The 144,179-nt window shown below is 38.4% G+C and overlaps 1 protein-coding gene across 1 annotated transcript; it reads left to right on the top strand.

Annotated features, from left to right (window-relative positions):
* Window positions 1-43,215: 43,215 nt before the first annotated feature.
* On the top strand, window positions 43,216-86,380 carry TRHR (thyrotropin releasing hormone receptor). The gene is made up of 3 exons (XM_036830427.1): window positions 43,216-43,471; window positions 44,027-44,900; window positions 85,716-86,380. The coding sequence occupies exons 2-3, from the start codon at window positions 44,112-44,114 to the stop codon at window positions 86,121-86,123; spliced, it is 1,197 nt and encodes a 398-aa protein (XP_036686322.1). The 5' UTR covers window positions 43,216-43,471; window positions 44,027-44,111; the 3' UTR covers window positions 86,124-86,380.
* Window positions 86,381-144,179: the final 57,799 nt, after the last annotated feature.

Below are 144,179 nucleotides of genomic sequence, written 5' to 3'. Positions count from 1 at the left end.
AAATACTCACAGAAGCACCAATCAAGAAAGAATGATTAGGTAGCTGACATCCTGGAAGGCATAAGTGATGGATGAAAGTATACTATCCAAAGCTTCCTCTCCTTTTCTCCTCCGTGCTGCAGCCCTTCCCTTCCCTTCCAGCCTTTGATACAGAATTATGAATGAGAGCAAAAGGCAGCCAGGCAGTCTTGGGAAAAGGTGGAGAAGCAGCTAACCATGCCCTCTCCTCCACTGCAGGTCACTAGCCAGAGTTGAGCCCAACAGGTGGGTTGGCATGGAGTGCAGAAGTTTTAAATGGAAGGAAGGTTTGAAATTCTAACATTAGGTTAGATTGGACAGTTTATTATCTTAAAAATTAAGACTCTTCATGTTACACTTTAGAACTAGCATGGAAACCGTGGAACCTATCTAAATTTCATTCAAGAGCAGGAGAAAAACAAGCCAATAGAGTAGGTTTGCAGATGCAGTGGTATGGAAGAAGGAAACTGATAAAATGCACCCCCTAAAAATGATAGCTTATTTTAGAAACTGGCTAGAATTAGAGCAAATCCTTAGTCAATCCTTTTTATACCAAGACCCCAGTTCTGCTCTTGGTCACCTGACCAGTTCCACCACCGCTAGATTTGGTTCTTGACTTTGCCTTGCTCCTTCCCTTGTATTCTATATTCCTTTATATATCCCTGAGTTCCAGATTTGGTTTCTTGGCTCACTGTCTGTCCTTGCACACACCCGCTACCCCCACCCCGATGCCTCTGCTGCTTGCTTCCACTCATTTCAGGGTTTAAGGTGAAATCCAAAATCAAATCTATTATTCCCATTATTGACCCATATTTGGGGATGAGTTGAGTTCCTGGTCTCAACTCCTTCAATTTTCCTCTGTCCCAGAGAATGCATTAATTGGACTGTTCCCAGCCATGATCAGACAAATGGCATTCAAGTAATAAATACAAACTGGCCAAATCAGCACAATAACCTGCTCAACCTCCCATCAATGAGGGATATGTATAATTCCTTAAGAATCATTTTCTAATACATTTTCCCACTTGGTTTTCTTATTAGTGTATTATTTCATTATTCTATGAGAAGAGTTCCCTGTGCACCTTTAGATAAACAAATATTTACCACTCACTTAGCCCCTGCAGTAGGCTAATACTTTTTATATAATCAATTCTAATCCTCACCATACCATCTTGTTCAAGTAGGTATTATTTTATCTTCCATGCAGATAAGGACATTAGCTCACAGAGTTTTAATGACTGGCCCAAGAATGATGCAATTAGAACTCAACTCCATATTTTCCTGCTCCAGAAAGAACTAGAATTTGGCAAAATCATGATTTAGAAATAATGTGTAACAGATGTTGGGAGGATCATAGTCAAGTTCCAAAAGGCATATTTAGGGATTCATGAAGAATACTTCAAAATATTAACTGAGGAATGAGATGGATAAAGACAGACAGAGGGAGAGAGCTTGGCTTTGGCTAAGATCCCAGCAGTAGAAACTGCCAGACACTATAAATTAAAGCCAACACTTGGACTTGTCCCTGACTGTAGACAAATAACTATGTGGAGCAGCACCAGAGAGATGGAGTCCACTTAACTTGATGCCTGTGTTGTTCTCCTGGCACCAGTTGGAACTTCAAGATTCATTCTCTAACAGAGCATAGCAGGGTACACAGTCAAAGGCGCCCACTCCAGGTTCAAACTGAGTGCTTCTAAGTGATAGATGAAGGGAGCTTTGAAGGCAGATGAGAAGCAAGGCTTTGCTTTCTTCTCACAGGCTTCTTGCTATTTCAACCATGTGATTGCACTCCACTTCAGAGCCTAGCTGGGGAGAACCATACTGGTCATTGTACGTTAACAGAGAATTTCATAGAATACATGAACCTTCTCAGTGTTACATGTGATGTTTCTCTATGGTACCCACAGTGGGTGTTCACTAAGAGTAACATTTTCTGCTCCAGCTGCAATTATGAGAGAGTGTGGTGTGGGCAGGAAAGGACATTCAGGAGTCCAGCGATAAATTTGCAAGTTGTTTCAATGGCTACCAAACATTTGTGATCCTGGATATAAATCCTGCAACAACAAATCTGTTTACCCATGATCTTTATAATCAATGACAGTTGTAACTCAGTACTGTATTTCAGATATTAATTCAAAAAGTATTAATAAGACACATGAGCCATGCACTAGGTACAGAAATGAACAAAATAGACACAAATCTTGAACTTCACCATCGGCTTTCTGGCTACCAAATAAAATTCAGCAGAATACTAGTCCACTATAGATTTTGCTTGGTAATAATATTAATAGTAAAATTTACAATTACATTTGAGCAACACAATAAAATAGTACTGGATCATAGCCCAAAGTATAAAATAAATATCCATAGTCTATGTTGATATAAATAAATGATTGAATAAATAAATAAGTGGGGGTGAGTGGACAAATCTCCCATGAAGAAGAATTCCAAATAAATTATGTCAATACTCCACCCTCAAGGACATGGAACATAACACCCAACTGCTTAAGTATGGGCTGCTCATAGTGACTTCCTTCCAAAGAACACAGTATGGAAAGGGTATAAAAAGGAGTAACTTTACAGTGGCAAAACCTGACAAACACTACATCAGCCAGGTGGTCGAGGTTAACTCCAACAGGGGTGAGTCGTGTTGATAGTATGTACCCTTGATATGAGGTGACGAAGATGACACTTTACCTCTTCAGTCTTCCTCCCCAAAATACATAACCGCAATCTAATTATAACAAATCCCAATTGAGGGACATTCTGCAAAATACTCACCCAGTCCTTCCTAAAGCTGTCAAGGTCATCAAAAATAAGCAAAGTCTGAGGACTGTCACAGTCAAAAGGAGCCTAAAGAGTCATAATGGCTAAATGTTATGCAGTACCATGGGGTGAGATCCTAGAACAAGGAGCAAGAAAAAGGACATTACATAACAACTAAGAAAATATTAATAAAATGCGGACTTTAGTTAATAATAATGTATTGGCTCATTAATTGTAATACGTGTACCATACCTGTGTAAGATTTAAGAATAGGAGAAACTGGGTGGAGGTATATGAGAACTCTATGTAGTATCTTCACAGTTTTTTTTAGTAAATCTAAAACTATTCTAAAATAAGTAGTTTATTTAAAAAATAATAATTACTTTTAACTCTCTTTATAGTTTCCAAGTTACTTTCATACTCATTAACTTACTTTAACTTCATCAATCAATGAAGAATGGATCCCTCCATTGTGCCAAGTACTCTTCTAGACACACAGAAACACAGTCCCTAATCCAAAGAGTGTATAATCTAGCATTGAATGTGGATAGGAGGATTGGCCTGGCTAGTGTTATAAATGCCCATTTTACAGGGAACTCTAAACAGTGGCTTAGAGATGCTGAGATCTGCCAAAACTACATAGCTTTTAAGGGTCAGAGCAAGAGCTCAATAGTAGGTGTTACAACTACAAATGTATTTCTTTCCCCATTAAAATAAATTTATAACTGGGGGGAATACTGTTTTACCTGAGAGGCTCCATCATAACATGGATTTCCAAGACCATGTTAGCAAGGGTACCAGTTGGTAAAAGTAAGTTTTTTATTTTGTGTCATTGTCCCCTGGGGAGTTGAGTATGCTCTCTCAGGTTCAGACTTTGTACAGTTCTTTTCACTGAAACTTCTTAATTGACGTGAAACAAAAAGACTTGAATTTAGTACCATACTGTATGGTCTGTGTATCTCAATCCTTTCATCAAATGACATTTCTATCGAGTTGAATTCAGATATGCTCTGGAATTCATTTACTTCAAAAGTCCAAGCGCTTAACTTCCAAGTGTTTGCTTTCAATGATGGAAGAGCAGCATAACATAATGGAAATACCACTGGATTGGAATTAGAAGACATAGATTCAAATTCCAGCTCTAACATTGGCTAGTTTCATTATTTTGATCAAGTTAATATCCTTTCTCAGTAATAATTTCTTCCATCTATAAAATGGGAATAATATCATTTACTTAGAGGTGTTTAAAGTATTAAATAAATGTATGTGTGTGACTTTCCAAGTACAAAACCTGATACAAAGTAGGGGTTCAATAAGCCTTAGTACTGGAAACTTGCTAGGGAATGAGTTGCATGATCCAGGGTGAGGGAGGGAAGAAACACAAGAGGAATGGGATAAAGATAAGAAGTCTACATTATAGAATTGTCCAGAAGAAATGCTCATCAGACGTGTAGAACACAAATATGTTTTCCCTCCTCCTGCCCAACCTGAGACCTCCTACTATGTCACAAAAACGGGCTAACAGTATAATTTGAATTGGCACGGATCTCTTGACAAGTGTTGGGATTCTCTGAACACTTGAGGCCCAGAAGATAATCCAAAGTGCTTGAATATATTTCTGTCAAAACAAGAGCGAGTAATTTCTTACTTATGCCTGACATCTTGGCAAATTGCATAATCCAATGTGCTAATCTAGAGGATGAGCCTTTTGAATAATAACTCTTGTTCTCATGACAGTTCAATGCAACTACATCCAAAAGTAGTATCAGAAGGTTGTATAAGTGCTTCCATTAAGTTAAATGTAATTAAATCCCAGACTTTCTACATTATAAATGGTGTTTCTTGATGCTCCTTAAAACTAAAATATACAAAGAAAATAAAATCCCATGTACCTGGTCTTGTGGTGAAGGCCCCTAAACATTGTCTCTGCAGCCTCCAGCTTCTCCTCCCATCTTCTTCACTGTGAGGGAGATGGTCAGCAATGGGAGATGACTTGAAGGGCATCCCTCTCCTTGAAGAGGATGGGAAAGAGGGCCTCCAAAGGCCTTTTTCTTGCCTGTGATTCCCTGATCCCTGGCACTTTTCCCTTTAATACATTCTTCTGACCTTTAGCATCTGCTGCATAATGTTTGGACTCTGAAATTTTACTACCCATTTTTCTGTTTGGAAGTTGCTGCATTTAGTTTAAAGGTTGAATTTATTTTCTGTATGCAAGTTCTAGAGCTCTAGGCCATGAACATTTTCAAAGTAAATCATCTCGATAATAAAGTTGCATAATTTCCATTGTAGGTAATGATCTGTGTGGCTCAGGGCTGCCAAGTTGAGGCCCAGATCAACCTCCGGAACTGTTTTGAAGGCCTAATATGTACAGTGGCATTACTGGTACTGATCCCAGCCATATGAGGTCAGTGTTTCAATTTTCCTTGTCAGCAGCTTCATTGGCAGGACAAAGTATACAAGGTTTGCCAAAGCTAACATATCAGGTAGCTGGGCCTCCAAACAGATGTGTTCCCATTTCCTGTTATTCTCCCTTTGTCTTGCATTGGCAATTTCTATATGTGTACCAAGCCAAATTGTGATACTTACTTGGATGTGCTCAAAACCCATTGTAGTCCTTGGCCATATGTGACTGAACTTGAGAGTGGAATCTGGCCCATAGTTTGAAGTGGCTGGAAAAATTTAAGGCTCCTTATCCTATGGCTGAATTATCAGTTTAATCTTTTCTAGTGTTATCAGGGAAGCTGAGAGCTGCAGGGGGAAAGGTAGTGGAAATGAGCATTACCTGAACTACCTAAAGTTTTGCAAAGTCCTAGATTCATGATAGCTAAAGTTTTAGTCTGTGCACCAGCTAAATGGCTGCATCAAAATTACCTGATATGGTTGCTAACAACAGTGATTTCCTGACCCTGCAGCAAACCTACAGAATCAGATTCTCCAGGGGTGGGACCCTGGAATCTGTACATTATTTAACCTTTAGATTATCAGCCAGGTTTAGGATTCGCTGAGAAGGTTCTCTTTAACCCAAAGCATTCCTAAGATGTCTAAACCTGGCTTAGGTTATCACTGATCTGGATCTTTCCCAGGGCTCAGTTTTGATCTATACCAGGGTTATAGCACCACAGTAGATCTTTACATCTTCCCAGTTTGTCCCAGGACTAGTGTCAACTACTGGAGAAGACAAAGGGCTAAATGGGAAATGGAACAACTCATTACTGAGCACCTGTTACCTACCAGGTTCTATTTGAGGGTTTTCCACGTGTAACACGGGAAAATATCATTTGTGATTTATAATTCTCTTCTACTTTCTGAAGAAGATACACCCCAGCGACTGGAGAGTCCCTTGTATACAGAAAAAAAGAAAAAAAAAAAAAACAATGCATGGGGGACAGATGTTTGAAGGGAATAGAAAAAAGTTAAATTGAACTGCATGAGAAGGAGTGAAAGGGAGTGAGATGGGAGCATCAGATCCAGGATGGGAGAGACTGTAGCCTGGAGAGTTAGGCCCTGGAGGATAAGAGGAGAGAGAGAGATCTGAGACTGAGAACTGGTCTATGTATAATTAGAATATAGACCAAGCTCCTCTAACAAGAAGACCTCAAAATATAATGGCTTAAATGAGGTGGTTTATTTTGCTAGCACTTAATAGTTCAGGGATGAATAGTTGTAGTTTATAAGGTGGTTTGGGTTGTCAGTATTCTTTAGGTCACAGGAAATAGGAAAGAGAGTCCAAGACAAGCAGCTTTAACTCTGAGAAGATGACCCAGGTATTGTACATATCATTGCTGTTCATACCCCACGGTCCTGGCTTGGTTACCTAGTCACACCTGGATGCAAGTGAGGCCAAAATTATGCAATCTCTAGCTGGGCAGCTATGTTCTCAGCTAAAAGTTGGAGGCTTCTGTTGCTAAAAGGAAGAAGGGATGTATGGATATAATGTTACAGTTAGCAGTCTCTACCCACTCAGCGAAAGATAACTAGTAACTGCGAGTTTTGGAGCGACATGCTACATCCTGTACCACATGAATGCCCACCTCAACTGTACCCCCAAATCTTTAGTAAAATACACATTGTTCACTAACATTTGGAGTGGTTTCTCTCTAGTGAATGTAAAGAGTGAAGTTTTGCTTCACAGTTGGCACACTGGTGAAAACAAGATTCCACCCAGGGAGAGAGACAAATGAGTTGCACACATATCATCTTGAATGGTCTACACAACAGCTCCATCAAGAAGCTATCACCACCTCTTTATTAGAAGAGAAAATAGAGGCTCAAAATGTAAAAAAAAGCAACTGGCAGCCCCACACCTAGGAAGCGGCAAAGTCAGGATTCCACAGCTGCATGCCTGATTCCAAAGCCCCCGCACCACAGCATTGTGTGCTCATTCTGTTTGCTCCAGACTCTACCTCCTGAGGAAAGGCAGGAAGCCTCACTGGGCCCAAGGGTGCGGATTATTTCACTCTGCTCCTTTGTACATCTAATCTCCCTTTTCGTTTTCCACGAAAACAAAAGAATTAAGAATTAAGAATCCATTAATTAAGAATTAAGAATCCATTAATTCTTACCTTTGTTGAATGTAGTGCTTCCAAAACTTTTTTGACCACAGAAGTCTTAAGAGAAAAAAAATACTGTTAATATCCTACCCCTCACTCCCAACCTACCATATGTTTTTTATTTAATGATCAAGGGATCTTTTTAAAGCATAAATCAAATTATGTCACACACACACACACACACACACACACACACACACTCACTCAAATAATCTCCAGTGGCTTCACATCAGCTCAGCATGGAAATCAGAGCTCTGACCAAGGTCCACAAAGTCCTACACAATCTGGTCTCTCGCCTCCATTAACATCTGCTTCACATATGCCTCCCTGGGCCACACTGACCACCTTGTCTCTGGAATATGTCAGCCACTCTTGTGCCTTAGGACCCTTCCCATTGCTATTCTTCTGCCTGCGCTGTTCTTCCCCAGATATTTCTATGCCTTTCACATTCACCCTGTTCTGATTGCTACTCAGGTATCACTTTCTCAGAAAGTTTTTACCTTTCTATTAATATATAAAACATCGCATCTAAAACAATAAGCTCCTTCTCTGTCCTTCAGACTCTTACCTCATCTTATTTTTTTCATAGTACTATTCACTACATGAAAATGTAGAATTATTTGTTTATTTGCTTATTTCACCTCTGCCCTACTAGATGTGAGCATAGATCTTTTCTGTTTTGTTTGCATCTTTATCCCCCATAACTATCCCTGACACATAGCAGGTGCTCAATAAATAAAGACTGAATGAATGAGTATCCCATCAGATCAGCATCTAATGGAATACATTCAGGAATTGTTGGTTCTCATAATGCAAAACAACCGATAGATTTGATTAAGTCAAACGACCAACTAAATTCAAACAAGCAAGAAAAGAAGAATTCATAAAACTAGTTATTTAGTTAATAAAAACCAATCCAGAAAAAAATCTTTTGGCTGATCTTTTTTGCTATGTGAAGAACTGTTTCACAAAAAGAGCTTTAATCTCTTTTTGCTGAGATAGATGAGGTTCTAATTCCTTAGAGGATTTGTTTTCCTGCTTTTTTTATAGCTGGGAATTTTTCTGCTCACAAAACCTACCTAAAGTCTGTGAATTACAAGCTGCCTTGATCTCCACTGGAGAATATTCAAAGATTCCAAGACCTTCAGTAAGGAAAGATGCTAAGTACTCTTCTGGCAACCAAAATCTACTAAGTAGGTAAAATGTTGAATTTTGTTACGTTGTTATTTAAGAGGTCTTGCATCAAGAAATCAGTGGTACAATTTCACATGATTTGAATTATGATTCCAACGATCTTATTGTGAACTCAGAGTTCAACTATTATAACCCTTGAAAAATCAGAGAAAAGCAATTTTAAAAAGATGTGTTTCCTTGAATATGCCACAAATTGAGAATGGAGTATTATTCACAGCCATCATCAACATAGTAGGAAATAATTACCTTAACTTCAAAAGTGTCACTCACCATCACTGAAAAATTACCTGCTTAAAAGACAAAATAAAGAAACCAGCATTGACAGTTACTACTAAATTCCTCCCCCAGAAAGCTCTAATTTCTAGCTGCCACTAAAAAAGATAAATGATTACCATACTCTCTTGCTTGCTTGGTAATAGTTTAGAAGTTGATTTTTCAGACAGCTTAGGAAAAATTTGATGAAAAGCCTCATTTTTCATAATTATGTGAACTGTACATAGTGAGCAGAAAAGAGGAAACATCTTTTATGTGTGAGAATGTCATCAGCAGCAGAAGCCTAGGTATGGATGAATGACTTGGATGGATTTGAATCCCAATCAGTCTAAGGACAGGAGAATAAAAAGGTTAAAAGGGAACAGAATAAAGCAACAAGATGCTAATTTGGAAGTTTCAAATGAGACACAGAAAAAGGCTATAAAATAACAATGGCTTACAATGGGCCAGGCTCTGTTCTAAGAACTTTTTATATTTTAAAACTCATGATAAAGACATGAGGCAGGAACTTCTATAAACCCCATTCTTTAGGTGAGGAAACTGAGGCACAAAATGGCCATGTAACTTGTTCAATGTCTCACAGCTATTGTCATGGGTCTCAAATTCCAATTTAAACTCAGGCATTCTGGTTTAGAGTGCAGGCCAAAATGTTGCATAAAATACTGAGATAGCTCTAGAGACTGACCATATGCAGAGATTTGCAGGAAACAGCCAGCCAAAAGCTGGCTTTACAACACTAAAAACAAATTCTTATTTACAAAAGGGTGATGAAAGAGAGTGCAGGTGAGAAAGAGGATTTTGTGAGGAAGTTTCTTTGGCAAAATCCATGTTTTGAGCCCCAGCCCCTCTTCCTTCAATAAGATTGATGGGTGGCTCCAGCCCCCTCAAAACAAGTCTAGGGATTGAGAGACGGGTGGGGAGAGGGGTTCAACAAGAACACTCAGAGAGCCATTGTTATTAGGGACACAGTGGACTGAGATCTGACGTTTGTCTCTAGAAATCTGGAAGGCAGCAGAAATAGGCCCAGGACCTGCTTTGATAGTAGGACAAAGGCAAGTTTCTGCAGCTTATTGAAAGTTACTATACTCCTCTCTTAAGGTGGGTGAAAGAATGTGTGATTTTTTTTTTCTGTGAAACAGAATGGAGACAGAATTGACCTGGAAAATATATAAATCTGTGTCTGTTTTGTTCATGCTGTTTTCCTAGTACTTAGAATAGTGCTTGTCCTAGTGGCTAGGGCAGATTGTTCAATGAGTATTTACTAATTTTATAAATTATTATTATTTTATTATAAAATATTATTATTTTATAAATTGTCATGATGAAAGAGAGAGAGAGAATGAGAAGGAAGGGAATGGTCCATTTTGACATCCTAACCTTCCTTGCCCTTTCCTGTGGTTGGAGACCCAGATTTTCTTTTAGAAATCTGTCCCTCTTCCATGACTTGCAGTGTTCCTTGATGTTTCACTTAGGGAGGTAAGGATAGATGTGTGACCCAAATTAAGCAAGTCAGACTCTGGTTACTGGTATTAGGATTGTTAAAATAAAATATTGCATGGGACAAGCTAAAAATTATTGGTTGTTCATCTGAAATTCAAATTTAACTTTGTGTGCAGTGTTTTTATTTGCTAAGTCTGGCAACCCTACCAGTAATTTAAGTCATGGTTACTTGGCACAGATAGAAGCCTGATGGAGTCCAGCTACTCCAGTATCCATTAGTTTTTGCCTCCAAGATTCCCTAGCACTACCCAGGCTCTGTCCTGCCTCAAATCTGGTTATTTAGTTATTCCTCCAATTCTTTGTCTATCCCTACGCTTATAGCCTTCCAATATATTTAATTTTTTCCTTACCTTTTTTTGTATCAGATATCTAAAGTTGTTTTTTATAGTTTGCAGCAAAAAATCCTGGTTGAAATATCACCAGATATCACCAGCAGAGACACATTGGTGGTCCCATGCTGGAAACAGCCAGGTTTTTTGGCCCCCAAAGAATCTTTAAACTGAATTTATTGCCACTAGGATCTAAAATAGGAATGTTTATATTAAAAAATGGAGACTTCTGGCTTCTCCAAAACCTCCAGTCTGGCAATATGGGGCTGCAGTCCTACATGGTGACAACTGTCTGGATTGGACTAGTTGTTCCCCTTAAACAGAGCATGTGCTTATTTATTTATATTATCTGTCAGGCCCTGAGGGTATTTGAGTATGTGATCCATGATATTTATAGTGCCCTCATGTTTCCTGGTTTTTTATTGCTTGCCTGATTCAGTTCAGTTTAACTCAGTAAATCTTTTTTTTTTTAACTTTTGGGTTTATTCATTCATTTATTTATGGCTGTGTTGGGTCTTCGTTTCTGTGCGAGGGCTTTCTCTAGTTGCGGCAAGCGGGGGCCACTCTTCATCACGGTGCGCCGGCCTCTCACTATCGCGGCCTCTCTTGTTGCGGAGAACAGGCTCCAGACGCGCAGGCTCAGTAATTGTGGCTCATGGGCCTAGTTGCTCCGCGGCATGTGGGATCTTCCCAGACCAGGGCTCGAACCCGTGTCCCCTGCATTGGCAGGCAGACTCTCAACCACTGTGCCCCAGGGAAGCCCATGACACATAGTGCTCAACACATACCTATTTAATTAATAAATAAGATTTGTCATGTATTTAGAAATATATATATTTGTAGTTCCACTTGCATAGCTTTTTAAAATGCAACCAATTCCAATAATCTTTATCAAGCAAATAAAATTAGTATGACTGAATGGTTTAAATACAGACCATAAGCATTCCTTCTTGTTGATATTTAAAAGAAAATTTGGTATTGAAATCACAGGCTTACTTTAGAGAAGACAGAGGATCAGTTGCAGAATTATTTTAATCTTTTTGTATGATGTAGGGATCCAAGCAACTAATATAACTCAATCTTTCTCTTCAAATTGTAAAATATATCAAGTGGTAAGCTGAGAGTTATTTTGTTGTGTTATTTATAGGGTATTTCAAGGAGGGAACCAAATAGACATATTAGCACTTTAGGGAAATAACCTACCCACTTACTTCCCAATTACCTATCTATTTATACCCAATCTTGTTCCAGAAAAGATTGAATGTGGCTTGCAAAGTTACATAAAATACTTAGCACAGATAAAAGCAGAGCAAAAGGAAGAAACAAAGGACATAAAATGCAACCAGGAAGAATACTAAAATGCAAAATGTACATCATGAAGACTCATGATTGCCACAACTGAGTCATAAATGTGGCCCTGAGCATTCTGTCAAGTTCATGGGAAAATGGAAACCTGATCAGTTCCTCAATGCACAGGGTTCATAACTTAGAAACAGCAGTTTATCAGGATGAGTACAATGATTATCGTCCTAAGATCAGACAGGATGTGTTCAATAATGTTCTTATATATTCCTTCAGTGTAGGATGTACTGATGATCGCAGTAGAGAACAATTTAATAAAAGCAGTTCTACAAGGAGGGAATACTTCCTGGTGACTTGCCTCTCCTTATGTACCTACTTGCCATAATAGGCATGAGTAGCTAAGAATTACAGTGTACACAGCATGCAGTTGCTGGAACAGTCTCTTGTGTAGAATATTCCTATTTATTTTTGTTTCCAAATTATCATTTCATTTTTCACACGATATGTTTCTAATCATCAAGAACAGAAATAAAATATACTCCTGTATCTTTAACAGTGTTGTTCAAGAAAGAACCACCAATAATTTTAATTTATAGGCTTTTATGTTTGCTGCTGTTTAAAGAAAATTATGGTCTTTACCATTTAAAAACTCAGAAATATTCTATTTCCTTTCTATTTGTATCAAGTCTGTGGAGTTCAGCACTGCATCAGCCACAGAATTTAAAATATCCTATTGTTACTTTAATTATTTATGACAAAAAAGCATAAAGGTTACATTGTTTGACAAAGTCATGATGACTAAGCAAATAACAGAGTTTTTTAAAAGGGAAAATGTTAAATTTTGCTTTTTGACAGATAATTGTTTCACCTTATAAAAGTAAGGTTAAAAAGAAAATAGTTTTTAAATCAACCATTGGGAGGGGGATGGAAATTTTAAATTCCAATTTAACAAGCATTTGTTGTGCAATGGCTATGTGCTAAGCGCTGTACTAAAGGTTTTCACACATGTATAGCACAGTAAGTATCCTAGCAGCAACCCTGTGATGTGGGTGCTATCACTTGTATTTTATAGATAAAAAGCTGAGGCTCTAATGCTAAGGTCAGTAAACTTTTTCTAAAATGGGACAGAGATTAGTTACTTTAGAGATTGTGGGCCATTAAGTCTGTGTCACAACTACTCAGCTCTGCTGCCATAATGTGAAAGCAGCCGTAGACAGTACTTAAACTAATGGGCGTGGCTGTGTTCCCATAAAACTGTGTCCCCAAAACAGATGGCAGGTCCTTGAACCATAGTTTGCACACTGAAAACATTAGTAACTTGCTCTTAAAGTCACTAGCAACTTGCCCAAGATCACTTAGCTAATATGTAAGGAAATTTGGAATAAAATTCAGATTTTCTGCTTTGAAGCTCAATATTCTTTTTACTCTCCTATAACTTCTTCAGTACCTAGACACCCATTGTAAAATAATTAGTTATTTGTGGACAACGTTAATTCAGTTATTTTTAATCTAGCCAAAATAATACCCCAGCAAACTTATTAGAAAAGTATTTTTAAATATTAAATCAATAAATATATATATTTTTTGTGTAGGATTAAGAGCAGATTAAACAGTGCAGAAGAAAAAAATCAGTGAACTTGAAAATATAATAATACAACCTTCCAAAATGAGGCAGAGAAAGAAAAACAGGAATGAAAAACAAACAGATGCATAGGACAACATCAAGTAGTCTAACACATTGTAATTGAAGTCGCAGAAAAAGAAGAGAAAGAAGGTGAGACAAAAACATTTGTCTAAGAAATAATAACCAAAAATTTTTATAGATGTGTTACAAATTATAAACCTATATTTCCAAGAAACTCAATAAATCCCAAGGAGTGTATGCATAAAGAAAACATGGTAATAAGTAGAAAATCTTACAAACAGCCAGAGGAAAAAATGATATATACAGAGGAAGGAAGATAAGAATTACAACAAACTTCTCATCAGGAACTATCCAAGACAGAAGAAAATTTAGTGACATCCTTAAAATACAAAATTCTTTCAACCTAGAATTCTCTCTAGTTTATTCTAGGTAGAATGAACTTGCAACCTAGAATTCTTTACCCAGCAGAAATTTATTTCAGAAATTAACTGGAAATAAAGACCCTTTTTTAGACAAGCCAAAATGAAGAGAATTCCTTGCTTGCAAACCCATAGTAAAAAAAAAAAAATTTAAGGAAAAAAATTTGTGGGGTGCTGTTAAAGCTGTGCTTAGAGGGAAATTTAGAGCATCGAATGTTAAATTTTATCACGTAGGAATGGTCTAAAGTCAATGATCTGTGATCTATTCCACATTGAGAAATAGAAAAAAAGAGCAAATTAAACTCAAATCAAGAACAAGAAGGAAAATTATAAAGATAAGAATAGAAATCAATGAAATAGAAAACAGAAAAGTTAATACAGAATATCAGTAAAACCAAAAGCTGATTGTTGGTTGAGAACAATAAGGTGGATAGACCTCTAGACCCCAAATATGGGAGCTAGATATTTTTGTCCTCTTGTCACAAATGAAGAAACCGAGTCTCAGACTGAAGAATTAATGTTCTTGTGGTCATTTACCCATTAAGTGATGGGGTCTTAACTCAAACCCAAGTCTGAGTCTGAATTCCATTTTATTTTCAATAAGTCAGCAATAAATAAGTAGATTATGTACTACGGGGTGGTATGGACAGACAAGTTTTCCCTCCTATTTTCCCTCACACTTAAATGAATGACCAAGCACTAAAAATGAAAGTGAAATACTTTTAGTATCTGAAGTTAGACACACTAGCATGGATTACTATTTATCAGAGAGTAACAGTATTAGTCCATTTCCAGAGTCAGGGCATATGGTGGTACAATGGAGGACTCTGGTCAGCACTGTTCACACTATGGGCTATGTGAATGGTTGCCCTGCAGTTGTGCAGCAGGTCACCTTCACAGCCATACCTGGTGGCTGCTCTGGTTCATTCATTAATTAAACAAATATTTATTGAGTGTCTGGTATGTGCTAAGCTCTGGGCTAGGTTCTGAGGACACAGAGATTAGTAGGGGTCTTAAAGTTTAGTGGGGAAAATGGGCAAAGGGACAGAAAATGGCAATACATTATAGTGAGAGCAGAATAAAATGGTAACTCTTAGGAGAGACTTCTAACTCAGAGAGTAGATGAATATCTGGGATTTGGCTCTATTCTCTCTCCGACTTTGGCTTTTTACTCCTCAACATCAACCCAGGGTTTCTGCTCCACAAAAGTTTTAGTGCACTGATGGTCAAGGCAGGAATGGCTCCTTTTCAGGAAGGTGATGGTGGACTCTTAGAATTATTGGCTCATTATAGAGCTCTTAGGTAAATTAATCTATGAGGTAAATTAATCTATAAGGCTAACAGATGCAGGTTTCTTTTTAATGTGAAAATTATTAGGCTAACAGACTCTCCCCATTAGGGGCAAAGCTGAGAAGAAACACGGGAAGGGAATGGGATGGAGAAATCTCCTGCCAGAGCTGTAAATCCCCTGAAGGGAGGAGCCATGAGAGTCTTGTTCAGGGCTATAACTGCCTCCCTCCCACACCCAGCATACACACTGGTGCTGGATTGTACGTGAACATCAGATAAGTGAATGAATGACTGAATGATAGAGGCATAAAAGTATTAGCCTGGGAATGTGGACATTTCAGGGATGGGAAAGACTATTCTAAGCAGAGAGAATAGCATATGCAAAAGTATATGCAAAAGAAAAAAAAGGACAAGAGAGTAAGATGAGTTCCAGGAACTGATAATAGCCCAGTCTCGCAAGACTTGAGAATAAGGGGATTAATAAGGAATGAAAGCTAGAGATGACACTGAGTCAAAACACTGGTCAATTCGATCCTTTGACATCATGAACTTGTTGAATAAATTGTTTCCCTTTCCATAGACTGGGTTAGCATTCTCTAGCGTGTCATAATATCTAGTTAATAAAACATTAAACCACCTTCTATATGTCATTTTAGCTTTTGGGGGTATCACAATAAACAGATGTACCATTTTGGATATAAGCAAATATAATTATTTGAAACATATTACATATTCTAAGTTTTTCCCAACTTAGTAACTTTATCTGAGTTGTCATGGTTGGGAAGCTCATAAAATCATTCTGTAATTAAAAATATTGTTAATCAGTCTGAAAATTAACATTTTTTTTCTTGTGCTTGCAGCAAAAGCTTCTGAGAGCTTCATTTCAATTAGATATGTCCAATTATAATAAATGCCTTTAATGAAGATGTAAAAGGACAGGAATAAAAGTAAAAAAACAGGAACACTGAAGAGATAGTTCTAAAGGGCAACCATTATTCACTTTCTTGTAATTGACCTCAGAATTTACCATCTCCCTTAAAAAAAGGAAATCGGAATTATATATAATGTATTAGTAACAATTGTACTTTGGGAGTTTTTCCAGGTAGTTCATATAAATGGGAAAACAAGTGTATATGAGGTCATGCATTTCCATCTGAATACTTAAGGGTAATAATGCTAATTTTAAAGTACACTAGAAAAAAAGGGTTAATCCTTCCCCATTGCCCTTATGTCCCTGTTGCCTTATTCAGGTGTACTTGTGAAAAACTTGCAAGAAGATAAATTGTCAAGGCCAACATTTATTCATTTTAATCTATGAGCACATATTTTAACTGTAAGAAATTTTTAAATTTCTCAGCCTAAATCCTTAATTACCAGGACATTAACTCTGCCAGATCTGGGTTTGTGTGACACACATGTGAGAATATTTCCTGACTAGCTCTTAAGAAGCAATTAAAAATCAGGGTGTCTGGCTGAACTTGTAATCACACAAGTAGCATTAGATAGAATCAAAGTCTATTTGAAACCTATAAGCACATTTTCTTTTAGCAAATTAGCATATGTCCAAGGATGGAACAGCACATTCTAAGTGCAGAGTCAGGGGAAACTTTGACAAACTTGTCCGTACTAATAATACTAATCAGTTTTGCTCTATTTTTGGCCATAAGAAAGTCTAGAATTTTTAGGGAACTTCACAAGAGGTCTATGGAATGAATATATGCCTAGTATCTATTAGATTTTTTAGTTCCATGATTTAGTTCAACTCTCAAACCTCTTTGAGTTAGATAGGTTGGTTTTATCATCTTCATTTTGCTGGTAAAGGAAATGAGGGTGAAAAACTTGACTAATGACAACCAGGAGCAACCAGAATTTGAATTCAAGTCTATCTAACTCCAAAGCCTCTGCCTTGTCTTACATATCCACAAAGTGCCAGTCCTATATAAGTTTTTTAAAACATGAAGTTAGTGGCTTGGAATATGTAGTCACTTTACTCCGAGTGCTCATACATCAGTACTTTTCTTTCCTTCAGTATAAAGGGGATACTTCATTGTCACAGGGAAATAGTCTGAAATAACCCATTTCTGTAGAAAAGTCTATGTAAAGTATTCTGAACAGAAGAGACCCAGAATTAATATATTTTTTCTGTTTATGAATGTTTGCATTTAAATATCACTCTATAGAAAAAAATTTACACCTATGGCTCTTAATATAATCACAAAGGCAGAGAACATTTTCTCCCCTTCATCTCGAATATCAAACATCATCTTGAATATCATACCTTTCTACAGGAATGTAGCTATTGCTATAATAAATTAACCATTAATCCCCTCCCTTATTCCAATTATTGAAAATCTACCTCAACAAAATTCCATTTAAAAAAGAATAAAGTACAGAATGAACTGCAGATTTCCTCAGGAAAACTGGGGTGGGGGGTAGAACTGCCACGTGGATTTGACGTTTCCTTTTCTTCTAATCTCATTTAGGTATTCTAAAAACACAAGAGTTAGGGAAGCTCAGAGAATGCCACCCAAGGGAAGATTCTGCTTAATGAGAACAAAAGAAGGGAAGAATAATGCCTCTAAGATTCCTGTTAATAAGGCACCAGTCTATTGGCACCAATATATTACTTCCCAAACTCCATCTCTAGCCCTCCAATAACACCTCCTCCGTGTGGCTCTTCCCAACTACTTTACTTCCTACATATTTGGAAATGATTTCAAAGGGAGAGCTATAAATAAACAGAAGTACCCCACTTTCTGCCACACCCTTAACTAGATGCAGCATAGAGTTTAAACACATGGACTCTGGAACCTTTTGGCTCGGTTTTTGTCTTCCTGTTTTGCCACGGTCTTGGGTATGTTGCATATGCCTCAGTCCCCCATATATAAAATGGGAATAAGAACAGTATCTCAGTCCCCCATATATAAAATGGGGATAAGAACAGTATCTCCTTCACAGAGTTGTGCTGAGGATTAAACGTAAAACATTTATAGCAATGCCTGGAACAAGAGTAGGTTTTCAATCAGTGTTAGCTATTGTTAATATTTTGAAGAAGTTGTAAGTTTAATTCTCCAACTTCACACCAATATAATTATAAAAATTCCATTTATACTTTCAATTTAATTGTGAAAAACAGTGTTTTTGTTCCAGACTTCATCAGACTCTCACTAAATAGTCAGGGGAAAATATCCCATCTGTCTCTGAACAATATTTCAAACCTCACTGGTCACTAACCTCCCTCTACTCAAAGTTTTTCCGTGCTTCTACAATTTATGATTATGTGTTTCTAATGAGTTGAAAGATGAGCATTCACACTTTGCCACATTTATTTCCTCCAGCTTTTAATGTGAATAATATTCTCATTTATTTATTAATTCACTTTTAGTCACAACCCACTGAATGGCATGCTAATCTTTCCATGGCTTTTTTTCCCCTATAAATACACATGGCCATTAAAATCAACAACTGTTGTTTTGGTTTCTTTTGAATTATATAAACAATTAGATTTACAGAAGGTAACCCAGTAGTCCCAGTTTTTTGGAGACTTTCTAGATTTAAGCACTGAAAGTCCCATGTCCAGAGAACTCCTTGATCCCAGACAAACTGGGACAGTTGGTATTTCTACATCATTCATATTGAACAAATGTATTGCAGTTGTCTTTAAAATATTCCAAACCATTAGAAAATGAAGTGCAGTGAAAATGGCATTGGATTTTAGACTCAGAGTTGCAGGTTTCAGATAACATCCTGTTTTGCCTTCCACTGTCTGTGATTTCAGCAAGTCAGTCAAACATTCAAGGTTGTCATTTATAAAATGAAATTGGAACATTGGTCTTCATTACACTAGGGCTGTTGTGAAGGTCAAATGTAGTAATGGTCATGAAGACAGAATCTTGATGAAGAAAGTTTTACATATGTTATCTTTTCTGATATTAAAATTTAGTACTAAATGGTGCTCCTATGAATTCATGATGGTTACTAAAATTTAGAAGTTAAAAGGAAGTGTTACACATGAAGTTTTTGTTCTTTTGTACAGATATTTCATATCCAACGATATCTGTAAGCAGCTCTATTTTATGTTTAGTCAATAGTAAGAATTCACATCTCTTCTGGTATTCTAATACTCTGTCATGAGAGTCCCAAAACCCTCCTTTTAACGTTTGTAGTACAAATATCTTCTCAGTTCAAAAAGGATAAGTTAGGAGAGATCATTTTAAGTACTACTCTTGCCAGTGAGAATTTCACAGATACTTATAAAGATGTTTTTCTAGGATGACCATTTTTCCATAAACTGGATGATATGCTGGTATGCAACAAGCTTCTGAAAACAGATTTCTGACCATCGCTTTATGAGTTGTATGACTTTGAGCCAGTTGTGTAGCCTCACTCTGCCTATACCCTGCATCTGTAAAATGGGAGTAATAATAACACCTCCTACCTAGGATTGTTATGAGGACCACATGGTTGGATACAGGAGAAGAGTGTAGAACAATACCTGGCACAATGCAAGTATTCTCAAAAGTATTTTACCATTCTTATGACTTTCAGCCAATCACAGCACTAGGCACTAAGAACAAGCTATTGAATAAAGGTGGTTACTGCCCTCAAGGAGTGGTATGTGAGTATTATAAATGCTTTAGGGGAGGCAATCCAGGATCATGGTGTCAAGCAAGGCTATCCTAGAGAATACTATGCTTAGTCTCTCCCTTTAACTCAGGAAAGGGGCCCAATCTAAGCTTAGTAGACTCTCCTGTTGAAAACCTTAATCCCAAATCATTTCCAGGTTTTAAATGTGTTTAGTCTTCAATAATTTCTCTCCCCAATTTGAACATCAGGACTTTTGACATTTCAAGTACATACCAGGGTCAATGAAAGTAGCTTCTGTCTCTATCTCAGGGCCTTCTGTTTTGAATATTTGAGTTACTAATTTGATTCCTCAGCGCTCCAAACCAAAAGATTCTTTGTTTTCATCCTAACCTTTTCATAGCTTGTCTTCTTCAAGGAAATATTGCCAGAACATCAATATTTTCTCCATTAGAAAGCTGAAGAATTGGTTTCCACATAATTCAGTAAAAATGTGACTGTAACTGAGGATGTCTCACTCAGACAGTTAAGCGGACAATATCCTTTGTCATCATCTGTGGTCATGGTGACAGTTTGGGTCAGAACCCCCCACCTCTACCCAGTCTCTTCTGTCACTGCTTTCCCACCCTCTCCTCAGTCCCTCACTAATCCTTCAGTGAGAGTCAACTTTCAGCACACAAGGGGGATGATCAGTGACTTTCTGCTCTGTACAATTATTGAAAGTGTAATTATTATTATAATATCTCCTGCTGAAATGAAGTCCACCATATCTCATTTGGTTTTATTAATTGCTAAACATTTTCTTTAATTCTCTTAACAACATGGCACCTACTAGTCAGTTTTCTTCATTGGAAAAATAAGAGTCTTAAAGATGGTAATCAGATCTTTTCACTTTCTTCTACCTTGTATATTTATTTATTAAGGGCAAATGGGGATGACTTCTAAGGAGTGTGCAGTGGCTGCAGGGAAGCTTGCAAGGCAGGTGCAACGCTTGGTGCCCATGTCCAATCTCACACAGTTGTTCCATTAGCCCCAGCAGTCCATCATTCAGCTGAGCCCCACCACCAGCCAGGCTGCCTTCCTGATTCCCTGCATGGTCCAGTCCAGGTACCAGCAGAAGCATCATCCAAGAATCAGAAGATCATGAAGTTACACAGGCTTGGAATTGGGTCCCTCCAAACAAAAGTGACTCAATCAGTCAGTTTTCATCTTGTTTAAATTTCTCGTTAGGGCGCTTCAGAGATCCGGGTTCGGCAATGTACCCTGGGTTTATGTTATGGAGGGTCTCACGTTCCTCCCTATGCCCATATACACTCTTCCTTGCCACATTCCAGACTGCTTTATCATGTTTAGTTCTCCTAATTCATGAAGTTTTTTCTTTTACTATCTTACCAATAGGAGGACTGCTTCTTTATTTTGTTTAAACTCCTCATATTCTGGAGGCCAGGATTCAAATCCCATTACTCTGTCTGCCCTTAGGTATCAAGAGTAATCAGTTACTGAGTTCTAATGATTCCTATTCCATGGATTTTTATCACACCTTCCCCCTTCTTTTTTTATTTTTTTAATTGAAATATAGTTACTGTACAATATTATGTAAGTTATAGGTATATAATATAGTGATTAGCAATTTTTAAAGGTTATACTCCATTTATAGTTATTATAAAATATTGGCTATATTCCCATGTTGTACAATACATCCTTGTAGCTTATTTTCTACCTAATAGTTTGTACCTCTTACTCCCGTAGCCCTATCTTGCCCCGCCCTCCTTCCCTCTCCCCGCCAGTCACCACTAGTTTGTTCTTTATATCTGCGGGTCTGCTTCCTTTTTGTAATATTCACTAGTTTGTTGTATTTTTTAGATTCCATATATATATTTTATCTTCATGCCACAATTCTAATAAGGCCAACAACAATAACTATAGTTTATGAAAGGTCTACTGTGGGTCAGATACTTTACCCACATTATCTCTAAATCCTTGCCACTTCCCACCATACAATGAAGGGCTTATTACCTCTACTTGGTTTTTCTGTCTCACTTATTATGATACGACATATGCATATTTAATTAATTTATTTACATGTTTATTGGTTACCTCAACCAACTCGAATGTAAGCTCCATGAGGACAAGGATATTTGTTAGGTTCATTGCTGTATCACTAGTTCCTAGAACAGGTACCAGGTTGGCAAGGACCAAATCTGTTGCCTATTATTTTCATTTAGAACATAGCAAAGTGTCTGGCATTTATGTGTCACCCAATAAATATTTGTTGAATTAATTAATGAGATCAAGAATGACATACAAGACTCCTTTTCTGCTTCTGCCTAGTTATATTTTATTTTTGGCATTTCATCCCTAATTGGTCCACCTTTCATTTATTTATTCCTCTTAAATTTCAAACTGTTTTGGAAATGTGCTGATACTAATGAGTTTGATATCATTGCATCAGTCAAGCTTCAATCAGTTAAACAGAACCACTAGAGGAACCCATAATATGAAGGGATTTGTCACAGGGATTTGACCTTCTACAATTGTGGGAGCTGGTTCAGTGATCTTTGTAAGGTTATTGTCTTTGCATCTGATGTTAGAGCTTGAAGTTCACTCATTAGCCAGTCAGGAAGAGAAGACGGAGATAAAGTGGGAGACAGCCAGAAAGAGCTGGAATCCATAAACACATCCTGGAATCCACGAAGAAGAACTGAAACCTGTGTCATTTCCTGTTGCTTCTGACCTTGATGGTGTGGGTATCTGCAGAAATCTAGGCCTTTCATCATGGAATTAAACACACATACCTGGTCGAGGATTCAGAGGCACTGAAAGAGGATCCAAAGGAAGGGGGAGTAGTTGCAGGCCTGGCCGCTGCTTCACGGTGATGAGGTGAACTAGCAGGTATGTGACACGTTGTATAAGTTACAAAATGGCTATGGCTTCACTTCTGCCCTCACATATCCTACAAGGTTCTTTCTTGTGGCCGACCCTGTCTGGAAATATACAGAAAAGGGAATCTGAGAAATGTAGCTCATCCTGGCCAAGTTGACACATTACGAAACTGCCTCTCATATCTTCCAATAAGTTGGTCATGACAACTTGTTGCATTCCTATTTTGTCAGTTATTAACAATCCCACCCTAATTTAGACTAGAAACTTGAGGAACAATGTTTCCTTCTTTTATAAAGGTACTGATAGTATTACTGAATTCCCATTAACTTCTTGCTGTTCCATGCCACTTAAAATGTAAATGGATATTCATTTAACTTCTCTGTTGGTTAGAAATGCATTTGTCTGCAAATTTGAACCCAAACAAACAAATAAATAAAGTCATGCCTTAAATAAAGTAAAAATTTATTTCTTTCTCACAAAAAAAAGTAGGAAGTCTAGAGCTGGTCTGTCCATGATCATCAGAAACCCAGGCTTTTTCTTTCAGTAAGTCTTAGCATCTTCAAAGTTAGTTTATGATCCATGAAGCCTGCTAGATCTCCAACCATCACACTTACTTTCCAGGAAAAAATAAAATTCAAAGAGCTTACTTCCCAGATCCCTCATAGCTTTCTTGAAGCTTTCCTAGAACTTCTGAAAAGGAATTTCCACTTGTATCTCAGAGCTTCAAGAGAAGCTGAGAATTATAGCCCAGAGCTGAGTACGTTGCTCAAGGGAAAATGAATATTGGGAAGCAAACAGCAATATCTGCCACAATTTCTAAGAAGAAATACTCCTTACACAAATCATACTAGCCAAGACATTGCTTTCTTCCCTAGGGATGAGAATATTATCAAATATAATGGTGGGCTTTAAAGCAGTTATTTTGTGGGAGGTGACTTCATTTAACATTGTCCACAAATACGTTTGAAGTACTACACGTACAATATGGGTGTTACAAAGAAAGTCCTCAAACTCTTAAGCTGAAGCAGTGGAGATAATACCGAGTCATATGCATGAAATGTTAACTACTTGAAAACTGTGCAGAGTGCTAGAGCTCAGGGGGACCGTGGGCACCCAGCGGCCTTAGGAACTGGACACTGATTCAAACAGGGCTGTGGATGGGCTGGCACACTGAGATCCACATGAAACCATCATGATATGAACCAGGTTGTGGAGAGTACAGGGGTTCATTAAATGCCAGTGGGCATTTTTCCAGTTGAGAGAAAGAAGGGGCCCTGAGAAGAAAAATTTAGTAAGAATTCTGAGGACCAGCAGAAGAGGAGGAAGCTAAGCAGACTTGACTTTGGCCACAGCATTAGTGTCTATGTAATATCACTGCATGTAAACCTGAATTGCCCACCTACTAAGGATAGTTATTCATCCACCCGATCAAAAACACTTCGTCCAAACACTTTTTGTCTTCATAATTAAGAATGGTACGCCAGACAAAGCATAACCTTAACGAAAGCAATATAATCTCCTGTCTTTGCTTTTACTGCCTTCCCCCTCAAGCATTTTAAAAAGAGAGAGAGAGAAAGTTGATTTGTCAAAATTTGCTCGTCATTTAGCCCTTCTGATTCCTATATATGACATGTGACTACAGTGTAGTGAGACTAACGTCTCACAAATGTGGTGACATTTATGCAACCCAGGGAATGTCACACCTCCTTCAAAGTGTCGTGGGGAAGAAGGCAGTTATGGTGGCTGCTATAGTTCCAAACATGGGAGCTCATGTTTTAGAATTCAACAGAGTCTGTGGCATTTTTTTGTTCCTCGTTTTTGTGGGGTTTTTTGCCACTCTCGTGTGTGCTTCTTCTTTTCCATCCTGCTTGGGTAAAGGAGGACCCAAAGAATGAGTCAATTCTCCATGGTAGGCATTGGGGAGACCCAGAGCATGTGGTTAAGAGCACAGGCTCCAGGAACAGAGCACCCAAGTTCAAATCCCAGCGCTGCTCCACGTGAGCTGGACAATCCTGGGTGAGTTTCTTACCATCTCCTTGCCTCAGTTTTCTCACCAGCAAACTGGGGGAACTAAAAATAGCTCTGCATCATAGGGCCTAAGGCAGGGCTGAGGCTTCAGTTAGAGTTTAAGTAACTTTAGCTGTGAGAATAAGATCCCTGGGAGCAACCAGAAGAGGAATATGGTATTGGTAAACAAATAAGTATGAACTTTAAACTTCTATTTTTACCTCATAAAATATTCTTAAGTAATTAAGTTAAATCTGAACAACCAAGTACTTACAGATTTTTTTAAATAAAAATGTAACACCTTTATAATTAATGTCTTTTTTTTTTTACTTTGCAAACTTTAATGCAAAAACATTTGCATTTTAGGCACAACTGACTGTTTCCAAGGGAAATACGATTTACCAAACTGAGCCAATTAATCATAGAAAACCTAAGCAGATGAATTTCCATAGAAGAAACAGAGAATATTACCAAGGAATTTCCCCACAAAAAAGCACCAGTCCCAGGCAGTTCCACAGGAGAATTTTGCCAAATCTGTAAAGACTAAATAGCCCCAATGCTCCATAAATTGTTTCAAATCTTTTAAAATGAAGAAAAACTTCCAATTTCTTTCTTAGGTAGCAAGTGTTACATTGATATTTAAACTCAATTTTTCAGAAAGCAGCACAAAAAAGAGAACTATAGACTGATTATTACTTATGAATATTAAAGCAAAACATTTAAATAAAATATTAGAAATATTATAGTAGAAAATTTCAGGAAACAATCCAACATCACATCATATACCATGAACAGGTAGTATTAGGGAAACCATAATTAATGTCTTAAATCTTTTAAAAATAACGGATTCTCAATAATGTAAAGGGGCTTCCCTGGTGGTGCAGTGGTTAAGAATCCGCCTGCCAATGCAGGGGACACGGGTTTGAGCCCTGGTCTGGGAAGATCCCACATGCTGTGGAGCAACTAAGCCCATGTGCCACAACTACTGAGCCTGAGCTCTGGAGCCCACGAGCCACAACTACTGAGCCCATGCACCACAACTACTGAAGCCTGTGCACCTAGAGCCTGTGTTCCTCAACAAGAGAAGGCACCGCAATGAGAAACCCGTGCACCGCAACGAAGAATAGCCCCCGCTCACTGCAACTAGAGAAAGCCTGCATGCAGCAACAAAGACCCAACGCAGCCAAAAATAAATAAATTTAAATAAATAAATTTAAAAAATAATAATGTAAAGAAAGAGCAGAACGAGGTATTTCTAAATTAGCATTACTGTTTTGAAGACAAAAGTTATTGAGAAATTAAAGGCAGTCTCTAGTTCCTCATTAGCTTGCCTTCAGGACTGTGAGGTCTAAGCTCTATGCTTTGGAATGATTTTACTTCCTCTCTTCAATAATCCAGTATACATAAAGTTGTGTCAGTCTGACAGGTCAAATTTAGTTTGAGGGAACAAATTGGAAAAGTAGGATCAGTTATTGGATAGTTTTAAGATCTTCAAATTGTTTAATTGCAGCCTTTACTGAACTTATTAAATCTATTTTTATTCCCCATTAAGAAGGGAGTGGTTATCCCCAAACCGCCATGTAGAAACAGGACTGCCATCTGCTCTACCTACAAAGCCCCGGTGCAGATGGATCCCTTGGGCTCCATGACTCACTCAGAGCCCAGGACAGCAGACTAATCAAGCATGCTGGCCATGAAACTGTCGACGTGCTCTAGAAATGTTCATTTGCATTTGGAGTTTTGCGGGAGTATGTGAATTCAGACTTGTGGATGGCTATGGAAAAAATTAGTTTTGATGAAAAGTATGTTTCTTTATTACCAGGATTTGAAAAGTTCAGGTAGGTTCTTGCTTGTCTGTTTAGGCACTCTGTGACTCATGATCACAGGTAGAATGTTCTGGTGGCTGGCCTTGGCCATGGCTGTTTCCTTCATTCTTCTTCAAAAGGATACATTTGCTTTCAGGCAGGATATCCCTGCCTAGGCATCATGTATAACCCCTCTTTCTGATTGTGAGCATTGTAGAAGCAGTTCCTGAAAGTAATTTATATCATGAGCTTGAATCAGACAGAAGGGAAACCTTTATTAATGCACAAGCAGAATTCTTTCAAATCTGAGATGAAAGACTGTTTTTGGAGTACATTTTTGCAATGGATTTCAACTATTGCTTTTCCTTTTTTCCTATTATTTGCTTTCTTTCTCCTATTTCAAATTGTTAATCTGATGTGTTGAGAAAGTTTCCTGAAAAAAATTTAAGATGCTCATTATGAGTTAAAGCAAATTGCCCAAGGTCACACAGCTAGTAAGTGAAAGGGGCTGTAAAAAATTAATAAACAGAAACCTTTGTAAAATAGAGTTGGGAGACCAGAAGGGAGAGCTCCCACACCCTGTGAGGATAGCAGAGCCCAACAAAGAGAGGAAAGACTCTTCTTTTCTGGCAACAACTCGGCCAATGAAAAGCCATGGGCTCTATGCTTACTGTAGCCCTCCCAACTTCTTTTCCCCCTCTATAAAAATGTTCTCCTTCCCTTGCTGTGTGGGGACTTGCATGTGTCTTGCCGTGAATTGTAATTCTCTGCTGATCCTGAATAAGCCCATCTTTTCTGGAAAAATATCTGACAGTCTATTTGTTTCAGGTCAACAGGGTCAAGGTCTGAGCATAATAGAGACACATGAACTCCCTAATGAATAATTAAAGAATAAAAAGAGTTAACATTTCTTGAATTCTTATTCAGTGCTAGGCACCATTCTAAGAAATTTTTATGAATTATGACTTTTATTCTTTACAACAATTGTATGAGATGCATGTGATTATTACCCCCCTGTTTTTTACAGAGAAGAAAATTGAGCAAAGGGAGCTTAAATAACTTACTTAAAGTTACAAAGTTAGTAAATGATGGGGCCAAGATTCGAACTGACTCCAGAGCCCAGGTTTTTATGATTTGAATGAATGAATAATGTAATTAAGTTTTTTAAAAACAGAACTAATTACAACACAACCCAGTAGAGAATCATCCACCTAAAAAATATTTCACAGGAATCACAAACCTATGACAATCACCAATCTCAGAAAATGTCTGACATCATTTTTAAGAAACAGTAAAAAGTGTCGTCAGTGGTCTCCATTACGAAATTCTCCAAATTGCCACCTGGATTTTCCTAAATTAGAATATTTTGGTACATCATTCCTTCTTATGGCTTGTGCCTTTAAAATAATATTAATTAAGATTATGATTTGGCCTCTGGGGAAAACTGATTTGCAAGATTTGAAAACAATCATCAAAAAAGAATATCATCAGAAGGATAACTTCTAGATATTTTAAAAATTCCTCCCCCTCAAAACAAATATTCCTTAGCTCTAAGCTCCCCTAAAGGACCAGGAACCAAAAATAAATGGGAACAGTAAAACGAGGAGAGAAAACAGTAAACATCATAAAGATAACTTTGTATTTTCATGGACAACTCTGGAAGGGCAGTTCTCTGCTGCCCAACAGCTGTGTTATGTTCTGCAAAAATTTGCCTCTCTGGATTTATGAGGTTTAAAAAATGGCCATCATAAGATCTGAAAATGATGAGACCAGTCCTGAAATGACCGTGCCAACACTTAGAAAGTGCTGTGGAAGGCAAATAAAAATGATTAAATTTTGTGTGACAGAAGGTGCCGGCATGCAAAGCACCAGCAACCGTTTCCACAGGGAAGCATTCATCATAAATAGGCCATAGATGGTGGCCGGGTAGGTGGGCAAAAGGCAGGCTGTATTGCTTTGGTGACTGCGGAAGAAAGGAGGGGTGGTCGTATTCTCACTGTAAGTCACACTGGCTTTTTCCACAGATGTCAAATCTTAACGACTGACTTTGTTCCAGTCCCACCATGACAGAACATCCCCCCTAGTGCCCTGAGGTCCTCTGTGGTTGATAATTACTCCTATTAGTGAGCTCCTACTATGTTAAGAACAATTCTAATCACTCTTATCTATCCCCTTATTTAAAACTTAAAAACTCCACGAGTAGGTATTACTACCAACTTCCCTGTATACATGAAGAAACCAAGACAAGGAGAAATTAACTGCTCAAGGTAAAACAGGTAGAATGGAAGAGTGCCGGATTCAAAGGCAGACAATCTGAGCCCAGATTCCATCCTGTTAGCGTTCTACACTAGAGGAGAGCAAACAGCAGCCTGCTGGCCAAATCAGCCCACTGCCTGTTATTTTAGTGGCCATAAGCTAAGAATTGTTTTTACATTTTTAAATGGTTGGGGAAAAAAATAAAAAGAAGTATAATATTTTGTGACGCATGAAATTCACCCATGAGTCACATGAAATTCAGATTTGATTGTTCATAAACAAAAGTTTGATTGGAACACAGCCACTCATTCATTTATATACTGCCTATGACTGCTCTCATGCTACAATGGCAGAAGTGAGCAGTTACAACAGAGGTTGGTATGGCCTGCAAAGCCAAAAATATCTATTCTCTGGCCTATTACAGAAGAAGTTTTCCGGTGCCTGGTCTATGCGATACTAAGCAAGGGCTGGGGAGGATTCTCCAAGTTTGCCATACCCAAGTGACAACCTGCTGTCCAAGCAAACCTTCCTTTCCACCTACCGCCATCTATTGATATTTCATTCTCCAATCTTTGCTCTTGTGTGTGAACCTGACACAGCACCACATTTCTGACCTACCACCAATAGGTTAGCTTATTCTGTCTTGAAATGCATGGACAGAAATGTAAGCATGGCACACTGGATGAGGGCATTCTACAAAATGCAAAACTGGATGAGGGCATTCTACAAAATGGAACTATTGTAGAAACAAAAACTGGATGAGGGCATTCTACAAAACGGAACTATTGTAGAAACAAAACCAAGTTTCCAAAATATAGTTATCGAGACTTTAAAAACATTTGAGCCAGTGTTCAAGTGGGAAGGGAAAGAAGTATTTTTAAATCTCTTATTTGAAATTAATTATATGGCTCCCATCAAATAATGGATGGTTAAACTGTTGAAAAAAAAAATGCTGGTCCCTTCAGCTGATCCAGCCACTCAACTGCCTTCACTGTGGTCCAGCGATTCTCACCTGAGAATAAGAAAATACAAGTGAGTCACTCACTGAAAACACCTGTTTGCATGAATCAGCAATCAAGGAGGAAAAGGCAGAGGTAATTGGAAAGTAAAGCTTCCGTGATCACCGAATTTCAAATATTTTAATAAATAAATTAAAATCCATTTTTAATTTAAACATTAGTTTGATAAAACTTGCAGCTGAATATTTCATGCCTGGCTTTTATCGCTCAGGAATCACTATAGCAACAGGACAGGAGCAGGATTTGGCATTTCCTTAACCACAGTCAAGTAGATAACCAATAAAAGAGGTGAACTTTCAACAAAAGAACCATAAAATATATATCATTAGACCGGTAGAGCTCTGGCTTTCTCTTGTGTTAATGTGCATTCCACAAGAACAGAAAGCAAGAAAGTAAATATTTTTATATTTACCCTGTATTCTCAAGGGGATTTATCTGCATATGTACAGTGTGTTTAAAGGTCCCCAACAGCTTGATTCTTTGACATCACGTGGGTTGTTCTGCCCTGTTCCCTTATGCAGCTTTTAGCCTCTGCAGTCTCTGCAAGCTAGTGGCATTACGTGTATGATGCACAACAACTTGGGCATTTTCCACGCTGAGGTAAACCAACACAGGAGACCCAAATAGAGCAGCCTTGTAGGCTGCCAGCAAATGCAGTTTTACAGACGTGATAAAATATCAGGGGCAAAATCAGAGGGTCCCACTTCCCAGCCTAGGTCCAGAGGACAGCTTTGTCCAGCTTAGAGAGGAAACCCACTTTTTCCATTTTGGTTCCCTCAAGATGTTGGTATAGGAGGGACAATATAGTATGACTCTGGGCTACCTGAACCTTAAACATCATTTCTTTTGATTCTCAACAAGAGTCTAAAATAACCTCAAAATCAAACATTTAAAACTAGAACATGTCAGTTATTCCAACATCTTCATTTTATAAATGAGGAAACTGAGGCTCAGAGAATTGAAGTAAATTGTCCAGGCTCATTATGGGACACTCAAGTCTTTTATGGGACACTCAAGGCTTTCCTTTCCATTACACATACACCTTGCCTCCCTGCTCTTCCAAGCATGAAGCCAATTATTTTTTCATATGACATTGGATCACTTCGCATTAAACTGAACCTGGTTTGCAAAAAGCTAATGTTGCTTGTTGAAACGTTGTTAAAAGCATGTGTCTAGAATGAGGAGAAGGTATTCCCATGACTTGTTCTGCCCTGGAGAGGTGGCGAACACTTGCCCTAATCTAACTGAGACAAGCAAGGAAAGTTGTTGCCTGCAGCAGCTCCCACGGAAGGCAATCAATCAATCAATCGAGTTTCGATCTTTGAAGTACACTGAGCCCTTAGGTAAGCAAATTCAGCTAGAATTTATTAGGGACAGGCATAATGTTGTAGAAATTTTCTTTTTCCAGCTGCATTAGTATTCAGTTACACACTCGCAATAGAGCCTAGGAGAATGCAGCTATTTTGGCAAGGTTCAGTGCATCTTCAAATATTAGGATGTTGTAGAAAAAAATAGAATGTTTATTCCCAAAGACATTCTCATTACTAGGGAACATGGTAGTGAGTAAGTTGGGACAACGCAGAGTTCTAGAAACATGCTCCACCTTCCCACCCTTTCAGTTTATTACACACATTCTTCCCTCGGCCTGAAATCCTCCCTCCTCCTTCTACTCTCAAGATTCAGGTCCAGGATTGGCTTCTCCATGAGCTTTTTTCATCCTTCAGGCCAAGTTGGTGGCCACTCTCATGTACAACCGAGCAGCTCACTGCATTTCTTCTCATTTCAATTGTTGAACTTACAAGGTCATAGTGTAACTCAGATTTTATGTTTGCTTGTCTCGCCCATTGGACTATAAACTATTTGAGAACATTGGACCCTGTTCTACTTATCTTTGCTCCCCACAATCCTTAGAATAAGAAGGTGCACAGTTAACATTTATTTTCTGAAATAACATTTTGTGCGTGATATTAACTGAATTTTTTGTAATCTGCACATCTTAGCAGTTCACCATTTTCTCTCCCTAAAAGCATGACCTTGACGACTTTGACATCTTACTCTTGCATACACTTACCTTCCTCTTTCATTCTTAAATTGATTAAATCATTTGGCTAAGATTCGGAAGTAACCTGAATATTAACACTGGCTGTGATTGCCAAGAGGTTGGAAATTCTACAGAGCTAGTGCATTTGCCCAGGGATGCTGGTATGGTGGGGGCTGCCTATCTTCTCTGCATCGGAGCGGCTTTCAAACCCATTTGACCCATACCCACGGTAAGATGTGTATTATATATTATCACCATGTACCTCATACCATCTAGAGCCAGACTTCCAGGTCTGCACCCTGGCTCTGGAATATATCAACTCTCTGTCCTTGTGAAGTTGTTTAACCCCTTGGTTTTCTCACCTGCAAAATAGAGTTGGAAATGAGCTTTATCTCCTAGGATTGTTATGAGAATTAACTGAGTTACTATACATTAAAGTTCTTAGAACTGTGTCAGGCACTATAACAGCGTCAGCCATCATATTATCGCTTATATAAATTAAGTGAAACTAAAAGTTTATGAAATAATACCCATATTATCTGCAATCTAAAAAAAAAATTTGTCCTGAAATTTTCAATTGATTTAACGACCCAATATTGCGTCTCAACTTGCAGTTTGAGGATAACAATGCTTAGCAATTTCATTCTCTTTTTAAATACTCGTTTGATAGAGCTTGGTAAACATCAGTCATTTGGGAGAATCCCTTTAGAACAAGCAGAGAGACTATAAAGCCTCAGTCAGATGGAGTCATAAAAATGGGCATCCTAGTCTCCCTGACTTACTTCAAGAATTTGTTCAGCAGGATAGAAAGCCCAGAGATAAACCCACACACATACGGTCACCTTATTTTTAATAAAGGAGGCAAGAATATACAATGGAGAAAAAACAGCCTCTTCAATAAATGGTGCTGGGAAAACTGGACAGCTACGTGTAAAAAAATGAAATTAGAACACTCTCTAACACCTTACACAAAAATAAACTCAAAGTGGATTAAAGACCTAAATGTAAGGCCAGACACTATAAAACTCTTAGAGGAAAACATAGGCAGAACACTCTATGACATAAATCACAGCAAGATCCTTTTTGACCCACCTCCTAGAGAAATGGAAATAAAAACACAAATAAACAAATGGGACCTAATGAAACTTAAAAGCTTTTGCACAGCAAAGGAAAACATAAACAAGATGAAAAGACACCCTCAGAATGGGAGAAAATATTTGCAAATGAAGCAACTGACAAAGGATTAATCTCCAAAATTTACAAGCAGCTCATGCAGCTCAATATCAAAAAAACAAACAACCCAATCCCAAAATGGGCAGAAGACCTAAATAGACATTTCTCCAAAGAAAATATACAGATTGCCAACAAACACATGAAAGGATGCTCAACATCACTAATCATTAGAGGAATGCAAGTCAAAACCACAATGAGGTATCACCTCACACCAGTCAGAATGGCCATCATCAAAATATCTACAAACAATAAATGCTGAAGATAGCATGGAGGAAAGGGAACCCTCTTGCACTGTTGGTGGGAATGTAAATTGATACAGCCACTATGGAGAACAGTATGGAGGTTCCTTATAAAGCTAAAAATAGAACTACCATACGACCCAGCAATCCCACTACTGGGCATATACCCTGAGAAAACCATAATTCAGAAAGAGTCATGTACCACAATGTTCATTGCAGCTCTATTTACAATAACCAGGACATGGAAGCAACCTAAGTGTCCATCGACAGATGAATGGATAAAGAAGATGTGGCACATATATACAATGGAATATTACTCAGCCATAAAAAGAAATAAATTGAGTTATTTGTAGTGAGGTGGATGGACCTAGAGTCTGTCATATATATGGAATCTAAAAAAAAAAATGGTTCTGAAGAAACTAGGGGCAGAACAAGAATAAAGATGCAGACGTAGAGAATGGACTTGAGGACACGGGAAGGGGGAAGGGTAAGCTGGGACGAAGTGAGAGGGTGGCATGGACTTATATATACTACCAAATGGAAAATATATAGCTAGTGGGAAGCAGCCACATAGCACAGGGAGATCAGCTCGTGCTTTGTGACCACCTAGAGGGGTGGGATAGGGAGGGTGGGAGGCAGACGCAAGAGGGAGGAGATATGGGGATATATGTATATGTATAGCTGATTCACTTTGTTATAAAGCAGAAACTAACACACCACTGTAAAGCAATTACACTCCAATAAAGATGTTAAAAATAAATAGAGTGAGATGCAAAAAATAAATAAAATAAAATATCACTGCCTCTTGAAAAAAAAAAAAAGAATTTGTTCAGCAAAAAAGGAGCTACGCTATCCACTCCTTTCATCATTAAATAGATTCGAATCCTGTCTTTGCTTTGTCATTTCTTTGTAATGCAGATGAGCATCCAGCTTCTGTAGACAGCCCTGCCACTTCTTGAAACCAACAAGAATTTAGCTTGGTACAACTTCAGAGGACCATGCCTCAAAAATCAGCAGATTTGGGCTTCCCTGGTGGTGCAGTGGTTAAGAATCCCCCTGCCAATGCTGGGGTCCCGGCTTTGAGCCCTGGCCTGGGAAGATCCCACATGCTGCGGAGCAACTAAGCCCATGAGCCACAACTACTGAGCCTGCTCTCTAGAGCACGCAAGCCACAACTACTGAGCCCATGTGCCACAACTACTGAAGTCCACGTGCCTAGAGCCTGTGCTCTGCAACAAGAGAAGCCTCCGCAGTGAGAAGCCCGCGCACCGCAACAAAGAGTAGCCCCCACTCACCTCGACTGGAGAAAGCCTGCACACAGCAACAAAGACCCAACGCAGCCAAAATAAAATAATAAGTTTATTTTTTTTTAAAAATCAGCAGATTTAGAAAACAGTCTTTTTCTTCTCCTCTAAATATAGTAGCCATTAACATTTACTCAGTACACTCTTGTGTGGGCATAGTTCTAATAATTTTAACTCGTATTACTTCATTTAATCCTAAAAAAACCCCACACACAACCCTATGAGGTAGCTACTATTATTATCCTTACTTTACAAATGAAGATATTAACGTACAGAAAAGTTAAATGACTCACCAAAGTCACGCAGACAGTAAGTGAACCGGGATGAAAGACCAGTCAGCCTGTCAAGAACCATAGGCTTTGTGTACGCCTTTGCGTTGGGCTCTATGTTTGTCCAAGGATGGAGGAGTCAGGCACTGCGCGTGTGATAGAGTAGCGTTCACCATGGGACATCCTCAGAGAGAACGTGGCACCTACTGCTGTCCACTGAGAATTTTCTATGCATGGTAGCTTCCCTACACCCCAGCTGGTTGGTCAGGGGCTATTTGTCCCACTCTTTATTGCTTTTTTTCTCTCCTGGACCAAGGAGTCCTTCTCCTTGGTCTTGGGAATTTACTTCATACCATTTCACATAGAATTAGTCACTCCTAACACCTTACAGCTTTAAAAATACGTACATACCTCAATTATAACAGCTAACACACTGCATTATAATTGGCAGTTTGTATAAGTCACCCCTGCCAGGCTGGGAGCTCCTCTGTGCCTTTCATATTCACATTCACATCTATAGAGTCTGGCAGAGAGCCTGTCAGATAACTGGCACTCAATAAGGCAGCATTTAACAAGTGTGAATGTATGAGCAGGTGGACGGACAAATGAACCTCCACACTGAAGGTGAGAAATCACTCTGTAATGTTGTCTCTTAATTCATTCACCACACTTCTTTCTTGCCATTCTTCTTCAAAAAGTATTTCCCAGAAGACTGAAAGTTTAAGAAACATTGTAACAAAATACTTCAGAAGTGTCTCACCTTAGAGGAAATTACTATGACGATGTCACAAATGGAAAATTTGTTCCACATTAATGCCTCTTTTTATTTTTTAAAAAAATCATTTTCAGTATTGAGGTGGCCTTTGATTCTCGAAGATGCTATACTTTTGATTTTGGCAGATCTTACTTATCTCCTTCAAACAAACCCCTGTTTCCTATCACCATTACTCCCAACAAGCCCCACCCACCTTCTCCAAGGGTTTGGGCCACCTGTGCTGTGCGGGGGTCAGAAAACATTTCCTCAGGGAGATGCATCCCTTCTGCACATCAGTGCTTGGATGATTTCATCAGTAACACCGAATAGTCAGCTGCCACTACAATCTAATAATTAAGTGACCAGATTTCATTCTTAACTACTTACTGTCTTCCTTTCCCTTTTTCTTTTTTTAAAATATGTACAGTTTCAGTATTCTGTGCTCTCCTTTCTGTCTTAGCGTACTAGGTAAGCCAACAATTCCTGACAACTAAAACAAGCCATTTTTTTCAACGTTTCCTATCACAATCGTAATTTCAAAGGCATCAGTTAAGAATTTCAATTATACAAATTCCCTCATTCATTATGAACATAATTATGGTGAATGAACAAATGCTTGCATTTTGTTAATTAATTAATAAACAATTATGGAGGCATGAAAACATTTAATGTTATAATTCACATTTACTGGGTTTTAGAAGAATAAGAGAGATACGGCACTAGGATCTCCACAGAGATATATCTTAGCCAAACCACTAAAAAACCCCATTGGATTCAGCAAGACATATTTTATAACTTAGAAATTTTAAAGGTGGTATGTGGTGTTTTAGCAAATTTAATAATACCAGTTTTATTTTCCATGAACACATTGTGTTTATAGAATAATAAATATACTAAACTTTTATTATGTGCCAAGTACTGGACTGAGTGCTTGATATATATTATGTCATTTACTCAGCATATCTTTTCTATGAATTAAGTTTAAGGCAATCATTTGGGAAAATTAATTCACTCATTTATACAACAAATTCGTGTTGTACACGAACTGCCTTTTCTGTATACTCTGTGTATTCTCTCTGCTGCATGCTGGGGGACACACAAATGCATAAAGCGGAGTTCACCCTAAATGTGTACAGTTACTTTCTGCTTTGAATTTTTTATATGTAGCCATTATGTAGGTTTCTATGAAAACAAAACATTATGTAAATTTGTATGAAAATGTTGCAATCATTTTGGAAAACATTTTGGTGATTTCTTAAAAATGTAAGCATATACTAAATTTATGTCCCAACAGTTTTCGCGCTTGGAATTTGGTAATTCTTATCCAAGAAAAATGGCAGAATGTTTTTACAGACATTGTATTTGCATGCATATTTATAGAAGTTTCACTCATATTAACCAAAACCTGAAAACAATTGAAATATCCACCAACAGGTGATTGGATAAAATATGATATATCCATATAACCATACAATGGAATGTTGTGCAGCAATAAAAGGGAACTACAGATTCATGCAACAAAATGGATAAATATAAAAAACATTATGCTGATTTATGTGTGCATAAGAGTGTGTACTGTATAATTCCACTTATATGAAGCTCTTCAAAAGATAAATATAGTCTAGAGATAGAAAGCTGAGCAACATTTACCTGAACATAGAATTGTTCGGGGGATACAGAATTGAATGGGAAGGAACACAGGAAACATTTTAGGATGATGGAAGTTTTCTGTATCTTAATTGTGGTCGTGGCTACAAAGTTATATGTATTTGCTATAACTCACAAAACTCTACATTTAAAGTGAATTTATTTTATGTAAATTGTACCTCGATAAAATTGATTTTTTAAATGATATATACGTATCTGGGAAGCAGTGTTATGTGTCTGCATCTGTGTGTCTGACATAATAAATAAGAGCAGAGGAGGAACTGAAGGTCAAATACAAAGTTGATAGACTTAGTAAGCAAAAAAAACATTTTATTGATAAAGTCTTACACAACCATTTATGTAAGGATATAAATTCGGACTTGAAATTCCTAGCAGCCAGAGTCAGCCATGTTCAGCTTACAAAATGGGATTTTATAATAACTTAATTACAGTAACTTTTTAATATTATATGAATTTTTAAAAATAACTTTAGTGTTCCATAAAACATACAATAAATCAAAATAATCAGAAGCTCAGAAGTTTTTTTCTTTTTATTTATTTATTATTATTATTTTTTTATTGAAGTAAAGTTGATTTACAAGCTCAGAAGTTTTTATTAAAATTCTTACTCTTCGATCTTTTGTGTAGGTCATGACACTTTGGGGAAACTTTTGTAACTGGTGTTAACACTTCCTGAACATGCTTCATCTAACCAGATAACAAATGCTACAGACTGCAGAGGGTAAGAAGCTATGTATATGTGTTTCTACTTTTTCACTTTAAAATATTTTTAGGTTGACTTCTACTGTACTTCATTTTTAAATCTAAGATCTTATTTTCTCCAGAAATGTGGACACTAGGGAATGGAAAAATAAGAGTATATATGGTTGAGAAATAGAAAGGAAGGGCACTTTGTGCCCAAAATATACAATATTACTGAACTACTTATTTTACCTTTCAGGTTCTGTACCTTTTCCAATAAGCACAAACACAACTTCATAATCCCATTTCATAAAGTATTTTTCTTTGTTGATCAACAGCCAACAGTTTTCTCTAGCTAATATTTAAATTTCAGCAAAAATGAATTTTGACTTCTTTTCTATAATGTTTGCCAAATGCTTTCTTTTACTCAAAGCTCTGTGATCAAGCTTACACCGGAACAGGGAGATTTTGAAGGATACTTAGTTCAGTATCTAGGTGACTTAGCATCAAATCCTGAGTTGACTTTGTTTACTACTTCCAGAACACAAACCTTCTATCCCAGTTCCAGTGACCCAGTCTTCTGTGGTTTCTGTGTCTGAATCTCAACTCGATAGGCTGTACCTCACTCTGCTCTTCTAAATCTAGAAACCTGTATAGTTACATAATTTTTCTCAGGAACCAGACTCTGTGCTAGTGTTCTGTTGCCAACATTTTCTGTTGTCACCTTTCCAAATCTGGGTGGGTTACCCGCACCTAGTTTACTTCACCTCCCTGGCCCTCCCGCAGCCTGGACGCCCACATACCACCACTCCCTCACCTCCAGAGACCAACATTTGTTGGTGTAGCTCAGTGGTTCTTAATCATCACTGTACATATCAAAGGTTAGGCTTCACTTCCTGACTAATTAAATAAGAATATCTGTGAAAGGGACCTAACTATCTATATTTTTTAAAACTCCCCAGACAATTCTGAAATTCAACAAGGGATGGAAAGGGAAAATTCATAATATTGATGCTGTCTTTATTTAAAATGTTGATATTGTATTCATCATAGACTTTTTTGCATAAACTTTAATTTTAAAAATATTGCATTAAAATATTGATGGTATTAATTACTGAGGTTTTTGGAACCCCCTTAAATTTTGCCCTCTCCTCACCATGGTCTGGGTCCTGCAAACCACTGACCTAGCTGGATGCTCTACAGTATCTCTGACCCCAGTGCCACTTGACCACAGTGAGCATAGATATTCTCTTTTGCAGCAATCCCCTACCTGCCAAGCCAAGCTCCAGGTATGATAGTAGAGATGAAAAAGAGTGATAGATACAGAGGAGAACAAGTCAATTGCTTTTGTCCAGAGCCCCACTCTCTTTCTCAGGCCCTAGTCCAATCTGAGGACATACACCAAAACCCGAAATACTTAGGAGGGCTAAGCTGATATGTAAATTTTTAAAACTTTCTCCAGGTGATTCTGATTCCTCATTGCTCCCACCTCCCACACCAGAACCGCTGAGCTAGATCACACAGTACAAGGTTATTCGAAGTGTGGTCCATAGACAAGCAGCGTCAGCATCACCTGGAGCTTATGAGAAAGGCACATACTCAGGTCCCACCCTAGGGCTATTGAAACAGCAATTTGGGGGCGGTTTTATCAAGGTTTTAACAAGCTCTCCTGGAGATCCAGATGCACACCAACGTTTGAGAAATGCTGATAGCATAAATAATCATCTTTCTACTAAAGGGTTCATGACAACCAGCTGATAGCCAGCTACTACCTAGTTAGCTAAGATCACCTTCAGAGACCAGGGTAGGGCTTTCCTGAATTCCTCTTATGTAGAATTCTTGTAGAATTCCTCTTGTGTAAAATCATGTCAGCCACTGTGTCCCAGGGACAGAGACTTGGCCAAGCAGATGATTTCCTGGGTTAGCCAAGAAAGGGAAAGCCAGATACCAAGAGCAAGCTGGCTGTCTGGTTGGGAATGCCAAGAGTGGGAAGCAGAAGTGCTAAATCTTTTCCTCAAGCTTGAGGGTCAAGTCTGAGGCCAGGCCAAAAAAAAAAAAAAAGTCCCACCTTGGAGTCCAAGGGCGTTCTTACAAAGGAGCCTGTAAGTGTGATGCTCATTCTTATCGATGCTAGCCAAGTGGCACACGACTGAGAAGGCCAGGCTAAAGGTCAGAGGAAACGGAGCAAAACTGAAAGTGGGCAATGAGAAGTTTGTGCACCATCTACATGCTGTAACCATGACTTACCAACCTTTTTTCAAAACAGACACCACTGAACTATTTTCAAAGGATGCATTTCTCTCTGGTCAGAATTACTCAAAAGATATAAAAGTCACAGTGGGTTAGAATTTAAGATATTATTGTGAGAAAAAAATCTCACCCCAAAATGTAAAGTGTAATCTAGTTGTACACTATTTCTGTGCAGTTCTTTACACTTAGGGAGCATTTATTAGATATTATCTGATTGAGATTTACAAATAAAACACTTACCTTATGAAATCACAGTTACTTTGAAAATATAATTTTGCAAAGAGCATGAATTAGCTTGAAAACAGACAGGACCATAAGGGACAGGCAAGTCTGGGATGGTGAAAGCAGAAGTTAGTACTCTCCACAGATGAAAGAACTAGTTAAAGGGGAGGGATGGAACAGCCAAGGATGGTCTGAGTCAGAGCAGAAAGGAGCGCTCCTTACTCTGAAAGCTGCCTGGTGGTCCTCAGTGGTTGTCCCATCACCAGCTCACACTCCTCATGGCCAAAGCAGAATCATAAAATCACCCCCCCACCCCCCAAAATCCTTGCCATTTTACACAGCTGGGCCTTATATATCCTATCTCCTCCAGTCAGAATATCTTCACTCATCCCACCCTTCAAAAAGAAGCTATACTTTTCTTCAAGACTGTTCTCAGATGTTACCTTGCCTCGGAAGCCCTCGCTGGTCCCTCAGTCTGTTGCCCCTACCACCCACAAATGCTTTCCCCTTCACAACCTAAGCCCTCTCAACATATCTATGCATATTTGTAACTGTTCCTAAGTCTGCTTCTCCCAATAGACCATGACCTATTTGAAGGTAAAAACAAAATGTTATATACTAGATGCCTGGTACCTAGTAAGAGCTTAACAATTAAGTGCTAAAAGAATGAATAGGGATACAAACTGAAGACTCAGAATGACGTCCTTACATAGAAATGCTGAAGAATGTGCTAAGATTTAGAGGGAGGTGGAATTGCCAGGGCAGGTAGCATTGTAGATGTTCTCTCCCCTCATCTTTACTACCCAAGACTTAAAATAAGGTCTCTTCAGAAGGCCTGAAAGCTGACTAAAATCCTGGGGACAATGAGAGGGGAAAATGTGCTTTATGAAGTGTGACTTTTGAAGAGGCCTTTCAGATTGGAGGTGGTGGGGTTGGGATGGGGTAGGGAGGCAATGTTTTCACCTTAGAAAGCACTTTTCATTCCAAAATGCAGAGGACTCAACCAGAAACAAGGTGTTCAGAGTAATCTCTGTCCTCTAGGGCAGGGAGAGAAGTAAAGCTGGCACCCTTTGTCCAATCTGCTAAACCAGTTGCGGGAACAAACTAGAAGGTGGGCAGAAATCCTATTCGGGGTAAAAGAATTTGCATTTGGCTGGTACCCTCCACTGTCTCTCTCAGACACTGCATGTGATACAAGAGTCAAGACTTGAGAGGCTACAGAGGCCAGGTGTGCAGGATTACTGAGTGAAGCTGGCCTGTGTGACAGAAAAGAGGGAGGAAAAGAGGAGAGGACACATCCTGTCCCCCCACAGACTGCTACTCACAACCGCTACTCAGCTTCTGATGATTATTTCTAGCAGGAATATGGACTCTTGGTTGCCAGATCTTTCCATATTTGTGAGAGGCAGAAATCCAGATTTACTCTACAGTCTCTCAATATTGAAAGGTAGACAGATGATAGTCTACCTTTGAGCCTACATTGTGCAGGCCAAACAGTACATTTCTGAAACCTGAATCTGAGTCATTGGTCATTAATTTGTAACTCTGGTTGATTTAGAAGGAGAAGTAGATACTCAAGGAGCCCTCGATGGTTCAAAGGGTGGAATCCACTCAATATGATCCAAGCTTCGCCTTCATCCCATTGTTACCTAGCCTTGAACATGACTCTGATTCCTTCATGTTCCTGTCTACACCGAATCTATTCTTCCATTGACATCTTCTAGAAAAAAGAACATCTAAACTTCTTAGAGTAGAGAATCAACCTGTTCACTATATAGGGCATTAAGTTAAGGACTGTTATTCGTTGTCAGTCTGAAATAAAAGTGGACAAACATTAACATTTGGTGTATTCAGTTGGTGCCTGGAGAAGAAAGACATACTTTCTGAGATTCCATTAAAAACTATAAAGATTTGCCCATGGGCTACTTCAGAGAAATAAAAATCAAGCCGAAGTACACTTTCCTAAAAAAGGTTGTTTATAAAGTTTTGTTTCAGAGGTGTGTTACCAGAGTGGCCCTGGTTTAGATTTCCACCTAGAAATAAATTGACACAAAACATTGCTGGGTGGTACATGTTGGTTGGCAGTCCAGAGGGTGGGTGAAGAGGGGAGAGGCGTCCAGAGCAGTTAGAGAGATCCTAGTAAGTGACGCAGAGCCAGAGTTGAAAAACAAAGTTCACAGATCATATGTAGGTTTAAATTGATGTTCTTAGCTCAAACAGGTTTTTAAAAAATAATCTTTATAAGCCTCAGAAGATTGCAGCTGAAATGATTTAAAATCCATTCATATGAGAGGAGGGAGTCAATTTCACTGGTTCACCAGAGAAATAGTCTAAGGGTTTCCATAGTAGGGAAAGAAGTTGATTTCAGCTCAGACACATATCTCAAGCTTCAAGGGCTGTGTCTGGACTGAGAAGGATTTGCCATCCCCAAGTCCTATCAAACAGGGAGCGTAAATATATTTCAGGGCTGCCTCAGGTACTGGAGTTTCTGTAGAACTTAGACTATAAACAACTATAAGACCAGCTGCTTCTGGACCCCTTGCTGGTGATTTCAGCCTTCCAGATTAGAACTGTATCATTAGCACATTTAAAAGTAAATCCTTCGAGGGGAGAAGATTATGAATCAGTGAGGACTGACTGGCATTTGCGAGTGAGCGTGTGTGTTTGCGCGTGTGTGGGAGGGGGGCGGGGGGAGACAGAGCGAGCGAGCATGTTCTCATTAGGGGACGATCTACGATTTGACAGGCTCGCTGCTGCGGCTCCTGCTGCTGCTTCTGCTGCGGCTGTATGGGCTGTCATCAGCTGCAAAGGCTGCAAGGGTTTAGAAGAACCGCAGTTCTGAAGACAGAGCACTGCTAAGTAGTCTCCCTGTCAAACAAAGTAGACGAGGTTTTCTGCAGCGTTGGAAACTCGCGCTTAATACTGCTTCATCTACCTGGAAAAGCAGGCAGCGCTACAGAGGAAAAGGTAAGAGAAGAAATTGTTCTCTGTTGGGTCTGCAGGGCAGAGGGCATGGGGAGAGGTAGGTTCAAAGGCTTGCTATTTTGTAGCAAAGGGATCTCACCCTTTGAGAGCAAAGGAGGCAGATGCTCATTTTCTGTCAAGCTTGATCATTGAGCCTCTTGGCTTTTTCCCCCTGCTATCTTTTTCTTCTCCATTGTACTTTTCCCAAGCATCTGAGAGATGTCTTTGTATTTATTTTTCAGGTAGCAGATATTGTTTCTTTTTTTTTTTTTTTTCCCCCATTGAGCACTCTTTCAAAACAAGGAGCATTTTCTGTGTCTCTTTTCTTGAGCATTTTTCTCCATTAAGAAAAAAACCGGTCCCTCTTATTGTAAGGTAGTCAAAACAGTTATTCCATCCTACAGTAGAGTTGCAACAAAAGGAGTTTTGGGGAGTACATAGGAGCCCTATTACTGCAGAAAAATGGGAGGTGAAAGGAGAGGAGAATTACCTGTAAGTGACGGTGACTTGATCAGAATTGGTGATGCTGTGAATGAACATGAACTTAACTCTTCACAGGGGGAGAGAACCACTGTGATAAAGGCAGGGCACTGGGAAGAAGATGTGCTGAGAAGTGTTTCAGAGAAAGCTCCAGCCACTAAAGATGGAAAACCAGACAGTAAGTGAACTGAACCAAACACAGCTTCAGCCTCGAGCCGTGGTAGCCCTAGAATACCAAGTGGTCACCATCTTCCTTGTGCTCATTATTTGTGGTCTGGGCATCGTGGGCAACATCATGGTAGTCCTGGTGGTCATGAGAACCAAGCACATGAGGACGCCCACAAACTGCTACCTGGTGAGTCTAGCAGTAGCTGATCTCATGGTCCTGGTGGCCGCAGGCCTCCCCAACATAACGGACAGTATCTATGGTTCCTGGGTTTATGGCTACGTTGGATGCCTCTGCATTACTTACCTCCAGTACTTGGGCATTAATGCATCCTCTTGTTCAATCACAGCATTTACCATTGAGAGGTACATAGCAATCTGTCACCCCATCAAAGCCCAGTTTCTCTGCACATTTTCCAGAGCCAAAAAGATCATCATCTTTGTCTGGGCTTTCACATCCATTTACTGTATGCTGTGGTTCTTCTTGCTGGATCTCAATATTAGCACCTATAAAGATGCTATTGTGGTGTCCTGTGGCTACAAGATCTCCAGGAATTACTACTCACCTATTTACCTAATGGACTTCGGTGTCTTTTATGTTGTTCCAATGATCCTGGCCACTGTCCTCTATGGATTCATAGCTAGGATCCTCTTCTTAAATCCCATTCCTTCAGATCCTAAAGAAAACTCTAAGACATGGAAAAATGACTCAACCCATCAGAACAAGAATTTGAATTCAAAGACCTCTAGTAGATATTTCAACAGCACAGTATCTTCAAGGAAGCAGGTAAGCAAATCTGAACCTCCAAGTCCACAGAGGAAATGTGGGAGAGAGTTCCCTGTGAGATGGGATCAACTTTGCCCTACTTAGCTAATGGTAAAACTAAAATACAATCATGCAAATGTTTCACAGTGTAAGCTTCTGCTTTACATATTAAATCCATCTCTAAAACAACTGAAGATCTAGAAATAGATGGGAAAATTTGGATAGCACATCAGCAGATACAAGTTCACGTGCTATTGGGATATAAGGAAATATAACAAAAACCCTAGAATTCCACCTTTAAAATGTTTGCGCCTCTCTGAGAAATGTTATCAAAATATTTAGACCATTTCTGGCTTCTATAGGGAGCAACTGGATATTTTTAAGAATTCTGTTGTCTGACAAATACTTGACAAGATAGTTTGAGAAAAGATGAATCAAAAGAATAATGAAACTGAGAGGGGTTACTGGACTTATATTTTTTTTTAGTCTTAGTGGAGAAAGATTCTATTACTTTCTCCTCCACCTCCCTACAAAGTGTCCCAGCATGTAGAAGTTCAAAATGCACTTTGCTCAGGAAGTGTTCTAATAAAAGGCTAACACCAAGCTCAATTTGTTACAAACAATTATTGAATTTTTTTTAAATGTCTGTTTTTCCTGCTAAGCATAACTAAAAATCCTTTTATGTTTCAGATCACCTGAATGCTCAGGTGGTTACAGTTGAATAATGGTTTTATATGAGTTAAACAAATGGTTAACTTTGTTTCAGTAGATATGGTTAATAAGACAATACAGGAATAAAATACTTTTATATCCTATGCACATTTACCTATAGTTACACAATTGTTCTAAGTTATCTATGAACTTGGCATTCAGGTCCTTTTCCTTCTTTGTTAAACAGAAAAAAAATAGATGGTAAACATCCTCAGAGCTGAAAAGAAAAACTTGAAATCAACAATATTGGCTCTATGAAATGGGTTGAATTTTCTTTCTTTTTTTTTAAATCCTGCAGGAATATAGTTCTTCCTATGTGCATAGATAGAAACTGAGTGTACTTTTTAAAGTAAGCACGTGAATCATCCACACTATCACTTCCTAAACTCTGGATCAGCTGAAATATGAAGAATTGTAACTGGACATTGGGCACATAGTGAAATAAGTTACTAATAAATGTAGGTGTTTTAGACATGCATGAAATGAATAATGAACTGTCACTAGAAAGAAATATATACAACATTTTAAATGATACCATGATACTTGATTTATATAACATTTATTATTAAAGATGCCCAGGTGATAAAAAGACTTGAGCAACTGGGGAAGAGTTGAGCAACTATTGCCAGCTCTTAGATTTCTATTGCTTTGGGTCTAGCAGTACTACCTAATACAAGGCATATTTACTGGGCCTTGCATTGGGCATCTATTACCCAAAACTTGATTATGGGTAACTTAGAGAGATCTGTTGGCCATCTGCCAAGACAAACATTAAGAGAGTAAAGAATACAATAAGACAGTAAAGAATATGTACATCTCAGTTAGAGACTAAACATAGGGTAATGTCTGTAGCAAAGAAGGTCAGGGAGTAGATTCATTCATTAGGCTCTAATTTAGATCCTTGTTTCAAATTCTAAAAAATTGTTTGTCTGGTCTAATATCTTCCCTTTCAATTATAGTCATTAGCACCTATCAGCATTAATAATGTGCTTTAAATTGCTAATTGTGTTACATGTTCACACTCTTATTTCAAAGCTGTTACAAATAGGCTGCCCTTACAGAGGCTGAGTGGTAAGAGAAAAAGCCAAATATTTGACTCCAAATACCCTGGGCTTTAAAATGCCAGGGCTCTAATCAAGCTTGGATGTATGGCCTTGGGTAAGCAGAACTCTCTGAGCCTCAGTTTCCTCATCTTTAAGGATAAGGATAAATAACAACCAGGGTTGGTGTGAGGGTTTAATGAAATACCTTATGAAAAACACCTAACATAGAGTGTTGGTTCATCTGAATGTTTAATTAGTCTCATTCTGAGTTTTTTTAATATGTTGGCAACTGTAAGGGAAATATTATTCTTTAAAATATGCATTCACCATTTAAACAAAGATCATTTGTTGAGCAGGTGTGTATATGATATAGCAACTTCTCCAAGGAACTTTTTTTTTTTTTTTTAATTTATTTTTTTTGGCTGTGTTGGGTCTTCGTTTCTGTGTGAGGGCTTTCTCTAGTTGCGGCAAGCGGGAGCCACTCTTCATCGCGGTGCGCGGGCCTCTCGCTATCGCGGCCTCTCTTGTTGCGGAGCACAGGCTCCAGACGCGCAGGCTCAGTAGTTGTGGCTCACGGGCCTAGTTGCTCCGCGGCATGTGGGATCTTCCCAGACCAGGGCTCGAACCCGTGTCCCCTGCATTGGCAGGCAGACTCTCAACCACTGCGCCACCCGGGAAGCCCCTCCAAGGAACTTTTTAATAATTAGGGCCTTTGGAATTGTATTCAGAGCATTTGGGGTTGTCACAATAACATCCCTGTCACTTAGCATCAGGAGCCTGGGATGCCAAATGACCTGAAATGTGCTAGACAGCCCTGCACAATGAAGTGCCCTGTTACAAATGTCAATAATACCCTCCTTGAGAAACAAGGGATGCCATATAAATCAATAGAAGTGTATTGAAGTAATATGTCGTGTAATTCAGTCTTGATTATAGATAGGAGAGTTCAGAGAAAAGAAAGGAAATTATGGGGCTAGAGGGATCAGAGAAGCCTTCATGGAAGAGGTGGCATTTGAGAAGGCTCTGGAAGGATGATAATTTGGAAAGTAAAAGTCAAGAGGGACAGCACTTTACACAGAAAGGACATGGCTGGGATGAGAATGGGATGGATGTGGAGACGGCGTCAGGAGGGGGACTTTTATAGTATGTAGTGATTTGGTTGACTAAAATGAAGTCTTTGGGGAACAGCAAAAAGTAAGATTGGATTGATGTGTGTGTGAGAGAGAGAGAGAGAGAGAAGGAGAATGAGGGAAAGGGCTGTGGAGGATCCCAACTATCAGGCAGAGCAAGGAGTTTGAACTTAGTGGAGGGACAGTGAAGAAAGTGAGTGATGAGCAGGCAGCAGCAATGAGGAAAGTGACGTTTGGGGACAATAAATCTGACAGCTGTGGACCAGGCAGGGTTGGAGGCTGAGAGACTTGTGGCAGAGGGACCACTTTGGAAGTTGTTGGTAGTAATTCAGGCATGAAGTAGCACGACTCTCTCTCAGGAGAATGTAAAGTAAGGTGTGAACCAGAGAGAGCTTTCAAAGAAAGAGAGGGTGAGATGTGAACATATCAGATACAAAGGATGAAGAGGGAACAATTCAATGTGGCTTCAGGGTTCCGAGTCTGGAAGAACAGTAGTGCCCCCAGTGAATGGAATGAGAGCCATGAAGGGGAGTCAGTTTTGTCCAAAATCAGTGACCCTTTGATCTGGCTCTTCCTCTTCTGAAACGGTTCTTTTCTTAAATCTTCCAAAGGTTGTAACTCCACCTCCTATAACCCAAGAACTTTTATTCTAATATTTTCTCTGCATGTTTTTTCTTTCAGGCAATTTTAATTTACATTTTAATAAATATTCTGTCTGGACCATGTGTTTCTAACCAAGTAATGAAAGTCAAATGTGCATAGGCTAAAAGAACTACGTTTTAAGAAGAAATAAAAGAGTATTTATATGTAAGGGACAAGTGTGGGGTTTTTGTTCGTTCATTTGTTTGCTTTTAACTTATATCCCCTATGCAGAAAATTCAGACCAGAATCTTTTTTCTTCCTATTATTCAGATTCAATTATGTTTTAGGAAACCAACTAAATATTTGGTAAATTCAATGAAACAAATTACTCAGAATAATGGCTTGGAATTGTGTAGACAAAAGAATTATCTGATTGACTAAATCTTTTGCTTTACAATTGGCTGTAATGATAATGGAGACATGGTTTAAATGATCACATTTTTCCCATTTCAGCTCTATCTACACACTACCAAAAGATCTCTCTCCGTTCAGTCAGTTCAGGTGTTCAGCATTGTGTAGATAAAATATCTTTATCATTGACTGTATTTCAAAGGAATTGATTGGATCTTTCAGTATTTTGGAGACGCAGAAATATCTTGGTAAAGGACTACACTATGGATAAACACATTCAATTCAAATATTTTATTTCCACAGGATACAGGGGTAGGCAGAATATTTTCTAGATCAGGCTACCAGTTTCATTTTCAGTTGAGTCACACTAACCTACTTTTTTGTTTGTTTGTTACAGTATAACTGGTGGGAAACTGCAACATAGTCCAAGTAGAAACTCTAAAAGTTTATGGCAAAACTTTCATTATGGATTTTGTTTGGCTGAAAAAGCCTTTGAAATGCCAAACAGTCTTTGTTTACATAAATTTCTTAAAAGCCTTCTACCTTCCTAGAGGAATGTTGGTAGCCCAAGAGACAAAAGCAGCTTTCCTTTTAAAACAATATATGCCTTTTATTTGTTGCTGTTATTGCTGCTGATGACAGAAAAGCAGTCGTGTATTATGGAAAACACAGAAAACTAGGAATAAGAAAAAAGGCATCCTTTACCCCATCTCTCAAAAACCACAATTTATTAGCATTTAGTCATATTTTTTTTCATGTTTTCACTTGATCTTTTTTATATCATTATAGTCAATATACAAATATATAATTTTATATGCTGTTTTTACACAAAATGTGAAATTAATATTCTTAAGAACAGCACAGAGTAAAAGAAAATGGATAAGATTATGAGTCAGTTTTTCTCAGCCGCAGTTTTCTCATTAATAAAATGATACTAACAATTCCTCATGGAGTTACTCAAATCAGATCAGATGCAGCAGACTAAATTCGTGGGGTTTTTTGGTTTTTTTTTGTCTCTCCTCCCTCCTGTACCATCAGCTACCCTTCCATCAGTCCTTTACTTCTCAGTGACTTCCATTCCCCTAGGCAGCCTCCTGACTCTGACTCTGACTCTTGAGTAATCCGAGTAGGTTGTGCTCATGGAAAATGAAGAATTCAGATAAAGAAAGGGCTTAAATGTGTCTTTTCTCTTCTCCCCCTGCCTCCCTCCAACTCCTGCCTCAAGTGTTACCTACTTTTTAAAGAAGAAATTTTGAACAAGGAAAGACACTTAAGAAACAAAGGAAAGCAGGCATAATGGTGGCAGTAGGGCTGACATTTGGAAACATAAAGTCCCTTAAGTCGTGTGGGTAGCTTAATCAACGATTAACCTTAAAAGGCATATTGGGACTTCCCTGGCAGTCCAGTGGTTAAGAATCTATGCTTCCACTGCAGGGGCACGGGTTCGATCCCTGGTCGGGAAACTAAGATCCCACATGCCGCGGGTGCGGCAAAAAACAACAAAAAAAGGTGTATTCATGATACTAAACTCTCCAGCATTAGGCCTAAATCAGAGGTTCCTCAAGTTTACTGGGACTGTTTTTGTACTGTTTTCACAGATCCACCTTTCATTTTTAATTGTTTTATTTGTTCCATTTTTCTGGGTTCAACTACATCCTTAATAGTATAAAGATCTCTTAGATGGGAAAAAAGTGCAATTTTTGTAACTTAGCACACAGTTATCTAAGTGTGCAATCTTATTTTATTATTAAAGAAAAGTTTTCCATTTTCCAATTCACATCCTATATAAGGAAAAACTACATATGCCATAAATTGCCTCAGTGAAAGTGCCCTGCAGTTACATGTTTTGTGTCCTTTGGTTAGATGAACGCACATTGTGTATTCCCAATTTTATGCTTGCAGCTTTGAGACATAATTTCACCAGTAAAGAAATATAAATTTTCCTGTATGCCTACAAAAAGGAAAAACCTGCACTCGTACAGAATTCTTGATTTTACCACACACCAAAAAACACCTTAAATTCAGCTAACCTTGAAAATGACAAAGTATATTTCTTTACATAGCCTCTTGTGAATTCTTCAAACTGCAGATATTCCAAGTTCCAGACAGATTAAGTCTGGGCTGTAACCATGTTCTTAGTCTCCTTTACTTTTTTTATGAGTTGGGGGAAGGGTGAAAGGTATAAAGCTAGAGCTAGATCAACATCAAGCTGATTTTTGCAGTAGGTCACTTTATTTTCACTATCCTCCTCAACTTAATGGAACATTCACTCACAGCCCTAAAAGCACCTAGCGCTCTCCTAGGTGGGGGGGACCACTGGGATATAGAAAGACACACTCTTCATCTTCAAGGAGCTCACTATTGGCCATGTACACAAATAATCCTGAGCAGACCATTATGTTCTACAATAGAGGACGAAGCCTCCATGAGGGGAAAAGCAAAATGGCGGAGAATGGAGGAAAGCTCTATGGAGAACATGGCATTGATCTGGGCCTGTAAAGATGGGCGGAATGTCTAAAAGCAGCAATAAGGAGACAGAGAGAAAAGGAAGAAAGTTCAACAGAAAGGGAGGAGTAGATAGGGGAGGACTGGGCACGTTCAAGGAGAGAATAGTCTAGTATCACTGAAGTGGGGCAATGAAAGTGAACTGTCTACTGAGGGAAGCCTGAACCAGATTGTGGTCCTGCTATATCTAACTCCCATCTCTCCTCCCCAGCCCTGACCTTTGTCACTCTACCTACTTACACCCACACCCATGATTACAACTCCCAACTATGAGAGTCTAGTACACAGCTCTAGCAAAGACATCTCCTGACCCCTACGCCTAATTGAGTTTTGGACATCATGTAATTACATCAAATCCAATATGTCTAAAACGAAATCCTTTTTTTTTTTCCTTTGTAAACCCCTACCTCTTTTTTTCTTTCCTATTTTAGGTTCCCAAGCCACAAATCTAGGAGTCCTTCTAAGTTCTTTTCTGTCCTATATACTCACCCCAAATCCAAATAGTAGTCAAGTGCTAGTGATTCTAGCTGATAACTCATTATTTGACCTACTCCGTCACACTACCATTGTTCTAGTTCACCATTTCTCACCTGCTCTATTTCAGGACACACCTCACCAAGCCTCTCTGACTCCCATTCCACTGTCCCCCCAAATCATTCTGCACATTTCTCACTAGGGGGTTTCTCTAACAAAGAAATATGTTATTAAAATGCTTTAAAGTTCCCAGAGGCCTAGAGTTTAAACATCTTAGCATAACAAGTAAGATCCTGGGTCCTTTATATGATTTTAGCTTCATCACTTATGGCTTTCCTAACTCAGACTTTATGCTCCAGTGATACTGAATTATTTGTAGTTCTCTGAACATGCTATGTTCTCTCAGCCAGAATATCTTTCATCTGGCAAACTCTCAATTATCATCCAAGTCTCAGATCAAATGGTGCCCCCCATGCATCCCATCAAGCCTTCCCTGAATGTCTCAGGCAGATCTATGTAACTGAATGCCTAGCTATAACCATGTGTGTTAGGTATTCTACCTATGTTTCCACAATACATTGCATATACTTCTGGTTTAGTAATTCTTATGTATCATAATTGTTACCTGTTGGTCTTCTCATTGCCACTAACATCCATAAGAGTAGGGCCCATATCCCCAGTGCCCTCAGCACTGAATTTGGCATGTCACAGGCTCCCAAAAGAGTTTATAGATAGTCATGTGTTGCAGCCAAAGAATACAGACTTTGCAATACAGCAGGTGGCTAGCATTTCTTCCCAAATCTATGTTCAGTGACATCACACTAGTTGCTTAAAATTGGTCATGGTTGGAGTACTAACACTGCAGAAATCAGCAAATATGACATTTCAGGGCCCCTCCCTTTTTTTGTGGAGAGCCGATTGTTAAATACTGATCAGTACACTTCTCTGTGTGTGTGTGTGTGTGTATCATACATAATAAATGAAAGTGTAAAAGAGTACATACATGTATACTTTGGAGCTAAGTCAATTCCAACACTCTATTTTGCTCCCTAAAAAATTATTGTTTATTTATTCCATATCCTTCACTGATTTTAATTAAAATTTATTGTCTTTTATTGAATGTCTTTTGAATTCCAAAACAGAAAAACTAGCAACCATCTAGTAGGATAGTGAGTTTGTTACTAGATAAGACTTTTGAGCAAGATTTCCCCCTTCCAGACAGAACAGACTGACTTAGAAACATGGCAGACTCAAATCATAATTTACTTTTTATACAGAATCCTGTTGGCTTTCCAAAGAGCCTTTCAAATATCCTCCCCAATGAGAGAGCTACATTGGACCGAATGCACAGAAATGCAGAGGGATGGCAACTTACGGAAGGAAACAGTGTGAGCAGAAGTATTAAGATGAGAATAAATCTATCCGAGTGCTCCTAGGTGGCTAATTTTCCTAAAACAATTTGCACACATCATCTTCTTTCAAAATGAAATATCCCCAATCTCCTCTGACTGGCTTTCAAAGCCCTCTAAAATCTGACCTTTTCATCATTTTTCTGGCTTTGTTCATCCATTGTTTCTTTAATTTAATAAACAATTATTGAGCACCAATTTCATGTCAGGCATTACTCCAGGAAACTAATAATAATCACTGTCTTATGGAACTTTCTGTAAAATACAAAAGATCACCATTCAAAACAGTTGGGGTAGTATTTTTGTTTTTTTCAGATATATACCCAGGAGTGGAATTGCTGGGTCATATGGTAGCTCTATTTTTAGTTTTTTGAGAAACCTCCATACTGTTTTCCACTGTGGCTGCAGCAACTTACATTCCCACCAGCAGTGCACAAGGGTCTCCTTTTCTCTACATCCTGACCAACATTTGTTATTTGTGGTCTTTCTGATGATAGCCGTTCTGACAGGTGTGAAAAAACAAAAACACTAATTTGAAAAGATACATGCACCTCAATGTTCATAGCAGCATTGTTTACAATTGTCAAGATATGGAAGCAACCTAAGCATCCATCAACAGTTGAATGGATAAAGAAGATATGGTACACATATACAATGGAATATTACTCAGCCATAAAAAAAGAATGAAATCTTGCAATTTGCAGCAACATGGATGGTCTTGGAGGGTATTATGCTAAGTGATATAAGTCAGACAGAGAAAGATAATTACTGTATGATATCAGTTATATGTGGAATCTAAAAAGTAAAACAAATTAGTGAATATAACAAAAAAGAAATAGACTCACAGATATAGAGAAAAATCTAGTGGTTACCAGTGGGGGGGAGGAAAAGGGAGTGGGGAAAGTTAGGGTTAGGGGATTAAGAGGTACAAACTATTATGTATAAAATAATCTACAAAGATATATTGTACAGCACAGGGAATATAGACAATATTTTATAATAACTATAAATAGAGTATAACCTTTAAAAATTGTGAATCACTATATTGTACACCTGTAACTTATATAACATTGTACATCAACTATAATTTTTTTAAAGTTAAAAAAAAAGTTGGAAAATACAAAGTTAGGCTGTACAGTGTGCAGAAGAGGCAACAAGGAATGAGTGAACACCATACATAAGGCTGGAGAGCAGGCCCTCAACAGAGAAGAGTCACTTCACTTTAGAAAAACGAGTAGGCGTTCGCCAGGCCAACATGAAACCAGCAGAATTTACGTGGCCAAGCAGAGCCCAGTGTAAGACCTTGGAAGTCCCTGTGTGCCACTGAAAGCAACTAAATCTGGTTCTAAGGCACCAGGGAACCACTGAAGGACTCTAATAAGGGCAGTGGCAAACTGGATTTGACTTTTGGGAACTTCACTCATAAAATTTTACAATGAAGCCAGCCCATAAACAGGGAAACAGAAATGATGAGGCTTTTGCAATCCGAGCAAAAAGCAAAGAAGACTTGAATTAGGGCGTAACAGTAGAGAAGTCTAGGAAGGATATACAAGAGTTAAATGAGTGGGATTTAACTACTAATTTGGCAAATGAAAAAGAGAGAAGTTCCTAAAGTGAGTCCCAGATTCTCAACCGGAGTGACTAGACGGGCAGTGGTGGTAGCAAGCATGGAGCAGAATACAAGAGGAAGAACAGTCGTAACTGTATTTACTCCTTCCTCATAGACGCGGGTATGTCTCGCCAGATTCTCCCATGTATAATAAGCTCATTTGATTTTGCAACCTTGCTCATGTAATTTTTCCCACCTGTAAAGCCCTCCCCACTCTTGATACCTCCCACCTCTCTGAAAAGCTCAAGTTCCCAGCTCAGGCTGCAGTCAGAGCCAGGGGTCCCGTACATTGGACATCTACCTGAAGGCAGAGTCTAGCATGAGCTCTAGAGTCAGAAAAATGTGAGTTCAATTCTACTTCCTATCTCTGTAACTTTGGATATGTTATTTTACTTCTTGATACTTGTTTGTTCAAATGTAACATGGGATACTAATGATACCCACTCATAGGGTTGCTGTGAAGAAATGTTTAGTACATAGTAAGCATTTAAAAATGTTTATTTACTATATTTAAATTATATGCTATAGTTAAAATATTATTTACCCCGCCTTATTCATGAAATAGCAAAAAATACAGACTGGTAATTCCCCAAAACGACAAAGTTTAGAGGTTATAATAGAGGTTGATCTTCCAGGCTGATCTAACAGTATATTTCATAAGATCAAATTAATATTTCTTGAGCTCTGCTATGTGCCCAGAGAGAAATACATTAAGCACATTAAGTTTATATGAACTAAATATATCTTCACAACAATCCTGAGAAGTAGGAACTAACTGTAGAAGAGAATTTGGAGGCAAATGAATGCAAAGTGACCTGCTGGTTGTAGCAAAGCCAGGATTTTGACCCAGCACACCTGCTCCATTTCAACCGTAGGGCAAGAGAAAATCAAATAAAGGTGAGACTGGTGAGGGCTAAAGTAAGTTTCCTGGAGTTGGATGTTTGGGCCGGGGTAAAGAGACTGAGAGGAAAGAGGTCGTTCCAGATAAAGGAGGGAGATGGGAAGGATATGACAGTATTATCAACAGGATAAAAAAGCCCAGAATTTTAAAAAGCATTTTCTGTCTGAGGAATAGTAATGAGATTAGTCAGATGTGGGCCAAAAGTTTATGGGAAATAAATTTGGAGGACATGCAGACTGGGGCTGGAACAGTGAGACCAGAAAACCAAGCACAGGACCACCACCTGCCTCCCCAAGCCTGTCATCAGGCTGGTGAGCAGCACCAGGGAAATCACCTTCTATAGGGCGCAGCTATCCCAGCCTTGGAGTTTCCCTTCCAACAGGCCCTCGTTAACCTCTGCTGATCCGTTTACAGGACCATCACCGGTTCCCTTTTTTCATGCCTATTTCAAAACTTTCTACTCTCCTCAAGTTGTCACACCTGGAATTTTTTCCCTCTGAAATCCGCCCACAACATCCAACCTCTCCTCTCTAATGCTATTTTCTTAATTCCAGTCTCATCATGTCCTCCCTGCACTGTAGACCAGGAGGCTGGTCTCTCTGCCTCGCCAAACTGTTGCATAAGCATCCTAACCAACTTCCCTGCCTCTTAGTTGCCCTCTTCCAATTCATCCCCCAGGGTGCTGCTAGAATCATCTAAAATGCAAACTTGATAACATAATCATGCTGCCTGAAGTCTTCCAATATCCTTTTTTTCCTATAGGTTTAAATCCAAGGTCATAGCACACTGGGACATTTATGTTCTGCTCCCCACCTACTTTCTCAAGCTCATCCCCTTTCTGTCCCCAACATACCATTCTACAAGCAGTTTCCTTATCTGGCCACACTCTTTCCTGCCTCCAAGCCAGTGTGCATACTCCCCCTGCCACAAGCATTCCATACAGATGCAAGAACAAAATGCTACAAGTGGAAGGGACAAACACCAATCCCTGCCAGTGGAGAAAAAGAAAGCCTGCTCTGAGTTGTGATCTATGAGAGGGTCAAATGAGGGCCTGCGTGCACCGCATTGCTGTAGTAATTTGTTCAAATGTCTCTCCCACCAGACTGTGTATCCCACAATGGCAGAAATATTATCCCATTCATTTTTGTGTCCATAGTGCCTGTCATGGTGCCTAGGGACATACTGATAAATGACTAAACTAGTAAAGACTGGATGTAAAGGTAGAAGGATCAAATATGACTCCAAAGATTTTTTCAGGAGACCAAAAATGGTAAAATTGTTGAAAGAAATGTTAAGGGAAAAGATGTTAAAAACACTGTCAGAAATCTTTAGCTTAAATGAGGATATGGAAATTTTACATTGTAAGTATTTAGGATTTGGAAAAATATAGACTGTGAGTAGTCAGAATCAGATATGTGCATTTATGAACCAATAGAATAATGGAAAGAAGGTATGACTAGGGTTGAATTTATTTATTTATTTATTTATCCTTTTTATTGAACTACAGTTGACATACAATATTGTATTCATTTCAGGTGTACAACATAGTTCTTCAACATTTATATACATTATTAATTGATTACCACTATAAGTCTAGTAACCATCAGTCACCATACAAAGTTATTACAATATTACAGACTATATTTCCTATGCTGTATATTACATCCCTGTAACTTATTTACTTTATAACTGGAAATTTATACCTCTTAATCCTCTTTACTTATTTCACCCACCACCCCACCACCCTACCCTTTGCTAACCACCAGTTTGTTCTCTGTATCTATGAGTCTGTTTCTGTTTTATTTTGTTTGTTTGTTTTGTTTTTTAGATTTCACACACAAGCATACTTCATTTTTTGCACTTCACAGGTATTGCAATTTTTACAAATTGAAGTTTTGTGGCAACCCTGGGTTGTTGGATGATGGTTAGCATTTTTTAGCAGTAAAGAATTAATTAAGGTATGTATATTGGTTTCTTTTAGACAAAATGCTATTGCATGCTTAATAGACTACAGTATAGTGTAAACAAATTTTATATGCCCTGGGAAACCAAAAAATACATGTAACTCACTTTATTGTGATATTCCCTTTATTGCCATGGTCTAGAACCAAGCCCACAATAGCTCTGAGGTATGCCTGTATAAGTGAAGTCATATAGTATTTGTCTTTCTCTGTCCCACTTATTTCACTTAGCATAATACCCTCTAGGTCCATCCATGTGTTGCAAATGGCAAGACATCTTTCTTTTTTAAGGCTGAGTAATATTCTATTATATATAATAGATACATTATATATATATATTATATATATATATCTCACATCCTCTTTATCCATTAATCTGTGGATGGATATTTATGTTTCCATATCTTGGCTATTGTAAATAATGCTTCAATGAACATAGGGGTGCGTATATCTTTTGGAATTAGTGTTTTTGTTTTCATCAGATAAATACCCAGAACCAGAAGTGGAATTGCTGGATCATACAGTAATTCTATTTTTAATTTTTTGAGGACCCACCATACTGTCTTCTAAGCTGGCCACACTAATTTATAATCCCACCAACAGTGCACCAGTGTTCCTTTTTCTCCACATCCCTGCCAACACTTGTTATTTGTTGTCTTTTTGATAATAGCCATTGTGACAGGTATGAGGTGATATCTCAATGTGATTTTGATTTGGATTTCCCTCATATCAGTGCTGTTGAGCTTCTTTTCATGTGCCTGTTGGCCATCTTTATGTCTTTCTTGAAAAATGTCTATTCAGCTTCTCTGTCCATTTTTTAATCAGGTTGTTCTGTTTTCTTGATGTTGAGTTGTAGAGTTCTTTCTATATTTTGGATATTAACCCCTTATCAGATATGTCATTTGCAAATATCTTCTCCCATTCAGTACTCAGCCTTTTCTTCTTGTTGATGGTTTCCCTCACTATGCAAAAGCTTTTTAGTTTGACGTAGTCCCATTTGTCTAGTTTTGTCGTTGTTGCCCTTGCCTAAGGAAACAGATCTAAAAAAATATTGCTAAGACTGATGTCAGAGTGTACTGCCTATGTTTTCTTCTAGAAGTTTTATGGTTTCAGGTCTTACATTTAAATTTTTAATCTACTTTGAGTTTATTTTTATATGTGGTGTAAGAAAATGGTCCAGTTTCATTCTTTTGAATGTAGCTGTCTGGTTTTCCCAACACCATTTATTGAAGGGGCCTTCTTTTCTCCACTGTTTATTCTTGCCTCTTTTGTCATAGATTAATTGACCACATAAGTGTGGGTGCATTTCTGGGCTCTCTATTTTGTTCCACTGGTCTATGTGTCTGTTTTTGTGCCAGTACTATACAGTCTTGATTACTATAGATTTGTAGTATAGTTTGAAATCAGGGAGTGTGATACCTCTAGCTTTCTTTTTGTTTCTTAAGATTGCTTTGGCTATTTGCATTCTGCTGTGGTTCCATACAAATTTTAGGATTATTTGCTTTAGTTCTGTGAAAAATGCCACTGATGTTTTGATAGGAATTGCATTTAATCTGTAGCTTGCTTTGTACATTTTATCAATATTAATTATTCCAATCCATGAGCACTATATATCTTTCCATTAGTTTGTGTCATCTTCATTTTCTTTCATCAGTGTCTTATAGTTTTCAGAGTAGAGGTCTTTCATCTTCTTGGTTAAATTTATTCATAAGTATTTTATTCTTTTTAATGCAATTGTAAGTGGGAGTGTTTTCTTAATTTCTCTTTCTGATAGTTTGTTATTAGTGTATAGAAATGCAACAGATTTCTGTATTGATTTTATATCCTGCAACTTTACTGAATTCATTTATTAGTTCTAATGGTTTTGGGGTAAAGTCCTTAGAATTTTCTATATATAGTACCATATAATCTGAAAACAGCAGCAGTTTTAATTCTTTCTTTCTAATTTGATGCCTTTTATCTCTTTTCTTGTCTGACAGCTGTGCCTGGGAATTCTAATACTGTGTTGAATAAAAGTGGTTATTGATAGAGGACATCCCTGTCTTGTTCTTGATCTTAGAGGAAAGTTTTCAGATTTTTACCATAATGTTAACTGTGGGTTTGTCATATATGGCCTTTACTATGTTGAGTTATATTCTCTCTATATCCAGTTTGTTGAGAGCTTTTAGCATGAATGAATGTTGAATTTTGTTAAATGCTTTTTCTGCATTTATCAAGATGATTATATGATTTTTATTCTTCAATTTGCTTATATGGTATATCATTTTGATTGATTTTTGGATATTGAACCATCATCCTTGCATCCCTATAATAATAAATCCCTCTTAATCATGGTATATGATCCTTTTAATGTACTGTTGAATTCAGTTTGCTACTCCCCCTACCCCACATTGTATGTTTTTTACGTTGTATTTTACATATTTTTATTTTGTTTGTTGCTTAACTAATTATTTTAGGTATAGATGATTTTTACTACTTTTGTCTTTCAGTCTTCATGCTAGCTTTATAGATAGTTGATCCACTACATTTATTGTCTACTTGCTTTAACTAGTGAAATTTTGTCTTTTATAATTTTTTTGTTTCTTGTTATGGCGTTTTCTTTTCTGTTTAAAGAAGTCCTTTAACATTTCTTGTAAGACTGGTTTAGTAGTGATGAACTCCTTTAACTTTTGCTTCTCTGGGAAACTATTTATCTCTCTTTCAGTTCTGAATTGTAACCTTGCAGGGTGGGTTCTTGGTTATAAGTTTTTCTTTCTTTCATTACTTTGAATACATCATGCCAATCCCTTCTGGCCTATAAAATTTCTTCTGAAAATTTAGCTGATAGATTTATGGGGATTCCCTTGTACATAACTAATTTTTTTCTCTTGCTGATTTTAAGATTCTTTCTTTAACTTTTGATAATTTAATTATAATGTGTCTTGGTGTGGTTCTCTTTCAATTCATCTCATTTGGGCGTCTCTGCCTCCTGGACTTGATTGTCTGTTTCCTTTACCAGGTTAGGGAATTTTCAGCCATAATTTCTTCCAGTAGGTTTCTGTTTTTTTCTCTCTCTTTTCTCCTTCTGGGACCCCTATAATGTGAATGTTAGTACACTTGATGTTGTTCCAAAGGTCTCTAAACTATCCTCACTTTTTAAATTATTCTTTTTTCTTTTTGCTGTTCTAATTGGGTGATTTCCATTACCCTGTCTTTCAGAACGCTGATCCATTCTTCTGCATCCTCTAAATAGCTTTTATTCCCTCTAGTGTATTTTTTAGTTCAGTTACTAAAAAATACTGATTGGTTCTTTTTTTATAGCTTCTACCTCTTTGTTGAAGTTCTCACTGAGTTCATCCATTCTACTCCTGAGTGCTGTAATCATCTTTACAACACTATTACTTTGAACTCTTTGTCTGGTAAATTCCTCATCTCTGTTTCATTTAGTTCTTTTTCTGAGGTTTTGTCTTATTCTTTCATTTGGAAGGTATTTCTTTGTCTCCTCATTTTGCCTTACTTTCTGCATTTGTTTCTGTATATTATATATATCAGCTATGTCTCCCAGTCTTGAAAGGATGGCCTTATGTAGAAGGTGTTCTGTGGGGCTCAATGGTACAATCTCACTTAGTCAAAAGAGGCTGGTGCTCCAGAGGTATCCCCTGTGTGGGATGTGCATGTCCTCCTACTGTGATTGAGCCATGATAGCTGCGGACCTCTTGGTGGACAGAGTTGGTTCCCAGGCCAGCTAGCTGTGTGGCTTAGCCACAACTGCTGCAGACTCCCTGGTGGGTAGGGCTGGTCCCTGGCCAGCTGTCTACAAAACCTGTCTGCAACTGCTGCAGGCATGCTGCTATGAGGGCTGGCCCCCAGTGCAGCTGGCTGGGAGGTCCAACCTCGCTTGCTGCTGATACATCGATATGTGGGGCTGCCTTCCTGTAGCTGAAGCCACTTTGAAGGGGCACTGTGCCAGCTAGAATAGCCTAACAGGTTGGGGAGGACAAGAGCCACTTCAGAGGGGCCAGCCAGGACAGGTGGGTTGAGTGAGGTGGGTCCCAGAGAACACCGGGGTGGGGTGCACGGTTTTAGCTAGGTTGATGGAGTGTGACAGAAATGGCACTTGCCAGCAGTGGGCCAGCTAGGTGAAAGGAAAGTAAAAGAAAATTGGCACCCACCAGTGCTTTCGTCCCCAGAGAAAGTGCTGCCAGATACCTGTGCCTCTGGTACCTGCCTTTATGTTAGTCAATGATTCTCCTTTGTATATAACCCAGGTTCTTTTCAAGCTGCTGCCTCTGTGCTGGGATTCAGAGGGAACGAGTTTATGTGCAAGCCCTTTAAGAGTGAAATCTCAGTTTTCCACAGCCCTCCAGCTCTCCTGGCCATAAGCCCCTCTGGATTTCAAAGCCAGATGTTATGGGGGCTCATCTTCCCAGTGCAGGACCCCTGGGCTGAGGAGCCCCATGTAAGGCTCAGACCCCTAGCTCCTCAGAGGGGAATTCCATGGTCGTGATATCCCTCCCACGTGTGGATCACTGAACTGGGGTTGTGGGTTCTGACTGTACCACATCTCTGCCCCTCCTACCCATCTCGATGTGGCCTTTTCTTTATATCCTTAGTTGTAGAAAAGCTGCCCTGCTAGTCTTCAGGTTGTTCTCAGAGATGATTGTTCTATATATAGTTGTAGTCTGGGTGTGTCCCTGGGAGGAGGTGAGCTCAAGACCCTCCTTACTCCACCATCCTGATCCGGACTCTGGCTAGAGTTGAATTTTTTTAAATGGAAGGACAGACTGACAAAAACCTAGTTCTGGAGGAATGTATGCGTTTAGGAGGCTAGAAGATGACTGGATTCTTTGCTACAGATTAAAAAAAAAAAACACCACACAATTTCCCCCTCTTGGAACAGCCAGAGTGTCAAAGGCATAGCTGTAGTGTATGATTCCAGTTAGGAGGGAAAGTAAAGAAAGAAGAATGAGCCAAGGAGAGCGAGAAGGTTCAGTTAAATGAATAAGTGGATTTATCTAAAACTGGGACGTTGTGTCCTTGCCACTAGAGTCAAACACAGCTCTTCAGAGCTGCATGGGAGGCACCTGAAAAGCACTTGAATAAACTAAAAATTAAATTAGCTCTGAAAATTAAACAAGGCTAAATACATGTGCACATGAATAGGATGAATAATATAAAACACCTGACATCCATATTTAGTTGAAATAAAAATAGATAATATTATTTTGGAAAAGAAAATATTGCAACATTTTATAAACAACACTTTTAGCCAAAAGCTATCTCTCTTGGATAGATTGCCTGAACATAATTTTATAGTAGCTGCAAATAAGTAAAGCATCCTCTGCCTCTCCATCCCGTGCCTTTGTTGTTTGAGTCTTATGTGGATTTATGATTATGGGAGAACTCAGCATACTTTCCGCAGGCAGCAGCTCTTAGCTTTGAAAATAAGGAAGTGACTCAGTGAGAGAGGTGGCATGATCATGAGAATGAGAGAGGAGACAGAGTTAATGCAGAGCACCCCATGACTTTTCAAAGATCATTTTTAAAGTCAAGTGACCCCATGTGCAGGATTGACACCCTGCCATGTTTCCTCTGATAAGAGTTCAGCTTTGTGAGTGATTCTACTTGGCAAACGTTTGAAATATTATGCATATAGAAAAATCTGGGTGGGAAGGGTGAGAGAGAAGTGTGCACTGAGATAGTTTCTGTTCTACTGGGAAAGATAGAAAGAAGCTCAGATTCAGGGTGAATTTACAGGAGAAATATTTGACTAGATATTGCAAAGCGCTAGAATGGACCACCAGGAATTTCTTTACAAATCAATTAGACAAGTCTCTGAATAAGTTAAGAGCAATCGAGTCACTACTTTTGTATAAACCAACTGTAGTGCACAGTGGAGGTATGATCCTGGAATTAAAGATGGCCTTGTTCAATTATTACAGTGCATTCTTATATGGAATGGGAAAATAGTGGAAATAAGGACAAATTTGTACCTACTCATTTACGATTCAATTGAAAACCTACTATATGTCAGGCACTGTATTAGGCACTAGGATATAAAAATGAACAAGTCAGAGTTCCTGCTCACAAAAAGGTCACAGTCTAACAGGAAAAAACATGAAAGTAAACTGATCATTAAAGCCATAAAGGAATAAGTGTTATCACGGGAAAAAGCACAGATTAGTGTTACCTGACCTAGATGGCTTGGGGAAAGGTGGGCATCAAAAAGGCCTTCTGGAAAAGAAGACTCCTAAACTGAGCCTTGCAAATTAATAGAAGCTTTGTAGGTGAAGAAGGGAAGGAAGATGGTTTATGCAAAGGAAACTCTACCGGTGAAGACCAGGAGTCCAGAAAGAACACAATCAGTCCAAAGAACTGCAAGTAGCTCATTAAGGCTGGGCAACAAAAGAGGAGACTGAACCAGGAAATAAAGTCTTAATCTAGGATATTGAGAATTTGGACAATATTCTAAAGGCTATGAAAAGTCACTGGAAGACTGCAAGGCAAGGTGTATTATAATTACATTTATGCTTGAGGATGATCACTGTTTTCAGTAGGCAAAGGATTAGATCAAAGTCAAGGGCATTAGTTAGGAGAGTGCTGCAACAATATGGGTGAGATAATCTGAGTAATTCTGCAAAGGCCTAACATGATGGGGTAAATAGCAGTGAGGATAGAAAGAAATAGATACATCTGGAATAGAATCAATAGATTTGATATATGTAGATGTGTAGAAAGGGGGAGAGAAAGGACTCAAACACTTGCACCATTGAGAAAAAAAGTGGTATGACAGTTCAGAGTCTGCATTCTGGAATCTCATGCCCATATGAGTACCTGGAACATGAAAATAATAAACGTTATTATTAATTGGATAGTGTAATTTGCCTAAATGAAGACAATTGGTGGAGGAACATATTTCGGGGGGTGGGGGTGAGCATGTTAAATTCAGTTCTGCCTTCGTAGTATTTGAAGTGTCAATAGGATACATGGGTGCGGTTAGAAATATAGAACTAGAGCCCAGAAGAAACATCTGGCCTGGAGATATAGATCTGAGAACAAATCAGGTTTGTGGAAGACTCCGGATTAAGTATAATTACAGGAAGAAATTTTGTGGAATGGAACGGGAACCCTGGAGTAGCTAGAATTGTAGGGAGACTGGGATGAACAGTTCAAAAAGAGTCATGTACCAAAATGTTCATTGCAGCTCTATTTACAATAGCCAGGACATGGAAGCAACCTAAATGTCCATCGACAGATGAATGGATAAAGAAGATGTGGCACATATATACAATGGAATATTTCTCAGCCATAAAAAGAAATGAAATGGAGGTATTCGTAATGAGGTGGATGGAGTTAGAGTCTGTCATACAGAGTGAAGTAAGTCAGAAAGAGAAAAACAAATACAGTATGCTAACACATATATACGGAATCTAAGGAAAAAAAAAAAAAAAGCCATGAAGAACCTAGTGGCAAGATGGGAATAAAGACACAGACCTACTAGAGAATGGACTTGAGGATATGGGGAGGGGGTGGGGTGAGATGTGACAGGGTAAGAGAGTGTCATGGACATATATACACTACCAAATGTAAAATAGATAGCTAGTGGGAAGCAGCCACATAGCACAGGGAGATCAGCTCGGTGCTTTGTGACCACCTAGAGGGGTGGGATGGGGAGGGTGGGAGGGAGGGAGATGCAAGAGGGAAGAGATATGGGAACATATTGTATGTGTATAACTGATTCACTTTGTTATAAAGCAGAAGCTAACACACCATTGTAAGGCAATTATACTTCAATAAAGATGTTTAAAAAAAAAAAAAAAAGCCTATGAAATAAACAGAAGAAATTGCCAAAGAGGAAGGAGGAAGAACAGGAGAAGTAGAGTCCCAAAAGCCAGAGGAAGGGACTTTCAATAGTGATCAGTAAAGAGGAAAAGATAAGAACTGAAAAAGCACCTAAAACATGCATTGGTAACCTTTGTGAGTAGCGTTTCCATAAAGTGAAAGGGGGAATAAATCAGATCTCATGGAGTTGGTGAATGAATTTCTAAGGGGAAAAAGACCGGAAAGAGAGTAAGAGTAAACAGCTGTCTTAACAAACTTGATTATGAGAGAGAGAGCAATAATGACAGTGAGAAACAGGGCAGGGTATTTATGTTTGTTTTACTTGTATTTTATTTCTTAAGATGAAGAAACCTGAGCCTGTATAAATCCTGATGGGAAAGAGCTGGTAGAGTGGGAGGAATTATTTGTAGATACACAAGTGAGACTGAGTATGGAGAGAGCACCATTCCTGAGGATGCAAGAAGGGGTACCATAAAGAGTGTAGGCAAAGCAGTCAGCCTTGGAGAGAAAAGGGTGCATCCTTGTTTTCCTTGTCAGCAGGGTTTGTGTCTAAGTCACTGACCCATTTACATCACCTAGCGCCTAGCACAGTGCCTGGCACATAGAGGTACCCAATAAATGTTTGTTAAATAAATAAATGGAAAAGTGAGTGAATGAAAGAGGAAATGAATAAGATACAAGGAAAAGAGATGAGAATGACTATTTTGCAGATCAGTTTTAAGTTCTGGGGCAGGAAGTGGTGAGTTCTCACAAGCTGGTCTCTATTTTCTCAGTGATAAGATGGACAATATTGATTGAGAAAGAAGGGGCAATGGCAGAGGGAGGGGACGTGGCAGTTCGTTGTGGGAAATGGGAAAAGTAGATGAGAGGTAGAATGGTAACAGTGTTCAGCCGCATTCCTGTTTAGAAAAAATGAACTGGAGCAGTAGTAAATTACAGGCGATCTAATTTCTTAGTGACGTTTGCGTACTTGCAGTGGACCTCCTCTGGGACTTATTCCCAATAAACACCTCCAGCAAATTAGGAAAATCCATCACTTTGTTTGGACAGTCAGAGGTCTTTACGTGTGGTGCCCTATTTAGATGAGCCATTTCATTGTCCTCAAGGTTGTTTCCTTTTCTGTTGCAGCAAGTGACACACCCACAACGGGTACAATTTCACATTTAGCACTTCATTCCCCTTCATTGAGGCAAGGATCTTAGGACAAAGGGCCAGATCACATCAGATGTGATGCATTGCCACAGGGCAGCGATTTCTGCATTTGCCAAAATTGCCATGGGCAGCCCTGCCTCCAAATGGAGAGGAGCCAGGTGCTTGGATAAACCCCTTACTCAAAAACATCGTGAATAGGACCAGCTCATGGGCAGTAAGTCCTTCCTCACCACCTAGAGCCAGATTTCTCCTTTATCAGCATCCCCAGCTGACATGCCTAGTGTTCAGTCTGTTTTTCCTTCCCCTCAAACATCTTGGCTCTTTCCACTTTTTTTTTTTTTTAATTTTTATTGAAGTATAGTTGATTTACAATGTTGTGTTAGTTTCAGGTGTACAGTAAAATGAATCAGTTATACATATACATATATTCACTCTTCTTTTTTTTAGATTCTTTTCCCATATAGGTCATTACAGAGTACTGAGTAGAGTTCCTTGTGCTATACAGCAGGTTCTTACTAGTTATCTATTTTATATATAGTAGTATGTATATGTCAATCCCAATCTCCCAATTTATCCCTCACCCCGCCACCCCTTATTGCCTGGTAACCATAAGTTGGTTTTCTACATCTGTGACTCTACTTCTGTTTTGTAAATAAGTTCATTTGTACCCTTTTTTTTTAAGATTCCACATATAAGTGATATCATATGATATTTGTCCACTTTAGAGGATTTTGGAAACACATGTAAAAGCAATTAGCCTTGGGACAAAAGCAACACACTCCGTTTTGCACACAGTCCTTTACTTTAACTTTGCTCTTGACTTTATCTCAGAGAAAGAGGGTATCATGAGGTGCAGACACCCTTAATAAACAGAGATCCGCGCCATCGAGGGTGCTTGACCCTTCTTGTTCAAATGCAAGCGTACCAGCTTCCTGTGCCTCACCAAGACTCTTGAGATGCTAAAGGCAAAAACCAGAGAGGCTCCACATAATAACGCTTTTTTCTATCAGTGCTACTCTTCACACCTCAGCATCACGCAGAATATTTTTTTATTCCTCAGGGGAGCTCTCCCATCTCAAGAAGTCTGTGCCAGCCACTCAAAAATCTAATGCAGACCCAAAATTCACACAGGTGGAAAACTGCTGTTATTCACTGTGGCTCTTAAGCTAATGAATAACAACTTCTGTTGCTGGCTCCTCCCCAACTCCACCCATTTCCTCAGAATAATTAATCAAAAGAGGTTGTTAAGTCATATCAGGCTTGTTGTCCCCTTCTAAACATGCTTTAAAATAGAAAATTATCCATGCACTCTGAAACTTTTTTTTTTAAATCATGAAAACTGAGGCACCAAAAGAAAACTCATGGTCCTATTAAACTCAGCCAAAAGACAGAAATTTCTAGGCTGTGATGGTATGAATTTTCTCAAATAATTTTTAATGACCATTATGAAACTCTTGGTAGCATTTAAGGCAGGCACAATAATTTTTGCAAACTGATGTAAATGTAGACCCACTTTCAGATGCTGCTGCTATCGTTTGAAGAGTTACAGAGTAAAGATATTATGACTAGAATTCTATTTATTCAATAAGGCCATCTTCCTGCCTCAACCAAACTGACTCAATACAATCCCAATATTAAGGGTAGAGTCAAGTTATTTAGTAACATGGAGGAATATGAACTATTCTTTCAAAAACACCAGTAATTTATCATGAAGACAACTTGAAGCATGGTGATTAGCAAGGATAAAATTCACAAAACCCTTTTCGGATATGCATACCCTTAATGGCCTGGGCAGTTTCACGAGTGTTCTTAAAGTGAACACGAAGATTTGAACCTCTTGACTCGCATGATTTTGTGGGGTTTTCTTGGTCAAGTGAATAGTGGACCACTTTTAGCGGTCACCTCAGGCCGCTTACCGGAAAAGGCTGAAACTTCCAAGAGATTCTTACAACCCTCCTCAAAGCCTCCCCACCCCAGGTGGAGAGTCACTGTTTAAATATGCTACCTTAGATTCTTCAGTTAAAATCATGCCCCAGACCACTACTTGCCTTGTCTTCCTCCCACCAAGCAAGTAGTCTGTCCCACTTGCCTAGGTGTCAGTTGTTTATTAACCTTTTTGATAGGTAATATTATTGAGCTTTTCCTACACTGAGCCAGGCATGTTTCTCAGGGATTTTCACATCTCATCTCATTTGTGCCTCTGACACAGACATAATTTTCTCATCTCAGTTTTAAAGGTGAGGGATCTGAGGTTTAGCAACATTAAAATCAGGGCCCCCAGTCAAAAAATAGGAGGGCAAAGAGTTTAATCCTAACATCTGATCTAAACCCTCTGATAGCAACGCTACACTCTACTTCCTCACATACCTGCCCAGGGTACTAGTATCTCAGAGATTAGGTATAGAGTGGGCCTATCTGCCTAAGAAAAGGGGAACTTCTTCTTATATATGTGACAGTTAAATTGATTCATTCATTCCACAAAATGTGTTGAACACCTGCTTGAATGATCCAGGCATTGTTTAGACCTTGAGAAACAGTGATGAAAAAATAAGACAAAAATCCCTGTCCCGTAGACCTTACATTCTAAAGGGGTGGGGGGTGGGAGATGGGAATCAGGGAATAAATACACATAATATATAAACAAACACACATAATGTATCAGATTGTAGAGAAAAATTAAGCAGATAAGGAGGATATGAAAACTTGAAATAGGAGGGGTATGATTTTAAATAGGACAGTCAGAGATATCAAATAAATAGCCCATTTGCAGAGTGCAGTGTTGTTTTGATTCTATATGCAGGCATTAGTAAATGTCATTTATAAATCAATGCCTGAAACAACAGGGTTTTTCCCATTGATGAAATGTTAAAATAGGCTGGTTTACGTTAGTCATTTGGCTTTTATGCACAGGAAGTATAACATTAGTGATACTATTTAATTATATTTCATATACTTGTATAGCACTTATTCTAAAAGAAAATGCATTTTACATTCTAATTCAGAACTGAAGTATTTCCCAGCGGTGGGAATAGGGACCTCTAGGTAGGTCAGTGATTGAGAGAGGTTTGTGATAAATGTTCCTTTACCCAAATACAGCATTAGGCCTCTTCATTTTTGTAAGAGAAAGTTTGACAACCTCTATCTTCCCTTCTCAACTGGGGAAGAAGAAACAGTTGCCTTTTTAGGGACAGGATAAGAGAATTCCATTTTTTCGATGGCAGCCGGAGTGGTTAAAGAGCAGATTGGGACAAGCTGCCTAGATCAAATCCCAGTTTTACCCCCTTGTAAGTGGTATATGGGTTCCCTTGTTTGTAAAATGGAGATGATAGTACCTTCCTCACAATACTATTGTTGAGATTAAATGAGCTAATGTGTAAATGAAGCACTCAGAACAGGACTTGATGCATAGTAAGTAATGAGTGTTTTCTATTATTAGTTTCAAAAATACCTTTCGCTGTTCTAGCATTTGCTATGCCCCAAGCCCTAGCATAAGCACTTGATATACATCATCTCATGTTTCCACACAAAAACCCTGGGAGGTAGGTAAAATTTCTTTCACCATTTCCCTGAAGAGAAAACTGAGACTCAGAAATAGTTTCAGTAGGGCCCAAAGTCTAACAATAGGTAAGTGGTGGGACCAGGATACCAGCACAGAGTGACTGTTGTAAAAGAAGAGTCTTTGACATTAGTGAATTAGGAGGGTTTGATATAAAAACCGAAGGGCTGGCTTGCTTAGGGACAGGAGAACCAACTACGGATCCACATGTAAATGCACCTTCTCCAGCTGGCTCCTATGCTGCCTTCTGCAACACTCCTGACTTATCACCCATGCGAGTGCGTCATATCTTCTAGAAAAGTAGCTCCCAGGATTACTGAAAGTACAGTGTTAACATTACATTTTTTAGGTGATGTTTTTTAGAGAGGTAATGCTAACCATGACTCTGTCATAAGAGAAATCAAATTTTAAATCAAAACTTTGGTTCACGAGCTAAAAGCCAGCATTATTTGGTTTATATTTCTCATAAGCTCTGTTGATGATGAAATGAAGAACTTGAAAAAAATTAGTCATAAAATACAACAATAGTTTGAAATACATTATATGCCATTTGTTGTTTTATTTAAAGTGTTCAACGCTTCAGTTGGTTGGCAAACTACAGTCATGGGCCAAATCCAGTTCAACTGCTTGTTTTTCTAAATAAAGTTTTAATGGAACAGAACCATGCCTGGTCACTTATGTGCTGTTTATGGCTGCTTTTGCATTACAATAGCCAGGTTAAGTAGTTGAGACAAAGACTATATGGCCCAAAAAAGCTAAAATATTTACTATCTCGCCCTTTATAGTAAAAGACTGCTGACCCCTGAACTATTCCTATTTAAGAGTTTGTAAAAATATTATATACTTAGTACAGGCACTGGTAAATGACAGGTGTTCAAAAACAAATGATAAGTACATATTAAATAAATATGTTTGAATTCCACAAAATTACTCAAAGCAGAAAAGTTCAAACTTATCACAGGCAGGCTAAGTTAGCAGCTAGTATATCCCCTGCCTTCACTTGACTCTGTGTCTCCTAAAGAAAATGCTTTGCCTGTTACGTGGGAGGATCCTTGATTTCAATAGGCTCTAAAAATACAAATTTAAGATGCAGAGTGATATCTAGAAAAATAGTTTTCTACAGTTTCATGAGTGACAGAGAAGCCACAGATGACTAAATTTGACAGCAGCAGATAAGAACAGAACAAGAATGGCTGTAAAGTGAGATTTATATCTTTTGGAGGCAACCTTCACCTTACTTTGGTATACATTAACAGAGTATCAGTCAACATCCAGTAATGGGAAATGAACTCAGCATAAATCATATTGAGTTAGCATCTCTTTAGCTCTTTACATTTCATAAGTTCTTCATAACAATATATCCAACAATTCTTTATTTCTACAGACTATTCCCCAGAAATTTTTCTTCAACATAATTTCAGTCTGATCTATCATGACCCTTCTGGACACTGAATCTTTACACACTGATTTTAATTTTTAACTTCAAGCATATTTTGATGCCAAACCTTGCCTCAGGGGCTAGAGATAAAAATGTGCACTACACATTATTCCCACCATCAAGATCCTATGTACCAGGAAAGAAAAAAAACCCAAAATAAGAATGATATTTGCAATTAGGGCTGGAAGTATCAAACAACCACGTGGAATTCTATGAAGGGAGCAAAACTTAGAGTAGCATTAGTGAATTGTTTCTTCATTTATACGTTCATTTCTTTCCTGAACATTTATTGCACCTACTCGGTACCAGACCTTCACGTTGTTCCTTGCATGTAAGGTAGAACAGGGATCCTCAAGGAGCCATCATCATTCTAAGGACAAAAAAGAGACTATAAACAAAGAACCAAATGAAGCAACAGGATCTCTTCAGAATGTAATTATTAGTACAGAAGAAATAAACAGGAAGAGATGAAAGGAACTTAGAGAAGGGTTTATACCCACCACTCTATTTTTAGAGAGTATTGTTTTCATGTCCTCCTTGCAATTAATCTTCAAACGTATATTTTCCTATATTAAATGCAGACACCAAGGCTCCAGAAAGCTTTGAATGGTAATGACTAGTGAAGCTAAAATTTCAAACCAAATCTTCTAAGACCCATGTTTAACACACCAGAAAGTTAAATTCAGTGAAAATGCTGAATTTATGGCTTGCTGAAGGAAAGAAACGTATCTCCCCCATTTTTGGCTGTCTCTGTGGGTTGTTTTGGGTCAGCTAGAAAATTAGCTCTGTAACTCCAGATGGACCCCAGCATGGTACGGCCTGTCTCTCCAGGGACAGACACAGGTAGCGAAGGAGTTGGCTGCCTCCCAAGTGCTCTCAGCCCCGTGATAAGGGACTTTGTCCAAGACCTTTAGAAGCAAGACAACTAAATGCCCACTAAAAGTTTGGCAGCCCTGAGAGCTTTACTGCTATTTAGAGATTACCTCCCTTCCCCTCCATCATTCATATTCTACATCTTAAAATATTCTCATTGATTTCCCATCCCGTGCTGGGTGAGCAGCTGAGGGATCACTTGTCTGTATTACAGTCTACGGTGTCTCCCGTATGAGGCCAGAGAAGCACCGGGGAGAGATGAGACTGGGAAATAGCTCCCTCAGAAAGGATCAATATCTTCATAGATGTGCGATAGCCAGTAACTGGATTCCCAGCTCAGAGCCAGCCAAGATGCCTCATTCAGAATTTCTAAGGTCCCATTCCAATGAGAAAAATGATCAAAGGAACTAAACATACCCTAGGTACAAAGGAAAGGAAACCAAAGCAAGACTTATTAAGACAAGCTTTTCCACATGCTTAGCCATTCTCCAATAATTTACCTGGAAGAGAGAACACTCAGAAAAGACTAAATAGGACATTGAACCCACAGCAGATGACCTGCAGCATTGTTCCAGCATGGCTCATGAAAGAATTCAGACTGACATTTCATTTTCTAAATTGAGATGTTATTATAATTTGAATCCCAGGTGTGCCATCTGAGTTTTTCCCTTCCCAGCATGTTTCCAAATATCCTCCTCCTGTGAACAAGAAAACATCCAAGCAACAGGAAGGAAGCCAGCCTTTCATCATGCACAATTATCAGTCTCTGTAATCAATACCGAAACCTCCACCCTACAGTAGTTGTTAGTGTTGCAGCAAGTTTTGCATCTAATCCTCAAGTCTAGCTGCACATGTTACCTAGCACACAGCTGCTTTCTACTCTTAGCAAAAGAACTTGAAATCAGAAACATTCCAAAAATATGTTCTATCAAGACTTAGTATCACAGTATGAATAGGAATATCTTTGTTAGGTGCTGAGACATAAACACTGTGTTGAACTAAGAATGAGGCTTGCTTTTTTTTTTTTTTAACATCATCTGGGCCCTTTTTTTTAATTGAAGTAAAAATTGAAGTATTTTTAATTGAAGTAATTTACAATGTTGTGTTAGTTCTGGTGTACAGCAAAGTGACTCTGATAAATATATATATATATATATTCTTTTTCATATTCTATTCCATTATGGTTTATTACAAGATATTGAATATAGTTCCCTGTGCTATACAGTAGAACCTTGTTGTTTATCTATGTTATATATAGTAGTTTATATCTGCTAATCCCAAACTCCTAATTTATCCCTCCCCACCGCTTCCCCCTTTGGTAACCATAAAATTTGTTTTTTATGTCTGTGAGTCTATTTCTGTTTTGTCAATAAGTTCATTTGTATCATATTTTAGATTCCACATGAAAGTGATATCATATGGTATTTGTCTTTCTCTGTCTGGCTTACTTCACTTAGTACGATAATCTCTAGGTCCATCCATGTTCCTGCAAATGGCATTATTTCATCCTTTTTTATGGCTGATTAATATTCCATTGTGTATATATAGCACATCTTCTTTATCCATTCATCTGTCATTGGACATTGCTTCCATGTCTTGGCTATTGTAAATAGCACTTCTATGATCAGTGGGGTGCATGTATCTTTTGGAATTAGAGTTTTCGTCTTTTCCGGGTATATGCCCATAAGTGGGATTGCTGGATCATATGGTAACTCTATTTTTATTTTTTTGAGGAACCTCCGTACTGTTTTCCATAATGGCTGCACCAATTTACAATCCTACCAACAGTGTAGGAAGGTTCCCTTAAGAATTAGTTTTTCATCCTCCCTGCTCCCCTGCACACACAGCCTTCATCAATTCCAACCTTTAAGCAGCACATGTCTTTTGGGTTTTTTTTTTTTCTTTTTGGTTTTGCAAACTTCAGGAAAAAAGTATTTCTTCCCCAAATTCAAGGTATTATAGTAAGGAGGATAAGGAGACTTTAGAGTCAAATATACATGTTTATACATGTTTTTAAACTGTGGCTTTATTCCTTAGCGTATGACATTTCTCCGCATCAGTCTTACCCTTTGTAAAATGCAGATAAAGTAGGGCTATCATGAAGAAAATGCCAAGCACATTGTCTGGTACATAGTAAGTATTTCATAAATCTTAATTCTCTTTCTCTCCTTCATCTGCCAATTCCCATTGCTAGATTGTAATACCTTTCATTTTCATCCAGTTTTCTTCATTCTAGATTGAAACATGTTAAGAAATACTGCACAGTCCCCAGATTCTCAGAGATTCTCAGAAAGTGAGGCTTACAGCCACTCCGGGTCTCTCTTACCCTGAGAGGTGTTGGTGTCATTTTACCCTGAACCTTAGCTCTACTAACTGGGACGGCTCAACATTCCATCACTTTTTCTCACTCTTCATGTGTCTGTGCCTCTGCCTGTCTTTGCTCTTGAAAGAAAGTACAAGCTTTGAGGGTTCATCCCACATCAGAGTTGGGTGCAGAGCTCTGCCCATTTCCCACAAGAAGTGACTCACACTTGGTATTTGGTGACGCTCAGTGATTATTCTGGAGACCTGGACATGTCACAACAGAAGAGTCACATCGTGTTCTGCACAGAAATATGCCACCCTGTTACTTCAGCTCTCATCTGTGCTCTTGTATCTTACCAACAGCAGTGGCCACTTGTGGCTCTACTGGCACATGAAGTCCCCCTGACACATAGAGTCCAGTTTCCTGTGCCCACAATCGTCTCACTCAAGAAACAGCTCTGCTGGACAAGTCCACCTTCCTCAACACCTCTAGAATTGTGAAGAAATTTTTTTTCAATTTTACTGGACATACCACACTTACAAATGTATACTTGAAAAATCTTGTGTCACCATTTTTTTCACTTAATCACTACTTCTCCTTCCTCAGCATCACCAAATACAACCACAGTTTCTCTACTGTGAACCTCTGCTAACATTTTTATGGACCTTTTTAATCAGAGTAGAGCCCAGAAAACACTTCAGAATTCTTGCCAGAATGGCTATTCTGAAAAGAACATTTAGATATAGTACCTGACAGGTGGAGTCAAGAACCCATGCATTAGCATCTCTGTGTGGCTTCTTGTGAAGAAATCCACAACACAGGATATGACAGTCCACAATCTCTCCACCATGAATCACCACTCAGCCTTCATTCACTTTTATTATACTTTAACTGACTTTGAGTTGATTCCAAGCCCTTTTCTGGCCCCATCATTCAATTTTTAAATCCCGTCAATGATCTCACACCAAGATATGAAGGACCCCACATTGATTACAGCTGTCTTTTTTAAACTGTCTGTGCAGATACTAAGTCAGAACAAAGTAGAACAAGCTGAAAGTGGAAAATTCCAGAGCCCCCCAATCAGTGTAGAAGCTTGGCTAAATTCAGATTTATATAATTGTCTAGTCAAGTTTTTCCTTCAGTTGGCTCAACTGATGTAACAAAATGCAAGAGGTCATTGATCACAGGCCATCTGAGAGCAAAATATTCCCAGTAACAGAACACTTTGCTAATATGCAGCAATGCAGGAGAACGTGGATAGTCTCCAGACACAGAACGTATTGTCACCCTTCAAAAAATGGCATTAGAAGATTAAAGGCTAACTTTTATATCCATTAACCAACAAACTGTGTCCAGAAGGATGTACACTTCTGAAAATGGGAATATTCCAGTCAGAAGTGCAAGAACTAGAGCACTTCGCTGATTTAAAGAGCCCTACACCCACACAGACCTCCACAATTATATTTTAACATTTGTAAAAAATATTTACTCAATAATAATTCAACTGTTAATTGAACACTTATTATATCACAGGCATGCACACAAAGGCCTTCTCCCAACCTGTTATGCGACCCTATAAAAGTTAGTTGTTGATTTACTTTGTTCATGAAGCCAAAAACAGAGCTTTAGCATTATAGAATGTGGGATCCAATATTGACAAAGAGCCTGTTTACAAACTGAAGTTAGCCTAAGATGCTCTTGATGATCACTCATGAAAGTGGTAAATATTCTTTGAGTGCATTTACTGATGTGGTTGTCACTTCCTGTAATATGGCTTTGCCTTTTTAGTTCTAAGAAAGCTTTTTCAGATTGCACTGAAATTTAGATATTCTGCACCTAAATGACAGCCAAAGGTTTGAATGGGCCTTGGTACATTTTATTAAGTAATTTTTGTCTGGCTATTCTTTTTAAATCTTCTATAAATTCAGTTTTTAAATTGACAGTACTCCTAAAAAAGGATTTAATTATTTGCTTTCTTCTCAAAGTGATACCTCTATATCTTTCTATAGCTCCATGTCTTCAACAATATTTCAGTTATAATGAACTTTATTTTTTTTAATTTTATTTTTGGCTGCGTTGGGTCTTCATTGCTGCACGCGGGCTTTCTCTAGTTGCGGCGAGCGGGGACTACTCTTCGTTGCCATGAGCAGCCTTCTCATTGTGGTGGCTTCTCTTGTTGCAGAGCACGGGCTCTAGGCACGCGGGCTTCAGTAGTTGTGGCATGTGGGCTCAGTAATTGTGGCTCGTGGGCTCTAAGCACAGGCTCAGTAGTTGTGGCGCTCGGGCTTAGTTGCTCCATGGCATGTGGGATCTTTGCGGACCAGGGCTCGAACGGTGTCCCCTGCATTGGCAGTAGGATTCTTGACCACTGTGCCACCAGGGAAGCCCTATAATGAACTTTAAAAAAGAAATAATAGTAGGTCTGGAAACCAGGGTCCTGGGTCTAGAGATGCACTGTGTTCTTAGATAGCTACAGGAAATTAATATAAATTCTAGTAATTTCTTTAACACTTCAGGAAACTGCATCACCTCTCTGAATGCAGCAATTAAGATGATTACCAACAATCACTGTGATTAGGAACTGAATCTCTTCCTATAGTTCATCAGCATCTTGAGGGATACATATGCTCCAGGTGTTATTTCCCTTTGCCTGGCCTTATAATCCCCAAATAACAAAATCCCATTATGTGAAAAAGATCACAAACATGTCTGAATATTGTGTTACCATTAATAACATATAAGTTTGATTTTCTTAGAATGTTCAAACTGGAGAGACTTTTGAGAGGAATCCGGATTGTGTATTTACTGGCTCGGAATATGAGGTTCAGACATAAGTCATGTGACCTGCCCAATCTCCTCAGCACTCAGAGGTGGATTGTGAAATCAAGATGCTGGACACCAATTCCAGCTCCTTCTGTGCCCACTGCACTTTGTCCCTCACTAACATACAGAAGGACTATGCCACAGTATTTATCTCCCAGGGGAGAATGTCCAGATAATAGCAGGACCCATAACCAGGCACAGGATTTTTTCTGAATCATACATAGAATCAAAAGTCAATTTTTTTTTCTGAATCAGTACAAGAATTCCAACTAAATTTCCCAGAGTACTGAGGTATCAACCATTCCCCATGACCTCCTAGGCAGATTAATAAAACAATCTCTGATAATTAATCAAAATGTCCTCAGATTCTATGTAAGCAGATCCTCATAAATGGCATACTATTAATTGAGCTGTAACCCAAAAAGAAGTTTCCATTTTATTTTTTTATTCCATTTTATTTTTTATTCCATTTTATTACTTTCACATTTTAAATTTTGTTTGTTTTTTCCCTAGGAAATTGGTATGAAGGATTCCTATCTGCCTTGATATGACAATATTCTTCTCCCTAATCAGTACTTTCTAAATGTAACACTCCAATTTGGGGCAAAAAATCATATGTGATTCCAGGGCTACCAATGATTCCTGCCGATAATGTTATCCTTTCCAAATACTTCAAAAACATTTTTCATTGGAGTATAGTTGATTCACAATGTTGTGTTGGTTTCTGCTGTACAGCAAAGTGAATCAGTTAGACATATACATATATCCACTCTTTTTGAGGTTCTTTTCCCATATAGGTCATTACCGAGTACTGAGTTCACTGTGCTATACAGTAGGTCCTTATTAATTATCTATTTTATATATAGTAATGTGTATATGTAAATCCCAATCTCCCAATTTATCCCTCCCCCCCACATCCCCCCAGTAACCATGTTTGGTTTTTTTAACATCTATGACTCTATTTCTGTTTTATAAATAATTTCATTTGTACCATTTTTTTAGATTCCACATATAAGTGATATCATATATTTGTCTTTCTGTGTCTGACTTACTTCACTCAGTATGACAATATCTAGGTCCATCCATGTTGCTGCAAATGGCATTATTTCATTCTTTCTTATGGCTGAGTAATATTCCATTGCATATATGTTACAGCAATTTGAAGGCTTCAGCTTACCATATATGTTGATTTTTGTAATTATCTAGAAAGAAAACTAGACTTAGAGTTGACAGACCTTAGTTTAATAACTAGCTTTGCTATTTATATGTGAGCTGTATGACCTTATTTCTCTGCTTCTCTGAGCTGTTTCCATTCATCAATGAGATGGGAATAATAACACCTGTCCTACAGATCTCACTGGGACATGAACAGAAAATGGTTTAAGGACAATGAAAGTACTTTGTTAATTCCAAGAAATTAAACAATTAACTGCTATCAGGACTCCATTCAGGATTCAGGGTATTGACAAGAAAGTGGCATTTTCTCCCAGATTATCTTGATTGCTTAGATCAAGTGTGTCTAAGAACAAAAAAAGAAAAGAAAAGAAAAACAGATATTGAAAAAGTAATTTTGTGTCTACACTTGAGAAGAGGCCGACCACACCACTTGGGCACTGGACTCTGTTCCCTATTCAAGAACATAGTTCTTCCAATTGTCTTCTTTCTCTTTCTCCTGGATCATAAGATTTCCCCTCTCTATGGGGATTGTTCCCTAAGCAAACAAACATGCTGTGATGTCTCTCATCTTTAAAAAAATAGACTCTTCATCCCCCTCTGGCAGCCCTTCTGCTTTTCTACTACTTTTCCCAGAATAACTCAAAAGATATGTTTATAATCACTATCCACTTTTCCCATCTTCTCTTGAACCCACTCTAAACAGGCTTGCCTGATAAATGAAGGTTTTTATTTGTATAAATAAATAATGCTTTTCTCCAAAACTACTCATTTCCTCTTACTCATGCTATTCTGTCTTGTAGTTGTTCTCCAAGTTACAAGAGTAGCCTAAGAGGGTTGGCCCAACTATTTTAGTTTTGTCTTTTACTCTTGATCTTTCTTGAGTCCTGATCTGTAAAATCAGTTAGTACTTTTTACTAGGCATTATTGTAATAATTATCAGAATTATTTCAGAATTATATCAAATATTAAATGTTTAATATTCTTGAATACTTTATAACTTAAAAAGCAATATGCAACCCAGCAATTCCACTCCTATTATAGACCCAAGAAAAATAAAAACATACATGCACACAAAAACTTGTACACCAATGTTCATAACAGTATTATTCATTATAGGCAAAAAGTGGAAACCACCGAAATGAGTGGATAAATAAAATGTGGTATATACATAGGATGGAATGTTATTGAGCAATTAAAAGAAATGAAGTACTGATATAAGCCACAACATGGATGAACCTTAAAAACATTACGCTAAGTGAAAGACACTAGTCATACACAAAAGACTGCATGATTCCAATTATATGAGATATTCAGATAGGCAAATCTATGGAAACATAAAGTACATTAGTGGTCGCCTAGGGCTGGGGAAGGTAGACAGTGACTGCTCATGGGTATAGGGTTTCTATTCAGGATGATGAAAATGTCCTAAAATTAGATTGTGGTAATGGTTGCACAGCTCTGTGGATATACTAAAAACACCTGAATTGAACACTTTAAGTGGGTGAACTTAATTATATGTAAATTATATCTCAATAAAGCAATGTACGAGGTTAACATCATTAGTCATAAGTCAAGCTAATAGCCTGCGCCCCTGATATGTTGTGTTGAAAATGGCAGTTCACCTCTGTGGCCTTCCTCCAAAAAGTCCATAACTTCATTGTAACCATGAGGAAAACATCATCCAAACTCAAGTTGAAAGGTATTCTATAAAATGCCTAACCAGTTCTCCTCAAAACTATCAAGACCATCAAACGTAAGGAAAGTTAGAGAAACTGTCACAGCCCAGAGGAACCTGAGAAGATGTAATGACTAAATATAATGTGGTATCCTGGATGGGATCCTGGAACAGAAAAAGGGCACTAGGGAAAACTAATGAAATCTGAATAAAGTATGGAGTTAACTAATTCTGTGTAAGAATAGTCATTAATTGTGACAAAGAAATGCACCATACTAGTGTAAGGTCTTAGTGATCGGGAGACTTTGGCGTAGGGTATTTGGAAACTCTCTGTATTAACTTTGCAACTTTTCTATAAATCTAACACTATCTTTTTAAAGGTAATATACAAACGTTAGCTAATAGTTTTAGAACTTGTAGTAAAAGTCATAGTACTAGTACTAGAGATAGTAGTTAGTAAAACAAGGTTCCTCAGCAGCCTAGAATAGAGAAACTAGTTAGCCTCTGGTTTTTCGCAGACAGCACACATATGCAAAGTTGAGCTTGTGTCCACTCAGAGAAATGTAATCTCAACCTTAACAGTCAGATAGACATCTATCCAGTTCATGTCTTTTTTAAAGAAATTTTTAGAAGAAGAAAAGAAATCCTTGAATGGGATCTTTATCTAGAGATTTTATAGATTACAAAATGATGTTTTGAGGACTGAATTGAAACTCTCTTGTGAGAACTATATGGCACTTATTCCACATAATTCAATATCATAAAGAGTAAAATATATATAGTAGGGCTTGATTCTAAAGTTTCCAGCTGATCCTCATGAAAAAGATAACCCTTCACCATGGTGGCCAAGGACAGAGGCCTGCCCACCTTAGACCCTCCTGTTCCCACCCTGCTCTTCTCAACCATCTCTGTAGGCAGTTTCTCCAGCTGAACACTATGTTTTAATCAACTGATTTTTATGACCTCATTTCCTTGCCCTCAATATACTCTGCAAAAATGGCTGCCTACTTCTTCGTTGATTTTTTAGCTCCATGGAGCTGACCCTTTTAGGACTCAACACTCTACATCCCCTTTGGCAGCTGCATCTCCCCTTCTGTCCTAGCAGAAGGAATGCCAAGCACCCCACAGAAAATGATGGATTTTGTTATGGTTTCCACAAGCTTCCTAGAGAAAAGAGATTGCTCCACTTCTTTCCATGGTCTGCAGTTAGAACTTGAACACTAAATTACTTCTGGTCTTCATGCTATGCCCCACTATCTCATGCCTCCAGATTGTCACACACACCCAGTCTCTGCAGTAACACTTGTCCTGCCTCTCCTTATCTTCAGATTTTGGCTTAACTATCACTGAGACCAAATGCTCACTCACCAATTCTCAACCCCAAGTCCAGATCAGGGGCTCTCATAAAACCAAAACTTTCCTCTGTCTTAGCATTTGTCACATTGTATCAGATTATAAGATACATGAAGCCATTGGCAATGTGTCTCTGGGTCACTGTCGAATCCTCAAGAGCCAAGACATTGACTGGTACACAGTAGGAATGCCAATGAATCTCCTAGAGTAAATGGGTAAATTAATTCCTTCCCAATCAAAAATATATGGTAAGATCATTTTCCCCTGAAGATTGTTTCATGCTGTTTCTCAAAGACCTTTAGGTCCTGGGGCAGAGACTTCTGTAAATAAGCAATCTTTCAACTCATTGTGTATCCCATGCACTTTCCCAGTAAAAATGTCAATGCCTAAAAACAATGGCCCAAAGATATTTTCAAATTTGCATTTTTGTCACTTATTTGGAACCACAACAGAAATAAAACTTCAGCAACCAACAGTGAAATTAATTGGGTATGAAAGACAATCTCTAGGACATTTCCTTTCTAGGTATTTGCTCCTGTATTAAGAACTATTAAAATCCAAGCTATGGCTACACCAAAAACTTGTGAACATTTTAGAAAGTGATTAAGCTCAATCAAAGATATTTGGAATTAACTAAAAATAATTATGAGTGAGATTAAATGTATTCTCTATTATCCCACTGGAGACATATTTCCCTCCGGGTCAGTCTTAGAAACATCACTGCATTTGTTTTATTTTAACACCTCCTTAACATTTAAAAAATGTATATTTCAAACAAAAAGCTGAAGTATATTAAGGACTCATTTTACTAATCAACCAATCTCTATTTAAAAGGGATTTTTAATATTAAAATATTAAGTGTTTGCAAAAATCCTCTAACAATATTTTGGAGTATTAAAACCCAGAAAAGGAATACTCAAGGAATGGTGTCTCCTCCAGGATGGAGTATGGAGTGAATAGGGGGCAGCTCCAAGGGAACCAGGTTCATGAAGCCTCCCCTTCTCTGCAGGTGGAGTAAGTTAATCCTTCCTCAGAACCCTGGACTCATATATATCACAAGGCACATATCATAGTCTGCTTATTTTTAATGTATAAAGTCAGTGACTTCACAATGCATTGATAAAAGCAACATGAAAAGAGGAGAGAGCCTTACTCTTTGAATCCCCAGCATCTAGAAAAGTCCCTAGGATATGGCAAGTGCTTAATAAATGTTCACTGAATGAAAAAACAAAAAACCAGAAAAGGACCATGATTACATGTTTTGAAATAATTCTTTCCATGCCTGAATTTATTCAACATTAATTGAGGGCTATCTTATGTCACGTACTGTATTAAATACCTGAGGAAAGAGAAATGAATAAACTTTACTCATGTCCTGAAGAAGCTCACCATCTATTGGACAGGTGGACAAATATAACTCATTGCAATAAAAAGTTTGGGGAGTGATGATGCCAAAGTATGCATGGGGGCCTGTGGAAGCGCATGGCAGAGATACTAACCTAGAAACAGATTGCTTTTCTTTGAGACAATGAGAGTTGCCCCCTTACATTAAGTAAAAAGAGGTAGGTAGATATTATATGTGAATTCAGTGTTTCATCTGAAAATAGTAGGGAAAAATAAACAGATAAAATTCAACCTTTAAGTTCAGAAATTAAGCAGCAATAAGTATGTTGAAATTATACTTAGAAGAGATTAAATGTTTTTGGCAACCATGTGGGAGTAACATGGTAGAAATATCATTAATGAAAATGCAAAAGACTTTCACAGGGAGAGCAAAAGTATAAAGGAAAGAGCATGGGCTTTGGCTTAAGCAGACTTAGCTTGAATCATGGCTGTCACTTACTAGCCATGTGTCCTTAGACAAATCACGTATACTCTCTAAACCTCAATTTCTTCATATGCAAAAGAGAACCAATACTAGCTTACACACGGAGTTATTAAAAGCATTAAATAAGATTATGTTTACATATCTTTATGACGGGCCATTATAAAGACTCAAATGTGATGCTAGTAATCCAATTGTAAATCAAGCCAGGGGCTCAAATATAAGATGCTTAGTCCTTGGCAAGGAGTGGGAGGATGTTGGTAAGTGTGAAGCAGTGACCTGATATCAGAGAACCTGGAGTACCAGGCAGTGGAAAAAGGCAGGGATGTGAGTGATGATGATGACGATAAAGATGATAATTACTATGGCTCCTTCCAAAGCTCAGAGTATTTATCACTGAATTAAGCCTTTAGTTTCCTAGGATCAATTAAAGTATTTACTCATAATCTTAAAAGTCAGCTTTGAAAAAGCAGGCTTCCATTAACCTCTTGTCTGAATAGATCCTCTTCATCTCTGAAAGAAGTCAAGAATCTCTGAAATGTTTTACTTGGTATTATATGAACCAATGTGAAAATCATATCTTCCCACTGAACAACTTCCCTACCCCAGTAAGCCAAATAGAAAATGTAATTATCCTAATGCAGTGAGTCAGCAGGACCGTGAACAGTGATCGCTCAGGGAACAGTGAGTGAGGTAGAGCAGGAGGGCTCGGGGCACATTCTTAGAGGGTAGGGAGGACTTCAAGAAAGTGATCAAAGGGCCCTGGAAGCAGAGGAAACACAGTAACTTGAGAGTAGGTGGGTAGATAGCTCATAGGTGCCATTGCAAAGAAGTTGTAGGAGTTGTTCAAAAAAAGATAGTAGTGGTTCAAAAAACGATAAAGGCTATGTGTGTCCCTAAGTGAGAAGTCTTACAGCAAATGATATGAGCCAAAGAAGGAGGCAGTTACTATAGAATAACAGCAAGAGGGTAGCATTACCCCCACGATGTGGGATTCATGGGGAGTTCCTGGGGTGGACAAGATATAGTTAAGGGTAGGACAGAGCCCCAATATCAGAAGGAGTGCTAGGAGGGGAACGGAAGGTATTCTAACACAGGAGAGCAAGATGGATTCTATTATTAGGATTAAGTACAAGGAGCTGAATTTATAGTAGATACTCATGACAGAGTAGGTATCTAGCTGTGAAATCCTTATTTCTACACTAAAGAACTTTTAAAAGCCCTGTCTAAAAACAGGATCTCTCTCAATGCCAGAACAAGATAGAGGCTGGTGGAGAGGGCTTTAGGGAAACAGCTGAGAGGTTAAGAAGGATGAAAGAGGAAGTATCAGTTCCTTCTATTTGCAGTAGTTTTCAAGTTCAGAACATCTAGAAAGTCTGGACTGAGGAAGCTGAAATTTGTCAAACTCTGTAAGAGACTATAGATAACTAAAAACTTATTTTAAAATATGTAAAGTGTTGCTGTTGAAAGAAAGGTGAGTAAAGATGGGATTAGACCCTAGGTCTCCTAGTGTTCACCGCAGACACTTTTGGTGCCCTGGGTCACATCCTCTTAGACAGACTGTGGTTTCAGCCATGATTTCATGGCTATTGTGGATGGTTCCTGCTTGCTGAGAACACTGCACTACAGGTATCCAATGTCCCCTGACTGTCTCTCCTCTTCTCCGCCTCAAGGTTCTGTCTAAAGCCCCTAGGAGTTTCCAGGTAGGTGAAACTTGGAAGTACCGTGCATTTAAAGCCCCTAAGGCACCTCTCAACAAAGGGGAGATGGCAGCCAGTAGATAAATGCCTCAGCTTCCCTGTCTCTGGACGGATGATCCCGAAATGCATTACTTGATCCACAGTTGCCCACAGTGGGAGTTGTCTCAAAAACACACCCTATTTTGGCTTTTCCTCCTCTGTCACACTCTCTTCTATGCCTTTAATCCTGCTTCCTGGGTTCATCTCCCAAATACTGTAAACTGCCTGCACTTAAGTCCTTGTCTCGGACTACATCTTGGGAACTAAATGCTGGAGGAGGGCAGAGGGGGAGTCGTTTTATTTTCATGTTTTGGTTCTGTTTTGTTTTCATTTGTGTTTGCTTTGCATTTCTGTTTCTCCATAGGTCACCAAGATGCTGGCAGTGGTTGTCATTCTGTTCGCCCTTTTATGGATGCCCTACAGAACTCTTGTGGTTGTCAACTCATTTCTCTCCAGCCCTTTCCAAGAAAATTGGTTCTTGCTCTTTTGCAGAATTTGCATTTATCTCAACAGTGCCATCAACCCAGTGATTTACAATCTCATGTCCCAGAAATTCCGTGCAGCCTTCAGAAAGCTCTGCAACTGTAAGCAGAAGCCAGTGGAGAAACCGGCTAACTACAGCGTGGCCCTCAATTACAGCGTCATCAAGGAGTCAGATCATTTCAGCACAGAGCTTGATGACATCACTGTCACTGACACTTACTTGTCTGCCACGAAAGTGTCTTTTGATGACACCTGCTTGGCTTCTGAAATAACCATTAGCCAAAGTTGATTCATGGAGTAGAAGAAAATGGATGATAAAGAAAATGAGAATCTGTGCAGTTATCAACCCAAGAGAGGAAACAGCCAATACTCGTATGTGACGACAGAGCAGATAAAGTCCTCGCCAGTGCTCTAACACATACTGCCCCAAGACACTTTAACCCATTAGAATGATTCACAGCTTCCTTCTCGTATCAAGAAAATGTATATCATAGAAAAACTGAGCAGATCTGTGAAAGGTCCAAATGGTGGAAATTTTCCATTTAATTTGAGACTGTATTTTCTGGGGCTGTGAAGTTTAGATAAAACCTAGACATCAGTTTACCTTATTCAAAATAACTTTATCAAACGTATTTTCTCACCCCCCCCAAATTATTTATACATGTGGTAGTTTAGCAACATGAAAATTTTTAATGTTTTCATTTAGCATTTCGTTTTAATAAAGTGCAGTGCTATTTTCATGAATATTTAAAACTACAGGGAAAAATAGAAAAAAATTTGATGAGTAAAAATGAGATTTCAAACAAATATATTCACCATATGAAAAAAAAGTCATAATGCTTATAAAATTCTGAGTTGATTTTTATATCTTACAAAGTGTAGTTGGTCACCATTCAACTTTAATGTAAATAGCCAAACCCCAAAATAGCCAAAATTACTAATTGAGAAGACATGTAGATTTGATATTTAGATAAATCCAGCTCTGTACTCTGCAAGGCTTCTAAATGATGGGTGAGACAGGAGAAATATCAAGATTAAATAACTGTGAAGATACATACTAACATATAATTAATATTGAAAAGTAGCCAAGACAAGACCAAGTATTCAAAATAAGGTTTTACTTCTTCCTCTGAGACTTTTAAGGAAGAAAATCCTATTTGAGCATTTGAGAAGAAAATCCTATAAACTACTGAGCCATGTCAAGCAAATCCTTCTAGCTGAATCTAGCTAAAAGTCTGAAACATTCTCAAAAGCTTAGTTGCTATTCTAAGTCAGCCAAAGGCTGACTATTACACTTCCAGCTGAAGACTCCCCACTGAGCATTGTAGTCTATGGATTTTAACTTGTGTGCAAGTGTCTTTCCTTCCTGCCTGCTTGTCATTTGTAGGTTCTCTCTCTTTTTTTTTTTTTTTTAAATGCTTGTGACATTTTGTTTACAGATTCTAAATCAAAGCAATGCAAAATTTTGTTGGCTTTATTTCCAATAGAGCTAAAACTAATTTCATCTCATTATTAATATCTCTTTATAGTTATGACTTAGACCTGCTCTTCTATTCCAGTGATTATTAGAGAGGTGTAAATGTGAATCTGTCAGGTCCTACTTTAATCCCTTTCAATTGACTCACCTGCTAAGATTTGGCCAAGTGTAAAAATCGCCCTTGGTGTTGGTTCAGTAATAGCTGATTTTTAATGACTGGGTCAAAAAGTACTATGTACTAAGTGCCCCATAGACTGGCATTTTCCCTTTCCAGGGTATATCCTTATCTTGTGGATTTTTTCCTGAAACCTAATTGCTAATGATAATTACCCACACAAACACCTTCTTTATGAAGGATATATCACTCTATTTTGGAAACGTCAGTTTTTAAATGCTGCTTCATGGAGACTCTGCCATCCAGAACCTCAGTCCCGAATATGCTTTGGTGAAAATTGGCCTCATCTACTCCATGAAAACATTCTTATCCTGCCACTGTTTCAGTAAACCAATGCAAGCAAACACTTATAGGAAATACACTAAAGGTCTATATGCACGACACTAAGAAAACTATTTTAACTGACTTTTCATCCTGGATTAAATATTAATTTTGGGATCATATAGATAGAGCACTAGAGTTACCCAACCCCAAATCACACATGCACGTATGCAGGTGCATACAAACACATACACATGGATGCGTAAATTGCTTATCCATGGGGATTGGAATGTATTAGATTTTTTTCATTATGGAAAAGAACTGATATCGTTGAGCATGTACTATGTCTCAGGCATGCTGGTAGGTATTTAATCAACATTATCTTCATCACAGTCTCACTACAGCTGTGATTTTCTTATGATAAGACCAGGGATCAGGGATTAATTCCCTAAACTGTATAGATATTAGGGAAAGAAAATGAAGAAATGTCTTTCTTTTTTCTTTTTTTAAGCCAGCATGCTGATTAAAATTCTTGTGACCTGATGGCTTAAATAATAAAAAAAAATATATTCTTTGCAGAGTGGTAATATCAGGTGTTGAAAAAAATTATGATTAGTTTTATATGTTATACACAGAACACAATATACTCTTCCCACCTTTGGAAATTTAATATATGGGCTCAGTTTTTGTTTTAATGTTTAAAAAGTTATCTGCTAATAATCTGTTAGTTTTAGACCACATGGGAAATTCAAAAGAACACAGTTCATAGCGTTTCAACTCTAAAGCAAATGCCATTATGAAATTAAATGTTTCCATGCAATATCCAATAGATATTTGGGTTTACACAGCAGAAATATAACTTTTTAAGGTATTCTTTATCACACTGTACTAAATCATAAAATATTGCCATAAATAATCAAAAGTTAACAAACCATCAAATGAAAAATAAAGAGATTAAAAATTGCTGACGTAGTGATGTTATTAAGGCCTCCCTTAATAAAATTCCTTGAGCTATTTTATTACTTCTAATTTCATTAATTGCTGAGTGTCTTTGGTTAGATCTTGGACCTGAGGTAATTAGGTAAAGGGCACAGATCATGAATGAAACAAGCAGACATAAATTTCCTCTTAAGACTTCTCCATCAGTATTAGGAGTTTAGTTCTAGAGCTTCACTCCAACACAAATATTCTAAACGCTAAAGAGAAATGAGAAAAGTGAAAACTGTAATCACTCTTAAACAGGCCAAATGCACGGAACAATACACCTTGACAATATACCCAAACACATGGCTGATTTGTGCTAAACAGCTAGTTAAGTCAAAAGAAAACTATAGCCATAAAACTTAGGTTAGTGTAACTAAGTCTTAAATAGATACTTGAATTGTTTCATTTTCAGAAGAATGTGTTGGAGTAATAATGACAGTATGTCATAGTAAAGCTGAGTCCACATGGTTATGGACTACTCTTAAAGAATAAGAGTTACATCATTCCAAACTATGTTAAATCTATAAACATGATAGAAGAGAGAAAAGATTAACTTTTTGGAGGAAAAGGAGATTTTAAATAGCTTACCCATGGCTCTATGAATTCTATAAATAATATATGCAACATTATTTATGTCTCCCAAGTGCAGCTCACAAAGGGGTTGGACTGTTTGTTCATGGAGTGAGGGAACTGGATGTGAATGATGGAGCAGCCACAGACAACAAGTCCATCCAGGCTAAAAGAACATTTATTTCAAATATTTGGAGTCACTTGTTCTCCTTGGAAAAAGCAGAGTATGAACATCTCTAGCAATTTGTTTTCTGTTCATCTGTAGTTGTCCACAGTAAATAATCATCAAAACCAGGATTTGGCTAAGCGAATATAAGTTTTTAGAGTAATACACAGGAAGAAGTCTTACAGCACTCTTAGTAATAAATTTATTTTTCTCTCCTTCCCCACCTCCCCTATCAAATTCTTCTCCCTCCACAAACATGGTTTTCCTCAGAGCAGCCAGTTTTATGTGACTTTATTCAAGACTAAACCTGGACATGAACTATCTTAAGTGTACTCTTTCAAATATATGTAATATGTATGTGTGTGTATATATATATATGTATATATATACTTGCTCTGAACACTTCTGTGTTTCATAAAATCATGTTCAAATTGTGGAAGAACTGATGCTTCTAAAGTTTCTATTTATGTCTCAATTTTCACGGTGGGGAGTCATGTGTAGAGTTGAGCTGCTCAATGTTTTTTCCCTCACAGATAAGTAGAAGTCTGGCATTTCAGAGCTTCACTGAGAAACCAATAAAAGAATACTCCATATGTGAAAAACTACTGCAGAAATTTAAGAAAATCACACTGTACTAAATAAAATGCTCTCCCCATTCTTAAGGATTTCACAATCCAATGAGGAAAAACTAAATCAATATAATATCATCTCAAGATATAACATTTTGGCAATATTTAGAATATGAATTAGAAACATCAGAAATGTTTTAAAGAAGCAATTAAGATCGTTCATGTATTATGATACTATTTTATGAACTATAATTAGAAATATTGATTAATTTTTAACTTCATTGATCACACAGGGGGAGAAAGGTCAGATACAGCCCTGTAATATTTTTGTTTTTATGTTTAGTCTGTAATCTCAAGTCACTCAGCAGAAAAGCTCATTTACGAGAGTGCCCATTGGGGAATAGTTTTGTTACTGAGACGGTTAGAACCAAATGGACTATGCTGATATAAACTAAATCTATATGGTTCTGATTTTAATATTCGAGTAATCTCTGTGAAAAGAATTGCGAAGAATGTTTGTAGATAGTGTTGTCAAGCTTGTTTGCATTCTTCTACACCAAGTACATTTATGGCAAATCCAACATGAGGTGATTGGTTTATACTTTAGAGATTATGTCTGGAAAAATTAAGCTGGATGAAATAGCTCAGCTGGGACAGCACATTGTCCGAACTGTCAAATCTGGATCCTGCAAGAGAACAAAAGACAGTTTTATGGCCAATAAACAGCAAATCCACACAATGATCACCTGTATATCCTCGTGGAGGAGCATCTGGGTCAAGTCCGTACTACAGGCTCTCAACTGAAATAATGGAAATAAAAGCATTTTGAAAGTTATACAAGTTAAAAGGATGGCATAAAAACAATGGAGTTGGCTAGAGTTCCTGCAACTTATTTGAGCCCCTAAGCAACACCCATAAGTGATTATTTCATTCCTCACAGAATAATGGACTTAATTTTTGTGCATATGGTCTTTCTCTGACTTGTAAGAAAGAGAGAATGAACTTTCTCAAGAATGTTATGAACTGATATTGATGAAGATGGAGACTTTCCAGAACAGAAAAATAAACACAACATGACAGTAGAATAAGATTGAACTTAACCACAGGTCTGAATTTAGAAGACAATTAAGAACATTTTCTGTATTCCTGAAATGGCACAAAATGCCCCAGTAAGGAGGCTAAATGTTTACACCTTAGCCAAGAATAATAAATCACTCCCACTTTAATATACATAAGAATTATCTGGAAGCTTATCTTAAAATGCACTTTATTTGACGTTGCCGCAAGATTCTTGTTAGGTAATTTTGATGCCTGTAGCGCTCTGACCATACCCTGAAAACCACTGAGGCATAGTCCCCCGTGTAGACCTTCAAGGCTCTTACATATCATAATTCTTAATAAACAAACTACGTGAAAAACTCCTTGAGAGTAAGTCTATTTCATCTTTGTATTCCACAAATTATCTAAACTTGGATGATGTCCCTAAGTATCTGGTAAATGTATGAATAAATCAATGAATTGCAAGCTAATATATTTTTTAATTTTCTGCTGATGTCCAATTTGCCTCTAAATCTTTCTACACAATAAGATAACTAGTTCTATCTGGTTTTTATTTTTCTAAACCGTTCTCCCAGCTCAGTGAAAGGCACTACATTAAGTGTGCTAGATGAGGGTCAGAACAATTCCTTACATACGTGTAGTGCTTGACAATTTCAATAGCACTTCCACATCCTAATTTAATAATTCAAGACTAATGCATTGCCTCTGCCCTCAAGGAGATTACAATCTTGTGATAACATATTAACACAGAAACATAAGAAATACAGAATGCATAATTGGAAACCAAATTGTGTGATTTCAGACTACAAACAATTGAACTCTTCAGAGGAAAAGGGACATCTTTGGTGCCTGGAGTCATTAAGGATAACGTTGTAGAGAACACAGGACTTCTTTCAAGAATACGTTTGATTTAGATAAAGAAAAGACAATACATGTGGGAGAAATAAGATGAGTGAGGTCAGGGAGATACAGATAAACATTAGAGCAAGGCTCTGGACATTATGGATACTGGTCCAAAGTATGTCCATTTCATGAGAGATTAAGGAAGGCAGCTAGTCCTTTCATATTTGCCACCACCAATAAAACTCCAAGTAAAGGAAAAGTAAAGGAAGTCAAGAACCTACCTGTGCTTATATTTGGTGAGGAAATATCCACCCATACACTAGAATATAGAGTTTAAAAGCATATAGGTCAGCTATATTTACTTTCTAAATATTTCATTTATTATGTATAGAAAATATAATACACTATTTGTCTTATAAGCATTATAATTCCAAAAGTACTCTTATAGTCTTAATTTTTGAAGTGGAAAATATGTGTGTATATATATATACATATACATATACATGTATATCTTTGTTTCTATATCATAACATCACCATATATTTTAAAGTATTTATACCTGTGTATATTATCCAGGGGTCCTTAACAACTCTGGATTTATCCAATTATGTTAACCATAGAAATCAGAGCTAGCTCAGGGACCTAGGCCCTTCATGAACTTAAGCTTCAAGATTAAATTTGTATTGAAAAGCAAGTAGTAATTAGCTTCAGATTACTTGTGACATCGTGGACTTGCATGTTGCTTTTGATGTGCTCCTGAATGTGTTGGCTTCCTTCTATCAGTTTTAGAAAGTTGTATGCTGACTCATTTCATCACTTGGGAATTAATCGCTGTGTCCTTGTGGGACAAAGACTCTTCTTTAAGAAAGTACAGTATCGTGTGCTCTGCTGTGGGAAACTGTGTCTGTACCAATATGTGTATTGTGAGCAATAAAGCATCAGACTGAAAGAACTGGCTCTTTAGTTTTCTTTGTCTTCCAAATTATTTCATTTTGGTGCAACTTGACTCTTAACCACTTGCTCAGAAGAACATCATTTTAATCCAGTGGCACCCAACATGTACCACTGTGGTTTTTTGAGATGATTATAAGTAACACAGAGATAGACGTTTTCCATTTCAATAGTCATTTTAATGTGTATTGGAGCAAATATGACTAGCTCATCAAATTCACGATGTCAATGATGTTAATGAGTTCACGATGTTGATATTAGATAGGACAAAAAATCATGAGGTTTAAACAAGTGGCTGAAGTGTGGACAGCACTGAAGTAATTGTTTCAGGTGTCTGTCCCTTTTTGAACAATAGCAAAGTAAACCCAGGTACTTGTGTGTATCATTGAAAAGCAGCTTGCTCCATTACCTTTGTAGTTCCAAGTAATCTCCAACTTACCTGGAATAAGCAAGGCAAAAAATACGTGGACCATAAAGTTCAGCTCTTGTAGAAATGGATTTGGCTTATTCCTGGGGCCACTGCTCTAGTACACAGACTCTATTTGATAAAGTTCATCTTACCATGTAAAAGAAAATGCTTGCTTAAGTAAATCTCAAACTTTGCTTGAATGACCTTATTCTTTCACACTTGGAGAACATGAGAAAAAGAAAATAAAAAATAACATTTGAAGCACTGCAGCATTGAGTGAACAACAGTGGATTCTTTGAATCCTCTTTATTCAAGAATAAAACAACCTTGCCACCACTAACCCTATTTACCTTCCAAAACATTTGTTCTCATATTATGATGTGTAGCACCTTCAGCAATGACAATTCTCCTCAGCCCCCACCCCAGGTCATTCGTTTAGTGGGATTTTACCAAATAGCATATTCCTCTTTCCCAAATCTCCTAAAAATGCTATAAAAATCAATGAAGACACATTTTCATGTACCATGGTCAGTAAAGTGCAGCGACTAGCACACTACCTGGCATGTAATGGACCCACCAAAAGTATCTGTTAATGGATGTGAATGAATATGTTTAGCAAATAATTAAATTTAATGGACAGAAAGCATTTTATACCACAGATAATAACTACTAAGAGTATAGATTGCATGTAGACACTAAAAGTCTTAGATCTCCTCAGTCTCAAACACCATCTGCTTATTCATACTAACCTTAAAATATGTTCAGCTTCATGATTTAATATTGTTTCCTTTGACATAAAAATCCACCAGGGAACTCCCTGGAGGTCCAGTGGTTAGGACTCTGAGCTTCCAATGCCATGGACCCTGGTTCGATCCCTGGTCGGGGAACTAGGATCCTACAAGTTGTGTGGTGCTGTCAAAACATTAAAAAATAAAAATAAATAAAATAAGATAAAAACCCACCAAATGTGTTCACTCCATCCACTCCACAAAACTGCGACCTCTGCTGATAGATTTGTTATAAAAGGTGAGATAATATTAGATGAATCTATGCAAATCAACCAGTGGTAGCAGCCACCTGTGGGGACTTGCATCACGTCTCCTCTTCGGCTTCCATGATTTCAGCACAGCTGTGGTGGACAGTTCCACGCACATTTCTTCCCTCCCAGCTCCAGCAAACCAAGGTGACTCTGCTTTTCTGCCTCACAACTTCCTTCAAAGCTGTGGGAAGCCACTCAGCTTGAGCATAGATTTCAAGGGAGTTAATGTCCTTGGGGACAACATTAAAACAGTGAGGGATGAAAACCAATGGACAAAAGTGCCAGCCTCTCACCTTCTGGTGGAAGAGGCGCATCTTTCTGAGCATCTTCAAAAGGTTCTTCAGAAGGTCTTCAGCCTGACCAGCCCCCAGTTTCCATATTGGTAACCAGCTCAAAGACATACCCTTCATTAACTTTTCTTCCTACCTTGTTCCTCTCTCCTAAATTTCTCACTTCTGCTTTCTGGAGTCACCTCCAAAATATAACATTCACACCCAAATCTTTGTTTGAGGCTCTGATTTGGGATTTTACAATTTTTTACGATTTTTATGTGAATGTCTACTCAGTGGCAGATCAGAAACATCATCATCAGAAAGTAACACAAAGAATAGATCTCATTGTATTTCCAGTCAGATTGCCTTCTAAAATCTCAAAGAACTGACGTTGCATATAGTTATCAGTTTTTACACTTCTAATATAGCACAACATGTATGAATCACAGAAAAAAAAAGTTGTTTCTTTATACTACTCTATACTACCATAAAGGATCCTGTCATTTCAATTCATCTTTTTTCTTCTCAATCTCTCTTATGTAATTCATAAGTATTTAACTCAGCATATAATCATTGCATTTGTAAAATGGAGATAGAAACATCTAAGTATGACCTAGAATGTTTCCCTATGAGATCCAGAATTATCTTGATATTAAGATAGTTTTTTAAATTAGTCAAACGGCAAAATTAGGCAAACCTTCTTAACAAAACCACTAGCAAAGCTCATAACTGTCAAACCATAATTCAAGTGCAGGGATTTTTTTTTGCAAGGAGCTTTTTGAATGTCTCTCACTTGAATCAGTTAGCTTCGTATTTTGTTATATAGTAGTATAAACCAGAAAAGCCCCATCCTAACCCCAAATACACACACACAAACACACTGCCAGATTATAGAGTATAGAGAAGCATAAAACAATTAAAAAACCAAACTGACCATAGACAGCTTTCTTCATTTCATCCATATAACCATTCATTGACTAAAATATATCATGATCTACTACATGACTTCAGTCATTCACAGGTATTATAAAATGGACACTAGTTGACTTCAAGTAGTTTCTAATGACTCTGCCATTGCCAAGGTACCCTCAGAGAACTCCATCATTGTTGATTAAAACAGTGTTTCAACTTTTACCCCACATCCAGACCTTGAAAATCACATCTTATGTCTTCAGCTATTATGGCAGGTGACATGGTTGTGGCAGTTTCCAAGGTCTAAGAAAGACTAACTCTTAAACTGAAAAAAAACCCTGAAAAAGAGGTGACAATAGCAACAATTAAAATGTTTGTTTGTTTAGCTTCTTAGTACTATTAGCTATGACTGGACAGAGTTGTACAGAAACATCTTTAGACAGTATCCCAACAGTCGAAGGGAAGAAATACAATAACAACAACGAAAAGGAAATAAAACAAGGATTGATGAAAATAACTTTTCCAAGTATCATATTGTGTTGGATTTATTGAAAGAAGTTCTTTCAGAATTTAATATTCAATATTTAATAGGAGCACTGCTACTTCATTCACAATAAGTCATTTTCTTTGGGAAGAATGTAATTGGCTGCCAGAAAGATCGGAGACAGTTGAAAGAATCATGGCCTTTGCTTGGAACATTGAACACGTTCTTTTTAATGCTAAGATATGAAGGATGTGGAAACACACTTTTATAGCCAAATGGTGAACTACAGCTTCTTTCAAATTGAGCATTTGCTAAGTTTACCCACATTACATATTGTTCTCCTAGGTTATACCTCACACTGTACTTCTGCTCGCTGATCAGAAACAGCAATGGATACGGTGAGTATGAATTGCTGTCCTTTAATTTCTTATATCAGTTACATATGTTTGGGATTTTATGAAAATTAATATTACCATGTCTTATTACTGGTATGATATAATCAATAGAGTGGCACTTAGGAGACCCAAAGAGATTGGAACCCAGCATTAAAACTGCTTCCTGCATTTAGCAGGCACTGTGAGAAGGAAGTTGAGGTGAGGGCCCATCCATCTGTGGAAACAGAGAGGGAGTCCAGTCTATTAGGAAAAATGGCATCCACATAATCCAATTTAAGGCAACAAATGGGTAGTAAGCATCTACAGCGTGCCAACACTATGACTGGTCGCATACATCTTACACTACATATACTTGATACTGGGAAGTTCATCATAATTGTTTATTGACTTAGACAAGGAGAGCACTTGAAAGAAATTAATGATATTCAGAGATCTAACTGGACAAATATCAATGTAAATAATCAGAGCCACGCTGAAGTATGGGTGACTTGACGCTGTGTGGAGCAGTACAGTCATGAGCTGTAAGTGCTTACATAGACCCAGCTGAAGTCACAACTTATTTGAGAGCCGGGAATGAGACTGAGCTTTCAAAGTGAGGTCAAGTGACCCCAGCCCTAGAAAGGAGACTGAAGAGACTCAAAGACCAGGCAGACCTGACCAACATTAAGCTCCTATGTTCTCACTTGAACATTGTGATTACTATTCACATGAAGGGGAATTTCAGTGTCTTTTCAGGAATGGGATGAGCAGAAACACATGCTGCCCCAACTACTGATTGTGTATTTCCCAGAGCAAAGCAGGCGCGTGTTTGAAGAATTTGATCATCAGTGTTTTAAATATTTTAAATACAAGTGTTTATTGGAAGAGAAAGAACCTCTTAGTTACTGGTTTTAAAATTCTGATTAACCACCAAAGTAGGAATGAAAAATGTCCCAGAAACCAACAAAAATTATTAAGATCTTGTGTATGTGTTTGTGTGTGTGTGTGTGTGTGTGTGTGTATTATCATAAAAAAATCTATCCCAAGTAACAAGACAGATTTTATTTGGGATCACAAGTAGTGACCCATACAGTTTATAATAGAATAACTGAAAGGATTATTTTGTTTTAGGACATTTTATATGCTGAGGCTTATATAGAGTTTTTAAAAGAAAAAAATAATGTTTTGATCATTATGGTAATGGAGAAAAATCCAGGCCTCTAATATGGTTCTCCAAAAGAAGAGTGTGTCAGGAATTAGACTCTCCAGACTTTTAGAATTCCAGCCAGTGGAAGAAAGGAGTCAACTCAAAGGGAAGATGATCTCAACATTCACCAGCTGCCACAAAAACTGATCAGTCCAGCTTTGGTGAATATCAAATCACAATGTGGGAGCTTACTTTTGAGACTTTAAAGTAGATGTTGGTTGAAATCCCACTAGTACAACTATTAACTATGTAATCTCAGGGTGGCTGTGTAATTTCCCTAAGCATCTATAAAGTGACCAAAACAACATTTAGGTAAATTTAAATAAGAAATGTGTGCAATGTATCTGGCACAGTGACACACACATGAGTCACTAAATAAGGATAGATAACACTAGACATTGTGAGAACTTTTTTTAGAATTTCAAAGGAATTGGAGCTTCCATGTCCAATAAAGTTATCTTTGTGAGCACCGTATAAAGCATAAAGATTACTGGTTCTCTTCCTCATCATGGACACAAGGAAGACTACATATCCCAACCCCTCTGCAGTCAAGTGGTGCCATGTGACTAGCTGTGCTAAATGAGCTAGTATGCTACCTCCTTCTCCACCATCTCTTTCTCGTAACCATTCTCATTTTCTTCCCATTCATTCTCCTCCTGGTCCCTCACAGAGCATTATTAAGGTCAGGATGCTAAAACATCAGCATGGTGCAAGAGTTCATTGATAGAGACTCTTTTTACTCTGATTAGGGACTATTTCCCAGAAAAGATCCTAAGTGTGTATTCAATTTACCACTGTTTTACCCCCCAAAAAAGCAATATAAGTCTTAAATTAAATATACAATTTTTAAAATCAAAGCCACATAAACATAAAGTTATAATTTTTCTGTTCCTGGTACTATAAATTGAAGAAAATATCCTTATTGTACTGAGGATTGACATCATATATTTAAGGAAGATAGATGATGGATGGATAGATAGATGACTGATAGATGACAGATGATAGATGATAGATACATAGATAGATAGATAGCTGAGCCAACCAGATAGGCAGCTATTTGAATATTTAAGTTACTAATGGGTGACAAATTCTTTCTTTAAAATGTTTAAGAGTTACTCTTGGTACCCTTCATCCTCTTACTGTTCTCATTGCAAGTTCACAATCTAGAAGACTCACCAAAACTCCTATGTGTTACCCTTCCTACATCCCACCCCCTCCATTCTCAGCCCTCTGTTTAAAAAGGCAGCAAACTCATTCCATACACTATCCTCTGCCAAGAGGCAGTTTTCACATTTGTTCTTATCACACCTAGGAGGATACCACTTTCTACAATCTCCTATTTTGATACAGCACAAAACAAACAGAAAAGTTTTCTCATCAGATTTTAGAAAAAGACATCGAATGCAAATATGCTGAAACAATGGAAATGAAGCAAAAAAGGATGATCTTGTCTGCCAATAATGTGACATTAACTCAAAGTGCCCTAAGGCAAGAGTGCAGTGTCTCTGTTTCCAAGCAAATTGAAATCCGGTGTCCCAAATAGATATTTGTGTCTAAAATAGAAGCAAATATATTCTGGATCTTCCTGGGATTCACCAGTCTATGGATATAAATGAAGTCACAGTAACATTAGTATTATACATAATTTCACTGGCTGGTCAACCCACCTCCCTAACAACAAGGCCTCAGTCTCCCTTTCAGTTATTTCTTGCAGACCTGGGGGTATATCACTTTGCTCAGGACCTGTCTTATTTGTCTTCAACTTCAGCCTCTTTACTGATGCAAAACAACAAGATAGTATCTCCTAGCTGACGTGGCTGCCAGTTCTCATCACGACAATATAGATTTGCCCAAGGAAACATCCCTTCTGACTTTGAAAGGTGTAAAGTGTTAGAGTTGCCCAAAAACACCCCTCCAAAAGAACACAACAAAAAAAAAACCAACTGCATTTCTTTCCCTGCTCCATGTAAAATCCCCTTCTTTCCCCTATTTTATACCATGTTTTGAGATAAGCTTGGTTCTGCATACCACTGCTTACGTTCTGTGTGTAGCAATGATTCCTATAAAAATAAGCTTGCAAGGCTGGGAAAAAGCACCATAATAATATCCTCTTCTTCTCCCTCACCTCTCCTCTCAGACACTCATCACAAAACTTTCCAACTCTGGCATCTTTTTCTCCTTTAATACAAATCAGCTCATGAATGTAAATAATGAAGGGCACTGGCCCACCAGAGTGGTGACTAAATCCCTGTTTAGGGTCCGTAAAAATTACAGCTGTATTGAAAACAGATTAAATTTGAGGAACAAAGTAGATGTGCTAGTTTATTTCTTCTTTCTGTAACTTGTAAGAACAAATGGAAAAAAAACCCCAAAATTCAAGGGATCCTTAGCTTACTTCAAATCTTAGTTCAATCCTACCCAAACAAGGAATAGTAATGCCAGCTTCAGACATGATCAGTCCTGGCTTCAGATCATATCTCAGCCAGCAGTAGCCTCAAGCATTCAGACAGTTTGAGTGAGGGGCAGAGCCAGAGGGAAACATATATTTCTTTCATTAGACCCTAAATGACTGGAAAGAAAAAAAATCTGCTTAGTTTGACCAACTGACATCTGATAAAAGTGGAATTTTGAAATCAAACAGGGAGATCTAGCTCTTAAGATGCTCAAAGCAAATGTATTTGATGATATTTATTCTACTTTCCAGCTGTTGTTTTGTTTGTTTGTTTTTAATATTTATTTATTTATTTATTTGGCTGCACTGGGTCTTAATTGTGGCATGCGGGATCTTCATTGCCACAAGAGGGATCTTCGGTTGCGGCTTGCCAGATCTTTAGTTGTGGCACACAAACTCTTAGTTGCGTTGTGCAAACTCTTAGTTGTAGCATGTGGGATCTAGTTCCCTGACCAGGGGTCAAACCCAGGCCCCCTGCCTTGGGAGCACGGAGTCTTAGTCACTGGACCACCAGGGAAGTCCCCCCAGCTGTTGTTTTGAAATCCTATAGACTCTGCACTGAGATGGCAAAACATTCTACCTAACAAACCTAGACCGGCTGGATTTGTTCAGTGCATTTGGAGGAAAGTCACAGAGGCTACACTCTACTTCCTCACAATCTGTAAACATTAACTGATAGAGTCATGTAATTCAATTTTATGGTGAAAGCCTGCAGCATTTTTCTCTCCGTGTTTTAGAGACCATCCAATGATTCATTCCCTTCTTTCACAGTGATCTCAGGAGAGAGTGAGGTCTAAATCTTCACCTGCAGGTAAATACAAACTTTCATTAGCAAATGAAGAATGCAAACCAGAAGCTTAATTTTGGTTTGTACATGCAAATCACAAAGCAGCAGCTCAGCCGCAATAAGACCAGAGTCAAATAAGCATCCTTTAAATGGAATCCTGGAAGTCCATTTCCCTCTTTGCATCTCACTTCTCCTGGAGAAATTTCCCCAGCAATTAAAGGTCTTACATTCACGCAGAGTGACTGTTACACTGATGAAACCACACACGGAAAATTGGGAGACCCATGGCACCATCAAGCCCTGTAATTAAGCAAACTGTCTTTACGCTTTTCTGTGAATATGAAAGAATGACTAAATGGCTGAACAGCACGGCCTCTTCATTACCGAGAGCAGAGGCAGGGGAAGCACCTGGGTCTCCAGGAGCTCCAAGGAGGGCCAGAAGGACTGATAGAATCAGAAGCCAGGGCCCCTCAGAGTGTAGGGGTCCAGATGTTCCCAACAGAAGATGGAAATAAATGAAACTCGCAGCTCAGGTGCAGTCGCTGAAACATTAGCCTGGGGCAGAAAGGAAGTAAAGTATAATATCAAATATCATAGCTAAAAGGCACCTAGGGAAAGGGTGGGATCTGTGCTCTGAGAGTGGGTGTATGGTCAGGCCACTCAACATGGCTGTTCCCTTGCTCTCTGTAATCCCTTGCCCGACCAGTGGCCGCTTCACCTAAGCCCCACGCACATGACTGACTTGCCTAGTACTTGCCCCAGGTCCCAGCTGGTGATGGTTCTCATCAAAGGGGCCGGAAGGGGCGTACCCCTCGCTGGTTTCCCTGGTAACTAATGAGCCCACCTGATGTCAATTCCCCCTATAACTGGCAGTCTCCGGAGAAGACTGTCGCCATGTCCTGTCTGCAGTCAGCTGCACGCGGTGGGGTGTCGCTCCGGGACCTCGCTTCAGACACGTAAGTTTCCCCCACCCGTTAAACCACTGATGTCTCTGTTGCTGATTCCAGGCTCCTTCTTGGGTCTAAAAGCTGGGCGAGTACAGGCCTTGCAGGGCCGCTGGGTGCAGCCCAACGGCGGGTTTTCCCTAAGTTTTCAACTCCCCGGCCTCAGCACCGCGCTTCATCCTTCCCGTAACTCCTGCCTTACTCCGAACAATTTAAAACCCTCGTGTGGTCACAGAGAGCTGGGCTGGTGCAAGCTGTCAGTTCCAGAAAAGGCTGAGGAAGAAAGCAGAGAGCACAGGACTGGGCCTCCTGAAGCGCCCCAGTGCCTGGCCGGCAGACTCGGAGCAAGGCCTTGGTCAGGGTCCCCTGGGGGAGAGCAAAGAGGAAACGCTGAAAGCTGAGGAAGTAGGTGTGGGAGGCTAATAGGGCCCAACAGGACAAAGCAAAGAAACAGTCAAAGAAGAGGAATTAGGGTCCATTACGCGGGTAGCGTTTGCCCTGGAAAGGAGCAGCTATGTGGTGCTGGCTCGTAGACGTAGTGACACATTCCACAATAGTCCCCATGTTCATTTGCAATGATTCTGGACTAACCGAAGGTCAGTTTGAAAAGTTCTTTTAAAATGTTACCACGAACATTTAAACTTATGCATTTGGTGTTCATTGTGAGGAAATATTTATAGTAGAGAAAAAATAGAAACAATCTAAAAGTTCAACGTTAGAAGATTGATTTAGTAAATTATGGTATTCTTATAGATGGAATTCCATGAGACCTTTAAAAAGATATAGAACATTTGTGTAATGATCTGATTTTACATACATATAGATGTGTATAATTTGAATATATGTTGTTTTATATAAATTTTAACCATCCTTTATCAAGTGTTGAATCACTTGTGCAGCCCCCTTGGTTGTTCAAGTGTAGGAGAGCAGGCACTCTTAGATTAGTGCTTTTTATACTTGTTCAAGTCAGGATCTCAAAAGAGTTACCTAGGAGCCCAGAGGACTTCTGGGGAATAAGGGACCACAGATCCAGCACTGTTCCTGAGAACAGAACTTGGTGAGACCCGATGGGGCTTTCTGGGATTGCTCCAATCAGGTTTCATTGACAAGAAGTAGCAATGCGGCACCTGAAAGAAATTTACCTTGACAAAAAAGGGTAGCTATTTCAGCTTTTGATCCCTCCTTAACACCAGGGCCTAAGAGTTTTATGTGGAAGGGCTGATTCTGACACTGTATGTGGCTGATATCGGAAGTTCCTCTGGAACCAGCCCCTTGGGGCATACTGGTTGTGCTCTGGGAAAGATTGATTTCACTAAGAGAACAGTAATCTTGGGAATCCAAGTGTGGAATTTGGATGAAGCAGAGTAGAGAAGATGTATACCCCATCTGCTCTTTCAATTCTAAATTGGCTGCATCCAGCACGTGCCCCAATGGAACAAGTTCTAAGCAACTCCTCCACATCTACTGCTCTCAATGACTGCATGACTCCAACTATATAAAAAGCACCCAGGAGACTGCTTGTCTTCCAGTAAGTACTCAATAAGCAATAGTCCCTTTCCAATTGGGAGCTGATTATTGATCACAAATGTATGTGTAGCTCCTTTTCTTAGAAGTAAGTGGAGTAGGACATTTCCATCCACATGTCACCTTCTCCCACCATCTCCCTGGGAAATTAGTCATTTGTGTGCATTGTTTATAATTTATATCTAATTATTATGCAGTGTGGTAACAATTATGTAAATCGCTAAATGAGTCAGGTTAACTTTAAGTTTTCTTTGAGTACAACACAAAATTTTGTGTTCGCAGTTTCATAATTAGCTGTTTTCATAATATATCTGTTGGTATGGTTTCAACTGCAGTAACAGAAGCCATGACTCATCTAGGCTTAAACAATAAGGAACTGTATTATTTCACATAGCACGAAGTATGGCAGTAAACTGCAGGGTGATTTGATTCATGGGCTCAGGCTACAATATCAGAGACCCAGATTTTTCTATATTTCTGCTCTGAGTGTTTGCTTTATCCTAATGGTCCTTCTTGTTTTGGTCCTAAGATGGCTGCCAGCAGCAACTATAGCCATGTGGTCTCTTGTTCACATCTAGAAGGAGGGGGAGAGGGAGGGAGGGGAAGAAGGAGGGGGAAGGGGGGGAGAGAGAGAGAGAGAGAAATCACTGCCCCCAAGGAAGGAATATAAGTCTTTCACTTTAATCTAATTGAGCCAACTAAAGTCAGAAGCCCACTCCTGCATCAGTAATAGTTGCCAAGAGAATTCCATGTGATGATTCCTTTAGGCTAATTATTATCCACACTTGGTACTGGAGATGGTGTCAGTTTCCTCGTACTCATGTACGCTGTGTGGTGCAGGGATAGATAGCTGAGCAAAATCAGGATTTTGGCAGGAAGGAAGAAGGTGTGATGAAGGGCAGTCAGCCAGCAGTCCTGGGCTTAGTAGTCATGTGGGGAGATTGTTTTTCTGAGGAAGAGGGTGTAGGAAAGAGAAACTATGGACCAAGAACCACCTGGGAGTAGCTTACACGTTTAGGAAATTGCAGGGGTTTCTCTTTATTTTGAGCAACTTGGAAGAGCAACTTTCTAAAGGTCTACAGTGATTTCTGTCATCAGTATACAAGTAGCATGAAAAAGAAAAATGGTTCTGGTCTGAGTTCACAGATAACTTAATTGCTGCTAAGAGGGTTGAGCCGGAAGCCACACTCGTAAATTCAAAATTGCCGCATTGTATTCACACCAAGATCTCGTTCCTTAACTTTTCCTTCTTTGTGGGTGAGCTCCTCACAATGAGGCTTTCAGATAACCTCCAGAAAATCAGTTGCTGGTGACTCCCCCCGTCAGCCCTTCAGACACGGCTGGATGCACCTGGTCCTGAACCCCCTGTGGGTGCACAGCCTGGGTTTCCATCCGGGACTGCACTATGTCAGCAGCCTCCAGCATCAACAACAGAATTAAACCTGAATGACCGAATAACCTGCATATATCTTAAGTCTAAGCTGTACTCTGCAGAGAATTGATTAAATGATTGTTCAAGCTAAAATCCATTTCACTGAATGGAAGAATGAATGTGATCTAATTAGAGCATAGCCTGTTGAACTCCAAAGGCCAGTTTTTTTAAATCAGACTTTGTGATCGAAGGCAATGATTTGAGTTTGTAAATCCCTCAGATATCAGCTGTCTGCAAGTGTTAGCTCCTGAGAGTTAGCTTAGATTACACATTCTCCGAGTCATTGACCCATGCCAGTTGGAGTCAGTGAATTATATAATGAAAGCTCATTTATTAAGTAATAATTTTTTATTGAGCACCTACAATGTGCACTGTGCAAGGTCAAGGCCACCCCCATCCTCAACTGTGAGTTGACACATGCACAGCTACACTGAAATAAGCTTTTTAACCTAGAGATCTGCAAAGTATTTGGAATCACATATAATAAATGGTAAATTCTTCCTGAAGATACCAGAACAGCCATTACAAAGGAGGAAGCATTTAAGAAAGGTCCTTAAAATAGGTAAAATCTTGAGATAGAGAAGAAAAACTGAAAAATACATTTTTCAGGAAAAGGGAATTTTATGGGCAAAGCATAAAATATGAACAAGCATGAAAATGTCAAAGAATGTTAATGGACAGAAAAATTGCTAATATTTCAGGAAAGAATGGATAAGTGGTGTAGGAATCAATAAAGGACAGGACTCAGATTCTAAGACACTGAACCCTTATTCTGCCACTTAACCATCAATCATCAGTAGATTACGAGTGTTACTCTACCTTAACTGATTCACAAGATGATCCCTGATCACCTTGGGAGCACGGGGAGCCCTTGCCCTAGATCCACCAGACAGACACTCATGTCAAAATAAATTGTCATTTTTATAAAGGAGGTTAAGGTATCATGCTGTCCAATGAGGCAATAATTCATTTGCCAGATCCACTTGGAAACAGTGACTATACAAGTGACTCCAAGAGGATTTTCAGAAAGGCTGGAAGAAGAAGCCTCTTTGGGCAGGCAGATCTTTTGTCCCTCACCCATCATAGCATGTTGATAGCTGCCCACCCCATCACTAGCAATATTAACCCTGTCTGCCTGAAAAATTGACTAACTTCTTGATACAACCTAATTCTTACTATGTGAACTGTTACTCACTTAATTTGACCTGAATATTTTTCAGATACGTAAAAGCATCCTTCTTTAATACATTGCACTGCTTCCCATGATTCCTGGTGTTTGGGCACCAATAAGAAACCATAAATTAATATGCTACTTAGCAAGATAAGCAACACAGATTATTCATTCACTGAAGTCCTCTAATTTCATTTTCAGCCATAAAATGAAGATATTAATTCTTGCCCTCCAAGTTAGGAATTTATATATATATTTTGTGTGGGGGGTAGGTTTATTGAGGTATAATTGATGTACATTATATTTGGGTGTCCAACATAGTGATTCACAATTTTTAAAGGTTATATTCCATTTATAGTTATTATAAAATATTGGCTATATTCCCTGTGCTGTACAATATATTCTTATAGCTTATTTATTTTATACATGGTAGTTTGTACCTCTCAATCCCCTACCCCTATCTTGCCCCTCCCTCTTCCTCGCTTCCCACTGGTAACCACTAGTTTATTCTCTGTATCTGTGAATCTGTTTCTGTTTTGTTATATTCACTAGTTTGTTTTATCTTTAGAGTCTACATGTAAGTGATATCATACAGTATTTCTTTCTCTGTCTGACTGATTTTTCTTAGCAGAATACCCTCCATCTCCATCCATGTTGTTGCAAATGGCAAATTTTCATTCTTTTCTATGACTGACTAGTATTCCGTTGTATGAATATGTGTATATATCTCACATCTTCTTTGTCCATTCATGTGTTAATGGAAACTTAGGTTGCTTCCTTGTTCTGGCAAACGTAAATAATGCTGCTGTGAACACTGGGGCGCATGTAGTTTTTCAAATTAGTGTTTTCATTTTTTTCAGATATATACTCAAGTGGAATTTTTATATTAGAACAAAAGGTAGGCTTGCATGGAGTATATAACCCTTCTTATCTTCTCTTTCGATTTGTTCCTGGGGTTTTAACTGTAGTGGGTTTTGACATACCTTGGCTCATACTATTAAACTCTCTCAGGGAGCACTTTTCTTTTTTTTTTTTTAACATCTTTATAGGAGTATAATTGCTTTACAATGTTGTGTTAGTTTCTGCTGTATAACAAAGTAAAACACATATATGTATACATATATCCCCATATACCCTCCCTCTTGCACTCCCTCCCACCCTCCCTATCCCACCCCTCTAGGTGGTCACAAAGCACCGAGCTGATCTCCCCGTGTGATGCAGCTGCTTCCCACTAGCTATCTATTTTATATTTGGTAGTGTATATATGTCAATGATACTCTCTCACTTCATCCCAGCTTACCCTTCTGCCTCCCCATGTCCTCAAGTCCATTCTCTATGTTTGCGTCATTATTCCTGTCCTGCCCCTAGGTTCTTCAGAAACTTTTTTTTCTTTTTTAGATTCAATATATATGTGTTAGCATACGGTATTTGTTTTTCTCTTTTTGACTTACTTCACTCTGTGTGACAGACTCCAGTTCCATCCACGTCATTAAAAATAACTCAATTTCATTTCTTTTTATGGCTGAGTAATATTCCATTTTATATATGTGCCACATCTTCTTTATCCATTCATCTGTCGATGGACACTTAGGTTGCTTCCATGTCCTGGCTATTGTAAATAGAGCAGCAGTGAACATTTTGGTACATGACTCTTTTTGAATTATGGTTTTCTCAGGGTATATGCCCAATAGTGGGATTGCTGGGTCGTATGGTAGTTCTATTTTTAGTTTTTTAAGGAACCTCCATACTGGTCTCCGTAGTGGTGGTATCAATTTACATTCCCACCAACAGTGCAAGAGGGTTCCCTTTTCTCCACACCCTCTCCAGCATTTATTCTTTGTAGATTTTTGATGATAACCATTCTGACTTGTGTGAGGTGATACCTCATTTTAGTTTTGATTTTCATTTCTCTAATGATTAGTGATGTTGAGCATCCTTTCATGTGTTTGTTGGCAATCTGTATATCTTCTTTGGAGAAATGTCTATTTAGGTCTTCTGCCCATTTTTGGATTGGGTTGTTTGATTTCTTTGATATTGAGTTGCATGAGCTGCTTATATATTATGGAGATTAATCCTTTGTCAGTTGCTTTGTTTGCAAATATTTTCTCCCACTCTGACGGTTGTCTTTTCATCTTGTTTATGGTTTCCTTTGCTGTGCAAAAGCTTTTAAGTTTCATTAGGTCCCATTTGTTTATTTTTGTTTTTATTTCCATTTCTCTAGGAGGTGGGTCAGAAAGGATCTTGCTGAGATTTATGTCATAGAGTGTTCTGCCTGTGTTTTCCTCTAAGAGTTTTATATTGTCTGGCTTACATTTAGGTCTTTAATCCATTTTGAGTTTACTTTTGTGTATGGTGTAAGGAACTGTTCTAATTTCATTCTTTTACATGTAGCTGTCCAGTTTTGCCAGCAACATTTATTGAAGGGGCTGTCTTTTCTCCATTGTATATCCTTGCCTCCTTTAGCAAAGATAAGGTGACTATATGTACATGGGTTTATCTCTGGGCTTTCTATCCTGTTCCATTGATCTATATTTCTGTTTTTGTGCCAGTACCATACTGTCTTGATTACTGTAGCTTTGAAGTATAGTCTGAAGTCAGAGAGCCTGATTCCTCCAGCTCCATTTTTCTTTCTCAAGATTGCTTTGGCTATTTGGGGTCTTTTGTGTTTCCATACAACTTGTGAAATTTTTTGTTCTAGTTCTGTGAAAAATGCCATTGGTAGTTTGACAGGGATTGCATTGAATCTGTAGATTGCTTTGGGTAGTATAGTCATTTTCACAGTATTGATTCTTCCAATCTAAGAACATGGTATATCTCTCTATCTATTTGTATCATCTTTAATTTCTTTCATCAGTGTCTTATAGTTTTCTGCATACAGGTCTTTTTCTCCTTAGGTAGGTTTATTCCTAGGTATTTTATTCTTTTTGTTGCAATGGTAAATGGGAGTGTTTCCTTAATTTCTCTTTCATATTTTTCATCATTAGTGTATAGGACTGCAAGAGATTTCTGTGCAGTAATTTTGTATCCTGCTACTTTACCAAATTCACTGATTAGCTCTAGTAGTTTTCTGGTAGGATCTTTAGGATTCTCTATGTATAGTATCATGTCATCTGCAGACAGTGACAGCTTTATTTCTTCTTTTCTGATTTGGATTCCTTTTATTTCTTTTTCTTGTCTGACTGCTGTGGCTAAAACTTCCAAAACTATGTTGAATAATAGTGGTGAGAGTGGGCATCCTTGTCTTGTTCCTGATTTTAGAGGAAATGGTTTCAGGTTTTCACCATTGAGAATGATGTTGGCTGTGGGTTTGTCATATATGGCCTTTATTATGTTGAGGTAAGTTCCGTCTATGCCTACTTTCTGGAGAGTTTTTATCATAAATGGGTGTTGAATTTTGTCAAAAGCTTTTTCTGAATCTTTTGAGATTATTATAAGGTTTTTATCCTTCAGTTTGTTAATATGGTGTATCACATTGATTGCTTTGCATATATTGAAGAATCCTTGCGTTGTTCGGATAAACCCTACTTTATCATGCTGTATGATCCTTTTAATGTGCTGTTGGATTCTATTTGCTAGTATTTTGTTGAGGATTTTTGCACCTATGTTCATCAGTGATATTGGTCCGTAGTTTTCTTTTACTGACATATTTATCTGGTTTTGGTATCAGGGTGATGGTTACCTTGTAGAATTTGTTTGGGAGTGTTCCTCCCTCTGCTATATTTTGGAAGAGTTTGAGAAGGATAGGTGTTAGCTCTTCTCTAAATGTTTGATAGAATTTGCCTGTGAAGCCATCTGGCACTGGGCTTTCGTTTGTTGGAAGATTTTTAATCACAATGTCAATTTCAGTGCTTGTGATTGGTCTGTTTATATTTTCTATTTCTTCCTGATTCAGTCTCAGAAGGTTGTGCTTTTCTGAGAATTTGTCCATTTCTTCCAGGTTGTCCATTTTATTGCCATAGAGTTGCTTGTAGTCACCTCTCATGATCCTTTGCATTTCTGCAGTGTCAGTTGTTACTTCTCCTTTTTCACTTCTAATTCTATTGATTTGAGTCTTCTCCCTTTGTTTCTTGATGAGTCTGGCTAATGCTTTATCAATTTTGTTTATCTTCTCAAAGAACCAGCTTTTAGTTTTATTGATTTTGGTATTGTTTCCTTCATTCCTTTTTCATTTATTCCTGATCTGATCTTTATGATTTCTTTCCTTCTGCTAACTTTGGGGTTTTTGTGGTCTTCTTTCTCTAATTGCTTTAGGTGTAAGGTTAGGTTGTTTATTTGAGGTGTTTCTTGTTTCTTGAGGTAGGATTGTATTGCTATAAACTTCCCTCTTAGAATTGCTTTTGCTGCCTCCCATGGGTTTTGGGTTGTCATGTTTTCATTGTCATTTGTTTCTAGGTATTTTTTGATTTCCTCTTTGATTTCTTCCATGATCTCTTGTTTATTTAGTAGTGTATTGTTTAGCCTCCATGTGTTCGTATTTTTTACAGATTTTTTCCTGTAATTGATATCTAGTCTTATAGCATTGTGGTCAGAAAAGACACTTGATATGATATCAATTTTCTTAAATTTACCAGGGCTTGATTTGTGACCCAAGGTATGATCTATCCTGGAGAATGTTCCATGAGCACTTGAGAAGAAAGTGTATTCTGTTGTTTTTGGATGGAATGTCCTATAAATATCAATTAAGTCCATCTTGTCTAATATGTCATTTAAAGCTTGTGTTTCCTTATTTAGTTTCATTTTGGATGATCAGTCCATTGGTGAAAGTGGGGTGTTAAAGTCCTCTACTGTTATTGTGTTACTGTCGATTTCCCCTTTTATGGCTGTTAGTATTTGCCTTATGTATTGAGGTACTCCTATGTTGGGTGCAAAAATATTTACAATTGTTATATCTTCTTGGATTGATCCCTTGATCCTTATGTAGTGTCCTTCTTTGTCTCTTGTAATAGTCTTTATTTTAGAGTCAATTTTGTCTGTTATAAAAATTGCTACTCCACCTTTCTTTTGATTTCCATTTGCATGGAATAACGTTTTCCATCCCTTCACTTTTAGTCTGTGTGCGTCCCTAAGTCTGAAGTCGGTCTCTTGTAGACAGCATATATATGGGTCTTGTTTTTGTATCCATTCAACAGGTCTATGTCTTTTGGTTGGGCATTTAATCCATTTGCATTTAAGGTAGTTATCCATATGTATGTTCCTGTTACCATTTTCTTAATTGTTTTGGGTTTGTTATTGTAGGTGTTTTCCTTCCCTTGTTTCCCACCTAGAGAAGTTCCTTTAGCATTTGGTGGAAAGCTGGTTTGGTGGTGCTGAATTTTCTTAACTTTTGCTTGTCTGTAAATGTTTAATTTCTCCATTGACTATGAATGAAATCTTTGCTGGGTAGAGCAATCTTGGTTGTAGGTTTTTTCCTTTCATCAGTTTAAATATGTCCTGCCACTCCCTTCTGGCTTGCAGAGTTCCTGCTGAAAGATCAACTGTTAACCTTATGGAGATTCCCTTCAGACCCTTTCTTTTTCTCTTCCTCTTCTGGGACCCCTATAATTCGAATGTTGGTGTGTTTAATGTTGTCCCATAGGTCTCTGAGACTGTTCTCAATTCTTTTCATTCTTTTTTCTTTATTCTGCTCTGCAGTAGTTATTTCCACCATTTTATCTTCCAGGTCAGTTATCCGTTCTTCTGCCTCAGTTATTCTGCTATTGATTCCTTCTAGACAATTTTAAATTTCATTTATTGTGTTGTTCATCATTGTTTGTTTGCTCCTTAGTTATTCTAGGTCCTTGTTAAACATTTCTTGTATTTTCTCCATTCTATTTCCAAGATTTTGGATCATCTTTACTATCATTACTCTGAATTCTTTTTCAGGTAGACTGTCTATTTCCTCCTCATTTGTTTGGTCTGATGGGTTTTTACCTTGCTCCTTCATCTGCTGCATATTTCTCTGTCTTCTGATTTTGCTTAACTTACTGTGTTTGTGGTCTCCTTTTTGCAGGCTGCTGGTTCATAATTCCCGTTGTTTTTGGTGTCTGCCCCCAGTAGGTAAAGTTGGTTCAGTGACTTGTGTACGCTTCCTGGTAGAGGGGACTGGTGCCTATGTTCTGGTGGGTCGGGCTGTATCTTGTCTTTCTGGTGGGCAAGGCTGCATCCAGCAGTGTGTTTTGGGGTGTCTGTGAACTTAGTATAATTTTAGGCAGCCTCTCTGCTAATGGTTGGGGTTGTGTTCCTGTCTTGCTAGTTGTTTGGCATGGGGCATCCAGCACTGGAGTTTGCTGGCCTCTGGGTGGACCTGGGTCTTAGTGTTGAGACAGAGATCTCTAGGAGAGCTCTCGCCAATTGATATTACGTGGGGCTGGGAGGTCTCTGGTGGTCCAATGTCCTGAACTTGGCTCTTCGACCTCAGAGGCTCAGGCCTGACACCCAGCTAGAGCACCAAGGCCCTGTCAGCCACACGGCTCAGAAGAAAAGGGTGAAAAAAAGCGAGAAAAGAATAATAAATAAAATATAAAATAATTAAAATTAAAAATTTTTTAAAATCATTAAAATAAAACAATAAAAAGAGTAATAGTAAAGAAAAGAGAGCAACCAAACCAGTAAACAAATCCACCAATGATAACAAGCACTAAAAACTGTAGTACGATAAACTTAAAAATCAGAAACAAGTCAGTCACAGGCAGCAAACCCTAAGTCTGCAGTTGCTCCCAAAGTCCACTGCCTCAATTTTGGGTTGATTTGTTGTCTATTCAGGTATTCCACAGATGAAGGGCACCTCAAGTTGATTGTGGATATTTAATCCACTACTTCTGAGGCTGCACGGAGAAATTTCCCTTTCTCTTCTTTGTTCACACAGCTCCTGGGGTTCAGCTTTGGTTTTGGCCCCGCCTCTGCACGTAGGTTGCCCTCAGGCATCTGCTCCCACCTAGACAGGACAGGGTTAAAGCAGCAGCTGATTGGAGTGCTGTGGCTCACTCATGCTGGGGTGAGGGGGGAGCGAGGAGGGAGGATGTGGTAGTTATAACTGGAATGTGGGGTGAGCCTGTGGCGGCAGAGGCCAGCGTGACATTGCAACAGCCTGAGGCGTGACGTGTGTTCTCCCGGGAAGTTGTTTCTGCATCACGGGACTCTGGCAGTGGCAGGCTGCACAGGGTCCCAGTGGGGCGGTTGTGGGGGGACACATGTGTATAGTGACCTGTGCTTGCACACAGGATTCTTGGTGGCTGCAGCAGCAGCGTTAGCATTTCATGCTCATCTCTGTTGTCTGAGCTGATAGCCGCAGCTCATGCCCATCTCTGGAGCTCCCTTAGGCAGTGCTCTACCTTCTGTGGGCAGACAGGGAAGGAATCCCCTCTCCTTGCGCACCCCGAAACAATGGTCTCTTGACTCTTTAGCAGGTCCAGACTTTTTCCTGGACTCCCTCCCGGCTAGCTGTGGCGCACTAGCCCCCTTCAGGCTGTGTTCACGTAGCCAACCCCAGTCCTCTCCCTGGGATCTGACCTCTGAAGCCCGAGCCTCAGCTCCCAGCCCCCACCTGCCCCGGCGGGTGAGCAGACAAGCCTCTCGGGCTGGTGAGTGCTGGTCGGCACCGATCCTCTGTGCGGGAATCTCTCCACTTTGCCCTCTGCACCCCTGTTGCTGCACTCTCTTCCGTGGCTCCAAAGCTACCCCCCTCCATCTCCACCAGTGAAGGGGCTTCCTAGTTTGTGGAAACTTCCTCCTTCCTAGCTCCCACCCAGAGGTGCAAGTCCTGTCCGTATCCTTTTGTCTTTGTTTTTTCTTTATTCTTTTGGCCTACCCAGGTACATAGGGATTTTCTTGCCTTTTGGAAAGTGAGGTCTTCTGCCAGCGTTCAGTAGGTGTTCTGTAGGAGTTGTTCCACATGTAGATGCATTTTTGATATATTTGTGGGGAGGAAGGTGATCTCCTCATCTTACTCCTCCACCATCTTGAAGGTCCCCTCAAAGGGGGCACTTTTCTTATGTGACAGAATGAATGCTGAACTTTTCCTGTCCACAGTAGGACATGGAATAAGGCAGATAAGTACCTGAATACTTTAGAGCAAGCTAGAGTGACAAATAACACTTCAAAAAGCTAAGAAGGGATGTTTGACTTTTCTCATGAATATAATGATTTGAGTACTTGGTTTCAGAGATCACTAATGAAAAATTCATTTTACATTGATATATTTGGATTAAGTATGACTTGGTCTGCTTCTTAAATCTCATAACTCCCATCCCAGGGTAAATATTTTAAGATTAAAATAAATCTAGAATAATAGGTGGTTTTTTCATTTTCTAAGAGTTTACTTTTTAAAAATAAGGAACACAATCTGATTGAAACATAAACAAAACACAGCAGAATCATGTAGAGTAAAAATAAAATACTGCTTAATGTTTCTTCATCTCAATTCAGATCTTAAAAGTAACCAGTATTAACAATTTGACATGTATTTTTATTCTTTTCTATGCATTCAGAGAGAGAAAGAGAACAAATATATAGCTTGAGTTTGTTTTCTTAAAAAGTTGTATTAAACGTATAATTCTGTAACCTGATTTTTTTCACTTAAGATAATTTTATATCTTTAAAGTCTTGTACTTATAAATATTCCTCATGTTACTTTGGCAATTAATTTGTAAAAATCCCTTTGGAGAAAATCTGTGATTCAAGTTGGAGAACACTGATGAGCTGCATGGGATTCCTTTGTATGGCTGTGCCATGATTTAATTACATCCATCTATCAGTGACAGCGGGGTTGTTCCTAACGTTTTACTATCACAAACAGTGCTTCAAAGAGCACCATCATAAAGATGTTTTTACACACAGCTTCCAGAAGTATTATAGGATATATGCCTTTAAAAGTAATTACTGAGTCAAAGAGCATATGTATTATAAATTTGAAATATATTCCTAAATTGACCTCCAAAAAGACTTTACCTAGTTACACTCCAATCAGTAGTACAGGAGAGTAATCATTCCTCTACACTTTCACCCACATTAAACGTATCAATCTTTTAAGATTTTCCTAAGCTGATGGTTCAAAAAAATCACACTTTTTTTTTTTAAATTTTCTGGCCGCACCACACGGCTTGCAGGATCTTAGTTCCCAGACTAGCGATCAAACTTGCACCCCTGACGTTGGAAGCTCAGAGTCCTAACCACTGGACTGCCAGGGAATTCCAAAAAAATCACACTAGTTTAAATTCCAATTTTCTTATTACTAATAAAGCTGAACATTCTCTTTCTGTCTGTCTCTATTTCTATTATTTTTTTCTGTAAGTTGCTTTTTCATGGTCTTTGTCCTTATTTTTTATTTATTGAGTTTTCTTATTGCTTTATAGGAGTTCTCTGTGTATTTTGAATATTTATTCTTTGCTATATTTGTAACAAATATTTTCTCCCTTTTGGTCGTTTGTTTTTTGTGGTATCTTTTATCGTACAAAAGATTTTAATTCTTTTGTTGGAAAACTTGTTAGTCTTTTCCATTATAATTTCTGTGTTTTCTGCTTTGCTTGGGAAGGTCTTCCCCACATCAAGACAGTAAAAATATTTCTCTGTGTTTTTCTCTAGTGTTACCTTCAGAAAATCAGGCAACATCTCTCCCACAGCAGTTTGGGGGAGAATTCATTTGGATTGACACTCTAATATTTAAAATATTCCTTTATATATGGGATGGGTTCTGGATTCCCCATCTGAATTAACCTCTTTCTTGCCCTAACACCACTTTATCTAAATTACCTTACTTAGCTTTATGGCTTATTTTGAAATTTGGTAGTACTATTTCCCTCTTGTTTTTATTTTACCAAATTTTCTGTGCATGTTCTCCTACAGAAAAATTTAGGATCCAGATATCAAATTCCATGAAATTTTCTACTGTGATTTTAATTGAAAATGAATCAAATCATGAATTAGTAAGCTTTTCCAATGCTGAATCTCCCCATGCTGCAACATGGTGTGCTTTTTCATTCATACAGGTCTCCCTTTCTGCCTTTCCCTAAAGTAGTATAGTTTACTTCAGATAGGATTTGAACACATATTATTAATTTTTTTCTAAGAACTTCCAGATTTTTGTTGTTACTGTAAATGGGATTCTTTTCTATTGACTTCTTCAGTTGCCTATTCTGGATGTATAGAAAATGATACCAATTTTGTATGTTGACTTTGAATCTAGACAACTAACATTTTTGTTATTTTTTGGCTTTCCCAATCTTCTTTAAATACAGAGATGCATCTTCTGTGTTGGTGGTCTAACAGTCTGTATGTATATATACGTATGCGCCTATGTGCTATATGGTTTTGATATGAAACTTATGTTCAAATTATGTTCTCATTTGTCTTCTCTTAAAATATAAATTTTAATTTCTTTTTGATTTCCTTTTCAACTCAAAATTTATTTAGAAAAGATTAAATTTCTAAGTGATTAGAGTTTTACTATAAATTTCTTTATTTAATTTGATTGCATTATGATCAAATACTCCTTATTACACCCACTTTTTAAATAATTTTTCTATTTAGTTAGTGGACTAGTATATAGTCTCTTTTCTTAGTGAGACTTTCCATATCCATATATACAAAAAATGACTGTATATTTTCAGTTCATGGATACAAAGTTCTCTGCATGTTTATTAGATATAGTTTGGTAATTATTTATATCTGCTATATACTTTTTTATTCTTTATCAATTAATTTCTAAGAAAAATTTGTTAAATTTTTCTGCAACAATTGTAGGTATATCCATTTCTTGTATTTCTAATATTTTGCCTTACATATTTTATAGCTATACATTTAGATATATATAGGTCATATCTACTTGTTTAATATAAAATCTCTTTTACCTCTAAAATATGCAATATATCTGTGTCTCATCTAACACTCTCATCCCAGAAAGATCCATTATAGTAATTCATAGAAATATAATTTTTTCTCTACTAATATTGCCACATTCTCTTTTACTTTGTTAATATTTTCCTAGTACATTTTTTGTCATCTTGTTATTTCCAGACTTTCTGTGTCCTGATTTTTTTTCCTTTGACTGAGTCCCTTGTAAACAAGAAATGGCTGGATTTTGTTGTGGGTTTTTTTTTGTTTGTTTTAGTTGTTGTTTTGTCCACGTGTGCTTTGGTAGTATTTCCTAATCCAAAACTTGAGGCATGGGTTATAACATGTACATGGTATCTGATACAGTAGCAGAAGATAGGAGATTGAGGACTGTTTTTGAAATATGGGGCATTATTGTATACGTGTCATATGGTGTTTGAGGATTTTACCCTAGTAACATATATGACCTCCATCATTTTTAGGATAAGTTGATGCTACGAATTAAAGCATCATCCTTCTCCTATCCTTTAGAATAGTACCTATCCTTTAGAATATTCTTTAATATTCACTTTTAGGTATATACTTTTATAGCATACTTATTCTTTAGTGTATAATTTTAGGGGATTTCTAACCAAATGCAAATAAAGGATCAGAAGCCTTGCAAACAGTAAGCCAAGTAAATCACTTTAGGCAGAAATTCTCATGGAAAAGGGCAAGAGAAAATTCCTTTAACTAATGTCTTAATTTCTTAAAGTTTTTACATAAAAGTTTCCTTAATTATTTATCATTAAAAGGGGTTGTTAGTTTCCTTTGCTCTAAAAAACTCAATTCAGAACCAGAACATATATATCCATGGGAATCCATTTTTCATTAAAATTCATTTCATTTCACTTCAGTGCAGTTACTTTGTACATATGTTGACCCTTCATTCTTTTCCTTTCTGCAACTGTCTCCACCTTTGGGCTTTTTCTAGTGATCAAACCAGAATGTTTTCCAACTCTTCATGTGGTATTTTATGAATAAAACTCAAAGGCTCTAGTTCAATGGCTAGTGAAATGTTTCCAAATAGAAGAAAATTAGGTAGTAATCTGCTTCCTCAGAAAGAAAAGGAGAAAAAGAACTGCCAAACAATTTATTGGATAGCATTTCTTTCATTTAGAGAGTATACGTCTAAAATTAGAAGGAGTTTTGACTCTTGGCCTAGACCAGACATGCTCCAACCATGGAGAAGATATGGAAGAAATATTGGTCCAGGTTCAGAGATGCATGTCCATATTTTACAAATGACTGTGGAATGGCCAGAACTAGTAATAGGTAAAACAGGAAGGAGGCCATGTTTGTTTTAGCATCATTTTCTGACTAGACATCTGGAGTTCTTTGATATATTTCTATATATATGTATATATTTGTAAATGCATATGTAATATTTAATAGAATGACATGACCAAAGGAAGGAGAGGAAAAGGTGGGGAAGGAGTGAGGGAGGAAGGTAGGAATTCAGGGAGAAATACAATTTAGATGTATAAATTTGGCTTATTTAGACATCAGATTGGAATCAAATTTTTAAAGTAATAAAAAACAATTTATAGTTGTTGGAAAAGAACATAGAAGGGAGCAAAGGAAATCAAATTCCTAAAATTACAATGTGAATATACTGATAGAGTGTGTTAAGTAATCCTGTATCTTGAACCACTTACACATTCCAAAGATGCTATTATTTGGGGAGGCAGAGTGATGAAGTGAAAGTGCCCAGTTTTAGAATCGGACACTGAATTTGCCACTTACTTTCAGTGAGCACAACTCTGCATCTCAGGGCTTCCCTCTGTTAATTAGGGTGATCAAAATACAAACTAAGTCCAGTTGTTTTAAGGTTGAAATGATGTGTAAAAAGGGCCAAGATCGTAGAAGTCAGTCAATAAACAACTGGCGTATTAGTGTTTAATTATTTGGTTTTCTATGAACCATGAAACAGTTAATAAACTTTAGGTTTTTCCTAAGCTGATTATCGAGTACATGAGATCCCTTCGGAAACACCTTTCATCGGAAAACAGAATTTGACAGTGGCTACCCATGGGGTCCAAGGACCAATGCAAGATGCCTTTCCATCAAAAACACTTTTTGTCCCTGTACTGCATTCCAGGATATTTATAAGGAGACTGTATGAGAGTTGCCCTGGAGTTTGGGAAGCTACAGGGAAAACATTTAGAACGACTCTGTAATGAGCACAGTGGATACTCATGTATCCTTTACAACAAATCTGCGAGGTAGGTATTATGTTCCCTATGTTACATATGAGGCAACTCCATTCAGTTGAAGATAAGTAACTCCAAATTCCCACAGTTCATCAACGGCCAAGCCAGGATTCAAATTAGACCTTACTGCAAAGCCTGCTGTCTTTTCATCACATAATAATGCCACTGAGAATCAATCTTGGACAGGTTGGTCTTCTAATTTTCAATGTAACTGTAGTTTAGAAGAACAAATACATGTGCACGCCAAGTTTAGAGAACAGAGTTTCGGATGACAGGTAATCAAATGAGAATGACATTCAGAATTGCACTCTGATTGTTTGTCTCGGGAGAATTTTAAAGATCAGTGCTCATAATAGAACAAAAACAATAAAATTGGCATGATGCAACAGAATATTGGTTTGGTAGCCATGAGAGCTGAATCTAATTCTCTTTTTTTAGTCTTGGAAACTATTTGTGAAACTGCTTGTGACATCGGTTCAAACTCTCTGTTTTCCAGTGAATGTTTTTGCTCCCAGTAGTCCATTTCTAGATGCAACAGATGTTTTTTTCTAAATGACTCATTACTCGGAACTTGGAGAAAACCTTCTGGCAAGTCAGCTTCTTTGCTCTCTCCTGTTAAGATTCAGAAAATTCAACGCACATTTTTATATGGAAAATTTTTGTGTTTTCCCCCCAGTTTTCTCAGTAGGCTGAAAGTTCAGGATGGTGTGTTGCATCCTGTCATTCATGCACAATGCGTCACTCTTAACTGTTCATCTTCTGAGGGAATGTTCATAAAATATCTACCTGATCCTCCTGCCCCCAAACAAGTCTTAATCCATGGCTTACATTAAAATACCTACAACTCCCACCATAATGCCCCCAATATTGAAAATTTAAAGACTATTTCCATTAGAGGTATCACCATAGATGTTCCCTAGTTCTCCTTCCAGAATGCATAATCTTTGATATTTTTGTATCAGAAATTCTGTTGACTAGTGAAGAATGGGCTTACAATATTCCATTTGCATCCTTAAAATATTAGACCTGTTGTGGGTGGTATTATGGCGAGTTAGTGTTGATGAAAGGATGGCTAGAGAGCTTCAGGGCTTTGTTGAAGCAAAGGATGAACTACTGCTCAATAGGAATTCAATTACATGAAGGGTAACTGGATTATCTTTTAATAATAATTAGTAATAATCAGGCACAGTTTCTAAAATACTTTATGCTTGGTATATCAAGTACTATATACAGTATTTATCTCAATACATCATTTTATTTATTTTTAACATCTTTATTGGAGTATAATTGCTTTACAGTGGTGTGTTAGTTTCTGCTCCATAACAAAGTGAATCAGCTATACATATACATATATCCCCATATCTCCTCCCTCTTGTCAATACATCATTTTAAAATTTAGGTATTATTATTCCCATTTTACAATCTAATAAACTGAGACTTGGGAGATTAAGTAATTTACCTGAGTTCCCACATGTAGGGAATGACACATCAGTATGTTATTCCAAGTCTGTCTGACCCCTTAAATTCAGGTTCTCAACCACTACACCATATTACCTTCCTAAGAGTCAAGATGTGTGTGTGTGTGTGTGTGTGTGTGTGTGTGTATTTAATTGTTATCCTGTGAAGATCACATTCACACTCATACTGCATGTCCCTTAAACAGCTCAAATATCTTAGAAAATGTGGTAAAACTGGAAATTATTTGGTGGTTAAGGCATTAAGACCATTTCTACTACAATCAGGAGTAGTCCACATTAAAGCAACCAAAATTATCTGAATTTTTTTCTTTGTCTAAGCTCTCATTCTTTCCACTATTTTGCCTTTTTACCAGAGTTGAGATGCAGTGGGTTTTTTTTTTTAATTCTGCTGCAATAATATATGCAACCTTCATTTTGAAAACATTTTGTGAGCATTTACAACATGCCAGGCACAGTATCAGGCCCCAGGGATACATATGTGAACCCTACCCAGTCCATATAAAGAAACTAACAATTGTGGAAATACAGGGCTTGCTCTAAATACTAGATGTTTAAACTTAAACAACACAGCATGCTCTCCTCGCCACCACACACACTAATCACTATGTCTACACAGGATTCAGTTGATCAAGAAACATATAGCAGCATAGCACAGGGAAATCAGCTCAGTGCTTTGTGACCACCTAGATGGGTGGGATAGGGAGGGTGGGAGGGAGGCTCAAGAGGGAGGGGATATGGGGACATGTGTATGCATATGGCTGATTCACTTTGTTGTACGAGAGAAACTAACACAGTATTGTGAAGCAATTATACTCCAATAAAGATCTATCTTTAAAAAAAGTTTGCTAAATCTCTGCTATGTATCAGGGATGGATTAGTACTGGTGACACAATGGAGAACAAGTTAGACACTGCCCTTACCTTCACAAGGGTACAAATGAATGCATGTGTTTTGAGGAGGTGCTTCAGCAAAAGGCACATGATCCAATCTCGAAGGGGGGTGAAGACAGTAGTAGGAGTTAGCTGTATGGATGGAGAGAAGAGAACAAGGCTCTTCAGGCAGCAGGAACACCCTGTGCAAAGGTCCAGAGCTAAGACAGAGCCTTGGGCCAGTGTGTCTGGTGTATAGAATTTGATATGAAAGAGAAAAGCAGGGATCTAATCCTGCAATCTGTGCCAGTCATATTGAAGAGTTTGGACTGTATCTTGAGCACAATGTGAAGTCATTAACAAGTTTTAAGCATAATAAAAAAGGCATGATCAGATCTGCTTTAATAGAAATTTTTTTAAACCTGTCAACTAAAGAATGAATTAGAGGAAATCAGAGATTTACGAAGTCTAGACTCAAGTAATGGCCATAGGATTAGAGAGAAATCTATATATTTCATAGATGTAAATGGGATACAATCCACAAGGATTGATATATGAATTGATGTACAAGATGAAGAATGAGGAGAAGTCAAGGTTGTCTCCCAGGTTTATGGCTGGGCTGGTGGGAAATTGTTCAATTCTGAACATTCATTCAACAAATAGTGAGCACAGGCCATAGACCCACATTGTCTTGGGTGCTGGGGAGAAACTGGTGGGCAAAACAATAGAGTCCTTGCTCTGCTGTGGCTTACAGTCTTTTAACATGCTGAGACATTCAAGTGGAAATGTTGGACAGCTGTCCTCAGCATTCTGGAGAAAGAGCTCTGCTAAGGGGTGTCATTTGAAAGATCCCTCTGCACATGTTCTGAAACTTTACTTGACACCAATGTAGGTCTAATAATCACCAATCTAGGCACTGGGAATGCAGTTGTGGACAAGACAAAGCCTCTGCTCTGATGGAGGTTGCATTCTAGTGGGAGAAGACAGACAATAAACAAAAACTGTCTGATGTGTCAAGTGGATATAAATACTATGAAGAAGTACAAAACAGGGTAAGGGGAGAGAGAGTGACAGAGGTGGATGGGGTGGTGTCTTAATTAGGAGGGTCAGCTTGTCTCTCCCATAAGGAAGGGAGGGATCATGCCAACCTCCGGAAGAAGAACCTTGCAGACCCAGGGAATAGCAATTATAAACTGAGATGCTTGGTGCATACCAAGAATAGCCAGGAGGCCAATGCAGTTGAAGCTCAGTGCGCAGTGGGAGACAGGGTTGCAGGACCAATGGGGTGCAGGTCCCATAGAGCCTTGTAGACCATGATAAGGACTTTGGACTTTCTTCTTAGTGAGTTGGGAGACCACTGGAGATTTCTGAAAAGAGGGGTGGCATGATCTGACTCATATAACTAAGGATCACTGGCTACTGGGTGAAGAAGAGACTTCACACAGGCATAATCCAGATTATTTATATTGGGTAGCTCACTCTAAGTGGTTATCAAATAATTAAATGCTTTCTGCCTCTGTCCTTTCCCCTTCCCTCTCTCCCTTCATAGAGTTGCTTCCCATATAGCATCAGCGTGGAAGAGCTGCCGTTGTAGTTTAGGGGACTCTTTCGTTTCAGAATTGAACAGGGGTCAGGATGGGGCCCCAGAGATTGCAAGCAGGTCCTCCACTGATGTAGGCTTTCAGGCATTAGAGTAAAGGAGACCTTTGCAATTCCTTCTATATTAGGCAGGAAGTTCTCTAAAGGTAGGGATTCAAGGCAGAAGTCTCTTTCAGAAGTGGGATGACATTCATTTTTGTGGGGGGCAGCATCTGGCCCCTCAGGAAGCTGAACACAGCAGTGAGTGGGGTGGGCTGCACTGCACACAGTAGTGGAGAACACTCCCCGCGCTCCGCTGGGAACAGCTAGTGTGGCTGCCTTTCAGGGAGGCTCGGGTCTAACTGAAGTGTGCAAGGGGAACTGCCAATGCCTGAGCTAAGTGGAGAAAACCTAAAAGTGAGAAAGAAGAGAGGCCACACTGTGTTTTGCACTCACTTTGTTCTGCTGCCGTGATGCCCTCAGGGCCAGGGAACCAGCAGCACTGAATTTGCTTTTAGCATGAGGAAGTTCTTGTTCCTACGTGGTTGAAGGTATGTTTGTGTGTGCTTTTTTTTAACCAAGCATCAACATTGTTTGCTTACTGGTACAGTCCAAGCAGAATCAAATAGGGTGTTTTTTAAAACTGCTTTTGTACTTTCTCAACCCTTAAAGCATGTAGCCCTTGAGGGTTCTATAAGGATCCCTCACATTTCTAGCTGGGGCTCCATGTTCTTACCCCTGTTACATGTTAGAATCACCAGAGATTTTTTTTTAATTGATGCTCCATCAAGAGAAAGAGAAGACAACCCACAGACTGGGAGAAAATATTTTCAAAAGACATATCTGATAAAGGACTATTAAAACATACAAAGAACTCTTAAAACTCAGCAATAAGAACCTGATTTAAAAAAACAAAAACAAAACCCTAACCTAAAAATAGGCAAAATACCCGAACAGATAGACACCTCACCAAAAAAGATATACAGATGGCAAATAAGCATATAAAAAAGATGCTTTACATTGTATGTCATCGGGGAGATACAAATTAAAACAATAATGAGATACTGCAACACACCTATTAGAATGGCTAAAATCCAGAGCACTGACAACACCAAATGCTGGTGAGGATGTGGAGCAACAGGAACTCTCATTCACTGCTGGTGAGAATGCAAAATGGTGCAGCCACTTTGCAAGACAGACAGTTTCTTTCAAAACTAAACATGCTCTTACCATATGATCCAGCAATTTGCTCCTTAATATTCACCCAAATGAGTTGAAAATTTACATCCACACAAAAACCTGTACCCAGATGTTCATAGCAGCTTTTTTCTTAATTGCCAAAACTTGGAAGCAATTAAGACGTCTTTCAATAGGTGAATAGATAAAAAAAACTGTACATCTAGCCAATGGAATATTATTCAGCACTAAAAAGAAAAGAGCTATCAAGCCATGAAAAGACATAGAGGAAACTTAAGTGCATATCACTAAGTAAAAGAAACCAATCTGAAAAGGCTACATACAGTATGATTCCAACTATATGACATTTGGAAAAGGCAAAATTATGGAGACCGTAAGCAGATCAGGGATTGCCAGGGGTTAGTGGAGGGGGAGAGGGATTAATAAGCAGAGCACTGAGTACGTTTAGGGCAGTGATGTATGATTCTGCAATGTTGGATGCATGTCATTAAACATTTGTCCAAATCATAGAATGTACAACACCAAGAGTGAACTGTAGTGTAAACTGTGGACTTTGATAACAATGTGTCAGTATAGGTTCATCGGTTATAACAAATGTACGTACCACTGTGGTACGGGATGTTGATAGTGGGGATGGCTGTCGGGGGGTGGGCAGGGGGTAGCTGGGAACTCTCTGTACTTTCTGCTCAGTTTTGCTGTGAATCTGAAACTGCTTTTTAAAAATTGTCTATTTAAAAGACAAAAAAAGAAAAAAAAAAAATGATGCCCAGACCCCATCCCCAAAGATTCAAATTTAACTGGTCGAAAGTGGAGCCAGAGTTTAGGTATGATTTCACTGAAGCTCACCAAGTGATCCTGAAGTGCTGCTGGGTTAAGAACCACCGTGCCAAGTAAGCATGTCAACCAGGTGTCAGGCAGATAAGTAATTTCTGGCTTTTGGCTTCCATGCTGAATGCTAATTAAATTAGTATTTACACAGTTCTTTGTAATTCTCTACCAAAAGGCATTCATACATTTTTTCCCTCTGCGGTACTAGCAAAATGCCAAGTACTCCTTCAAATGGAGGAAAATAGGAAAACAAAATTTCAAACTGCAGCATTAAAGCTGTGAGTTTATGGTTCGTTTATGCCTTAAAACATCATTTATATTTCTTTTTGTCCTCATCCCCCTCTAAGGCTTAAAAACCTACCCGTCTGCATCTTAGCAGTGCTTGAGGCTCTAAGAGTGTATTTCAGCCTCCATTCTGTCATCTTACTATCAAACATGAAGGATATCCGAATAAACAAAAAATAATGATCAATAATTAAGGAACAAATATGAGTACAGTCATTGATGATGGAGAGATTTTGTTGGCTGGGGTGGTGACTAAGGATAGGGGTGACAGATGGCATGTTTTGATGTGCAAAGGGCATGAGGGTTGTGGAAGTCTTTTCTCTTCCAGTTAGCCATGTCCTCCTTAAAGGGGGGGGTGGGGGGTTGGTGGTCTGAGAAATCAGGTCAGATGGTGCTTTGGAAAACTTCAATAATTTGACAGCTTGGCAGGATGAGGAAATTGTTCACAGCTTGCCTTTATGTGCTGCGATGTGGCTTGCCTCAAGCCACTGTACTTCCTTGGACTAACTGCCTTGTACACTCTAAAGAATAACTAACCATGGACTTTGAAACAAGTACCTTAAGGATGTTCTCATGACAGGAATCTTTTAGGTCATCAAAGTTTCCTGTTACTAATAAAGCCAAAACAACCTGTAGGCGTTATAACATTAATAATAGCTCACATTTATTGAATACCTATTATGTGTCAGGCTTTCTGTTAAGCATTTAATATGAATTATTTGATTCTCATAACAACTGTCTGATGTATTGATAGGTGTTATTTTAAGCCCCATTTTACAGATTAAAGAGAGTAAGTTTCCTATGGTCTGACTCCAGGACCAGTCATCACTCAGCTATATTGGTGGGCATTCTAGTGTGTGCAGTGTAGTAATAGACATGATTCAAAGTTGAGGAACGTATGTTAATTCTCTTGCAATAGAAATTTATACCTAAAACAAGTTTACCCCACCAAGGTGACATACGCCACAGAGGCAAAAACTGCCCTAGACTGCCAGCAATCAACTACAAAATCAAGGCACTGTTTCTCAACTTTGTTACATATAAAACTCATCTATAGAACTTTTAAAAAATGAGAAGCATCTCTGGTCCCAGCCTCCGAGATTCTGACTTAATTGATGCAGGGTGGGGCTCAGGCATTGGGATTTTTAAATGGTCCCCAGACAGGACCAGCTACATAATTTGCAGGGCCCATTTTCAAATGAAAATATAGGACTCTTGTTTAAATTTAAGAATGTTAAGATGGCAACAGCAGAGCATTATATCAAGGGGGGAGCCCCTCTTTGGACAAGGCCCCATACAGGTACACATCCATGAAGCCAGCCCTGCCCCACATGATGCTAATATGCTAAAAACTTTGAAAGCCATTGGACCAAATGCTTCCCCTGGCCAGACCCCACTCCTGTAGCTTGGGTGGCTTTTCATCATCATTATTGTCATCACATGTATTAAGCTGTTTGCAAGCATCCACACAGTAACATTATGAAGGAAAAAAAGTTGCAATTACATCCCCATTTTTCAGATGAGCAAACTAAGGCTTTGCTAAGTTAAATATTGTGCCTGACGTCCCTGAGTAGTCAGTGGCCCTGCCTGGGTTGAGCCCAGACCATGTAGGTTCTGTATCCCACACTCTCAATCATCACTCTACACTGCAGCTCCTTGAGAAAGTAATTTCTTTATAATTCTCTGTGTGCCCCCAGCCCCAAAGAAAAAGGAAGATACTATGAATGAAAACAGATTCATGCCCTAAAATTCATATCACTTAATTTATTCCCTTGATACACCTGAATGCGTCTTTGTTTATTGTTTTTTGTTTCCTTATATCTTTATTTTGCTGTTGCATTGTGTATGCATTGGCTAGAATATACAGAGACATGAAGTATACACAGATAGGAATATAACTTGTGTAAAATTTCACTGATAAAGCTCAGAAAGGGAGTCAGAAGCCCCCAAGCCTTCCCTGACTTGGTGCAGCCCACTCTAAAAATGAAAGGAAGATCACGGCCATAAGCAGATGCTCATCCCAGATGAAAAGATAATATATGTTCCCTCTCATTATGCACCCTGGGCTGTGTGTGTCGCCACTATGTCTTATCACAGCACTTATCTCACAGCCCTGCAATTATTTGTTACACGAAGGCCACACTGTAGTCTACTGTAGATGATGGAATTACAGAAGCGCAGGCAGTGAGGTCTATTCATTTTTGTGTCTCCAGCTTTTGACATGGTATCTGGCACATACTTGGCTTTCAATGTTTATTAAGTGAATCAATGCAAGCACAAATAAATATCTTTCTTCAAAAAGAGTTAATTGTGAAACTCATACATTCAATGACAATATGAAAATCCTTCAAAGACTGTATTCTCCCCCCTCTTTTAATGACTTCTGCAGCAACTTTCTATAACTTTTTAACATTTCATTTATTTTCACTTACGTTCCTCTGTGGATTCTAAATAACTCCTTATTTTAACCACTGTCATTTGTATTTTATGGAGATTCTTCAAAGGGTTCACTTGTACAGCTTCAGAGAGTTGTCTTGGGAACTACTATTTATCTTAGCTTTTGGAAGGATTTGGACTCCCAGCAAAACCCTGCGGCCTTGGGAAGTATAAATTCATTACCATCCAAGCTCCTGATGGTGACCAGGGACTAGACTGTTAGGCTACTTTTAGCTCACCTTTCTAATTTTCATCCTCTTTTAGTCATATTCTCTCAGATTTTCTAGTTCTTTTTTTTTTTTCTTTTAAAGATTGATTGATTGATTGATTGATTGCTATGTTGGGTCTTCGTTTCTGTGCGAGGGCTTTCTCTAGTTGCGGCAAGCGGGGACCACTCTTCATCGCGGTGCGCGGGCCTCTCACTATCGCGGCCTCTCTTGTTGCGGAGCACAGGCTCCAGACGCGCAGGCTCAGCAGTTGTGGCTCACGGGCCTAGTTGCTCCGCGGCATGTGGGATCTTCCCAGACCAGGGCTCGAACCCGTGTCCCCTGCATTAGCAGGCAGACTCCCAACCACTGCACCACCAGGGAAGCCCCAGATTTTCTAGTTCTTATACTTGGCAATATAATTTCAAAAGTATCGACTATCACATAAGACAGAAATTTGAATATACATTCATAACAGTCACACAGCATTTTCATTTTATGTTGATTATCCATACAGTGAAACTTTTATTGCAAAGAGATTTGCACGTAAAGACCATCTCTGCAATTAGTCATCTGCTTTTCTCAGCAGTTTTCAATCTGTGATGTTGTCTAACATAGAGTCACATACCCCAAACTTAGTCTTTCCATGCAGTGGTCGTTGGTACATAAAACTCTGGGTTATAAATAAGACTTTTTATCCCCAGGGCAGCAGCAGCTTCCGTGTCTGTGTTCATCTGCTTCTGTGATTTCAGCATTCACTCTTACGATCTGGCCCTTTAAGATTTTCCATACTTTCCTGTGAGCTTAACGTGTCATTTTGGAAGTGTTTTGCTGTGGCAGAGAGACCTCTAATAGTACCTTAGTCCATAATACTGTTAGAAGTAGGTCCTCATTCTGTGGTTTTAATTATGACCAGGATCCTGGTTTTAATTCTTTCCTCCTACCCAATGTCTTCCCTTTGTTTATTTGGACAACTCCTATTCATCCTTCAAAACCCAGTTTAGAAACAACCTCATATGGAAGCCTTCCTATACAGAGAACTGATAGCTTCTTCCTGTATGCTGTTTCTAGAACTATACAATATACCCTTTTTGTACTTATCACATCATATTGTAATCTGTTTGTTTATGTGCCTGTTTTTGTCACTCAAGTGTAAATCCCTTGATGGCAGAGGCCAAATAATATCCACCTTTTTTCCACAGATTCCTAGTATAGCATCTAGCAGAAAATAAAGAAAGGAAATATTACAGAAAGACTTAAGTCCTGTTGCTTTCTTAAGATACATTGTAACACAACTGGTTGGTCCTTCCACTGCTGACGTGTAAACTTATTCTGGAACAGTCTTCACTTGGCTGTTGTCCAGGGAAGGACGGAGTTGATCTTTATATACTTGATCAACCCCACTCCAGTGCCTGGATTACCAGAGATAGGACAAGAACAGCTAACAGAGTCAAGGACTAGAGCTTAGTTCTCTCTTTTCTACACACACTCATCCCTATCACAGTAGAGCATCTTTGAAGCTGCTTCTCCAAGTAACTTCAGGAAAATTATATGCTGCTGACACAAAGGCACCACTTCTTTTTTTGAGGCATAAACTCTGTTCTTCAGAATAGTTTAGTAGCAGAGGAGGAAGAGCTGGTAGGTTTGCTGGAGGCAAAAGGCATTGGAGGCCCCACAGGAGCTGAGGCACAGGTGATCTTTGGGCCCAGGATCTAGATCATTCCTCATAGCTCCTAGGAGGGGAAACTTTGAAAGATGTATTTCTAGGATGTGCACCCTGTGGTCTGGAGCTGGGGGGCAGAAGCAGGTAGTGAGTACAGGCCCAGATCTTAGTGAACAGAGTCCAAACCAGAAAGGTCAAGTTCACCATGAAGGTCGAGGAATGAACATGGAGCTGAAACAGACACTACCAAAGACTGTGAAGTTCAGCAAAAAGCTGGGTAAGGGCAAGAGGTCAAGAGATTACAAAAATAGGCCTGGAGATCTCTTTTCTTTCCCTCCCCTCCCCTCCCCCTCCCCCTCCTCCTCCTCTTAGCCTCCTCTTTGTCCTCCTCCCCCTCCCCCTCCCCCTCCCTTCCCCTCCTCCTCCTCCTCCTCCTTTTTCTTTTTCTCCTCTCTCTCTCTGCCTCCCTCCCCTCCACCCCCATCTCTCCCTCTCTTTCTCCCTCTCTGCCTCTCTCTCTGTCCTCCAGCCAGGATTGAGATAAACAAGTTGAAAATATTTCTCATCAGAAATAATGAGTGAGAAGCACTAATAAAGGCAGAAGGTATTCTTGAGGAGCGTGAACCCTAGAAGACAGGAGATGGCTAAAGGAGAATAGCAGACTTCAGTTAGATCCATAATTTCTGCACCCCAAGAGCAACTTAATCACCCACTGGGTAAGAATTGAGAGAGCACAGGTGGCTGTAAGTCACAGTAGTTAAAGTCATGAGCATTGGAAACCATCTACCTGGGGTTAAGTTCTGACATTGCCCCTTATTAGCTGCATGACCTTGTGCAAGTTATCTCTTTCTTCCTTAATTTTAGACTCTGCTTCAGTTTCATCCTTTGGAACATGAAAGCAGTTGACCATTGAACAAAGCAGGTTTAAGGGTGCTGACCCTCCACCAGTAGAAAATCCACATATAACTTATAAGTGGTCCTCTGTATCCAAGTTTCTTCTGTATGCAAGATTCCATATCCTCAGATTCAACCAACTGGGAATTGTGTAGTACTGTGACATTTACTATTGGAAAAAAAATCCACTTATAAGTGGACCCATGCAGTTCAAACCACTGTTGTTCAAGGGTCAACTGTATCTACTCAAAGGGTTGAGGATTAAAGGAGGTAATTTATATAAAGTGCTTAGAAAAATGTCTGAATCACAGGAAGTGCTATGTAAGTTGGCACTATGATTGTGACTCAAAGAGGGTGTTGATGCTACTTATTTAAATTATTTGAGAAGAAAAAAGAAGTCCCCCCCAATGGAAGCTGGGTGTCACTTTTGAAAGAACATGAGATTCAGAATCAGAGGTCAAATCCTCTGTCACTCACTCCTGTAAGTTAATTCTGTGTTCTGGGGCAAATCTGTTAAACCTCTCTGAGCTTCAGTTTATTAATCTGTAAAAAAAATAATAATAATATAAGTTAATACTTGCCTCAAGGTTACTATGAGAATCAAACTAATGACAGGCTATAAAGCACTTTGCAAACTATTAAGTGACAAGAAAATGAACTAACTTACTCTTGGATTGGAAAAGAAGAGTTATGTGCATAGAAACAAAGAAGGAAACTTTGACTCCCACCTTCTCCAAAAAAATCTGTAACATTAGTGTAGTTTTATTGCATTTTCTCATCAAATTGTTGATTGCTTTGTCTATAAAGTCTCTCTTTTTGGTACATTTATCCATCCTAAGCTCTGAGTTCATGGGCCTGTTAAGTAGATCCATCACTTTTTATCTTTTGATAGGAGCACAACTTCTTCACCTCATCCCCAGAAGTGTATCAAATGCCCTGTACATCAATTCCAGCTCAGCCATGGGGGTGAGAAAAAGAAAAGGAGTCCTTGATATCCAGGAGCTGGCCTCATACTCCCAGCCAGGCCTTGGTGTTCTACTGTTGAACATAAACAATTTCACAGAATGTCAGTATCAGACAAGGCCACTCTGTGACCAGGATGGATTAAGACAAAAATAGGACCATTCTGTAATCATGTCTAGACAGACAAAACATGAATACTGTCCAAGGCACAAAAAACTACCTCTCCCAGTTTATATGAGTAACTGCATCTTCTTTACCAATTATGGCTTTATCCTCTATTTTTCCTCCTCCTAAAAAGTATTTTTTAAGACACAAAATCATAGAATTATCCGATTCCTCACAGCATCTAATCAAGAGCAAAATTCTGCTTCTTTAAACCCTCCCCAAATCACCTAACACAAGCCCAAATCCTATAATAAGTTTCACCTAACACCCTTTTACTGAGACACCCCAAGGATTGTCTTCTCCCTCATGTCAATAAGTCATAGATCCAACTTGAACTTCAGGCATGTTCCTGGTGGTCTTTGACCGGAGAGTATTGGCAGGGATGCCTTTAAACTAATGGTCAACAAAGGTGGATACTCACTTTACTCCAAAGCTGATATGTCCATATGCATTAGAGAAAAAGCAAGAGATTAACAGGCAGGCAGGTGGCAAGGAGGGAAGAAAGGAAAGAAGGAAGAGACCTATTACCCCTAAAAATAGGTTGGAAGAGAGGATGGTTTCCATCCTATGCTCCTGCATATCCACTCCACCCCCACCCCTAGGCCTCACTAAAGGGTGCCCTGAGGCTTGGACCAGGCCCTAGATTCTCTGACAGTTCAGCAGAGAGCTCCGGGGAGTCAGTGACCTGCACCCTCAAACAGATAGCAAACTATCCAGAAACCAAACCTTCTATAGCACTGTGGCACTTAAGTAACTCTTGAGAAAGGTTTACAGTCAATAAATTGTGCAGCATATTTTAGTGTTTGCCTTGTGTGTGTGTGTGTGTGTGTGTATGCAGGCATGTGTGTATGCATGCACACACAACCATACTCAGGCCAAAGCTTCTAGAAATATGTTGTTTATCTGTATGGGTCTATAATTCCTTTAGCAAGTATTTCCTGAAGATTTACTGGTTCTCAGGCAATGTGCTAGTTGCTGGGAAAACAGCAGGGAATACGGCAGATATGGTCCTTGTGCAGAAAGAGCTATAATAGTAGGTTTGACACTGCTGTCCTTAGAAAGCCCTACTTGCAAAGTTGACCCTTGTCTGGCCTCTGAAAACTTGGCTTTCAAGTGTTCCCAGTCAACAGTGAACTGATAAGGGCTAGACTATGGCTAGAGAGTTTATGCTGCACATGTGTTTTCTTTCTGAGAGTCTGGAATTCTATTATGTGCTATGAAGAGCATGCCTATGGAACCAACACCCAGTAGAAATCCTGGGCATCATGTCTCTAGTGGGCTTCCCTGGGCAGAAACATCACACACAGTTTGCTGCATTTTCATTGCTGGGGGAAGAGCACATTCTGTGTGACCCCTGATGGGCTAGAGACAACATAAGGAATTCACGTACATTCATTCATTCAATGTATTATATATGGGTTCCTCCAGACTCTGCCTGCGTCTTTTTGTGTCTCCTTATTACACAGTTGTAATAAATCTTAGCCATGAGTACGTCTATATGAAGAGTCTCATGTACATTTCTAGGGAATCTCCAAAGGTAGGGGAATCTTGGGAACTCCCAACACAGTTCCTCATGCAGTTCGTAATCAACTATGATTAGAGAGGACAGGTTGGTAAAAGACCCTTACATTACAGTATGAGGTTTCTATGATAGCAGAGCTTCAGCGTACCATGGAGCACATGGTATTTATCTTAGGACCCTATCCTTACAGGGTCATGAATATCTTCCTGGAGAAGTGAAGCTCCCACTGAATCCTGAATAAGGTACTAGCTACATGGATGCAGTTGATCTTAAGATTCTTTTCCTTTCTCAAATATAATTTCATCTAATAGCCTTCAGTGTATCTCTCTAAACCATGATTGTCAGGACACCAAAGCTTTAAGGGTAACAGAGGTATGCCCTTTCACAACAACAGGGTCTTATCTGGTCCAAACTCTCCATGGCAGAAGAAAGTCAATCAGCTATTGTCTCCAACTGGTTTAGAATCTAAGTTTGGTTTGTCCATAGACACCGATTTTGAACTCTTAATCCTTGGATTTCACAATTTTTCCCTCTGACACACACTCTCCAGACTCTCTGACCTCTGCTCTCTCCTGACTCAGTTTGATCTTCATAGATAAGCAGTAACTCCTGGTCTTCCCATCTTAGAATAGTAACTTTATTTTAGTTTTATTACCCTCTTCATGCCTTAAACTTATAAGACCCTTGCCCCACTATAGAATTGAGATTGAATACTGTTCCTTAAATGATTCATGCCATATACATCAAGTCACGTGCATCTTCTAGAATACATGCAGCACGCTGCCCTACTTTTATTTTCTAGCCCAGGGCAGATAGTATCTCCTCATGGTCTAAGACAGTGATCTCAAACTGTAGTGTGCATCAGAATCACCTGAAAGGCCAAAACACAGGTTTCTGGGCCCCACTTTCAATATTGCTGATTTAGTAGGTTCAGTGTGAGGCCAAAAATTGCATCTCTATGAATTCTGGGGTGATGCAGATGTTGTTGGTTTGGGGACAAACTTTGAGAATTATTGGTCTAAGAATTCAAGGAAGAAGCTACGATTTCTCAAAGATGTGGACATCTGGGGATCAAAAAACAGTCTCAAGAGCTCAGGAGCCCTCTATAAAATTTTTGAGTTTTGTGTATCTTTTTAATAATTATCTGAAATAAATTATTATCAACTTACTTTAAAACATCCAGATAACCACCTTATTGCTAACTATTGTCATATGTCAGTGCCCACATTTGCATTTATGATTATAATTACATCTTACACCAAACAGTATTACTTTAATTGTTGCTAATAAGACTGGCTAATGGGATAAGGACTAAATGCATAAAGGATGCATTGTTATTCAGTGAAGACCAAATGAAATTCTAAGTGCTATTTGAATAGAGATTTAGCAGTAATTTGAATAGAAAAATGTGCTAGAGCAAAAGGATCGGCAGAGTTGAACCATTCCATGGCACAAGAAAGTATACACGGGTCAAATTCAAAAGAACTCAGTAGCAGTCAGTGTAATAGTCTCTTCACGAATGCTGCCTTAGTTTCAGGAAAATGTCAGTTGTCACATAAACTCAATATTATTATTATGAATTATATTAGAGTGAAGTATTGTTTGAATCCAGGTAAATGAGTGAATATACCCCTTTTCACTGAGATGCTTTGGCATAACTTAGAAATAGCCAGAACCCATAATCTTTTCAGTCTTATCAGTCTTATCATAACCTTATCAGTCAACCTATGGATAAACTGGAGGTCAGCCTTTGTGGAGCAAAGGTAGATCTAAACCACTAATTCTACAAACAAGAAGCTTACTATTTCAATCTTAAGTTCAAATGCCAGGGAAATTTGATTTTTTAAATTCTATGAGGTGACAAAAACTAAAGAAAAGGAATGGATTTTAAAGAAAGACAAAAAGGAAATACGAATTGCAAACAGATGAGGATGGAAAAATAGGAGAAAAATGGAGAAGAGTGAGAAAATGAAAAAGAGAAGACAATAACACAGAGAAAGTCAGCAGAAATAAATCTGGAAATAAATAATGCATCTCTGGAAAGGTCAAAGATGTATTATGCCTTATATTCAATGAGAATATAAAATCTAATTATTATGACAAGGTTTATACAAGAAACCCATGAATCATTTTCTTTCTGCTATGCCAGAATCATTCATCAAAGTTAACTATGTATAAACTTTATTCAAACAAGCTTAAAAACCAACAATATCAAACTGAGTAAACAAAAGACCTTATTTTAAAAGAGCAGATATATTTAAACAATTTAGCAATTCACAAATGTTGTTGAGGGCTTACTATGTCTCAGCAATGGTGCCAGGCATCAGACATACAACAGTAAATAAAATATACATAATCCCCATTTTAATGAAATTCATAGTTTTGAGGGGGTTATGGGCAATACATCAGAAATCACTTGATGGGAGAAACACAAGAAACTATGAAAACATTAATAGAGATACTTGTCCAGACTTAGAGTGTTGGAAATGCTTACATTAGGAAGTTGGAAAGGAAAAGATTAACCGCAAGTCTGAAATCTATTTTCTTCCTCTAAGGGATGCCTAGCAAGAGTTGCCACAATCAAATCCCTTTGTAAAGGTGAAGACCTAATGGCATTTTCTAGGGGGAAGTGGAGGAATCATTTCTAAGAGATGGTCTATCAAGTTTGCTTATTGTCACTAAACTTGGTACTTATAGGTCACTAGAAATTATCATGTAACTGTGTATTAATGGGCTATGTAAAGGAGCTGTTCCATAACTGAAATGGCTCCCTTTGTGCATATCCATCAAGCACCTCTGAGAACTTCACATGTTCTAATATACATCCTAATATGGGAAGAACAGACTTTGATAGTTTTGTTGATGGGCTCAGACTTTCCCATGTTTCACTTGAGTGTTGTATGCTCCGAATTTGACAATTCAACCTTCAGTGTTGTCTCAGAAATGACAAGTTGTGACTTAAGAAATAAGTGGGAGTTGGCCAGATGAAATCATGGTGAGGGGTAGGGAGGGAGATGGACAAGGGGTGACAGAAAACGATTAAAGCAGAGGAAACAGCTCGTGAAAGAGCGCATTTAGAAGAGGTGAACAAGGTTTGGCTAGAGCAGAGCAAAAGGTGCAGGAAGGAGAAGTCAAATCATAGGAGGCCCTACGGGCCATGTAGAGTCTGTAATTTACCCCAGAGCAATAGTTTACAACTGAAGTGGTTTAAAAATATAAATGACCGGGTCTAGTTGATTTTTAGAAAGAATATAGTATAGGGAAGGCATTAGAGAAAGGCAAGAAGACAAGATAAGAAGCTATTAAAATAATGATAATGTATCTAGACTAAACACTCTGATTAAAAGGTGTAGACTATCACTTCAAAGAATTCACCCGACAGAATGCAGACCACGTGCCACATGAAATTTACAAGCGTGATTTGAGAAGTATTGTTTTCAACAGCCAAAAAACTGGAAACAATCTAAATATCCATCAACAATGAAATGGATAAACATACTGTGGGATATACATGCAATGTGGAATATTCAGCAATGAAAATGAACAAACTGCTGCTGTTCACAGCAATAGAAATGATCCTCACAAATGTAAATTTGAGCTAAACAAGTCAGACACAAATAACTCATCCTCCATGATTTCATTTATATAAAAATTGAAAACAGGTAGAGTATTAGAAATTGGATCAGTGGCGACCTTTGAAGGTGGAATAGTCTCTGGAAGGGGGCTGTGTTCCTGGGGTGCAGGTAATGCTCTATGTCTGGATGTAGGTGGTGGTATCACCCACCAGTAATCACTTTGTAGTAAGCCACCAAGCTGTATGCTTTTTTTTTTTTTTTGCACTCTTCTATATATTGTTATGTTTCAATATCAAAATTACTTAAAGCAAAACAAAACGCATAGATCATAAACCTGAGGTTTATTGCCCAAGGAGAAAGAAGGTAAAGCAAACCAATAAGAAAAAAGTGTCAAATTTGGAAATTTTTTTTCCAAAATAGTCTTGAAAGCAGTAACTTTCCATTACAAAAGCCAGACAATTGAAAGATAAAATAAATTTTTTGTGGCTTGGTTTTCCTGTGGGCAGTTGCTGGTGGACTTGGGGGGAATTTTAAAAGCATATCCTTATTGATTAAAAGCAAAGCCTGGGGCTTCCCTGGTGTTGCAGTGGTTGAGAGTCTGCCTGCCGGTGCGGGGGACACGGGTTCGAGCCCTGGTCTGGGAGGATCCCACGTGCCGCGGAGCGACTGGGCCCGTGAGCCACAATTGCTGAGCCTGCACGTCTGGAGCCTGTGCTCCGCAACAAGAGAGGCCGCGATGGTGAGAAGCCCGCGCACCGCGATGAAGAGTGGCCCCCGCTTGCCGTAACTAGAGAAAACCCTCACACAGAAACGAAGACCCAGCACAGCCGTAAATAAAATAAATAAATAAATAAATAAAAAGCAAAGCCTGGAAAAGTCAAAACAGAGAGCAGGGAAGAATGTGTGATGGCACAAGAATAGCTTTCCTAACACCCAGACAGGTGATCAGAACCTTTTATGGGCTATGGGGGAAAAGGGAATTTGGCAAGAACTCAAAAAGTAAAGCAAAAGAGTTAGATGTGCCTGTGAAACACCCGAGCCTCTGCCACACTTCTCCACTCTGTTCTAATCTCAGACGGCAGACCAGTTTAGAGGAATCATGGGGTAGAGGGGACATGGCCTTTCTTCCCAGGGCTTAGCCCAAAGAGACTGCAAACCTCTGAGAGAAGCCCTGCATCCAAACAGCACCAGGCAGTAGAGGAGCAATGGGTATAGGATAGATAGAGAGAGAAAGCAGACCTGATACATCCCCCAAGTCTCCTCCAGATCTAAAGCCATAAGGCAAAGGATCTAACAGTTCTTAGGTCCCAAGAGAGGCATTAAAATTAACAGTAGACTGAAAGAAGGCTCATGGCTGACATAAGGCTAACACAGATGGTGGTACCCAGATAACTGAAGGCTGTGGAGGAGATTTACACCATCAGCAGATACAGCAGTAGCAGATGCTGACCCCACCAGCCACCCATCAGGATGGGTGAGCAAGGTCAGAAGACTGCCATGGAATCCCCACATCACCCCATTCTGTGGCATTACATGGGCCATAATCTCAGATGCTGCTCATGGAGATGAGGAGAAGAAAGGGGAGGAGAAAACTGCAGAGGCTGAGCATTAAATGGAAATGACTGAGTTTCTTTAGCCTGGCAAAAGGATGCTTTCCACCACCAAGCGGAAATGAGGAATGAAGTTTTATTTTTGCACCCCTCACTCTGCGACTATAAACCATTTAACTACTGCACATAAACAGATGCCCAGTTTTGAGGGCCCAGTTGTTATTCCCTTCACCTGCAAAAAGATGCTCCTTCCAGGGTATGGGGAAATAAGTGTCTGTTATCTCTAAAGCAGGAATAATTATCCCAACTCATAGTGTTATTGTAAGGATTAAGGAACATTATGAAAGCAGCTGTCACCAAGCAAGAATCAATAGGTACTAATCTCTTCTCCTGTGGAATGAAAGGATTGGAAGAGACCTCCAGGTGCCTTCTGGAACAATCACCTGTCTTTACAAAGGAAAATTCAGAATACTTAAGGCAAATCATTGTCTGACCCAGTTCTGTACGTTTCGGTCATGGAAATTCTATAATCTATGCTAGTACACCTCACAGGTACAGTCAACAATACTTCCCAACTCCTTCCTAGCAATTTAAGCCACTTCTCATTAAAACCTTTATGAAAGGAGAGAATAATTAGCTATGTCCTTTTCTATAACTTTTCTTTCATTGAAAAATTGTCATCAAATCATCACTTAATCTTCTTTCTATGTATGCTAAATGACTTCAATTCATTTAAGCTTTCCTCACTGGTTCTGTTTAAGACCTCATTGTGTTTGATTCTCAGCACTAAAAAAGTCTTTTAAAATGTGAAGATCAAAACAGAACATGATGCTTTAGTAAGCAGGAAAATTACTTCTCAGTTTTTATGACATAAACAACAAGGTTATTTTCTGAAACAACAAACATTGCTAATTTGTAGAAATTTAATATTTTTAAGAGATAACTATGAATTGGATTCTGTTCTGAATGTCACATCTTTAACAAGAGAGGAAGTTAAGAGGCAGGAAAGGTCAGTGACTTACTCATGGCCAAACCGTCTAGTCAGTGCCAGTTAGGGTTAGAGCTGTGATTCTAACTCCAACTGCTCTCTCGCCTGCTGACTTCCTAAATGATTTCCTTAAGATTTTCATGCACTTAAATGATTTATCGAAATCACCATTTAAACATTCATACCGGTTAACTTCTGCTTCAGTAAGCAGATTTCAGCTGTGACTCTCCAATCTCACCTCTCCAGATTTCAGCACGACGCCTAGCCCTGTGACTTCATTTCTCTGACGGATCCAAGAAAAGTCATTAATGTTCAGTTTGTTCAGCTTTTTATTGTTGTAATGATGGGAGTGAAAACTTTCAAGCTTTTTTCTTGCTGGAGCTAAAAATGTATTTACTTTTTGATGTCCATTTTCTCCCTAACCCTAAGCCCTGTAAAGATAAGATTGTGTCTGTTGCTCACTATTGTATTTAAGCACCTAGTTCAATTTCTGGTACGTAGTAAATACTCAACAAATATTTGTTAAATGGGTGGGGAAAAAAATGAATAACTTAAGTTCAGATACAAGTCCAATTTTCTTTCTTCTATGACGCATATGCCTCCCTGATCTCGTTCTGTCATCAGACAGTCTTTTTACCAATTCATGTTTGTTTCATAGTGCCCCTTTCACATATTTATAACAGTGGAAGAAATAAATTCTGTATTAATGACAATTCAAGTCATCATTCAGTGCCTTTTTAGGAAAAGGAATTTCATAATCTCTCTCAGTATCCTGTCTATTATCATCATTGGTAGGAATTTTTTCAGGCAATAATAATTTATTGGATTCAGAATACAAAACCAGGTTTTCCTCTGCAATGTGTAAATAGGTTGTGTCTCTAAATCTGCCTCTGCTACCTTCTGACTTTCAAGTTAGTTGGCAGACTTTCTTCAAATAAGAAAATAAGCCAAACTTCAGGACTCTGCAGATTGTGTAGCTAATCAAAGCTTCAAACTACTTAGATGCTGAGAGCAAGACATGCTTTCAGGTGTGGCAGAATAATTATCTTGCCTGGTTTGCCACAAATCAGTAGATATTTAAAGCTCTGTTTATACAGCCTATGAATACAGGAGCCATGAAGAGACTTCTAAGCAAGGCAGAAAAACCAAAGGTCTCTGTAGTCTTCCATCTAGGAAAAGATTATTTACATGTACATGAATCAGTATGCAATTTACACACTCTCTTACCTCTAATATACACTCCTTACCAAAGCTTGATGTGTTAGTATTCCTCAAGTGAAGCACATAATTTTGTAAGGAGACTCTCATATGTTGCTTGTGGGAGTGCATATTGATATAACCTTTTTGGAGGTTATGTATTAAAAACTCAAATATTGACCCAGAACTATCTCTTCTAGGAGTAATTTCCAAGGAAATAATTAAGGAAGTATGAGAAGATTTAGCTACAAAGATGTTAATCACATAGTGTTTGGAATTGTGAAAAACTGAAAACAACTTAAACATCCAACTATAGTATACTGATTGATTAAATTGTGATCCAGTCACACAATGGGACATTCTGCAGCCATTAAAGATTATGTTGTAGTGGTGAATTTATTAATGTGGAAATATGTTATTAATGAGCTGGAGAGCTAAAACTTACATTTTAAAACACCTTGCATTATATAACTTCAAAGATAAATTTATTTATTTATTTATTATTTAGATAGATAGAAAAAAGATACACTTCAAAATATTGTTATTTCTGAGTGACAGTATGTATCTCTTTCTTATTGTATTTTCTGATTTTGCTATTATGTGTGTGTATTTTATTTATTTATTTTTAATTTATTTATTTTTGGTTGCCTTGGGTCTACGTTGCTGCGTGCAGGCTTTCTCTAGTTGCGGCGAGCGGGGGTTACCCTTAGTTGCCATGCGTGGGCTTCTCATTGCGCTGGCTTCTCTTGTTGCAGAGCACGGGCTCTATGTGCACAGGCTTCAGTAGTTGTGGCATTCAGGCTCAGTAGTTGTGGCTCACGGGCTCTAGAGTGCAGGCTCTGTAGTTGTGGCGCACAGGCTTAGTTGCTCTGTGGCATGTGGGATCTTCCTGGACCGGGGCTCGAACCCATGTCCCCTGCATTGGCAAGTGGATTCTTAATCACTGCGCCACCAGGGAAGCCCGTGCATGTATTTTATGATTATTTTTAGAGAAGAAGTACTCAATCTATAGTCATTGCCTTAGCACTCTGATTTAGTCATATTGCAGTTTCCTGTTGCTACTGTGGTGCCCTTAAAGGGCCAGCGTGTTGCACAACTAGAAAGGATGGCAGTGTTGCTAGAGACCCTGAATATGAGGTCATGGACATTATCTGTTGAGGAAGAATATTACTAGAACTAATTCTTTCGTTCCTTGTTTTTCAAGGATGAAGCTAATATATACAGAGCAGAATATAGAGCAGGTTTGGAATATCATACTGAGAAAGCAAAGTCAAGATAACAAAATTTCTGTGGTACAAACAAAGGTGGGGTTGAGACGGGGGAAGTATAAGATGTGGTCTTCAATTGGGGTATAATTTTGAGAGGATCTGTTTTTCAGATCCTCAACTTTCAGGGGTACTTTTTCCTATCATCAGGTAGATTCCATTCCCTTACTTCCCTTTTCAAAATAGCCCTTTCTTCTCCCACTTTACATAAGAAAGACATCCCCATGACTCATCCTGAATCTAATTATGTCATTGTTCTGGGGCATAAAAACATATAGGGCACCAGCAAAAGACAATTGAAATACTGTAGAGAGTGTCCTTTCTTGGTTAATCAAGACTCTGTCTTCCTGTTTTCCTTTGTCCTACTCACATTTCTGATAAAACTAAAGTATATGGCATTAGAAATATAGTGGTATGTTGGCCCTTGTAAGAATTTTCCAAAATTACATGTATAATAGAGTAAGCAGTCTTCACCTCTTCCCTTCCCCAGACTCTTTTCAAAGCATACATTACTCCCTGAGACAGAATCTGAGAACAAAGTGAAGAGAGCATTGTTAAGAAACACTAAAAGCTAAAAATTGCTTTTATAAAAGGAACAATTTTTTCAGATATCACAATATTTATAAAAGAAAAGCACCTTTTTGCCAAAGCAGTATAGCTTGGTGATGCTGAGTCTTTTAAGAGTAACTGGAATATTTTCCAAGACTATTCAATTTTTTCTAGTTATTATGGAGAGTACATCCACAAATAAAGATTTTATGATTTCTTTTAGATTAATGTACAATATTCAATGAGGTCATTAAAGTATAGTTTATCAAATCAGACCGTAAAATACTTACTCTAATTGTATATTAGTTCATCTTATAAAGTGGTTAATATTTTCTATCCCCTATTACATAATATATAATTATATGTTAGTTGCCAGGTAAATTTGACAATAAAAATATTTTTCTTTAGTAAGGTCCCTGGAAAGATGCTACCATCATATCAAAAAAATTAAGAGTTCTGAATATTTATATACAATTCTTTATTTAACACTTCTCCAAAACTGATACAATATATGCTTAAAAACCCATTTAGGTTAAAAACACACCATGTTTGATTTATTATACTCCTCCCAACTACTTATTTTAGCTATCCATCACATTGCATTAATACAAATTAAATAATAAAAAAGTAACACATAGCTTCCAGTTTCTAGTTCTCCATGCAAGGAGCTTGAAAGCCACCACTCCTTTATAATAACAAGTAAAAAATTGAACAAACTGAAAAATCAACAAGTCTTCTTAGATCTGTAAGAGAAGTGAGGTCACAGGGCAAACTGCTGCCCCCAAAATCATTGAGACCAACAGGCAAACACAGAGAATCAAAACTTACCAGAGCAGAAACATATGAGCTGAAACCTCCATGGGAGCCAGTGCCAGGGTAGGAAAAGCAGAACTGCAATTGCAAATTGCTGGAGGCTTAGAGTAGATGGTCTGAGAGTTAGAAATCACCAGGGGGACACAGTCATAGAGGGGTCTGCCACACTTGTGAGTTTTTCCTGCAGGAGTTTGACCAGGTTTTCATAGTAAATATTTGAGAAAAATCCCCTCATGGAGAGGAGAATGAACCATTTTGCAATATGTCAAAACACCATTCTTCATAACAAGAAGAAGGCAGGACAAACTATTTAACCAAAGCCTAATATGCTGGGGTTTTATCAGAACCTAAATGACCTGGGGAAAAGGAAATACCCAACTCCAGCCAGCTCTAGTCATCCTGTTCTACCTAAGAAGGTGGAGGTAGAATGAGAAGGACTTGGGCAGTTTACAGTCCAGAGGCAATAAAAGACTGAAACCTAATCATAGGACTACAGAACATTTCCTTTCCCTGACACCTTACAACCACATTCCTAAAGGCAGTTCCTTTTACCCAGTACCTTTTGTCTGGCTATCAAGAAAAAATTACAAGGCATACTAAAAGGCAAATACCACAATTTGAAAACACAGAGTAAGCATCAGAACCAGACATGGCAGTGATGTTGGAATTAGCAGACTAAGAATATAAAACAACTATGATTAATTAAAATGCTAAGAGCTCGAATGGATAAAGTAAACAGTACCCAAAAATAGATGGACAATGTAAGAAGGCAGATGGAAATCCTAAGAAATAACCAAAAAGAAATGCTAGAGATCAAAAATGACAACAGAAATAAAAAATGCCTTTGATGGGCTTATTAGTAGAAAGGACACGACTGAGGAAAGTATCTCTGAGCTTGAGAGTCTCCAAAACAAGAGGAATCTCCAAAACTGAAAAGCAAAGAGAACAAAACCTGGAAAAAACAGAACAGGATATCTAGGAACTGTGGGACAACTACAAAAGGTGTAACATATGCATAATGAGAATACCTGGAGATGAAAAAGAGAAAGAAACAGAATAAATATTTGAAAGAATAATGACTGAGAATTTCCCCAAATGAATATCAGAAAACAAACCACAGATTCAGGAAGTTCAGGGAATACCAAGAAGAAAAATGCCCCCCGAAACTACACCTAGGCATATCATATTCAAACTACAGAAGATT

Source organism: Balaenoptera musculus, chromosome 17, assembly GCF_009873245.2.
Source record: "Balaenoptera musculus isolate JJ_BM4_2016_0621 chromosome 17, mBalMus1.pri.v3, whole genome shotgun sequence".
Taxonomy (NCBI): Eukaryota; Metazoa; Chordata; class Mammalia; order Artiodactyla; family Balaenopteridae; genus Balaenoptera; species Balaenoptera musculus.
Note: the sequence above shows the minus strand (reverse complement) of the source record. Positions and strands in the feature narration are given on the sequence as shown.

Bases quoted from the DNA above. Each gene is read 5' to 3' on its own strand.
- TRHR (XM_036830427.1), top strand. From the start codon at position 44,112: ATGGAAAACCAGACAGTAAGTGAACTGAACCAAACACAGCTTCAGCCT. The intron at 44,901-85,715 runs GTAAGCAAATCT...GTTTCTCCATAG, and splicing joins CAGTATCTTCAAGGAAGCAG to GTCACCAAGATGCTGGCAGT.